The 143,651-nt window shown below is 39.9% G+C and overlaps 9 protein-coding genes across 14 annotated transcripts; 6 read left to right on the forward strand and 3 right to left on the reverse strand.

Moving 5' to 3' along the window:
* Positions 1-45,324: 45,324 nt before the first annotated feature.
* Positions 45,325-58,876, forward strand: sncb (synuclein, beta). Its single transcript, XM_072396021.1, has 6 exons — positions 45,325-45,499; positions 46,411-46,544; positions 49,891-49,920; positions 50,183-50,268; positions 56,592-56,678; positions 58,079-58,876. The coding sequence occupies exons 2-6, from the start codon at positions 46,424-46,426 to the stop codon at positions 58,106-58,108; spliced, it is 354 nt and encodes a 117-aa protein (XP_072252122.1). The 5' UTR covers positions 45,325-45,499; positions 46,411-46,423; the 3' UTR covers positions 58,109-58,876.
* A 303-nt stretch (positions 58,877-59,179) lies between these two features.
* Positions 59,180-60,205, forward strand: adirf (adipogenesis regulatory factor). The gene is made up of 3 exons (XM_072396463.1): positions 59,180-59,287; positions 59,416-59,478; positions 59,961-60,205. The coding sequence occupies exons 1-3, from the start codon at positions 59,209-59,211 to the stop codon at positions 60,062-60,064; spliced, it is 246 nt and encodes an 81-aa protein (XP_072252564.1). The 5' UTR covers positions 59,180-59,208; the 3' UTR covers positions 60,065-60,205.
* A 1,183-nt stretch (positions 60,206-61,388) lies between these two features.
* Positions 61,389-65,344, forward strand: LOC140318655 (uncharacterized). Of its 2 annotated transcripts, none has more exons than XM_072396464.1 (2): positions 61,389-61,701; positions 62,125-65,344. In XM_072396464.1, the coding sequence occupies exon 2, from the start codon at positions 62,155-62,157 to the stop codon at positions 64,150-64,152; it is 1,998 nt and encodes a 665-aa protein (XP_072252565.1). In that variant the 5' UTR covers positions 61,389-61,701; positions 62,125-62,154; the 3' UTR covers positions 64,153-65,344. The 2 variants fall into 2 exon arrangements, with proteins under 2 accessions (XP_072252565.1, XP_072252566.1); XM_072396465.1 differs by having other exon boundaries at positions 62,148-65,344.
* Positions 65,345-65,823: 479 nt separating this feature from the next.
* cdhr2 (cadherin related family member 2) lies at positions 65,824-80,569 on the reverse strand. Its single transcript, XM_072395299.1, has 30 exons — positions 80,563-80,569; positions 76,453-76,512; positions 76,179-76,318; positions 76,034-76,088; positions 75,876-75,961; positions 75,642-75,731; positions 75,432-75,554; positions 74,326-74,472; positions 74,011-74,086; positions 73,811-73,920; positions 73,197-73,403; positions 72,954-73,103; positions 72,689-72,847; positions 72,523-72,584; positions 72,155-72,398; positions 70,174-70,413; positions 70,006-70,075; positions 69,315-69,899; positions 69,127-69,198; positions 68,444-68,493; positions 68,207-68,358; positions 67,953-68,049; positions 67,740-67,828; positions 67,560-67,631; positions 67,190-67,325; positions 66,960-67,081; positions 66,696-66,809; positions 66,509-66,592; positions 66,175-66,232; positions 65,824-66,084 (listed from the first exon to the last, which is right to left on the reverse strand). The coding sequence occupies exons 1-30, from the start codon at positions 80,567-80,569 to the stop codon at positions 65,935-65,937; spliced, it is 3,807 nt and encodes a 1,268-aa protein (XP_072251400.1). The 3' UTR covers positions 65,824-65,934.
* Positions 80,570-87,405: 6,836 nt separating this feature from the next.
* On the forward strand, positions 87,406-100,320 carry rnf44 (ring finger protein 44). 5 transcript variants are annotated; one of them, XR_011917820.1, is made up of 12 exons: positions 87,406-87,725; positions 90,559-90,751; positions 92,065-92,287; positions 92,485-92,652; positions 93,052-93,225; positions 93,334-93,495; positions 94,583-94,698; positions 95,479-95,566; positions 96,629-96,750; positions 96,849-96,948; positions 97,067-97,993; positions 98,220-100,320. XR_011917820.1 is itself a non-coding variant. In XM_072396023.1 (11 exons), exons 2-11 carry the CDS (start codon positions 90,645-90,647, stop codon positions 97,127-97,129), a joined length of 1,323 nt encoding a protein of 440 aa, XP_072252124.1. In that variant the 5' UTR covers positions 87,406-87,725; positions 90,559-90,644; the 3' UTR covers positions 97,130-100,320. The 5 variants fall into 5 exon arrangements, 4 of the variants coding, with proteins under 4 accessions (XP_072252124.1, XP_072252127.1, XP_072252126.1 ...); XM_072396023.1 differs by having other exon boundaries at positions 97,067-100,320; XM_072396026.1 differs by having other exon boundaries at positions 87,407-87,725; positions 92,485-92,604; positions 97,067-100,320.
* Positions 100,321-101,668: 1,348 nt separating this feature from the next.
* Positions 101,669-107,360, reverse strand: faf2 (Fas associated factor family member 2). Its single transcript, XM_072396022.1, has 11 exons — positions 107,253-107,360; positions 106,132-106,200; positions 105,845-105,979; positions 105,601-105,677; positions 105,379-105,517; positions 105,168-105,253; positions 104,833-104,924; positions 104,179-104,356; positions 103,193-103,364; positions 102,938-103,081; positions 101,669-102,682 (listed from the first exon to the last, which is right to left on the reverse strand). The coding sequence occupies exons 1-11, from the start codon at positions 107,313-107,315 to the stop codon at positions 102,500-102,502; spliced, it is 1,338 nt and encodes a 445-aa protein (XP_072252123.1). The 5' UTR covers positions 107,316-107,360; the 3' UTR covers positions 101,669-102,499.
* Positions 107,361-108,241: 881 nt separating this feature from the next.
* On the reverse strand, positions 108,242-110,580 carry pin4 (protein (peptidylprolyl cis/trans isomerase) NIMA-interacting, 4 (parvulin)). The gene is made up of 4 exons (XM_072396466.1): positions 110,423-110,580; positions 110,121-110,188; positions 109,040-109,159; positions 108,242-108,633 (listed from the first exon to the last, which is right to left on the reverse strand). Exons 1-4 carry the CDS (start codon positions 110,457-110,459, stop codon positions 108,475-108,477), a joined length of 384 nt encoding a protein of 127 aa, XP_072252567.1. The 5' UTR covers positions 110,460-110,580; the 3' UTR covers positions 108,242-108,474.
* A 3,569-nt stretch (positions 110,581-114,149) lies between these two features.
* nek12 (NIMA-related kinase 12) lies at positions 114,150-117,371 on the forward strand. Its single transcript, XM_072396467.1, has 2 exons — positions 114,150-115,401; positions 116,029-117,371. The coding sequence occupies exons 1-2, from the start codon at positions 114,330-114,332 to the stop codon at positions 116,208-116,210; spliced, it is 1,254 nt and encodes a 417-aa protein (XP_072252568.1). The 5' UTR covers positions 114,150-114,329; the 3' UTR covers positions 116,211-117,371.
* Positions 117,372-129,594: 12,223 nt separating this feature from the next.
* On the forward strand, positions 129,595-131,514 carry drd1a (dopamine receptor D1a). Its single transcript, XM_072396468.1, has one exon. The coding sequence runs from the start codon at positions 129,659-129,661 to the stop codon at positions 130,802-130,804; it is 1,146 nt and encodes a 381-aa protein (XP_072252569.1). The 5' UTR covers positions 129,595-129,658; the 3' UTR covers positions 130,805-131,514.
* Positions 131,515-143,651: the final 12,137 nt, after the last annotated feature.

Below are 143,651 nucleotides of genomic sequence, written 5' to 3' on the forward strand. Positions count from 1 at the left end.
GTGTGTGCGTAACTTTCCCGAAGTTACGGACAAAACGATAATTACGAATTCAAAACGCTCGACTCAGAAGGAAATTCAGATGATCCAACTTTCCACCAGTACTTAAACGCACCATGTATGAAATCTGTGAGGCTTCCGGAGGCATGAAAAGACTCAAAACCCATTGTGCTGATTTATAGGTAAATGTAGCTTTGTGTGTGTGTATCAGGCAACTCGTGCATGCGTATTTAATTATTTGCATGTGTAGGAGGCTTTTTGAATTCGTAATTATCGTTTTGTGCATAACACACAAATCAAGTACTATGCATGCACAGATGTATTGAATCGATTTTCTCTCCATATCTAACAGCATTTGTGGGCCAGCATCGCTGCAATTTTAGCAGTAATGCAATAACAAAAGTGCCTTATTTACTTCAGATTTTACAACTAAAATCTAACTGAACAACTTCTGAAAGTTTACAAGAGCTTCTCAGCTAATAAAGTTGAAAATAATGGTTGATACAAGGCCATAAAGAGTTGATTTGTGATGGGACATCAGGCCAATCTTTATGTACTTTTGGCTCATTGATTCAGTGTGCTGCAGAGGTCTGTAGAGAATGTTGACTGTTTGCAGCCGTTCAGCACTCCACAATAATAAGAACAGACTGTAAGATTTTGTGAGAACAGTTCTGTTGGTGTCAGGGAGTCTGTTCGAGCTGGGCACAGTCAAACAACGTTACCCAGAAGGCTTTTTTGTCTCTGTGCCGGCAACAAATGACAGCGTAGAATAGAGATGAAGAAGAGGCTGGTCAACCCTTCATGTGGGAGCAGAGAAAAAACTCAAAAATGGTCTTTGTACAATGATAGCAGCATTACAAAACATAAGCTTGATGAGCCTGAAATTTTCAACTTTTTTCACATTATTTTAAGACCGCACCACCAAAATATGTGACCATTCATGCAGCTGAAACATCCATGCGTATGTGTATAAGTTGTTTTTCATGTTCTATTGGTATTCCATCAGATTCTTCAATATATAAAGATGGCATGCTGCCATCTCATCTCAAACACAACTGACAAATAATTCAACATTGCACCCTGCATTAGTGACTGCTGGGTGCTTGATTGTTTTAATCATAGTTAATTAATTTTATCCTAACAATGCATAAGAAGAGAAATCCTGAAACTAAAATATGAAATAGAGTGTTGAACAAGAAGGCAGTCGGTTTGATTTTAAGTTACAGCTTTTGAAGGTTAAAATTCATAATTAATTTTAAGCTACGAGCCCTTAATGGTACATCTGTAGCTTGTTCTTTCCTTTTGCTTTTATGATCCGGAGGAAGGATTAAAAATAGCTGGTGAAGATATGCTTAAGATAAGCTTTGAAGAACTAGAAGATTAAATTTAATGTCAAGAAGTCAGTTCAGTTACCCTGTATGTGGTTCAGTTCAGAAGAAAAACACACTAAGGGTTATTAAACAAGATGTCTCCCAGGAGAAAGGGTCCCCTTCTTGTATATGTATATTTCCTGAACTGTCATTCAGGGTGGGTGGGGGTTCTGCTAACCTCCGCCGCATCAGTAATTTCTACTCATATCTAAATTGCACATAATTGCAACAAGTGCTTAAAATACAGGGGAAAAAATGCATTTTGGTATATGTAAGGTTTGTTGTCTGGCATTTTGTTGGACAATACCCTCCTACTTTTGAGGGTGGGCTGTGGATAAGCAGCTAATGCAGCTAATGTATGTAGAATTATTTGTTGTACGCTAACAAAACGAGAACTGGTATAAATGTTTTGGGCAGGTTTTTTAAACATCATCACACAGTGCATTTAATGTTTGAATTGCAGTTTAAATGAAAAGCTTGAGAAATGACCTCTCATGGAAAAAACATTGTAGAAATTAAGAAAAGTAGCCACTCTGCAGCCCCTAACAGAAAGAGATCTCTCCCATCCAACATCTAAATGTGGAGGCTGTTTAAAATGCACTTTGTGATCCACTAATTTGTGCAGCCGTTCCCTCCTCTCAGTCCAGACCAATGCACAGTAATAACCTGTCTCAATAATGTCGTGCTGCTTTTGTCTAAGCCCCACACCATGTGGGTATAGGCCTGCGTATTGGCAGGCAGTCCATGCTTTGACAAAATAATCCCTCACTGCATAGCGGACATTATCCACCTTTGATGCTTTAACCACTTGATCCTTATTGTGTGACTGGTCCGTGTTAACCACCATGCAAATGTGAGCCTCTGTCAATTTTCAGGGTGTGCTTTCTTTTGCTAATTGAACATTGCATGTGGGTAATGTTTACTTATTTATTAGCCCATAAATGATGAAGATTACTTTTCTTTTCTCTTTTTTCTTGAGGAAACAGATTGATGATAAATCTCTGTTTATCAAACCACCAGATAGAGATTTGTGAGAACTCATTAATTACATGACATGCCCATAGTGAGTTACTCTAAATCAAGAGGAGTAACGTTTCCAGATGACTTATCTTGTCTTGTTCTTAATTGCATCAGCTATTGTATACATTATGAATTATCCTCATAACTAGAGCCCAAAGTGCTGGTATAACAGAACTGTTTCTGATGAAACTGTGAGTTGAATTAAATCTAATCATAATCAAATGGAGTGATAATCCACTCTCATCATTAAAGAATATCAATTTGGGATGCAAATTTCAGTTAATCATATATTATTGAACAAATTAACGAGCAGTTGTAAAGTTTTTCCCAAAAGTGCTCTTTCGAAATTACTTCTGTTGTCTGCAGTTTCCACAAACCCAAAATGAATTTTGCATTTTGAGTAATATAATGAATAAACCCTTACATTATTGGCTGCAAATAACTACGACATTATAATACTAAATATCATGCTAAACTGTAAATACTTATAGTTAAATATTCATCTCTCACATGTGAATTGATAGTCAATGTTGGTTAACCTGGTACCTGATACTACAAAAAAGTGGCTTTACAGTTAGATCACTTGACTCCCAAAACTGGTCTTTCATTTGTGTGTATTCAAGGCTAAATGTGGTGAATTTTATGCTACTAAAACAGGTCTAACCCCTTAAATAGAGCCTCTGGAGGTATCTTGTGGTGTTTCACACCTGGACATTGGCATCAGATCCCTTGTTCCTTCTGGGTTGTGAAGCAGGGTACTTGTGGGCTTTTCCTGACTCTGTTCCTGCAGCGTGGTGGGTTGCCAAGCTCTGCTGGGGGAGGCCGCTGCCATCAGGGAACACTTACTGTAAGAAAGAGTAAGCCTGGTATGCATTTATGTTGAGGTGGTTGGTACGTGTCAAAGTAACATCAACAGGAAGGCAATAACAAGAGGTATCTGTTAAAACACACATTTTAAAAGATTTTTTATCTTATCTTATTTATTTTTTTAATTTTATTGTTGTTGTCAAGAGGAGAGTAATACTCTAGTTTCGAATTGCCATATAATTATTTTTTTTACTTTTAAAATGTCACAATTTTCCCTTTTTTCTTTTGTTGCCATCAATGAAAAAAAAAGAGGGAAAAAGACCCTTGAGGCATGTGCACTGTTTCTGTTTCTCTCCTACTCCTTGGCTGGTGGAACAAGTGGAAGCTACCTGAGTGATATCGAAATGGCAGAGAGGACAGCAATTTTGTCATTCACTTACAACAACACAGCAAAATGGGTGAAAAGTGTCTGTTGACTGCAAAGAACTCAACCTTAAATGTGAAGGAATACCTGCAGGCTAAGCACAGATCCACAACATATGTGGCAAGGCCCTTTGAGGTGTGGATTGATAACAGCACTAAAGCTCTGAAACACCAGCAGCTAACTTATAGTTCAATTATAGATTTCACTCTAACAGAAATTATTGCCAGTAATTTGCTTGACGGAGGCTATGCATCCTCTGGATAATATACTGTAACCAACAAGTGCAAGAAATTTAAAAAAAGGAACTTTTCTCACCAGATAACATAGTGTAACAAGTTACTTTCAAAAGTACCTTTAAAAGAAAATGATTTTAATGTAGTCGATGATGCCCGCAAAATGAAAAAAAACTTTCACACACAAGCTATAGCGCTACATTTTACTCATAAAGAGGGCCATTTTTGCTTTGACAGACTTTTGTCATACTGTTGGTGGAAAGTGCTGCTGATCCAAAACAGTAGCAAGCACTTGAGTATAATGTAGGTGCGGCTCTCTGCTGTCTAGAAGCTGTTAACAGCTGTTAACTTATTCCACTGATGCTTGAGATTTGAAATTATATCACATTCGTGTCATCTCAACTTACTGGGTTCCTTGACAAGTAGCAATCATTCTGCGAGGCTCCAAAACAAATACTCCACTTCACCTGAGGACCCTCTTTCTTTCATGCAATTAAAACCATCACATGAGACCTTAACAAATTAACATGTTCCTCCAGCTAGATAAACATCTGCCAAAAAAACAACTTAATATTTTCATTTTGTCCCTTTATGCTGAAGGATTCACTGGCACATAGCAACTGGTTTCTTCATCTACATGGCTAGCCAAATCTAAGGGGAGCCAGTGAACGCAGCAAAGTGATAATTTTTCACAATAAAAGAGGAGCGCTCAGTTATTTAATGGGTGCATCCCCTACAAGTGGTGAGGATACATCTATGTTCAACTCTATCTCTGTGAACCGATGGAAACCATTTACTGGTAGAACGCTGTGCTACACCCAAACCACAGGTCAATTTGTACTATACAGCGTTCATCAACTATGCTTCCACTTAACATATTTCAGTCAACTGAGTATCTCTCTATATAAAATTAAATTTAGAGAATGATCTGTGTCTTCTTGGGGCATAAAACCATAAGCTATACAAGAGACATTATATAACTCTGTCATTAAGAAATGGCTGCTTTATGCAACCAATCTCCTTGGTTTGATCCCTTAATGGTAATTTCACCCCTCAAGGTCATGGCCATCAGCCATCAAGCAGCTATCAGTCATTTCCTGACAAAGTAATCATATTGGGGCTAATCATTAAATATAATCTGTTGGCGAGGCTTACTTTTTTTTTTTTTTTCTTTATCACAAGAGTACGGAGAAATCAATATTTTTGCAATAAAATAAACTCGGGAAAGGTATAGCTGACAGTGATTTTGTACATAGGAGTCCCTTAAAACTCTAAAAATGGCTCTATTTATCAACAGGGAGTATGACCAAATATGATCTGTGCAATCCATCAACAGCATTTTGTTGTATACATGATTACAACTCATGGCATGAATGAAAACACTTTGCACAGTGACATATTTTCCATTTCTTATCCATTTTTGAAATATCTGTCCACTTGACACCGTCAAGCCTGGAGCTCCAACAAGATTAAATTGCTGAGAAAACGTTTGTGTATCCACAAATGATTTGAGGCTAAAGCAGGAGAAAAGTGGGTTTACTCTAGCAAGCGACTGGATTACTAGGTTCTTCTCTGAATGTGTCAAAACATCAAACACATTTTGTATTTATGACACTTTTACATTTATGTATTCACATAATTTGATGGCCAGTTATCTATTCAGTCCTTCACAAGAATGAAAAAAATATTGAATGAACAGGATCTGTGGAGTGACTGATGAGCTGACGTCAAACTGACTATTGCTTGGAGAAAAAATAAACCAGTGTCCAGTGTTATCAGACTCCCTCTTATTCTTTTTTTTTTATCCCTCCCATTTAATAGCACCCTGATAATTCTCTTGTATGGATAGCAATACTAATTATAACCTGCTGCAATATGAAAGTGCAGTGAATGAGTAATGTGTGCAAAAGAAAGAAGGTCGGGCTACTTGTGTCTCTTGCTAACATGTGTAGATCTAATGTTATGTGGATTGTAGGGGAGAGGAGGGAGTGCGGGCTTCAAAATCGATTAAAAATCCAGAACAAAACAGCAGACAGACAACAGGAATATGCAGGAGGGACCGAGAAGACAGAAGGAGTGAAGGGAGGAAAATAGGTGTCCACCAAACAGGAAAGAGTGGAGCGGGAGGAGAGAAGATCTGCGTGTGTGAGAAAGAGAGCAAAGTAGCATTGAGGAGAGATCACATTGGTATAAGAAAGACAGAAAGACTGAGGAGTGATAGAGCCACAGAACAAAAGAACGACAAAAAAAATGGGGAGCTAGGTAAAAAGTATAGATGGAGGGAAGAGAGAAACAGAGGACAGGGAAAGGTGCTGGAGTGCCCCCCACAGGCCTGCTGACATAACAAGCATTGGGTGATGCATGTGTCATTGTAATGCATGGACTGTGTAAATTGAAACATTACAAATTGATCACCTGAAAGGGTGTGTTCATCTCCTAATGAAATAAGTACACTGAATGAAATTAATGATATTTACTTTCTGACAGACTATTTTTTCTCATTTCATGAAATATTTTTCAGTTATTCAGACTCGTCAGAGAAAATGAGTCAACACAAACCGCATGTGATGGTTTGCCATAAAAAAAAAAACAGCAAAACCACTTCCTTGTGAACACCTGGAGTCTCACCTTGCAGCTAAATTTGTGTAGAATAGGAAACTTCACACCCCCAAGGTCAATCAGCACATCACATTCTGCTTGTGTTACCATGAGAACAAGGCCCAGCAGTCTCATTTATATTCACAGACACACAGATGTACATTTGCAACAGCAATTAAATGCCATTTTGCCATTGTAGGCAGAAAAACAGACGCAGTGTGATTAGAAAATCACTGCAACAATTGTGGTTTCATTTTAAGTAGCTGCCCTTCCCATACATTTTTCATGCACCCCTCAGAAAAACACATTAGAGTTGTTGTGATAACATGTGTGTTTCATCATTGTCACTTGTTTTCCATAAAAAGTGTAGCTGGATTCAAATGGAACGTGGGAGTAACAAATTCGAGGAGTGAAATTGAAATCATTCTATCAGTGCACAGGAGTTGAATCAAGCTAAAAGTAAAGCACTTTTTTTTCTTTTTTGGAGTGTGGAAGCAGTAAGTGCCCTCCATCTCTGTCCCTCGTCTGTGAAGTTTGCGCAGCACAGCGGGGTCACTGGGGAAACTGAATACATGTATAGTAAGCTGTGAGCACACAGCTTCAGTCGGCGGCAATAATACAAGCACACGCCTCTGTGGGTGTTGTCACCTCGAGTGAAGGAGCAGCGCCAGTAGCTGAATGACCATCAGGAAGAAAAATGCGTAATAGAAAGAGAGACAAATGAAGAATTTCATGAGAGGTTAATAAGAATATCAGGTTAAGGGTCACCTCAGTTTTTTTTTTTTTTTTATCTAGCAATTTTATTTTACTTCCAACATTCCTTTGTTTCCACAGTGAAGATTTGAAAAAAAAAAAAAGATTAAAAAGAAAAAAGATACAAACAAGTTTTCAATCCTCATCTCAGTTGGATATGATTTGAAGGGCCAGGTGTTTCATGACTAAACATGCTGAGGCTCTCTATAAATAGTGCAGAGAAAATGCTCATATTGGCCTAGTAGAGCTATGGGAGTATGACTGACATCTAGCATGTTCATATATAACAGATAACTCCCCGACCTGTCCGTAGGCAGTGTGTCAGAGTAGTTATCGATCAGCAATTGCCTTAGAAAAGCATTTCTCAGCAAATAATGAGCACAGAGTAAATGGTTGTTTATTTAAGTACTTTCCTGATGACCCTGCTCAATGAATGAAATTAGCACTCTAGACCACACAAACAGAAGTGTAGTTATAGTGAAAACCAAATACATTTTCAAACGTTATTCTATAGTGCTGAAGCATTTTCTATCACCTAGAAAGCCTCATGTTTAAGCAGCACATTTCTAAGCAATCAGGTCTCAGGGTAATTTGTACAAAAAAAAACAACATCAGAAACATGTCATGCTTGGGAAGAAGACACCATTTGTAATCCAACATAAACCAGAACTGGTGCCCGTCTTCTTCTTCTTACAGGGCAAGGCGCGTTTCCAACTATGAAGGTGGGTTTCATGCAGCCAGATCTCCTGTCACCCAGTGATGGGCGCCAGCATTTCCTGTTTGGCTGGAGGTTTGTTTGGGTTCTGTAGCACATTTGTGTCCTTTGGATATGAGATGGGCCTCTTCACCCAAATGGGTACAACAAAGTATATCTCATATGCTGTTGACAATGTGAGATGTTCTGTTTTAAGAGATGTGATGTTTTCCAAACTAAGTAGGTTTTAATGTCTAAACTGAACCAGGTGATGAGGTGTCTCCCAGCCAGTATTTGTATGTGAAGCCAAGTGGCAGCTTGTGGTTGAAGCAGAGAATGAATAAAGAATAAAAAGCTAGAAAGCCTGTTGTGTTAATGGACACAAATTGATATCAACAATAAAATGCAGCTCATTACATTCAGTTAACAACACTGAAGTGGATTCAGAGACTGTGTCTTTGCTTTGCTATGTTTCTACTTCACTATTGGTCACATGCAAAAAATTGCATTACTTATCTGACAGCTTAAACTTTGAATTACTCTTCAAAATAAGATTTTCACATTTCGAATAGATGAAGAGTTTAAAAGAAACAGTGTCTTCAAACATAAAATGACGCCATTTATCCAAATGCAGAGTGACTGGATATGATTTGTGCAACAAATGGACACAAACTAACCATTACCTTGGTGATGTGTCAGCAGTTGAATTGACAATATGGGCCTCATCATATAAAATGGAATGATAAAGTCCTTGCTTACATAATTGGGGTTTTTAGTTTAAAAGATTTTGTCAAAAGTTTTCCAAAGGTTTCAAAAACTGTTGTGCTGCTTCAACCTTCTTCACGTTTTATCTTGCTCTGCACAGTCCAAGGAGAACTATGAACGAGGTAGCCAAAAACATTTACAATTTATGTCATTTTCATGGTAAAACTTGTCACAGAGGAGCAGGTGTAACGCACCAAGTCATGTTTTTTTTTTTAACACTGCCTGTGGTCTGGCAGCTAAACATGATTGATAAGTATGTGTGAACATCATTTAATGTAAAGCATCAGTGTATTAAAAGGTGCAATCAATCATCAGCAATAATGAGTGGAAAACCAAATAGGGTTTCACGGTAGGTGTTGCATCTAACCAGATGATTAACTCTGCAAAAACAGCACATCCGTGCCTGTGCATCCGTTGCCCTGACAAGGACTTAACAAAAATGGCCACCTGGACACTGCAGCTCCAGCTCAATGTAATCAAACGCCGTGTGCTCAGAAAATGCAGACATGTTAAAATCTGAAAGGATGACATTAAGGATGAGAGATGAACAGGATGACAGAGGGCTGTGTGAGACAATAAAATCAAGGCCATCCAAGAACCAAGATGGATTGATGAGTCCATTGAGTGGAGATGGCAGGCAGCCAGCTAGCTCAGAGGTCAGCACAGAAGGATATCTCTTGGAAGAAATGATGCATTTAAGGGGGCCAAGGCTTCCAGGGGGGGCTCACTGGCAGGGAGAGAAAGACGAAGATATGTAGTGAGCGATGGATGGGGAGGCGGGGAGAGGAGGGAGGTATGTAGATGAAGTGGCGATGTGAAAAATATCTAAAATGAGAAATGACAGTGGGTGAGAGACAGATCGATTAAAGAGGATACAGGTAAGTGGACAATGGGCGGGAAAATATAGAAGCAGGAGTGAAAGAGAGTAATGAGGGGTTAGCAGCTGAAGACAAAAGGCAACAGGTGGTGAAAACATGAACTGAGGAGCCAAGTTAATTTGAATTAAAGCTCTGAGCAACAGTGATGAATTTGTCACATTATATGCAACAGTGGCAGAATGAAAAAGTCCAACAATTTACATAAGATGTAAACACACTGTACTAAAGAAGCTTCCCCTTTTGACAGAGACACAAGGTTTTATATTATAGTGTGAGCAAAAAATGTATGCCTGCAGAGACTGGCTTTATTAATCAAACTGATTTTCTAACGAGGCGGACGCTCATACAAAAACAAGGAAAATTAAAGGGTTTAAACCCAAGCCACAAAAAATGACAATAATTACCAATCTGCCTTTTGTGATTTGCTGCAACACATCCCGCTAAGTGTCTGCTAAAATCCCGGCTGGTTAATTGAGTTAGCTTTATGACGGCGACGTTCACAACGAAATTTATGCAATATGAGCATCTGCCACATAAACAAAACACTGGAGACAGAATCAGTGAATCAGTCAGAAGTTAACAGTATGACTTTTCAAAAGGTCTCAGCTCTGATCACTATTATGTCAAGACGCTGCTTTCATTCCTTATATTTTCTCCTCGCGTTAGATTTCATCCCATGACATTCCCCCCAGAATCTCAGAGAAAACCATGGTGTTATGTGAGCAGCACTAGAGACTTTCTGCCTTCATTATTTCTCCCTCCTCATTTTTCTGACATCGGCATATCTGTGCTACACTGGTTATTAGTCGACTATGGCTGATTGATAACCTCTGTGGAGGCCTTAAAAAGCAACTCTTTGTGCTTCTTGCCACAATTCAGGGCTGCCAGAAAAATAAACAGAGGGGCCCTGGGAAAGAAGGTAGGAAGCTTTCACAGATGTGAAATAATGGCAGTTTAACATACCTGTTAAAGTGAAAGGTGAGCTGTAAAGAAGCCAGAAGGACATTGCTCACTTGATGGAGAACAAGATCAAAATGTTCCACGGATTAATTTAAAGAAAGGGTTTCAGCAAAACTTCAAATCAGAGAGGTAGACATAAAGAGCTTAACTCTGCTTTTAACTTGCCATGATAATGTTTGATGTGTCAGCTCATTGCTTTTCTCTCTATTTAGAAATGCAGTCAAAGAATAAAATGAATCCCCTTAAGAGGGCCCCAAGGGAAGTGCTGTAGATTTTTTTCCATCCTCCATCTGTCAAAATCATATTCTCACTTCAATACACAGCCTGCAGAGTATATAAAATGAGAAGGTTGTCGTAAATGTATATTAAGCTTTTTAGTAACACGGTTGACAACTACCAAGGGCTAAACCGCTCAGTTGAAGCAGAACCTGTTCTGAGGCAGGGCAGAGCATCCTGAGAATCCAGGTCATATCTTACATCTTACAAACATACATGTGTACTCTGAAGGCACATATTAGGGAGGGGTGAAAATGAGTCTGCTCTGGCAAATATCAGTGTAAGAGATATAAATACTGTTTTTATATAAAAGGGATGTTTTGGGGGACGGTACAATCGTGTAGTGGTTAAAGCTGTCACACTGCAGCCAAAAATTCCTGTTTCCCATCTCATCCAGGGCCTCTCTGAGTGGAGTTTGCATGTTGTTTGATGCAATGCGAGTGTTGCATCATCATTCTCAAGATACACAAGATATGACTTCTCTTTTCTTTCTTTTTTCTTGAAACACTGATAAACTTGTGGGCAAAGTCAGTAACCGACAATAGCTATGTTTCCAAGAACAAATATTTCTTTAATTGGCTTGAAATCATTCTGATCAGAGGTTCAAAGTTAAGTGTTTGCATGAAATCAAAGTACAGAGATCTGGAAAGTTGAATGTTTACATGCTGCAAAGCATTTAATTAGAATGAAACTCTTTTGGCAAGTAAAAAGTGGGCCTGGCTGCATATCTGCAGAGAATACAACAAAAAAAAGAAAAGTGTTGTTTTCTCAACTTTATTCCCAACTATAAAGCATCTAAGCCGACTTCTGCTGCTGTATAAGCGAGAAGAGTGAAAGTGGACCTTTGCTACTCATTTCATCAGATTAAGTGTATACATGGTAACACTTTCTTGTTCATCAGACTATCGAAATGTTTACACCACCAATTTTCATATGGCTGACAATTCATCTTCACTGAACCGGTTCGGGTCAGTCTTATCTAATGGAGGTGTTTGCGTGTGGCATTTCTATTATTCTGATAGGACTGTTAATCCCGAAAGTAGCCCAGTAAACACAGCTAATGAAACCTCTCAATTGGTTTTATGTTAAACTTATAGTTTCTTAAGCAGTTTCTTTCAGTGTCATTGTAAAGGGTCTGAAGAAAATACAAATGTGATGCAGAAACAAAAAAAAGGTGATCATCTGCACAAATGTTTCAGGTTCTAATACCACAAAGTTGGAAATTCAATAGAATTCAATGGAGTAAAAAGAGAAAATATATTTAAAGGGAGGTATTTAGAGGGATTTAAAGTGTTAGTGATCAGTCAGGAAATATACCAGTTGACACCAAATCCGGTAAGTAAAAAAGGAAAACAGTGGTTGCAGACTCTCCAATATAGGAATGTTCCTTCTCATAAAAGTAATATCACAGCGTGACATTTTTTGGACACATTTAGATGCACCACTTTTGGCCCTGGGAATCTTGACAAAAGTTCAATAAACTTAATACATGAGCAAGCAATTATTTTCTGTGTGAGGATATGAGATAATGACATTCTTAAGAAAGCATGCAGTCTGTGTTCACGTGTTCTTTTTGGTGACAGCCGATCCAGCTGTGTGTGCACATTAGTGCATGCGAGTATCTGCTGTGCAATTCTGATTAAGAAAACTTTCAGCTTTTCCTCCACTGAATAAACCAGCTGAACATCTCTGTTTTGCATTGAGATTCTGGTCCCTGTAGTCATAGAGTGGACCATTGAGGCTAAAATTAATAACTGATCAATTAAGTGATTAGAAGTTTAATTGATAAGAAGATTAGTTGCAATCTGAACTGAAAGTTCCCAAAGTCATACACTTTAGAAAGTTTATCAGCAATGTAAACTTGCCCTGCTGCAGGATTTGTGCTAAAGGGAGCCAATTTAGTTTCTCTTTTTGACCTTTTGCTGCTCTGCTGTGCTTGGACATTTGCTGCAAGCAAGCTATGCCACTTTATATGACTCGCTAGGAAGGCATTACTAGTAAGTTTTGGCAGCTTGTGCTCAGGTTGTTACTTCAACCACTACTCAATGGATGCACCCTACGTCTGCCTGGTCTGTGTCAGCTTGGCAGATGTCCAACAAGCTGTGGGTAACCCCTCCTTTCTCTGCTACTGCATCCACGTGGAATAGAAATACCTACAGCAGTTCTTTGATATTTTTTCTAAACTGCAGCAGGCTGTCTTTGGGATTGACAGTATGAGAGTGATGATGCACAAAGAGTTAGCTCCCTTTGTAGTGAGACGGTGGACAAGTTAGACTCACCTCGTTTGACCACACTAGCCTCTGTTCAATCCCAAGCCTGCTTTCACTGTGACAGCCAAGTCCCATCCCGTTTCAGCTGACAGGCCTGTTTGCATCAGGTTGTGATCCATTTAAAGAGAGAGCTTTAACCTGCCTCGCTCAAAGACACGTCAAACTCAAGCTCAGGCCCCATCTTTTACATTGTGCAAGCAGGGAAGTCAATTCCCTCACTGCAGCTTGGTCAGCCAACCCATCCAGTGGCTAGTTCTCACCTCTTACTCTTATAGTTTCTCTCTTTGTTTAATGCTCTTTGTGAAATGTCATTTTTTATCTATAAACTGAAGCTGCTGTCGCTCCGACAACCTTCAAAATACATAAGATTAGAAATGTATTATATGTAAACAGTACAAAAATGTGGTAATTTCACTAAATCCGTCTGGCCTTGCAGCATCTGCCCATTCTTTGCATGAAAACTTAAGATCTACAATGTCATGTGTCAATTCCCTCAGTCTGGCATCAGCCCAACCACCTTTATCTCAGTACAGGAATGCAGCGCTGGACTACTTCTGACATAGAAACAGTCAGGAAGTTTCCCTTCCTCCGAAGCTTAACCCACATACATTATTCATAACTGTGGTGGAGGTCTTTCAGAAATTCATGTCACATCTAGTTCTTTAGTAAAACTGCCATTCCAACAATGTAATACTATTTCAATATCATGTTTTAAGGTGAGTATCATTTTAATTACTTCATGTAGAGATTGGTATTCAAGTTCTTAAAATAAATCTGGCAAAAATCAAATTAAACCAGCATAGTATAAAAAAATGTCTTACAAGGGTCGATGGAACTCTACTACTGGAATAGAACACCATTAAAATATTTTCTCTTTGAGGATTTAAAGTATTGAGGTTGTTGGAGAACTCTGTAACTTGGCTGTCCAAAAACTGCGACAGTTTGTAGCAATTCAGTGGTAGCATTTTTATTGCACTCACTTTCACTTATGCACAATGATCGTGGAAATGAATCCCCTGGAAACTTTGTGTTTATTTGTAGGGACCCTTCCTTCAAACAGCATAACAGGACCCAGACCCTTCCAGCAAAATGTCCTCGACGGCATATGAGACACAGGAACCCCGCATTTCAAGGGTCAAGAGACATTTAGTTATTCATTTATTTATTCTGTGCTCATCTGTACCTCCTACTTCATGGTCATTTTGGTGCCATGATTGACAATTCGCCAACTTTTTATTATCTAATAATTGGTCCAAAATTGCAGCTTTGGAGCATATTTATACTTATCCATTTGTACGTACTGTATAAGTGCTTCTTTTGGAGTCTATTGTTGCTCAGAGCACATGTTTGGTGGAAGGCACACAGTTCAGTGTTATCACGGTCTAGCTATCTGTCGGTATTGGTAGATGCACATTATTAGTCCCTTCATGAACTACTGGCTGCAGCCGGTCTGCCTCTGCTATCTCGAACCTGCTTGGTTTCAGGGTTCCTGGTTTTCCGAGATAATATTTGACTTTCATGAGCCATCAGCTCATAGCCTCTGTACCAGCTCACAGCTGGGGTATATATTGTGCTATACTAGATCTGTGTGCTTATAATCTCTTAGCCAGGTTTAAAAAGCCACTGCTTTTGATGTACATGCCCCCCACCCCCCACCATATGTTTTCGAAAAGCAAAGCATACATCCTTTCTTGTGCGTACATATCACATAAGGCATAGAACAGGGCTGTCAACTCATGCAATCAGCCGTTTACTTGCTTTGTAAATCCAGCTCAGGGCAAGCACTGCTGAAACAGTCTTTGTCTCTTTGGCTCATGCATACTATTACCACAGGCTTCAGTGCTAGACTAGCTGATTGCCTGGCAACAATCACAGTGGCTCTTGTGGGAGGAATACTGCATCTTGGCATTATTTAAATCATTCTAATCCATCTAATAGATACTAGTACATAAAATGAGGGGTCACATCACTTTTATTCCCTTTAAGTTGAAGTCTCAAGGTATTACTTTAAATCCTCCACATTGTTGTTACACTGAATGAACTGATCAATGAAGAACGTGAGATTTTCCACATAATCCCACTTCGCAGACATAAAGAAGTGAGAAGCAACAACAGTTTGCCTCTCAAGACTTGGTGAAGTGCTGATATAAACTCTGGGACTAAGTATAATAAGTGAAATAATCAGGCACTGCAAAAAAAGAAGGAAAAATGGAATTTGTCCAGACATTTTTTCATCCAAGGGATATTCACTCCCTAAAAACCTGTGGGCTGAAAACCAGTTGTACTTGCACAGAACCTACCAACATGTTACTTTTTATTTGCAAGTCAAGATCAAATCTGCCCCTTTTTGTTCTGATAAATTATTAGCTGTTATGAAAATGACCAGTAGAGGCAGAGCAATGTCAAATTTGAGCAGATATAGGGTCAAAGGGTTGGCAGTGGTAAAAATGCCAAGAAGTTTTGATGACAAGCTTGTTGAAAAAGTCTACTGTTCCCTTGATCTTGTTTATGAATTTTTCTGGCAAATATAATTTTGGGATGTGCCAATGGTATGTTTTTTTTTCCATTGCGTGTGACTCCTGTAACTATATAGAGTGTTGTACCTGTGTAACCATGTATTTTTTTGCATGTTGAACATTATATTCAAACTCTAATCATTTGCCGTTGAAAGCACAGTAGAAAAGAAAGGAGTAGGAAGAAAGTAGAAAAGGGCAATGACTGTTTGACTGTGCAGAGCTAGTCTTGAATCAGCGATCTCTTGCATAAAGGTGTTTAGAGTGTTCCTTAGTATTTGCAGCCAAGTAAACAAGCGCAACTTGGAAAGTAGACATCATCACATAGAAACACATTCTTAGACATAGAACACTGATGCGCCTCAGAAGAATGTCAACATCAGACCAATGAAAGACGTCATGGAAAATGTTGCAATAATTCAATTTCGTGGTTTCACATTCTGTCACAAGATCGAGTTAACAATGATTTGTTGTAATGAGCAATCAAATAAAAATGTCCAGTTCAAAACCATCACTTATATCACAGAACTTTGTGCAGGAACATTACTCATCACTCTATGGTTTTAAGCTAGTGTGCCGGTAAGTCTCCCAATAATCAAGGCTGCTCAGCAGGTTATCACTGCCTTTCAATTTCAGTCTTCCTTGAGAACAGACCAGCAATTTAAATTTCTCATCTATGTGACAACAGGGATTCTTCAGTCTAGAAACTCACCATCCTGGTGGTGTTAGTGAGCGAGTCTAGTTTGGATCCGTTAGTTGGAAAACATTGTTTCATACAGGTGAATTACCGCTATCTACTGTTATTTGTTAATCAATTAAAAAAAAAAATTAAAAACATGTACATGTAAGAGTACCTTGGATTATAAAATACAGTGAGATACTGTTGAGAATCCCCATATGTTTACAGCAATTCCTTATTAAGAGCTGTATTTATGTGGTACTTTAAGTGCAGTTGTGAAGCTATGAGGATTCAAATTTTATTAGATAAGTTTGCATTTGTCTGGGACATGCTAAGCTCAGACTATTACCTCTATTCCTCTCATGGACCAAGTATCCTTATCATTTCAACACTTCAGAGTATCATCAGTGCTCTAGTGTTGAGGGGCTCATCAGTTACAATGAACTGATTGTCTTCTCTGCCATTAGATTCTAGTTATGCTGTTTTTTTCTACACATGTATTGTGGTATTTTCTCATATTCTGCCATCACAGAAGTCACACACTTTCATGCCATGCGTGCCATCCATTACAAATGGCTCGATATGTAATTTCCAAGCTGCTGCTCAGACAGGCTAAATACTTCATTGTTTGGTCTCAAAACAAACATTTCTTTTGATATGCAAATAATTGTATGCAAAAAATATTTTCCAATGGGTATATAGTCATGTTTTTTGCTACTCTTGTGTAGCTACGGAGCATGTAATATGTATACTAGGCTTCGACATGGACTTTGATCATTTGCAACATCAGGCTGTCTGCTCCTGGGAAATAGAATCTTTCGGAGCTCTACATGATTTTTTTTTTGCTTTGGTATTTTCTTAGCATTTCTATTGGACGACAATGTCAAAAGACAGCCTTTATGTCAGTTTATAATGAATAAACCATACTTTGGATGTGGTAAAAAATAATGCAAAAGTATGTTCATAGTTATAAAATCCCAAGCACAGTGATAGAGAACTTATTCATCTTTATTACCATCTGTTTCTGCTGTTTTTTAGTTTAAAAGAATATCCACTTGCTGTTAATCAGATAGGCTCCTGATCGGTTGTGGAAGAAATGTAATCAAAACTTGGGTGTCTTCAGAGAGGGGGTCAGCACATTGGGTACCACTCTTTGTATGTCCCTGCAGACTGATCTCTGTGCAGTGAAGAGGCAGAGCCAACTAAATATGTAACAGGCTGGCTATCTGCACAAGCACAGGAAATTATGAATGGATATTTAATGAACTAGTTGGACTTCAATATATCACTGCTGCGCATGTGGAATGAAGAATTGGATATAAGGGCAAATCCTGTTGGTCATGAGATGAATTAAGCCTAAAATTAGACCAGTGAGTCTACCATATATTGTCAACTCTGACAAAAAAAAAAAAAGAAATTACACAAAAGCAAAAGACTCAACATATTAGATTTGATCAAAATTACCATGAAGCTTAAATAAGTGTGTTTAGCTGGAGTTGAAAAGATTAGATTATGTACATAGAGCCATGGAAATTGTCCATATGGATTTAGTTTCAAAGTAAAAAAGAGAAAGCAATTTAAACCAATGTTTTTATTATTTCTATTTTAGTTTGAAATTTAGTAAATTGGAATTGATTGGATTATGACTGTATTACCATAAATTGGATTGTAATTGGCTTGAATTTGGCTGTATATTTGAAGTACCTTGTGATGACATTTGTTGTGATTTGGTGCTATATAAATATAACAGATGATTTAAACTGAACTAAATGGGTCCTTTTCATAAACAACAATTACTTGTCAGAGATCACTTATCTAAAACACTTTTGCACAGGTATTGGTTGAGAAGCATATACAGTAATTAGATGACAAGCAGCTGGTGAATGAAGAGCAATCATGTTTTAAGTAAAGCAAGTATTTAATAATGTACATTTTACTGTGTGCAGAACGTGGAACAATGTATTCCTGCTTTAAATAGCATTATTCTTGATGGATAATTGATCATGCAACTTTATTAAATTCAATGGTTACACTACATCTAAAAAGACATGCAGCTGACTGAAGACTAAAATGTCAGAGACAGGCCAAGGCGTTTTATGAATTCCTCCTCCACTCTCAAGTGCTTTCCCTTGTTGCTGAATCAAGATGCTTTTGATCTAAAACTTGAGGCCAATGTTTACTCAGATGACAATGAATATTGCATGGAAACAGCCTTGATATCAAATTCAACCTTGTGTCGTCTGCAGTGATCTAGCGTTCGTCAACAGGAGTATAGATAGACCACAAGAAAGAGTGAAAAAAGACAAGTCCAAAAAAGACGAGCCCAAACTCTCTCGCTAGACTTTCATAACATTGAAGCTGCAAATAGCTTAACTAGCCTTGGTGATTGCCGCTGTCACCTAATTGAATTCTGTAATTCATCATTTATCCTTGTTTACTGCCAGCACGACAGGTGACAGGCTGATGAGACATCTCCGAAGAATTAAATGATGAATGAAACCCACTGATAGAATCAGTGTGTGCGTGGGCTCCCAGCCCACTTAAAGACAGGACGCCTGAGCTTTGGTTACATCAAAGTCAAACTGGCAGTACCGTAAAAAGGTAAAAAAATCACACTAGTCTTTTGAGTCTGGCAAACACATTATCATCAGTCCCTTTTTACTCTGTTCTCCATTATCTCACATATTCAAGAAAAAGAAAGAAGAAATAAGCACTATGAAAAGCAATTACATGATGCTCAGGTGTCCCCACACCCACGCTGAGCATAGCATCAGGACAGATTTTATTTTGCCACGGTGAGTGGCTGCTCATACATATTGCACTAAGGAGAGATTATGTCAATTCATTTCCAAGAGGCTTTGACATCGTTTTGCAGTCAGTGTAACACTCAAAAATTCATGCGTCTGGACTCCAGCCAAAGCCAAAGCTTCCTCCTATACAAAAGCAGTTGAAAAGATCATTTCAGTATGCAGCTGTTGTTTAGTTAAGATTTCTTTTGACTTCAAGTTAAGTCCTAAAAGATAATACATGAGAGGGTGAGCCATACACAGTGTTTTTACACAGACCCTCTAAGCAGAGGAGCTGCTGTTTGTGTTTCCTTGCTGCCAGCTGGTTAATTGGTTGCTAAGTTACACATATGAATTGTTAAAGTGGAGTGACACTTGTGTGCTGCTGTACTGAAGTATACCGGCACTTATTCAAATGCCTGGGACAGATAAGTTCACTGTGCTGTACTTAGTCCTTTAAGGTACAATGACATAAGCAGCTTGTAAAACGTGTGTTCAGTGTTAAATCTCCACCTTAAATTCTAAACTTTGTGTATTTATTAACATTTTCCCTGTGTAAGCCTTCTGTTTATCTTTTCTAAAGCTATGAGAGAGTAGTTTTAGCATCTTGAAAGCATCTGCAGATGCAGTGGCACCTGATTACTTTCATCAACTCTTCATTAGTTATGCCTTAATCACAGATCATAGCAGCTGAGGCACCTGGGAATGAAATGGTCTTAATATGGCTGCTGGCAGAGATGAGCTCTCCAGCTGTTTGCTGCCCTCCAAAGCTGTCAGCCCTCATTTGAGCCAATTGCCCTGTGGAACTCAATAATCAAACCTGTAATAACCTCACACAACCTGAAATCCACTTGTGTGCAGAGCTGCACATTTAATTTCTCCCTATTCCTCTCCCCGTGTCTTCCTGTGACCAAATCTAAATGTTGTGCATGTCTGCATGGAGCGGCAAACTGGTGGCCGTATGATTAGTTTCAGACTTGGTTATTTGACTTCACTTAAACTGTGTACACCTGGAATCTCATTTTTTCAAAGTACTTCTCATGACTAAGTATTGCACAGTGCTTCTTGACAATCCGTATGAGTTAAACTATCACAGACATTTGAGATCAGGAACCTCAGTGGCTTACAATCAAATGTATTGCTTCAACAGAAAACCATATCCAAGTAGTTCTTTAAAATCTTAAATCGACATGATTTATTTTTTTTCTTTATGCACTGTGTAGACTTGATCTGCAGGTAGGAGCAATAAGGGACATGGAGGCATTGGCTTCATAAGCAATATGGTGGAAATATTAATGAAGTGAGTCAGGGATTTATTGCCACACACAAGAAGGCAATTGGGTCCTGATTTTTTCTCTGTTGTAGTATCAGCTGAGACCTTTTGTTTTCAATATCATCTCACTTTGGCTTTCAAGCTACATCTCATTCACTGCAGAGGCGACTGAGTGTGGTTTGTTACGCACTATTTAGCCCACAGAATAATGTGATGCCCGTCTCCAATCTCCACTACCATCAGCCGCTTTCTCTTCAGGCCTATTCATTAAAACATGTGAAATGGTCACAAAGTAAGAACCTTTGTATTTGTGCTGATGAACATGAAACCCTTTCATTTTTTTTTTCAGTGTCACCAAGAATGACTTTCAGTAATGTATTTGAGTAGGATGTCTGGTTAGTGTGTCCAGCTAACCCAGTCTGTCGTGGTGGAATAGAAATGGAAATAGATGAAACCACTTAAATTAACTCACTCAAACTGAATATATTGACTCCTTACACACACTATTTTCACATTGTCACAGAATTTCATGAAACAGTCATGTCTGGATTGCTCCATCACATTTAAATGGTGAAAGACTCCACATTTGGAGGATGGCACTCCACACCTGACTGCCAAGTGAGAGAGTAGCCCACCTTGAGTTCCATCCAGACTATTAGTGTGTTCAAGTAACTTTATTATTAAATGCTGCTTTTGAATTCAGTTACTGCTTCCTTGTCCTGTCACTCACTGTTTATTGCCATTTTAAATACATCAAACTACATAATTGGTTATAGTATTAGTACTACAAACTGTTAAGGTATTTAAAAAAAAAAAAAACATTTTTAAATCTGTAAAGGTTAGGTAAAAATCATGGCTTCAAAATGATCCTGTCATAACATACTGTATCAGGATATAGTTATCCTGGATTACTGGCAGACAAAACCCCTATACACACAAAATGGATTGGACAAACAAACCAGACATTCAGTTTAAATTACATTCAGATTTTTGCTGATGGGCATGAAAACAAACAAATAGTCATGTGGTGTCTTTGGCAACACATGACTATTTGAAGTTCTTCTGTAAGATGGGGTGGTCTGGTGCATTTTATGTGTTGGACCAAGGACACAAGACTCAACTGCCAGAAATCCAGGAAAAAAAGATAACTTAATGCAATTCCTTATAACGGTGTCTCATTTAACGCAGGTCATTATGTTTTCCCAACCTTAAACAGGTCATTTTGAAATCCTGAATTTAACCAGGTAGTTTGTAATATGTAGAAAAGCAACAAACAATAAACGAAGGAAAGGAAACAGTAATAGTCTGTGTGTGTAATGTCAACATTCAACTCCTCTGACCTACAAAATGACACTACAAAATACCCTTTTTGACCCGTTCACTGTGACGCAACCATTGTTGTGCAGCTATTTCACGAACACTTTGTTCCACTATATAGCGATGCTTGAAAAGAACAGCTTGCTTGCATTACTTCTCATTTATTTACTTCTATTCAAAATTTACCATGAGCTTGGATCTGTAAGACTGGCATTGTTTACCGTTGCTTTGAGAGATTGGAATAAAATTTATTATGGAAACCATGCAGTACAAAACAGATGATTATCTTCAGAGTGGTTTCAAGTTAAATTTTACCTTGAGCGTCACGATTGTTGCAATGATGTGTTTGGGTCTCAAGCATTAAATTTGACTGATTTCTCTGTCAGAAAAAGAGATAAAACATCATGCTTAAGGTAAAACACTTTAATTATGTGCAACAGCACTGCAGAGAACAGGACTTGAAATTCCACTTAGTTATATTTAGTCTCATTATTGTGCTTTATGCAACTCTTTTTTAATTTAATTCTACAAAGTAATTATTGTACGTGTTGATTATAGTCAACAGCATTGTGCCAATAAGAAAGCTTCTCTCTCTCTTTTTCAAGACTCTAAGCTATGGAGGCACCATCTGTCTTGTCTTATAGCATTCTTAATGAAAATAGTTTAAAGCTTAAACTTTTCTGGACAGCTTCCCTTTTCTTCTTTGCCTAACAAGGTGGTTATTCCATTTCACTCGGTAGCTTTCAGATACGTTTTAGTCTCCCTGGTGTGATGGGGTGCCAAAACTACCAGGGGAAGGTAACACTGTGGAGAGTCTGTCAGTTTCCTGAGGATCAAAGCCATTTGCAAAGAGCACACACACACACATCAAACACTGCCGTACAACGTGTTACCTAGCAACCCAGACCAGGTGTTGCAGAATGGGAAATATTAAAGCCTACATTCTTCATGTTTTCTGAAAATTTAAAGGAAATCAATAAAGCTGTGAAAGTGTTGTGCATGTCAGAAGAGCAGAGAGGCTTTTCTCTGCATTATGGTGGACAACAAGAGCACAAAGAGGATAAGAGTGTAACGTCAAAAGTTGAGGTGTATGGACAGAGAATATGAAGTAGTGGCACATACGCCCCAATTGGTCACACTAATAATTCCCACATCCTTTCAATAAACAAATGCCCACCAAAGTGGGAACCATAAAATGCTAAGACATCTCACCAAAAGCTGACATGGCCCAAATCCACTGAGTGGCCATTTGAGATAGCAGTTACACAATTATGTGTGGTTCCGCAATGCTGTGAAAGAGAGTTACGCTTTGATCTCTAAGGTGTAGCCACTGGTTGTCATGCATCACAGGCAGCTGTTATATTATTAAGAAATTAAACTTTGCTACAATTCTACATTCCCCTACAAGGTAGAGTTACATACAGTAACTTTTACTGATAATAACTGTATCACATCACTGGCCATGTGTGAGGTCGTAACCCTTCTCTCGAAGAATAAACTATCATAAAGGATGATGATGCTGTCATGCTGTTTGAAGTGAACCCTCTATGCAGGTGCACATATTTTGGTGATTGAGGTGTGCAAACAACAACCGTGCACTCTTTCATTGGTTTCCTGTCACGTTAAGGTCAGTTAGCTTAATTTATTTATGAACAGTGATGGTTGGTGCAGGGAGTTAATGTGAAAAACATCAGAAACAATATATGTGTGTAGCCACCGCAGAAACATTTGGGAGAGTGCAGAGAGTGATGAGGCTCCACAGACGTTCCAGCTTGTCCGCCTTAGCCAGCAGAAACAGGTGTAAGCTGTGAAAGTGCTTGATGAATGATCTCCTTAGTGCCAGTGACTGACTGTCCTTATTCAAACAGCAGACAGCTCCTCTGGCTAAGCACTCAGGAAGCAGATACTGTACATGGCTTACACATGCATGTAGTGCAACCAAGTAGTCACACACATACATGAACATGCATGCAAACAGACAGAGAGACGTTTTGAGCACACTTTCCTTACAAAGCCAAGCTCCCTCTGCTTTGATAAAAGAACACTGAGGGGGAACATATATTGATTGATTTTGTTTGTTGATGATAACACATAAGATCAACCCCCCTGTGGCCTCCCCCTGGGTGATATGTGTGTCTGTGTGAAGGTATGTAAGATGATTCCATTCTGATAATTATGACATAGTGAGGATGAATAGGCTGCAAAGAGATCCAGGCCTGCATATGACAACTTAATCAAGCCACACAAGGACAAGAATTGGATTAAGAGGGAAGGAGAAAAGTGAAAGACGTGTCTTGCTTTTCATGCTCTATGAATAGAGTCTGAAACAAAAGGACACCAGCGGATAGAAGGCCTGGGTGATGAAGACAGACTTTTCGCCTCTGGGTTGAAGAAATGACTGACAGAAGCAGTGGGTCGCAATCTGAATTCCCCTTGACAAAGGAAATGAAGAGTTCCGTTTAGACAAAGGGCTCGCCATCCAAACACGGATTTCATCTCTTTCAGTCTGACTATGAGATGCATGAAAGGAAAGTATGCATACACACACTTGTATACACAAAGAACAGGCAAACAAATCTGGATGTACCCATTTTTAGAGCTGTGCTTCCTCTATCATTTTTATGTTATTGTTTTTATTTCCTTTCTTGGCTGGCCTATGACTCAGTCTGCGCTATACTTTTATCTGGTTTTCTTTTGATCTTTTTTTATGCTGCTTGCAATTATTTGAGATGTTACTGTAGGAAAGGGATGTTTCCGTATGGAAAATATTCATTTCTCCCAAGCTATATGTGCTAACATTGATCAAATGATAAACTTGATGTGAACGGATGATGATGAGGGGTTCTTAAAAACTGTCATTGGTGTTGCGGTCTGGGGAGTTGCATGTCTGATGGCCTCTCATAACCTTTCAGTTGACACTTTACCACATGTCCCAAAGAAACCAATTACTCCCTTGTCTGAGGCTTTCCTGCAGCTCAATATGCCAACTTTTATCCAATTGAGCTTTGGTTCCAGGCAGTAGTTATTCACTATTTAACTATTTATTTCTGATATTTTCCTTTAATCTTTTGAATTGTGTGGCTCATACTGAACAAAATGTTACTTGCATGTCTGAGGTCTGTCAGATGCATTAATGTGAAAATAATGTGCTTTTGTACTTGGGACACTGAAGCAAAGTTCTGTCTGTCATTAAAGACATACCTATGATATGATGCTACATATGATAAATGCATTCTTCACTCTCACTCTATGTGCATCCATGCGGCATATTGAATAATGCTATTGTGAGAATGCAGCTGTACAACTGCGCTTTATTTATCATAAATATACCAATATCCTTCTTAATGCACAGAGCTCCAATGTGTCCTTAAAAGCACAACACTTGTAATATTTAGAAGCAAATCACATAGACAGTACTTTACACACACACAAACATTAACTTTTGTTGCTTTTAAAATCTTGTCATGAGCTTCAGCACGAAACCCTTTGAGAAAAAGAATCCACTTGATCTGCCTCCATGCGGCTGAACTTTCCACTGGGGAGAAACTGTGTGCAGATTTGGCTTGGCCTGTCACAAACTTTAGAATTAGAAGCCAACTAGCAGCGTGGCGTCTGGCAAATGATCTCAGTGGGTGTGTGAGGGTATTTTCTAATTATTATTCCATCTTTTTCATGACTATGAAATAATACAAACATAAAATCTACCCGAGGTGCAGCATTCTTCACTAATATGCGTTTGAAGAACAGCCACATCAATGACAGCCACAAGTGTTAATTGTATTCATCTAGTAGCTTTTGTACCCATTTTCTGGCAGTTTTTACTACTCCTCCGCTGCTATGCACTCAACACTCTTTATACTTTGAAAGTATCATTTTTTGCAATGGCAGACTTCTGTTTTGTCAAATAGTTTTTGGGTTTAGGTGATGACTCATTGCCAGCCAGTTTAAGTCAGTCCATCTTGATTTCTGAGAATGTATAACACATTTTACTCTACAATTTCATCTTTTAAAATTTCACTACTCTTTTGATATTGTAATTGCTTCCAGTATCTAAGGCTTCAAAACCTTCAACGCCCCCAAAGGATAATAGAACTTCTAACATGTTATCCTGTGGATAGGGTTTTTTCTTCTTTATGGTCTGAATTTTGATTGCTAGAAAGAAATCTGATCCACTGCATTCCCAAAAAGCTTTACTTCAGTTTACTTTGTCCATATAATATGATTCCAATAAATACTCTGAAAGCATTTGCAATATTAATCCCATCTTTTTGTCTGTTTCCTTCAATATGGGTGTCCTCTTTTGCCTTCACCCAAGGGGACCTATTTGGTTAAGTGTTCAGTGTAATGTGGGCAAACCAGAAACCACCACTCCAGATTGCTCCAGGTCAGCCTAGGGCTTTTTAGACGTCTTGCGTTCTGCTTTTTCAACCAATCCAATCTAGCCTTCACAGACTTCTCTCATGGAGTCTCCTCTGAATGTCATGTCCCTATGTCATCTTTACGGTTTTCAAGCTGTATCTCCTGATATTATCTTAAAAAGATCAGTGGCAAATACCTTGTAGCCTTTGGAATATTTTTTAAAAGAGATTTTGTTATGTTCTCTGACATCTCTTGTCTTCAATATCACAAAATAATGGAAACAATCAGCCTCTTTATATGCACTAAAACTATTACAGGTCAATTCAGGGACAGTCAACACAAAATCAAATACAGCTAAGCTCTTCCCTCCCAGCTCCTCCCTGCTTAATGCAAACATGCCAGATCAAGAGGCAGCGGGTGGAATGTGTAATGAATAGTTTTTAAGGTTTATTGTAGAACATTTCAAAGCTCTTCTTTGGATGTTGGAGAATTCATCCCTCATTACCTGTTACCAATGATTATCAATCCAGTTCTTCTTTTCGAAGATTGTCATTTTAAATACTCCTTTTGACTTGACTGCCCCTCTTCTTCCTCATTGAATGGGGATCTATGAGTATACTCATCTGGCCCAGCCCAAATCTTTACCCGCCAACGATACATTAATATATATCCAACTGTTGTATGACTATATTTTCAATAAAGCTAAGTTTGTAAAAGAAAATACAGCCATACATCATTGAACCAGAGAGAAATTAGCAAGAAAGCCAAAGGAATTATACAAGGTTGTATTCATGTGGCAGTAACATATTGATAATGTATCCAATGTCTATGCTTCCAACAATTCAGGTGCTGCTTTTTCCAAGAGCCAGTCTAACTCGAAGCTGCTATATATCCCAGCAGTTCCAGAAGTAGCCCAGTTACCACTTATTTATTTATTCATTTATTTATCAGCATACCACAGAAGCACGCCTAAACGAAAAGCTACCAGCTCAGGGAGCACAAGTCTTGATGGACTCAAAAGCAGGACTACCTCCTGAAGTTAGCAGCTTCCACTTGCATAGCTGCGGCCTCCCACTTGGCCTTGCTTTCACTCTGTGTCAAGACTTTGCTCTGTTACTATAGCTCACAGGCTTGCTCCGTTCGCCACCCTATCTAGTCCTGCACTCCCTGAGCGAGAGGCTTTTACACTTAGTACTCCAGTGCTTCTCGCCGCCTCCCATGGCCCGCAGAGTATTATGATTCCCTGCTCAGCCTTGCTTCAGCTGTGTCCTCCACCTAAGCTGTACTAACTTCTCCTGATAGCTTGCTGGCTTCTCTTTTAATCAACTCCTCAAAGTGCATACAGATTAGCTGTACAGCCCCATTCCACAAGTAGTCAGGACTAGTTAGTGCCGGTACCGCCAAACAGTCTATGTGTACGATTTATGGGTCGGAAAGCCTGGAGAACTACTGCTCAAGACCACTTAAAAAAACTTCTTGGGAGAAACAAAGAAATGTGGGGTGGCTCAAGATGTTTCCAAAGTACTCCAAGAGTGGAGATGTTCTTAATAATAATAAGTATGGGGAAGTTTACATATATAGACTAGCCTCAATATTATTCAAAATGTTCAATCCTCTAATTTCTCAATCATGCACTCTCTGCCATGTATTTCTTTTCTAAAGCGCTCTTCAGAATCATCAAGTAAATTGAAGGCTGCAAGGCTCTGGTCTTGGATTGACAGTGGCAATCCTGTTTCCTATTTAAATCCGCTCTGTCTCTTTTCCCTGGAGGTCACTGCATACCATTCCGGCATCATGAATCTAAATTGTACTTCTGTAATACAATTTACTGTGTTACCATTTGCATTATGATATTACATGGAATTGTACTAACGGGAAGTTATTTTCAACGCATTTTCAAAACACCAAAATATGTTTAGTGTCACTTGGGGAGAGTAAGGAGTGCAACGACGCAACATTTCTGTCTGTAAGCAGATGCATGCTTCGTCAAATTTTAATCACTCCCAAGTGGTGTCCTCGGCAAATCGAACACACGCAAGCCTCTGCCCAGTTTGTGACTGAGGAGGTGGATAAAATAGAGAATTGATGTTTGAAACTACTGAAATGAAATATTGTTATATTTTGCAAGCAATTCAAATTAAATGACATTGCCAGCATTGTTTCTTGTCACTCATTTACTGTGGATTAAATTACAACATCTTTTTCATGATCAGCTGACATCATCATGATATCTTCTAAAATATTTAAATGTCACTAATTACTGGATAAAAGCACAGTAAGACAATGTAGTAAAATGATTACCATGAACATTACGTGAATAAAAGGCAGAGTTATTATATATTGTTATATTTGAGCAGTTCGATTTTTTTGATAATCTAATTTTGTTAATTTTGGACCAAACAAAGAACATTCAGCGTTTGTTCTCGAACAAAGCAGTGTAAAAACTGTGAGAAAAGCGCTTAATACAACTTCTTTTGACTTACTGTGATCTGAGAAGTGTTTACGTCACCTCCAAGTCGCAGTCTCCAGAAAATCCGAGCAAAGTAAGAGGATTTAGAAAATGGAAGGATGTTAGATGTCCATGTGCATTGATTTGATATGTATTGATTAAATCCTGGAGGAGCTGGAGCTGTCATGCCTGCAAAATACACAACTCAGACAAATCTGATAAAAGTTGTTGTAACATAATACAGCAGAAAGCAAAAGCACCAGGTGAACAAACCAATACACAACGCTGACTTCTACATTTCAAAGTCTTTGAGACTCAAAGTGTAAATATTGTTTTTACGAGAACACAGTTTGTCCTTAATCCATAAGCCTCGAATATAGTCTACACAGTGATAAAATTGAAAGAATTATTTAAGTTTTCCCTGAAAGAAAGTATCAAATGGATCCAAAATTCTGAAGACTCCGCCCAAAATTTGTAACAAAAATAAAAGTACAGAATCATATGACTATTTATGGTAGAACTGTAGATAAGAGAAATCACTTGCAAAAGGATTTTATTGCTGTATGTATCACGGAAAACTATTTAAGTAATGCTTCAAATGCAGGGCAATAGGAGTAAATTCATTTAAAATTTTGAACCAGCTTTACCTTTGGTGGAATGGTATATAGCTATCTCGCTGCCACTTGTAATTTAATCTATTTTAAACTAATTTGAGAGAAGTGCAGTTTTCATGAACGTGCTAGCAAAATAAAGTGTCATCACTTCCCCAAACTCCTCCCTGCTGTTTTTTGCCCACCTTTACTAATCCTAAATGTAAAACTGAATTTTCAGGTCCAAAATACATCGTAATAAGGGGTATGCTTTGTATTGTGTAACTTTGTTGTCATGGTTTGATAATGATGGTGATTCTTTGCTTTGATTAGTTTGGTGAAAGACTAAACTTGCACCTGTACAGAGAGAAATCTGAATACAGTCGAAAAGAATATATCATTGTTAGATGACACTGATTTTGGTTTTATGCAGCAGCCCTCTCTGGATTGAGAATCTCAGTGCAGGAAAATGACCGGTGGCAGCTAGAAACCTAAGTAACTGCTGTGCAGTCAGCGGGCATCATGTGGCTACTTGATCTAGAATGGCAATAAAATCGCTTTGGATAATTGTAAATTGTGTACAGCACCTAATTGACTATGAGATGAGAGCTCATGACACAAAGACCAACATATGACACAAGTGCCTCCACAACCCAAGTAAGCCCTGTGTCCTGCCATACAGACGACATCCAAGGAAAATCAGCCAAATGGCCACTTGTGACCGTGTAGCCACATCATACAATGTCAACAATCACGTCTGCATTATGCGAAAAGTGGGTAAATAACAGACTGAGGGACACAAATTGGCTCAACACCAGCTGTCTAATTAGCTTTGTGCTGCTCTTGAAAAGCAAACAAACAGAGAAAGCAGGACAGTCTGAATGCCTGCCAGGCATCGGTTCTGAGAGTTCTATTGCCTCCAAATCAAACGGGACGCTCCAATTCTGCTTGTGCAGTAAGAGAAGGCCGTTTCAGATAAGACCAACAGATTAGATCTTAAGTTAAGTCCCCATAAGGCCTTTGCTTGGTTATTTTGGAAACACTGTAAAGACTCACAAGAGGCAAGAGCAGAATTTACATTTTAATGAAGCCTCAGCTCATTGCTATTATGTAGAGTTCTTCACAGCCTCCTAGTTAAGCTTACAGGAAACATGTACAGACACAGTGAAACAGCTTAAAACAAGCTCGAACACAGGCCTGCAGATGCAACCACGCCCTGCTAATTTAACACACTCCTGCTGAGAGGCTGTTGCAGAAACAAATTGCCCGGTAAACACAAGGAGAGAGCAGAGAGGACACCGGAGCGCATTATATGACAAAAACACATTCTCACCCAGCACAATGTGTCATGATAGAAAACATTTGCCGCAATTTTCCTGCAAATATAGAGAATGTTTAGAGAACATGAGGGCAGACAGGAAATATTAGGCAGGCAGGGGGTGGGCTGCTCTTTATTTGTAGTAACATCACAGTGACAGGTACAGCTTTGAGTAGCAGGAGCTTCATGACAAGTGGCACTGTGGCGAGTGTTACTGACGAATTTTGCGCGGCAAAAGACAACATGTATCATGTCAGAATCGTCACTCCACTGTCATTTAGCAACAGTCTGTGTAGGAGTGAGGACAAATCCAGATTCCTGCGCCGTTATCAGGCACACTGCAGTTGGAGGCGTGAGTAATGATAAGTCACGTACAGTGGTGGCTGCCATTCACCACTTTTTGGTCAGTAACATCTAACACATTACCAAGGCTGCCTCATGCTGTGGGAAACAAATCCAGCTTGTGCTGCAGAACTCGGAGTAAAACAGAGCCTTGGCAGTCCAAGCATTAAAAATGATCAGTCCCTTATAAATGGCATAGGGCTCCTGGCACATCCAGTATAGGAGACATCTTATCAGCAGCACCCCTCTTATCGCTCAGCCCCAGTGGAAACTATTGCGAAGTAGCAGGTTGTCATATGACACACAGTTCGGTGAAAAGCCACAGCCCACCATAGTTTCCCACACCACTCACAGCTCCTATATAACATAACAGTACTGTGGGTTCTCCAATATTGAGGGGAATATGAGCCCTGTCCTGATTTATATCTGCCTTATTAAAGAGCTGACCTTGACCATGGGGAAAACTGGATTGGTTTGATTTTTTTTTTAAACAAAGACACTGGATGATGTTATGCTTTTGAAATAAAGAACCTCTTTCTTTTCATGCCCTTGATTTTCCCCTCACTTTTTAGGACTTGGACTCACAAGCACCCAGTGCTCATTGTCCTATTTGACAAAAGAAATGGCTGATGAAACGGTCCATGTTTAGGCATCTCTGCCTGGCACAACATAAACACAGCAGACAATGACTCAGAACTTGCCACAATGTATCACTGCACGAGGAAACAATACACATAATACTTACACTATTTCAGTTGTACACAGAGCTGGATGACAGGATCCCAAGGATGATTGAATGGATAACTACTGCCTCCAGATTGCAGCTTGTGGCAGGTATACATTCAGTTTTCCTCTCATGTAGAAATAAAGGAGCTTGTAATTTTTGACATTTAGAGGACTTGCATGAGAAGACTTTTTTCCAAGACCGCAATCATGTTGCTACCCTTTCAGGCTTTTCATAATCATAAATAAACCTGGCTAAAGGATTCCCTTGGCCCTTTTTTCCTTTTTACATCTTTGATTTGCAAAAAGCTTCTACCAGCTGTAACCTTGGTGATGGTGATCCGAGTTCTGTTCAAAATCCATCCTGAACACTAGCAATTGTAAAGCAAGAAGTTCTTGAATGAATGAGCGGCATGATATTTACATTGCTGAATTGACTACGGGACATTGAGTTGGCCTTTCATTATGAGGTTACTTCTCTGCTGTCTGTTTTCCCACACCGAACATTATTGCTCTTTTTCCTTCACTCTCTCAGTCTCTTCCTCTGCTTTCCTCTCTCTGCTGTCTACATGGCTCGCTCCTTTTCCCTTACCGTTAGACGTTATCTCAAAGACCAGATCACCATGGCAACAATTAGTCACATCGTCATCGCCCACACTTGTATTTGATGGCTGTTTTTATTTTTTAAGGGGTTTCTCGATGCACCCCTACCTCACTGGAAGATTGCCAAGTAACCTGTCCCACTAAAGGAGGAACAATGTTGCCATCTGTTGGATCCATATGTGCGCGCACAAGCGAGCGGCATTGAAATACATGCCAGCATCCCTGTGATGACTCATGACAGGCAATCACATGCCAATTAAGACCTTCGACTAGAACCAGAATCTGTTGGGCTCAATCGGAAATCACAAGTTGGAGACTGATATAGTCTCTTATTTGAAAGGTCGACACACACCATGGTATTTCTTTCCATCAATAACAATAGAGATGAAAATAAAGGGTTTCTGATAGAAAAAGAAGTCACAGACACGTAATGATGGCATGCTACAAGCCTGACTTGGATCAAAGAAGAATATGAATAGCTCGGTGACAGCTTGGTTAATTAAACATGGAGAATGCTTGGGCTTATGACCAGGACTCATATTTATTCATCATGCCTGCCATATTGTATATCTCTAAATGAAAAGAGTGCGCTCTTGCAGCAGGATACCAACTAATGTGAGAGATAATATACTGGCTGAGATTTTGGCTGAGCATTGCCCTTAAAATCTTGGACCTCTTTCTGCTTTCTAGAGAGACTAATTAGGTTTTGGTTTGGTTGGGGGGGGGGTTCTTATTGTTAAGTGATGTAATAATTCAGAGTCATTTGGGACAGACCATCGCTCTGATTTATTTTGCTCTGTCCAATACTTGCCAAAAAAAAAATTCTGTTTTTTTTTTTATAGAGATAACAAAGAAGTCCTTCAGCATTGAATTACATGAGTAAAGCTGATTGTTCAGTGAGATGATGCAATTTTGGAGGAAAATGAGGGGAAATCTGCTGCTGGTATTTTTTGCACTTGCACTCTAGGTGAGGATCCCTGTTGAGAAACAAGCCTCAGGCCACATATTAATTCCACAGAGCTGTTTAGCAAGACATAATTCTCTGGCTGCATGGTCAGATTTACAATAGGGCTTGTCCAGTAAAGATTAATGCCCATGTTTCACTGACCAGTCACTGCCATACAGCTGTATTTGCTTTCAGGTCTGCATCAAGAAACGACGGCAGCTTTCCAACTCTTGAATCGTGAAGCTCTGCTATGGCTTGCCAGAAACTGGCAAAGACAAGAGACAACTGGTCTGAAGAAGCTCTCTTATCCTATTTAAAATGACTGTCTTGAAACTCGTGAAAATAGTGAATTTCAATGTAGTTGTCATGAATAAAACTAAAGCTTTGCAGCTCCAAATATGCAAAACAGATTAAAAATACATCCAACATGTGCAAACGAAGAATAAAATGTACATATTCTTACAAAATGGATGAATTTCTATTTAAGTTTCTGCATCCTGCAGTTTTAATCATAACCAGAAATTCCTCTTAGTTTACATCTGGAACAGCATTCCTTTAAAAAATAAAAAGGTTAGGAAATGTTTTCCATCTAATATACTGTGAAGTACACTGCATTTTTAAAAGTTTCCTCACCAAAGTGCTGCTATTTTCGGTTGCATATTGTAACACCCTGTCGTGAGAAAATGATCCCTGAAAACCCCTGGCTTTAAATTTCTGCATTTTGTGCTTTGTAAATGAATGCAAGCACCTCGTTTTCTCTCATTATTTATTCATTTTGAGCAAATGTTTTTCTCTGTATTCACACAAAAGCTCTTTTTACTCTCCTCAAAAGGGACAACAGTACAGTTACCAAGGTGTTATTTTCCAAAGTAAAAAGAAAGATAAATGAATAAATAAAACACTTTCTTATACTTGCACATCATATACAGTGTTATCAAATACCTGATTTAAACATCACCCTTACCCATGGATTACCCAAGATTTTTTTTGTGTGTGTGCATGACGCAAAAATAGCATGACTCTTTTTTTTCCCAAGCAGATTTGCATAAAGGTTTATGGAGATTACCACTGCAAACATGCTTTGACTGTTGATCCTTTGTCAGTCAGTGCTATTAGGAGACCCGTCTTAGACATCTTCAAACATCTGGAATATTATTGCAACAATATATGTAACTGTGATGGAAGCCACATCTAACAGATACAGATCTCAAGAAAAACATTACCCTGGAGAGCTCTTGATGAGCTTTGTTAAATTTGCATTTTTAAGCACCGTTGCTTTCACCAATTATCCAACACATCTCACCAGTCACCAGACCTGATGCAGCTCCATTTAATTAAGCCCGATCAAGTTCCTGACAGACTGCACTGATTCTTAAGGCATTTTACCAAACCTTTAAATGTCTGTCGTGCTAGACGTCCTCAAGCCTGCATTGATCCTCGCGGGTACATTAACCTATCAGTTCAGTGGGCACTGCGCATTCTGATTAGGCGCATGGAAAACATCCACGTTCCTCACTCAGAGGTCAGAGAGAGGCAGCTACAGTAAACCACAAAGCACAACACGGAGCCGAGCCCTGGCATTAATATTAATGAGATGGAGTCCATGCTGCGTTGCATTTATCATGAAGAAAATGCATCCTGATTAAGTGTGGCCAGCAGTATCATGGGGGCTGTAAAGCTGATGGCACCTCTGGACAATATGAGTGCATCTGAAGTATTGATAAGGACACTGTTGGGTAAGCGAGGCGAGTGGACGAGGAAACGGCCAGCTGCCGAGATGCGGCGTAATTAAAGTGCAGGGGGCGCTTCATAGGGCTGACGGGCTTCTTGCCACATTTCCCATTGACTTTCAAGTGGACGAGGAAGGTCAGCAACAAGGTGTTTAGAGCAATCTCCACAAATTGTTGGACTGAGCCTTGATAATCTCCAAGGCTTTAATGGATCTCAGATCTGTTTACCAAGTGAGCGCACCTTACAAAGTCATTTGGCAATTGTTTTACCCTCTAACACAATAATAGAACTGGAATTGGCTTTTTGATCAATGACATCAGTGGTTAAGTTGATATATTCAATAAGCACGACAACCTTGAGCCTCATGGAATTATAGTGTATGTGTATGCAAGTGAGTTAGAGGCGGAGGTTGCACTGTACTCCTTAACTGTGCAGAGGGATGCATGATTTATTTTAACAGGAAGCATGTGTTTAAACTTTTTTCCATCAGTATCTCATTAAATTGATTTGAGGTTGCTTCTCATCAGTAGATTGACCCATAGATACTTTGTGGGTGATGTACATGCACTGTAAAAGCACAGAACTGTCTATTAAGTGCTGAATGTTTATCTCAAACTAACCAGACATCCAGGAATTATTTCATCAAAAACCATAATTAAAAATTGCTGAGAGTATAGCGTTTGAATAGTGAGGAGGAGGACGTGGCTTGTTATGTGCCGTCTTGCCATGTGTGAGAATAACTGAGTATTCTACCAAAGCTGGGCAAAAGAAGCAGGGAGTTTGCGTCGAAAGACCCAGCATGGTCTATCTGGCTCAGAGTTGATCTGAGGGCTGTAATGTTTCCTCTGGTCTCCTTCCAGGCATTAATGGTTGAATGGATCGGATTGGACATGCCCGGAGACTTAACCAGCCTCTAGTTTCGCTCCCAGCAAATCTCAACAGCCTGAATCTTAAGCTCAAATAAGTACAGTGGTCACTGCCCTGCCGATAATTTGAACAACTCCCAAGTGGAAACCCCTTCTCTCATTTGCAGCTCGATCATCAGATAGTTAAATTTGCAAAGACGGAGCCTGGGACAGAAGGAGACGGCGACTATACAATCAGCCTTATATAATTCCACTTCTACAGCGACAAATGAGATTCTAATATACATATTATACAAGGAACCTTGTAACTAATACAGATGGTTATTGCCTGTAAGATTGCAAGAGTTCAGTCTCTCAGGCTGACACATGGAGAGGATCAAAGAGTAATGAGCAATATGGTTTTAGAAGTCTTTAAAAAGAGCTACTTATGACTTGTTACGCCGCACTGCAGCCCAGATGCAGCTGTGAAATATCCAGACTTTTTAGACAGGATCCTCTTTTTTTTCTTCCCCTGCCATTTCTTTATCATTTTAATTTCACTGCAGCAATATCCATAATTCACTGTGATTTTCCCAGTCTCCTTGTCTTTCCCATGTGAAGAAAAAAAGTTCCGAGATGGATTCTCCAAAAAAAAAAAAAAAAAAGTTTAAAAAAAATGGTCACATTCTCAGGCGAACAATGAGAACACTATTACAGGACTTGGCACAGAAAAACCTCAAAGGCCTTGGCACAAAAGCCTGTACAAATTGAGGAGATAGAAGTGCAAACTCATTAGCTTACCAGGTTTCCAATCACAGCATTTTTTTTAATACGCTGGATGTCTCAGTCTGCAGAGTTTTCATCTGATGAGAGCTGTTTTGCATGACTTCAAAGGATACAGCTCTGCTTCAGAACTTCAGACTGATGTCTTCAGCCTTCGTATGTGTTGTCTGAACATGTGTGGCAGTGCATGTTTAACCTGAGAAACTCCTCTGTGACTGCTAATGAATTTGGTCCAAAACTTGCAGGAGCAGACCCCAAATGCAGCCTTCTCACTTCCATTTTGGGGGAGCTGCATTGCTCCTTGCTATTCTAAGACCATTTTGTTTATTTGCTACAATGTGAAAAACTACCTCTAAGCTCTCTTGAGAAAGTGACTCAATCTGATGCCCTTCACTACAGCAGATTTACAATACTTGACTTCCATGTTTAAGAGCAGAGTCAATTATCATCTCCCCAGCGTGATCTCACTTCGTCATGTACTTGTGGCATGAAAGATTTAAAAAGGCCAAATCTGAACTATAAAGTTGCCTTACATCATATCTGACCTCAGAATACCTGTGATATCACATCCCAGCACTATGTACAAGTGAAGCAATGTTTGATGAAACAGAAGTTGCTCTTGTAAAATAAATTAGTGATGTAGATGTAGCCCTTGTAGACTCCTCTGACTTATCACATCTAAGCAAATTTGATATTTACTCTGCTCCTTGTTTGCTCTCTGCTCCAGCTATATCAAGTATTTAATCTGCAGTTTGAATATTATGACTACACTCAACCCCAGATTCATTTACATAAGTGACTGGATTCAAAACTGCAGCAACACGTGCACACATGCATTGCATGCCGGCCATCAGTGTGCTCCACTTTCAGCTGCCCTCCCCCCCTTGGTACACCATATGGAGAATGTTGAAAGATATAAGCCTGTCATTTATGATTTTCCTTTTTTTCTTTTGTTTTCCTCTGAAATGTGCTGCCTTGTACAATGATGGTGTAAGATTTGACCCTGTTATTCCATAAAGAACCATACCTCAGAGTCTGCAGTGTTCATCTTCAGACAGCTTGTCTCCTGCACCATTTTTATCCTTCTCTAGGAGAAGCTCCTCCATGATGCTACACTACCATCTGCTGGGGAACCTGTAGGCAGATTCCATTGCAGCAAACGCTCAGCTGTCCTTCCTCTCTGTCGCTCTGTAACACAGATTGATTTCCCCGTCTGTCACTGATGACATTGTACGACTGCTGTGTTTAAATTAGCAGCGGCCTGATAAGAGAATACAAATTAATCAAATCTCTCTGGATGTAAAAGCTTACCACTGATTGAGAAAATATATTTCAGTGCAGCAGAGAAGTCTCCCACTGAATTGACAGGGACCTGTAACAGCTCCCATTTATGGATAAACTGTTGTCCGGCAGTGTGTGAAAGGAGGAGAGCTCCAACCACAGCAGAAACAACCAATAGCCACAGCTGTTTGACTCTTCTAAGAGGTAGCATAACACATTATGTAATGCAATTATGCATCAAAACTAATGGCGGGCAATTGTGCAGGCAACCAGCCAGCTGTGATGGGTTTATATAACTGCCCAAATCTGACAAATAAAAAGAAATGTACCGCCTTTTTCTGCAAGCAACTAATTTCCAGCACACACAACCTACAAGTCATCCCTCTGTCTTTAGACAGTTTAACAAATTGCTATGACATAATACAATATAATACTGCTTCCAGTATGTCATATTTTTAATCTGCACTGCTTGGCTCACATTCAGGTGCTGGATATTGAGTTCAATCACTGGTGAAAGTGCTCTCATAAAGATTCATTGAATTAAGCCTGCAAGCATACAGAAGATGGAGAATAGCTTTGAGCACTTTGTATGTTTGATTTACATAATGCCTTTAATTTTAATACATCCGCTATTAGACCCAGAGGATAGTTCAATCAGCAGGCTGTATACAGTGTGTTTAAAGCACACAGTGGAAAGAGGATCATTAAAACAAATATATTAACAAACGTTACATAAATTAGCACACATTATCTGAAGCACGGAGGTGGTCTTAAGAGACATGGAGAAGTCACTGCAGCATTCTTCATGACAAACACAGACGTGTGTGATAAACAAAAACTAACACAGTACAAATTGTCTCCAGGGGCTGTAGTCAGAGCAGGTTATGACAGGGTTTCATTATGTGTGATGAAAACAGCCTATTCCAGCTGAAGAACCTCTTTTCACTCTCCTTCCATCTTGATTATGAGATGAGAGCTCATCTCGAGCCATTCTGGTTGTCGAACATAAACTTGCCGGTCTGCACACATACAGAGAAACGCTGAGGGCTAAGACTGTTCCAGGTGATGACCGCGGTATTCTGCCACATCTGATAATAGCTACTCCCTCAAGCTCCCGAATAGTGTCATTTACAGGTAAAACATTTCATTCTGTGCAACTACTGGTATGCATTCAACTGAATCGATCCACGTATGTCTTGAGTTGCTCCCTGGTTACAGCTGCTAATAATTACAACCTTTGAGGAGATAAACAGTCTCTGCTGCCACCTAGAGGTGTTAAACGCTACTTTCTTACTGGTGTATTCATCATTCTTAAAAACATCCAAGGATGTTTTATACTCAAAGACCTGCAGCAGACACTCCCCTTTTCCCTGCTTCCATTTATGACCGGCTAAATGGAATCTAATGCTGTGCATGTACCCAATCACTAAAACTCAGATCTAAAGTCTTTCCCAGGCAGGGTTTTATTTTCACTCAGCTCCAAAAGGCAGATGCAGTGTGTACACACACGCCACAGGGAAACGACTTGCACCGTAAACAGCTGTAAATTTTTTTTGCTGTGGCCTCGCCTTACATCAAGATTTTATAACACCGATTGATTAGAATTTTATAATGTTTGCTGTGACTGACTGACTCCAGTCAATGGATCTGTAAAAGGAAAGGCATCGTGCATGAGCTTTGGGTCATAAAGAGGCAATGATAGATAAAAGCGGGTTCACTGGGGGCTGAAAGGACCGCTGCCAACTGAGGCTGAGAATCTGGCTGTGCTTGCGTTTTAGGAACTGCACACGGAGAACGTTTTATTGCACTATTTATTTCCAAGAATATAACGCATGGTGAATCACCTTTACTTTTGGCCCGCTGGGTCTGGAGAGCTTGCCCACAGTCTACTTCAGATATGCACTGCCACTCATTCACATAAACCAGCGGGCACCAACATGTGCAAAAACAATGTTCTGCTGTGCACCAATGAGCATATTCTCAGCGCAACGGCTGGGGTTAAGAGGCAGATGTTATTCCATCCTGATGACTTTCAATTCAGAGAAAATGCAGTCAAGGATGAGAGTTATTTTCAGCACAAAGACGTGCAATTTACTGTAGTAAAATGGTATTTGTTAAATGGATTGGAAAACCAAGGACCTCAAAGGCAAAACACTGGAACCTTATTAGCAACAATCAGCAAGCTCCTCACATTCAAATAAGGTAAACCTACTGAGAGGTGACTTCATGTACTGCTGTTCATTAAAATGCTATTAGCTGGAAAGTTTGCAGAACCTTTCACCGAGGAGAGCCAATCAGGACTAAATCCAACTGTGATGTATTAACTGGAATATCTCTGAGTCAGGCTGGATTACCAACCAGGCAAAGCCGGCAGCCTTCCAGGACCAGACATTCAAGGGCTCTGAAGCCAACAGTTCGTCTCAAAGTTGTTTTTGTCTTGTTTATTTGTTTACGTGTAAACTTTTATTTTTTTTAAGAATCTTTCTCCGCTGAAGATCCTCCATCATGTGGCACCAGTCCTTCAGACTTTCACCGTTTCAAAAATCTGAGACATGAATTGGTCATTTTTTATGTTTTAGTTGTTTGTTGTTAGGTTTTAAATGACAAAATCCAGACAGAGAAAATCTAAAGTAAGGTTGTGTTATTACACAAAAACAACATTTTAAGAGCCAAAGTACAACATTTGTATATATTTTGATAATAATTTTCTGTGAATTTATCAAATGTCAGAAAGTAGAAAAAACATGGGCCTTGCAATAGACTCAAACTACTTGTGACAAATAAATGAATTGATTCATTTTAAATATTCTCAGCAATCATTTGCAAATCACATTTCACTGAAAATAGTACACAGAAAACAAATATTGTAACTAATAAGAGAAAAGAAAAAGAAAAAGAATAAGAGAAAAGAAAAAGAAAAAAGGAATAAAAGCTAAACAAGGCTTTTTGGAACATTTCACAATAAATTTAACTTTTGTTTAACTTTCAACAGGTCGGTAACATGGCAGTAACATGCAACTGGGTATGAAAAGAAAAATGGAAAAAAGCATCCTGGAGCAGAGCTTCAAGAAGTTTAACCCTCTGAAGGTTGCATGGGTATATAGTTAACTATTCAAACTTAAATTTTCTCACAACTTGGAGATGTCACTTGCTATTGCACTTTATATCGTTGAAATAATTCAGAAACTTGAAAGATCTGCATGGGCTAATTTGGATTTGAATTAATTTTATTTTCTTGGATAACAATGAATTTGATTACAATAAGCTTGAATTTGTCTGTATCTTTGAAGGGCTCTGAGATGACATTAGGTGCGACTGAATTGAACTGATTGCAGGGGAGAGTGCTGAAAACAAAAACTAAAAGACTATGACTATAAGACCCTCAAGCAGTACTCTTTTGAAACCATACATTGTTTCCACCGCATTATTGTGTCTGTTTTCAAACACTGTCAAGTAAAGAAAATAACATATATGTAAACAAGATCCAGAAATTCTTCCAGCTTCTCAGAGCTAAACTCACTTATGGCAGGGGAAAATAACTCCAACATGTGGTCTGACAAGCAAAAAATCTGAAGTTCTTTTGGAAATCATGAGGCCTGTATTTTCCGGGCTATCAAGTGGACTCAACTTGTCATCGGTGGCTTGAAATTAAGTTACTCAAACTTTACATTTCCTAGCTTGCTGACATGACTTAGGTCTGTAGATGATGATAGATAAAAATAAATTAGAGCAACTCACCAGGAATTGACCACAAAACAACTACTGTCATCAGGAGTCTACAGCAGTGTTGTCTACAGCAGAATAGCCAGCATGTGAGAGTCGCATGTTTTAGCGGACTTTTCAACTTAAAAAAAACCACAATGCTTTACAAAAACAAAGACACAGCGAATCTGACAGAGAGATGGGCATGTGTACCATACTGCATTTACCTAGACAGCAGACTGGACTGGAAATGCAACACCAAGGCCGTCTTCAAGAAAGGACATACAGACTGTACTTCTTAAGTAGGCTTAGGTCTTTCAATGTCTGCACCAATTTGCTGCATTTCAAACTCCATGGAGGAGAGTGCAGTCTGCTTTTCAACCATCTGTTGGGGCAGTAGCAGTAGAAAATGCTTGCGTTTTCTACTTTTTAGTTTTTTAAATAGCCTAATGCGAAGGATTTTAGCAAATAAGTCTTACCTTCACAAAAAGCAACCACAGAATTTGAGCTGATTCTCCCGGGATTTCGTCACTGTGAAGTATCTAAGCCGTACTATGAGGCAAACTTTATAAACTACCCACGTTCCGTAGAAAATTAACTAAACTGACTAGGTACCTTACAGGTGTCTCCATTAGCTCGCGCAACATGAGCGTCGAACCAAATGGTATCGTCCGTTGTCGGGGTGTTAAAGAATATATTACAACAGTTTTTTCCAGATATTCTCATGGAAACTATGTTGTAATATTTACTATAGCAGATATAATTGAATATAAGAATGATTTAATCACCTCCAACCAGTCGTTTTTCTGGTTTATGAGGGATAGTGGAGTTTTAGATCTAGTTCTTACCTCCTTAACTCATAAGGTGACTCCACCAGCCTAATTTTTAACGCAAAGATACACCTGTACCTTTAGAAGCAGTATTTTGTTAAATTTTTATGCTATAACTTGGACAAAATCTGTCTACTGACACGCTGACATACAAATATAAACCTGAAAAAGTATTCAAAGCACAGCTGAGATGGGTTTATTTTGCAGTAGATCGAGCATGAATATGGCATAATGCCACTATGAAGACAAAAAAAATAAAAATAGAATAACAGCTATGCTGTTGCTGTTGCTTAAAGAGTCCACAGTTACTCTCTGAAGCACAAGGGTATATAAACTATCAGAAATGCTTTATTACTGTGACAAATAGAAAAGCAAAAGAAAAATTAGATATGGATTTTACTTTCATAAAAAGCTGAGGAAAGTAGTGGATATTCAGTTTAAGTTTTCTTGAGTTTTGAGGTTTAAGAAAAGCAAAAACAACAGAAACAATAAATGAATAACAAAAGCTTGTGGCCCTTTACAATTGGAATTGTACTCACTTTCCAGGGTCTTAAAATCTGCCTGGGAGCTATGATGGAACCAATCATGAGATCAGGAAAATTAAACCTTCAAAATAGTTGGTATTTGGGTTCTGTTGCCTGACAGATATATTGAGATAACGGAATTTCTAAACCAAACTTCCATAATAACCTGAAATCTGTTCACGTTAACAATCTGAATGTAAGTATGTATGTATGAGATACGATACAGAGCCCCCTAAAATCCTTCTTAAGTAAATCATTTTACCTTTGAGCGAAATCTGATACCAACCATACCTGGCTAATCCCAACTAAGTGATATTACGTCAGAAAACCAAGAAGGAGGTAGCGAATCTCCATCGTAACATGTACATGTAACTAAGGCAACCATTAAAATAAAATCCATGACAACAAGAATGTATTTTAGTCCTGACGATGAAAATGTTCCAGCCAACCAGGAAGTGACAAAAAAGTTTTGATAAAGTGTTGTTGAGTTATTAGTGGAGTCAATGTCAGTTTTAATTTCAAGTCAAACAAAGGTTGAAAGTGCTGCTCTTAGCTATTGTCCAGTGCAGCTGCGGTCTGAGCTTCTCACTTCAGTAACAATATCACAATGATGGAGTGAACAGATCTACAAAATAATAGTGCAATGGTAAGGCAAGGCAAGGCAAGTTTATTTTTAGAGCACAATTTGTACACAATGGTAAGGTGACATCTGTACAAAGTTAAAATTAAGTGTGTTGTGAAAAGTTAGTATAGTACTCCTTGGTGAGTCGAATATGATGGTATCTTACCACCTTATCTAATTAGATTTTCTATGACTGGACCATAGGATGACACTCTTTATTGCTCCAATCTTTTTTTGTATTTCACATTAAATTATGAGAAACCCAATGTGATGTTTCAAATGTCAGCCCACTCGTTTTGATCAGAAACTCTATATGAACTGGATTTATTTTAAAATAAACTAGTTTTCATGTTTCTTGTTTTTGCTGTTTACATTGATGAAGTGTAACAATGTTCTAAATGTGAATAATTTTTTGACAAAAGTTGCTCAGATAGAAAAGAAATACGGATATTTGTAAGTAGCCTATATAGACTACCTCAAGTGTCAATGTTAATGTTAGGTCGAGCTCTTGCATTTCGTACAAAATATCAGTGTGCAGTTTCAATAAAGGATGTTGCAAGTCTCAAATAAGCAGCATGCTATTGTCACAAAAGACCACAAGAGGGCAGGTGTGGCTTACAAGTGCAAGCAAACCACAGAGGAAACAAGATATGAATACATTTGCTGCATCTCTAGACTCAAAACAAAAGTAAAAGACAAGTGTATAATATATATAATATTATATACGTTTAATCCAGTTGTCTTGAAACGTGCTGACGGAAGATTAAAGTGATTTGCAACGTGTTTTAAATACCGCTTCATTCTGCTCGATTATCAGCACCATAGACAGAGGCTAACTTCAGCACCATGGACAGCACCTGAGTGAGCACAGTGCAAGATGCCCTTAAATATAATAAATACAAACAAAGGGAAATTAAAACTAAAATGCTGTCGTGACATGGCAGAACATGGTACACTGTGTTCAGATCCACGCGGGGCTGAAGCCACAGTCTTCCCACGCATATCTGGGATTTCCTCAGATTTAAGAGGGAGTTGGGGGAAGAAGGAGGATTTCGTAATCGCTCAACCCTTACATCGAGCATGACGTTACGGCGCGTTACGTCAGACGAGGGGTAAAAGGGATGGGTGAAATTTAACCCTTCCTCCTCGGTGCCATAATATGGGTCAATAAACAGTGAAAATGCCATTATAGCGCAGTTTGTATTATCGGGTTTAGAACAGTCCCATGATTCGTGAGCTGATGAAATGTTGTATACCGGGACGGTAAATCGTGATTGCATCTGATGTCATCCTCTGCTCTGGCTGGCTGAGGCGAGTTTCCTGTGGTCGTAAAACAAGCTGCTATGATTTCAGCTGGTAATTACCTAAACATAGTTAAAGGTTTTCAAATGTTGTGGGTTTGGAATTACTTTTCATAAATGCGTGAGTGCTTTTGAGCACATCAATTCTACTGACTTTGTTAGATTAATGTGCTTGTCAGTAAAAAAAAAAAAATAAGTCAAATTACAGCAAAGCCCCATGAAGCTAAATCAATCCACTCAACATCTCTTCCACAAAACTGTTTCACCCACATGCGCTTGTGTTTGATCAGTGCAGATGTTAGCCAGTCATCACTGCCACATACAGTTAGAACTTATCGACCTCCACCCTTCTAATATCTGTTGATGGGACTAGCTGCACGAATTCGTGCACGAGTTGCACGAATGGTTGATTTATTAACGAAGGACTGTAAAATGACACCAGATTTTAGGGCAGAGGAAAGCTAAATGGTTTTCCGTACTATTTCGATTTTGCTAAAGGTAGTATAGGGAAATTTCTCGAATGATGGTTCACAAAAGTGAAGTAATAATTGCACTGAGACAACCCTGCATATGTAGTTTTCCTTCAGTCGTTCCCTGCTGCTTTTGGTTATATACTCGAATTTCACTTACGGACACCTGCATTGGAAAACGAGGGAGATGGAGTGGCGAGCCTCTGTTAAACAGATTTTTATTTCTCAAACAGCTGGGTCGATCAAGAGTGGAGGAAGCCGGTGAGGGTGGAGGGAGGGGAGGGGAGGGGAGCGGTACGAGATATTCTCAGCCGCACCGTAAAAGGGGCCGTCCCTGTTTGTGGAGATCTGCCCGAGAAAGGCCCACCTATAGTGATCATCTGAAGATATCTCCCATTTAGACGATAGTTTGACTCGAGTGTGTTACCGGATCATAAGGGGACAATTTGAAGGTTATTCGCAAATAGGTAAGGATGTGTTTTTTTTTTTTTTTATGAATTTCTTTTCTATTAATGTTCATTTTAAACATATAGAGGTCACCATGCCGGAATGTCGTCATGCGTTGGACGGTACCAGTTTGCACCGTGCATGGAATTATTAAAAGTTCATAGACGTCAGTTTATATTTTGTGCCTGGAAGATAACGCTTAGGCGAAAATTTGTACATATGGATGATGGATGTTTGTAGAATTGACCCGCACCATCCGGGATGGCTTGGCGCCTAACGCAGGGGTATCACTCAAGCTGTTAGTCTGCAGCTCAGTCGGTTATCTCTGTAATATCGTGCGTGATCGATTGGAAAGTCTGTTTCCAAATAATTCGATGGTTAATTAGTCATGCTAACTGATATCCTACTGTAGCCTACATTGTACTTCCCTTCCCCCAGCAGCGTAACGTGGCTTTTGAAATTAAATCCACCTTCCAATATGATATACAGTCTAGTCCTTTAAGAAATGAGGAGCAGTCCTGTCATCCCACTGCCACCGAGAGTAGTATTACAGAGGAGCAATAATTAATGAGCGTCTCTACGATTAACCATTTAATTTTTGCCTTTGAATATTTCATGTATTGACGAGGATGTGAAAAAGGGGTTGAATGCATGAGTGAGCAATCGGTTTTTACTACAGCCTGATGGCTGCTCTGCAGCGGTCACGATCTACCACAGGAGGCGGTGCTGCCTTTTCTCACCACAATTTAAATGCTCTAGTGTTAAACACATAAAACACGATTGTTCCTAAGCATGGATTGACATAAAACAATTTCACCCCCCATGTGAATTTTCAAGATTAAATCTGAATGTGCATCATGATCTGAAAGCCACATGTGTGAGGAACAGGAGTGGTAGTCACTGACAGCTCATGTGGTCCATCTCTCCACAGTAGCTCGGCCAAGATGGATGTGTTTATGAAGGGTCTGTCTAAAGCAAAAGAAGGGATGGCTGTGGCCGCAGAGAAGACCAAGGAGGGAGTTGCAGTTGCAGCCGAAAAGACCAAGGAAGGAGTGATGTTTGTAGGTAAGGTAATCACACACCTATTTCTGTTTGCAGGTTATTTATATGCAGATCATACATGGATCCTTTGTGACTGGTCATTTCCACTGCTACATGTAGGAGCAGCAACAAAAAAGCCATTTTTTTACACTTCAGCTCATGCAGCATATATCTTGAATATGCACTAACTTCCATCACTGGTTTGGTAGATATTGGATCATGGTTCTGATACACGAAACAAACCTGAAGAAGACTGTAAGATTTGTATTTACCACTTTGCCCAACACTGAAGCATAATTTTGGGAAAATATTGCAGTTATTTATAAGATTTGTTGAGTAGTTCAAGCTAAAATGCCTGATATCTAGTAATACAGTTATCTCCTTTGTGCTCTCCTTTGATAAATTCAGTGTTGGTCGTTAGAACAGCAGCGATATGATTAATCCCACCACCTATCAGATTATCAACATATTCTCATTCCTAATGCTTGCTGATGCAGTATACATGAATCTTATAGTTTTGTCTATCAAATGAAAAGCAGCGACACGGCATTGACTGCATTCTTCAGTAGTTGTAAATAATGCACCAAGTTGAGGAGTAATTTTGATGTGTGTGACACATATAATCCATCCTCTTGCATGACTTGAGTGGGCTACAAGCAGGAGATGGAAGTGGGGGTGGGGGTGGAACAGTGAGATAGAAGCAGCTCCTGTCACATGTCTGCACATTCGACAGCAGCAGATTGTAAAGCAGTCAAAGCCCATGATCACCTCATTGAGTCAAACAGACCAAAGGCCTCTGATTTTGTTCTGTCCAGTGCAGGCTAATTTCCGGACAACCGCATTGGTATCTGGATGCCTCCGTCTCCTCGATTACAGTGAAGCAACTAATTATAAAGCTGAGATCTAATCCAATCCAAATTAAATCACTAGTTTTAGGTCATCATTTACATCAATAAGCACATGTTGAATGGAGGTGGTTGGCCTTGTGATGAATTGGGACGTTCAGGGTGAACCCTCCACATAATCACCACATGATGAACACCTGAAAAAGGATTAGCAATCTAGCAGAAGGAAGAGCAACAACTAACATTTAAGAAAGACCAACTTTCCCTATTCTACTTTCTACTTTCTATACTTTCTGTTATGCTTCACATATAAATGAGGAGCTATGCAGTATTTAATCTGGGCAGTTAAAAGTTGCTGGGCAATAATTTAGTGTTTGGGTTATTCAAGTCAGTAAGATTTACTCTGTGTTGTTAGATAAGAAAAGCAGCAAATCCTCTAATCGACTGTGCAGAACAGTATGCAAGGTTTCTTTCTCTTTCCTTGAAAAATGACTAAAAATATTGATGAATCATCAAAAGAGTTGGTGACAACACTGTTAAGTAGCAGCGTGATTAATCAACCATTTCAATCCTGAATGGAAAAAGATCTAGAATTCATTAACAACAATGAGTAGATACAACACACAGCAGCTACTCATAACTAAAACATCTCTGATGAATGTGATGAATGATTCCTTATGAATTTATCAGTCTGTGTGGCTCAGGGGAACCAGAGCTCACCTGCCAGGATTTTTTTATTTGCCACTGGCTGAGTTGTTGCCAGAGGACCCAGATTTCCAGTGATGAACCTTTAGACCTTTGGTTCTGCAACAGTGTTTAGGGAATGTTCAAGAGACGGTGAGCATTAAAGCACAAGTTATTATGTGTCAGCAGTACTGTCGTTGAAATCTCATTCATCACACCTAAACATGTCAGGCTGTAGTCCAGACATGCGCAGGCTAATTTCCCATGGTGTCCACACTTCACAAGGAGGGAAAAGAACATTACAGCGACTTTGTTGTTGCTTGTTGAGCCTGTTGGTGCCCTGGAAAGCTGCATATGGTATGCTTGAAGGCTACTCATGGAGGAGGGGTAGCAGAGATTTGATAGGTCTATGGGCCATCTTTTGGCAGCTGCTGCTGCAGGAGACCTCCCACCCAGCTGAGCAGTCAGACTGAGCAAGGCAAGGAGACACAAGATCTCATTTGATGTCACAGCAAACAGGTTGATTCACAGAGCATCTGTTTTTCGCTGTTACGACTCAGTGGATAACTTATAGTGTACGTTTCGAATGTTTTCACTTTGTGAATCCTTACAGTCACATCACATCATTCTAACCGTGGCAGCTCTTTCCTGCTGTTCAGTTTACATAATTACTGATGTCACTTTCAAGCAAAACAAAAGTCAAAGCTTGAAGCGATATCACATAGATATACCTATGTTAATAATCTCTCAAAATTTATCATTATTATGTTGCTTGGTATTGTTGGCGGAATCAACTCATTTATTTGTTTGATTGGTTTATTTATTTCTGATGTCATTTAATGGTTGATGATGCAATAGTAAAAAGGAGGAGGGACCAGAGAGGACTTTTCTGCACTTTGGGAACTTTGATAAGCATTTTTAACAAAATTCTCAAAAATGCTTGTCAGATATCTTATTTTTGTGCAAAATGTTCCATATTACATTTTTATTAATGTTGTCTGGGAGGATTCTACGCTTGGAAAGATTGCATGTATCATTATCAGTACTTCTAATATCATCTAGCTATCAGAGCTTCGGCTATTGTACATTTGTGTTATTGTGAACATTGTGCAGTAGCTGCGCTTCACCAAAGCCAGTGCTTAAATGCAGGCATGTTATGCTTTGAGCCTTGCCTTTAGTTGAGAGAGATACTTCACTTTTACTTTGGCTCACCTAATGTTTTAAAGGCCCTCAGGGACCAATAAGACATGTATGTGCTGCACACCAGAGAGGATGATATGGCCTGAGAGATCAGAAGCAGTAGGCACACAGTGGATCACCTAAATAGCTTGGAGTATATTTCAGATGTATCTGCCAAAGGTCAGAAACCGAAGCAGTGTCTTAGTTGTAGTTCAAACCAGCTACAGAGTTTATTAACCCCTTAAAATAAAAGCACAGAGAAACCCAGAGGGTCAAAGACAGGATTATTCTCCAATACCTGAGGCACTAAGGGAGTGATAGATATAAAATTATATTGCTTTTCTGATATTAAAACTAATTCGTTGATAGTGACACTTCAAATGTAATCACAGTAATTCAATTTCACTGCTATCTTGTGAGAAGTTCTGAAGAAGGCTGGGAGTTTGAATTAACATTGGACATTTACCATGTCAACGTCCTGTACTATGGCAGCCTGGTGTAAAGAACTGTAAAAAAACGAATGATAGTAGTGCTTTAATTGTTAGTTTAAAAAGTGTAATGTTCAAATATTTACACAAACAAAAAAAAAGCAAAACGGTTCATGATTGGCGAGAAAAAAAATGACATTTTTTGACTAATTTCCTTTTTGTTTCCTATCTCAGGTAACAAGGCCAAAGACAGCGTGGGCACGGGTGAGTTTTTCGTCAGCTTCTCAAATCCTAAGATGGTTTTTAATGAAGTTAGAAGCTCAGTAGAATTCCACTGGAAGAGACAAAACTCTTAACTAGAAAATGGCAAATTAGTGATGGCAAAGGGGGAGGTTACTGGAGGGGTGAGGTGTCAGTCAATCTGGTCAATAATCAGTGGAGAAACATAAGAAGAAGACAATGGTGCTTTTAATCTCAGTAGAGCGTGTTAAGATAATGTTACATTGTGTGTGTCTATCCATCTCAGTGGCTGAGAAGACTACAGGAGCCGTTGGAAATATCGTCGCTGCCACTGGCCTTGGGAAGAAGGACGAGTTCCCAACTGACATGAATGTAAGTACTGTGTATCACTGCAGCTGAAACTGGGCAAAAGATCGTGGGAGGATCTCACATCACCAGATGTGTCAGAATTTATGAAATCTCCTCAAAGATTTAGTTAGAATTGCTTGTGTTATGGTAACAATAAACCCTTCCCTGCAGCCTGTCAATTCCAGTCAGGGCTAAAGACCCAGTTCACAAATATCTGCATTTTGTTTTGGCTGTGATTTTATTCTTTAAGTGATGATAAACGCTGTATCTCTGTCGCTTTAATGGTTTTTTTCGTGGTGCTTTTGGTTTTACTCTGCACCCCTGAGATGAGAACAACTAATCATGCTTTTGGTTTATTTGAGCCTGAAAACTGGACAGCATGTTGAGAATATGCTTGCTCTGAACGGGCAGATCATATGCCACATTAGGATTATCCTTTGTATCACCTCTATAATTATACCCAAGGCAGCTCTATTTAAGCGGGATGAAGCAGTACTAATCATACTACTTCAGTACTTTCAGCAAATGTTAGTATGAACAAGGATATCTTTGAATCACAACATTCTCAGAGCAAAGAGAAACACGTTTTTTTCAGAGGCAGAGTTCTACGTGGAGTCACTGGTTGCAACAGTCAGCAGACAGCAAATAGTCTCTGCAGCATCAGTCTGTCTGATCAGTGTCATTATTTCAAGTTTTAATTGGTCAGTGGTGGATGAAGTATTCAGAGGCCCTACTGAGAGAAAAGTACCAAAACAACACTGCAAATATTCTCAAAAACCACCCACTTTGATCCTTACACTACTACATTTACATTATGACGTCATTATGAATAAAGTAAAAAAATAGAAAAATAATTTGTCTGTTGTAATTGAAGGAGGTGGAACTCAATATGTAAGGCTGTAACTAATGATTGCTGTCCTTCATTTCCTGATTTGCTAATCTCCTTCTCAAGGAGAATGACCCTGAGAACTTCAAGCTTATTCAGGTTCACAATTTTATACTTCATACTCGACTTCAACCACCAGCTTTCACTGGATTATAGTCATTGTCACCAAGTGCTATACACCCCTTTATTTTCTGCAGAGGGCTCCTGTCGGTAGACAGAACAGTACTGCTGCATGTTCACACTCATGCCTGCGGAGAGCAGAAACAGAAGTCTTGGTTCAATTACAGTTGGCAGCCTGCTCTGAGTTATGATCATTACTTAGTTAAGATTGGTGTAGCGGAGCCAGGTGTAAATCTGAAGAATCTCCATATTATTTGTAGACAGACTTACTTGTCTGCTTTTCATCTATTTAGTCACTTTGCCATTGGCTTTATTTTAATCAAACAAACCTCACACCTGGGGAAAAATTATAACATATCATTGGGGGAAAAGCAGGAGAATTTTGCTTGTGGCTTTAACTTAGAAGCATTTTTGTTGATCTGGCAATATTGAAGAGCGAAATAACAGTTTTTATGTAGATATAAGAAAGACTGACTTGTTGTTTTGCATGGATAAGATACGATACACTCAGCCCTTGCTTTGCATTTATATTAGATGAGGCTTGTTGCTTCCTGAAGATGAAGATAGTGCTGTTCACTGAACTGCATTCAGTCTATATTAAGGCTTCAGTTCACAGTCTGTCCCTCTTTTCAGGTGCCTTGTGACCTAAACAATCTCTCTGTGGGACTATCAGGTCTCTCCAACACACAACTTTTCCATTATTCCACCCACCCCCCTCCTTATGACCTCAATGACACCGCTTTCTGTCTCTCATTATTGTTTTTTTTCTATATGTGGTCATTTTTCAGATGCAAGAGTCATGAGACACATTTGAGATGGAACAGAGAAAATTCTACTTGAATCCAAATTTCGAATTTGAATGACACGTGTTTCATTAGCAGACTGTGTTCTCCTTTCTGAGTTCTTTACCTTTAATGAATAGTTGACCCACTGTCAGGAAGCTGACATTTTGTCTGTCTCTGTCAGGCTGTCAGAGAGATTGTGACAGACAGTGAGAGCTCCTCATCTTGTCCTAAGCACTCGTCCCTTAGAGTTGGACCCTCTCTACAGACTTGCTAATCCTCTAAATCTGACAGCATGCTTTAATAGGCTTCTCAAAGAAAAGGTCAAAGTGATAAACTGCTCATTCCAACACCCAGACAACAGAGTGATACACTGTTAAGATTGTAATAAAGTTTTTTTGGTTCAGTTTAATGGATGATTGTACTGGAGATTCACTCTGTCTGACTCTATCCCGCAGAGACACTTATCAACCAAAACATTAAAGCCACTGACTGGTGAAGCTGTGGGATGTACCAGGGAGCAAATTAAAAATCAGTTTTTGAATTTGATCTGTTGGAAACATGGCAACATTATGACCACTGGGTCAGAGCATCTCCAGCACAACTTGTTTTGTGAAGTATTTCCAAAACAAAGTTGTTAGGAACTATCAAAGCGGTCCAAGAAAAGATAGCATATAAGGTATCCAGTGCTCACTGATGTGAGTGAGGAACCAATAGTCACTTCTGTGTCTTCTGCTGGATACTGATACATTTTCAGAAAACATTATAGACTATAATAGAAACATAAAGTGCATCACAGCTTGCTGTGGATTGAGTTGTGTTGCTGCTGTCCAGCCAGAGTACCCATTCTGACCCCTGTTCACCCATAATAGGACAGATCTGGATCATGAAGCAATGGAAGAGAGTGGCCTGGTCTAAAGAATCACATTTTATTTTACATCATATGGATGGCTGGGTGCATGTACACTATTTCCACGAGGAAGCCATGGGAGCAGAACTGTAAGAAGAAGACAATGTTGTGATGATTTGGGTGACGTTCTGCTGGAGAACCTTGGCACCTGGGATTCATGTGGCTTTTTCTTAGCATCCAGTTGTTGCTAAGAACAACTGGATGCCATCACACTGCCCCAGTTGGATTGTGGTTTTATGAACATGACAAGGACTTAGGCACAATCCCAATTCCTGCCCTTGTCTCTACTATTTGTCACTATGCCTCCATTTTGCAGGGGTATGGTCCCCCTTTGTATTTGGGGATCAATAATTAGTCGTCATCTATCCATCCAAATGGCTCCCAATGGCCAGGTTATAGGGCTAGATGACTTCTGATCCCTATTAAACAGAGGTTTGGGGCTAAGTGGAAAGGGTAAGGGGTCAGTTGGGACTGGGCTGAAGGAGGCGCCGATCTTGCTTCCACATCTCTCTGAGCTAAATCTGATCTAAACCATTTGTGGGATGTACTGACACACCATGTCCAACCTGTATATGTTCCATCTCAAAACTAGAAGGACTTAAAGGATCTGTTGCTAAGATCTTGGTGTCTGATGACACAGGTACCTTCAGGCACCTTGTTCAACCCATGCCTCGATGGACCTGGGTTAATTTGACAGAAATAGGGGCCCTGTACTATATTGGACATCTGTTTTTAATACATTATGGCTGTTTGATATGTTATAAAGGAAACATAAGTAGAAGTTTGGACCACAGATTTTCACTTCATATCCAGTCATACAGAAAATTGAATGACTTTGAAAACCTTTAAAACCAAATTTAGTATATTGCTTTAGACATTTGTGCTACAGTGTGAACATGATGTTCCTCTTGTTTTTTAGTCAAATCTGAATTCAAATGTGCGACCAATCCGTCATATAACTTATCTTTACACTTTTGCTGTTATTTCATAGACAGTCTTTTTCATGTCCCCTTTTTCTCAGGCAATGATCCATCTGATTAGTTGTTGTCTTTGGGGTGGTATCCCATTGTTGTATAAGAACATGCTTATCTTGTTGTTGGGCTACAGCAATAACACTGGTTTGATACAGCACACAATATTACTATCTATTCTCCTGTGACCTAATTGACTTGATTAGCGCTGGGTTAAAAATAAATGATTGGCGACCCACTAGCTTTGTTCTCAGGGCTCACAGTAGCAGGTGCAGCAAAGATGGAGAGCTGTCCTCTTCAGAGGACTCTCAGGGGGTAGTGACTGTGTAAAACCACTTTCGTTCAATGTCAAGATACAAAGTTATTGGATTCTCAGTGTTACCTGAGATATGAAAGGATCATTTTGAGCATGTTTGATATTTCTCTTGTTAGTTAAAGCCATTCATAGGCACATACGCAACAATGAATACTGCCTGTGCATCAACAACATGAAACGACAAGGGCTTGTCTCTCTAAATTGCTCTATACCATCCGAGAAATTAAAAACATGAATAAATCAATGATCTGCAATTTGCAACCCGTGCAACAGTGTATCTTCATTACCATGAAAACACACATTGTAATATGTTTTGAGTCAATGCCAGAGACAGCCTCACATTACTTTAAATATTCACTGGCTTATAAGATATGAATTAGTCTACTATTGAAACTAGACATCAACAATAAATTAAATGAATGGTCCCTTTTGTGGGCTGCTGCACACATCACTTGCTGTTTTAGGAAATTATTTATCCTTTTTACAAGTGAAAGTGAAATTAAAGTCATTTTCAAAGTTCCAGTCCAGCATTTAATTTAATCTCTAAGAACTAGTCAGACATAATTAGATTTTTTTAGGTTTGAAAGTTTTTGCCACAAAAAGATTTATGGCCTTGAAGTACCTCGGGTGTGACTACACTATTTTCCTCATTCAGTGAGTGGGTATCTATGAATATGCTAATCTGAACCCGCCCACACTGATATCAGCAGATAACGCTGCCGGCCCTTTCTTGTCTGACTCTGCTACTCTGTGCAATGGCCATGGTTCAACGGTACATGTTAGAGCCACAGAGGAAGGACTAAGCTGAATTATACAAGGTTCCATGCAGATGGAAGTTTCAGAATGCATTTCCCATCTGTCCTTCTCAATTTTAGAAATGTGTCAATATTAGAGTGCTTGCTGGTGCCTGCAGCCATAGTCTCCAAGTGGCTCCTGTACCAAGAGAGTCACTGCTTAAGTGCAGAATTTGCTGCTGAGAAAAGACAGATTCTAGTAGCCGATTCTCCGAGGTTAACCCAAAGCCTATTGTTACAATGAGTGATTTTGTGGATGTTAATGAACACATTAACATCCAATGAACATTAACATCTGTCACGTATGGTGAAGTACGTGTACGTGCCGTGGTGAAGTAGGTCCCAGATGCAGATATTTTAAAGTAAAAAACTTGATTTATTTAAGGGAAACAACAAAAAGCATGGCTGAGCCGGAATACTTAACTGTGAAAAAACTTGACAAAAACAAAAACCTAGAAATGGGAAAAACTTGACCTGGGAAACCATGGACAAACCTGATAACTTTGACTCATGAGGGACAGTGAGGAATTTGCAACGTGTATAGGGGAACCTGGAAACTAAATACTGAAGGGAGTTGATTAGTGATGGAGTGCAGCTGAAGGGGAAACACAAGTGAAGTGAGTGAACTTAATGACAGGGCAAAGGAAACCAAAAGAAAACATGACAAAACCAAGAACTAAAAACATAACAAAACCAACCGATGTGAAAACATCCACATTAATGTCCAATGAACATCACAGAAAAGGGCTAAGATTTTCTACCCTGGGATTTGAAGGAAAAGAAAGTTATTCAGGGGACCAAAGGGGCACGTTCCCTGATTGCCCGACATACTTATTACTGAAAAAATCTCACTTAAATTACATAATAACCCGTTGACGACATCAACAAAGTCCTGCTAACAACATGCTGAAAAGGCTGCAATTGGAACCAATTGTGGAAGATGAAAAGTTAGAATCATAAACAAAACATGCCAGGTCTGACAAGTAGCTTTTTCTCCCTGTCTTTTTCACCTAACATGTGCTAGCTTCTACTCATAGTTTGGCTAGCTTCACAAAGCAGAAAAAATACAGAATATGAATACATAATATCTAAGGCAATTATAACACTCACTATCTTTGTAACCATGCTCCTCTTGGTTTAACCAAATAATAGCCAGCTAACAATGGTGTTAGAATTAAGGATTTTATTACCTTTTATTTCATTAGTATTCTCAGCCTAAACCACAATGTTTTCTCAGGCTGTGCAGATCTGATGTCCTTCGAGGAGGAGATTTGATCACGAGAAACCAGGACACAGTTTAAAGTGAGCTAAAGACTTCCCTTTAGCTCACTTTACCAGTCAACCAAAGAGTAGTTGTTTCATGTCACAGTGCCAGATGAATCAGTTAACGCAGTTCACTGGACAAATTGAAAGGCTTAAATTCAGACAAATTTCTGGGGTCTCTTGGATACAAGAGTTCATTTGAGAACAGGTCAAAAGCCTAGCTTCATATACAGTATGTATACTTGCTTCTGTTGCTGTGACTTTTTCCTTCTCTCATCTCTGTTTCCCTCTCACCTTCTCTGTAGCCTGAGGAGTATGGGCAGGAGGCCATGGAGGGCCAGGGAGAGGCAATGCTGGAGCCAGAAGGGGAGACATATGACGAGACTCAGCAGGTAATCGGCCTACACGACACAAGGAGTATCACATGTCACAGTGCTTAAATGAAACAATGATTGTGCTACAGATAGCTTTTTGTGTGTTGTGTGATAAGCTCCAAAGTGGTGCGCTGCAAGCTGGGATCGGTCCATTCACTTACAGTAGACAGAGGCTCATCAGTATTCACAGGCTCTGCATGGTTACGCATTTCAGCCGTATCGCATTTCAATAGCACTCCACTCTTGCCCTCTACTTATGTCCCACCCAAACACTACAGCTCAAGTTGAGGTTATTCTTTTTTTCTCTGGAAATAAAAACAGAGGGCTGTTGCCACACATGCCAATTACCACTCAGCGTACAGTGAATACAGCACCACCTACCATCACTGAGTGTAGGCTGTGTGTCGTTTGGAGCGTGCTGGAGGCAGGATGTGAGTCTGACACAGATGGTTATTTTTGGAATTTGACTGTCAGGGGCGAAACAAACTGTGCAGAACCAATAGCTTTGAAATCATATTTTTAAATAGCTGTCATAATGCATAAAAATGTCACACAATGTGCTCATTGTGGGTAGTTTTACCATTATACTGTATAGGCTATGGTTTGGCCAGAAACCTACAATATTCTTAGTGAAGATTGAAATGAAATCAAAGTTAGAATCAGCAGTAGCTTAAAGATCTGATTTGAGATTTTGCACATTGTCTTTCATATTTAATTTTCAATGCATTTGCTTGGATCTTCCAGCCTCTTTCTGTGGATTATTGTATTAATAAGTGAAAGGAATGAAAATTAGATATTCCCTGAGACCCAAATTAAAAGGGATTTTTCTCAGCGACAGTAACCTGTATCATCCTTGTCCTCCACCATCTCTCTTTCCTACTCCTCTGCATCTCTTTCCCCTCCCCCACCCTTTGGTTCAACAGCTATGTACAAGCTATGTCTGAATGGGTGTGGTGATGACGTTGTGTGCCTCTGTGCATTATGGGTAATGTCAGGGTCTCCCTGCATTGCTGTAAATATGGAGTATGAGTGCTGCGTAGTGAACCAAGCTCTATCTATTCCACAATCATATTTGGTTTGTGAATACATGAAATAACTTAGGACCATTGAAGGGTGTGTGTTACAAAGATACAGGAGATGTGCTCACGACTCATCCTTAAGGCCCATGTAGGTCTGTGCTGCCCTCTGCTGGCTGATGATATGAGCTGAACCAGCAGAGGAGCTCAGCTGTGATTGAGTAGCATAAGCAGCAAGCTATCACGTACCACCATGAGCTCAGTGTCATGAATTCTTCTTTAACAGATTAAAATTCAATTTGATGCGATTAAGTTTTAATTAAAAGCTCTATGTTGAATTCAACCTGGAGCCTCTGTCTGCTGCAAATTTGACCTGCTTAAAATCTGTTCTTCTTTTCCCAGGAGAGCCAGGACTACGGGCCGGAGGCATAAATGCATTAGTCTGAGGCCACCATCCAACCAGCAGCACAATAATATTTCTAATAATAAAAAGGACAACAATGCTGAAACTATTACAATTATATCCCTGTTGCAAAAAACAACAAGACAAGCATTCCCACTGAAAAATGTTCTTCCTTCAAGACAAATCTTTTATTATTATATATTGTAAATGTCATGTTATTAATGTAGTGTGTTGGGTGTAGGTATTTATTGAAATGTAGGAGTGGTCCTCTGTCTCATTTCCTTGACTCCCTCCCAATGAAATGAGACCAGAGATAGGGCTTGTGACTTTGTACTTGTGTGTATCTGTATTTAGAAACGTGCAATAGATGTTAATCATCTTCCAATGAGACATTGGGAGAGGAAAAAATAAATATGACCGGTTGCAAGCAGATATGAATACAATAATATCCTCTTAAGTGTCAACAATGCCTGTTTGTGGGTTTCTTTTTTTCTTTTTTCATTTCTTTGAAGATTAATTCCTTTCTGAAGTAAGAGTTTTTTACATTGTATCTTTATAGTTGCTCGTGAATCATTCCAGTAAACTATCTGTTAGAAACCGACAGAGGATACATGTTTGTGTGTGTGCGCGTGTTTGTGTGTACTGAAGATTTTAACAAGTTAAAGTCAATATATTATGTCTTGGAATCATAATGGTTGTCATATCAATATGTGCTTTAAATTGCAGAACTTGTCAATATAAAGGTTTATGTGTGAAGCCAGACATGCAAATCCTCTGTAAATAAAAAGTCAAAAAACTTATGTTAAGTTTCTTTTCTGAGTTGGTCCAATTGAGTAACCACAGTAGTATGCATCATCCTGGTGTGTTTATTTTTTTGCTCACTCGTGTCTGGGGGTTTGAATGCAGGATGTGTAAAATCTGCTGACCAGGCTCTGGCCCTTGGCAGGATGCTGACATTCTTGGGATGCCAGTCTGATCAGGGCTCTTTGGGCAGGTTTTGTTTGGGTTAATCCGGCTGGAGCGTGCAGGCGAGGTGGTGTCAGGCTCGAACAGAGGGTATTAAACAGCCACTCCTGTTGCTGTCCAGTGAGACGGATGTTTGGCACCTGCAGGGACAAAGACTGGAGCCATGGCCTCGTTTAAGAAGTCCTTTGAGGGCCTGAAAGGGACGAGTCACTCAGCAGCAAAAGGAGTCACAGACACTGCAGGTACAAATTTGCTGTATTACACAGGGCCAGAGAAAGACCTAGTAGTCAGAATATTTGAATGATGTCTAAAAAGGTTTTTCAGCATGCAGATCACTTAAAAGCAAGCTTAGACCCTGTAATGTTTCCAGTGCAGGCAGCTCAAGATGCTGTGCAGCAGGTGGCAGACTCCTCCAAAGAAACAGTCAGCACAGGTAAACAGCACATTTCTCTGTCGATAAGGCATCTAAATATCATAATGCTTAGACTGTTTGGAGTAGGCATGTCTAATAGTGCAGTCAAAGGCTATCAATCTGCACAATAAAAACTAAGCACTTGGATGAAAAGTGTCACTAATACCAAATCTTAACTGTCAAGTTGGGGACTTAAAGAGATACTGGAAACACTGTGAAGCTATCGCTAGACATAACAGTGTGAGCTTATAAATTATAGAAATAAAAGCTAGAAATTTTTGCTTCCTTTAAAAGAAATAAAATCCTCATAAATTATATCAGGAGGAGAATGACTGATCAGATTATAACGTTTGGATATATTGTAACAAACCTATATCTTTACTTCTCGCTTGTGAGAAAGTATGAAAAGTTTGACAGCCTGAACCAAACTGCCTCAGCCAAGTACAGATGATTTATGTAACCTACTAAATATTTCTCCTCTGCTTTATTTGGAATTTATGAAGCTGCTCAAGAAGCCAGCAGGCAGACTCACGCTGTCATAGGAAAAGCTGCGGACAAGGCCACGGACACCATCAAGGAGTTTGGACAGACAATGGAGACCAAATGATCCCCAGAGAATTAATTGTTCTAGCTGAAATACTTGAGCCAAGTCTGACTATCCAAGGCTTTTAGATGACAAATAATGTATGAGGATGGAAGTATGCCGCCATCAAACAAACTATAATGTATACATATACATATATACACAAGTATGCTGCATGTATCTCTAAACAGTTAACATTCCAAAAAATTCTTTGTAAATTGTCCTTTTTTTCCTGATTTTGCTTTTTTTTCTCTCACTCTTTAAAACAAATTTCATTTTATGTGATCATTTTGGGAAATAAACAAATATCAAGTTCTCTCTGAGGCTCATAAAATGTGATACCCTGAGTGTTATCTCCACTGTACAGTAGAGATAACACTGTTATAATAACTGGAGAAGTATACGTGACGCACCTTGTTTTTGCACTATGGAGAGTCTTATCAATGAATCACCGCAGTCATTATTACCAACACATTGCAGAGGAGATGGCCTTTGGCAGGCTGATGGCCCCTGATGAGAGTGTGATCAGAGCTGTCTACCCTGGTCCTTAGCTGCTCACCTCCCTTCATCACACTATGTAGTTGCCAGGCAACAGAACTAAGTGCCGCCTCGGGATTGGTTAAGGCCTCTGAATTGATGGTGAGACTACTTCTGTCGGTACACTGTGTTCTGGCTAGGTTCACCGTGACAGTGAAGCAAAGAAAAGGGAGGATTCTCGAAATTAAAATAAAAATGAACATCCTTGATCTCAAACAGTAACCTAAGAATCAGAGGAAAGAACATGTGTCTCAAAGATGAGAGGCTGGATGGAGAAATGAGCATAAAATATGCTGTTTTACAAGTGTTTGTTTGTGTGGGAGGCACTGTTCTACCTCCTCCAGGCTCCTTGAGGTTGAAATTCACTGCTGTCTTTTATTTAGAGTTGCAGCAGAACAGTTACTGTCTCTAACATTTCTTATATGTCCCTTCCAAAACCTGAATGCGCACGATTTTTTTGGGTCCTATAACGAGCCTGCGATGACATGCTCTAACAAAAAACATGCATGCTTGTTCTCGTAACTGCTCATTGATTTCATGAGTTTTCAGTCAGACGTGGCCTTCACAGGCACACTCTCAAACTTCAAAACACTGTAACAATTTTAAGTAGAAGAGCCCTTCTTCTGCATACTTCACCCTCCCTCCAGAGGCCCCTCAAACTGATCACTTGTAATGACGTGGGAGCTTGTATCATCAGTTTGAGCGTCTTCTAAAAATTTCTCCAGCTAAAGCCACTTCACCAGATCACAGGTTTATCTGTCTGTTCACAGTTGCCATTGTGTTGCTATGAGAACCTGGAGTTAATTACTATGATTTACTTATGATTAGAGAGCTGGAGAGAGAATTTGTCATTACATTACCACTCGCTGCCAGAGCTCAACCGTGGTTTCCAGGGAAACTGGAAATGTGAAGCTTTTCAACAGACACAGCCACAGCCTGAAGAGCGAGGATTGCCTAAGATAGATTCTTCTAGAGACAAACCTGTAGCCAGTGCAATCAGAATCAATCAAACAGGGGAGCTGTATGGACAGATGTCGGTCTCAATCAGGGGTGAGATCTGTGGTGTTTGACCCAAATCCGAAGAAGAGTTGTGGATAGGCTTCAGGCTGACTTTGGCTGCTGAGGTATGTCTTTGATTTTGAATTTTCACCTGTTTGTTTTATCATGTAAAATCCTGGTTCTTGTGCATATTATTTGATCACTGTGATGATGGACTGAAACAGAATTAAAAAACAAGCTAAGCTGATATATGCATAGGGTAAGAAGGGTCAGTTTACAATCAAATAGTAAAAAGATATGCAAGTGCAAAAGTATTTATTTAACTTTACTGTGTCCCATTATGCTGCAACGAGCATGTAAATGGTTTTCATCAAGTAGTGGCAGAGATTTCACTTAGTTGTTTGTGGATGTTAAGAGGCTTGACATCAACATAACACAATGTTTTAGTCACAAAAACAAGCTGTTGTTTTATCCTCTGCTCATGCGTGGGTTGGTCTCTGATTACAGTTTGTACAAACGGCATGTCTGTGCTGTGTTATTCACTACAGGTTAATCTACCATTTAAATGCAGAGACAGAATGGGAAGTCTTAAGGATGAGATGAGAGGTTTCAAAGAAGAGCACCAACCTTGTGAGAAGACAGAGGATGGAGGACATCCAGTGAGCTCAGGCTGCAGCTCCTCAGCTGAGGGACATCCACTACACACAAGTCGAGAATCAACAACTCGAGAGGACTATCAGCCAAAACGAGACATGAATGTCAGCTCTGTCGAGGAGAGAAACGAATGCCCAATAACAAAAGATCAAGTGCTTTCAGGAGTGGACTGTGATAACACTGAAAAATCAGGCTCTGAGCATGTCAAAGATAGTGCACAGACCAATGTTGTGCCTCTGACACCGCAAACAACAGCTGCACAAAACGATGCGACAATCAACCTCCAAAATGATGGAGATCCTGCGGATAAAAACATGGCTCTTGGCAGAAGACAAGAGGCAGACATTGAGAGTATTTTGGTTCCTGTGCCGTCGACTCCAGATCCCTCCGACCCACGGTCCCCAGCCCCTTTCGGGCAGCACCACATGCGCACACAGGTGAGCCTGGAGGTGGTCCAATGTCGCTCAGCAGCCACCAGCCCCATGACTCCTCCTGAGGGTGGCCATTCCTTCTTCTTTCCGAGCACTTTTGGGAATTCTGGAGGTGGTGATGCCAAAGATACGGAGCTGCAGGTGGGTCGTCAAGTGGAGTTCTGCTCTGTCGCTACATCCCCCATGACCCCAAAGACACCGTCAACCACAGCTTTCCCAGAGCTCACTGGGAGAGATGTGGTGCAGAAGGAAGAGAAAGTGAAACAGAGTTGGGAGCAGAGGGAGTATGGCCAACAAGAGAGTCTTACAGCAACAAAAAGTGCAGCTTCTGGTGTAAAAGATTCACAAGTGACTCTGGAGGACATTACCCAGCAGTGTAAGCAGCAGAGGATGGGGAGTATGGATCAAGACATTACAATCTTGGTGACCCACTATGGCAATAATGGGGAAGAAGAAGAAGGAAAGTCTGAGACATATTTTTGTTCCACTGAACCAGACATGATGAAAATAGATGAAAATGTAGTAGTTGGAGGAAACAACAGAGATATAAAGAGGGGGGATGGAAAGGAAAATGTCTCAGCAGAAGCTCCTGCCCATGTACAGGCGGAATCAAGCACACACTGTTCAAAAATGCAACCTGAGGAAACAAGAGAGTCAATTAAAGCAAAAGATTCAGAAGTCATAGAAAGCAAAGATGCAAGTGAGGAGTTGACAGAGGCTTCTGTGATGAAATCTGTCCCTGAATCACCAGCTCCCTTTGGTTGCCACAACATCCGCACACAGGTCAGCCTGGAGGTTGTGCAGTGTCAGTCTGTGGCTACCAGTCCTATGACTCCTCCTGAAGGGGACCAAGCCTTCTACTTCCCCAGCTCTTTTGGGAAATGTGGGTCTGTAGGTAGAGATACTAAAGATGCTGAGCTGCAGGGGGGTACCCAGGTGGAGTTTCGCTCTGTCGCTACAGCACCCATGACCCCAAGAACTCCAGTTGTCACGACTTTTCCTGAGATCAAGAAAGAGGCCAGCTTAGAGGATAAGATAGTGGAGAAGGAAGATAAAAAGAAGCAAGAGATGGAAGACAAAGAGGAAGCCCATAAAGAGTTGAAGGAGGACAAAAAAGAGGTTATAAACTGTACAGAAAAGAGCGAGGAGAAGTGCGAGGAGCCAGTGCAGGAGGTGAGCTGGGATGAGAAAGGGATGACCTGGGAGGTGTATGGGGCTGTGGTGGAAGTGGCCGTGCTGGGCTCAGCCATCCAGAAACACCTCGAGAAACAGGTGTTGAAGCAAAAGAGGCAGTCCTCCATGCCTCCCCCACCTCCGCTCAACCCATCAGCCACACCCCTCATTTTACAGGGGGGATCAGGTAAGGGTCGTTCGGGGAAGAGAGGGGAACAGGATGGGAAAGTGAGCAGGCGCAGAAGAAATCCCTTCCGCCTGCTTATGGAGAACATACAGCAGCCGCACTGTTGCTCCAGAGCTCAAACCAGTGAGTGACAGCAGAGCCTCTTCTTGAAATTTGCCAAAGCTGGCTGGAGGATCACATCTGGAATCCAGTGGCTGTGATTTACTATAGCCTGACACCGTGTTGACAGGGTGAGAAACAAATCGCCTGCTGACACAAGACAAACCAGCACAAAAGCATATGAAGCATTAATCACAGAGAAACAGCCATACTATCTGATTTTTCTTGTTTTTTCTTGCCTGAAATTTCCTTTGACATCACTTTGCACAGACTGGCAGAGTTATGGACTCTCTTTTGCAAAATGAAAGTGATGCAAAAGTGTCACTTTATTAGATTCGCTTCTCTACTTTAACGTTTTAATGTCCATTCAGTTGTGTTAGATCTTAAAGCTTTTTTTGCACCTCAGACAATATGAAGCCATGGCAACCAGCACTCCTTCCCCTGACTGCTAACTGAGGGAGATTATGATGGTTTTAGACCTTGTGGTCTGTCAGAGCAATGTGGAGATAATTTCTATGGGATGTATGAAAATTTAAATGTGTGCGAGAGGAATCTGCCAATAATACAGGTTTTTGTACATCCTATATTCTGCTCTTTGCTTTGATTTGGTTGTATAGTTAAGAGTATAACAATGTAATGATGGTGCCCACAATCGTTTCAGAAAAGTCATGAAGCCTGGCATCAAGATGTTTTTCAGTTATTGCTACCTACTGTATTTTTATGCCATGAGAAGTAGTCCAGTTGTAAACTGTGATGGAAATTGTTTTTAAGTGTGTTTTAATCAAGAGATCATTGCAGTGTCAGTGATGTTGGTGTTTGTACATTAACCTCACAAAAGTCGACATTTGAAGAGACAGATTTTATTTACAGATTGCACTTGTGATACATTCATTTAGTTGTCAGTAAACAGCAACATAATCTTTTCAAGCAGCTGCTTGTAAGAAGCTGCAAAGTCCCTCTGCATGGGTTATTATTTCAGCAGCAAGTGCATTGAACTCAAAGCAAACACTGGCAAATTAAATAAGATTTTGGCTGACATGCACTTGTAAAGGATCAATCACACACTGACATCACACAATGTTCTTGTAAATTCTTCTACTCTGATTTACTTTCTAGTAGCATCTGCTGCAACGGAAATCAGCATTTGATGTTGACATTACCTATATACAGTTTATTTAAAAGAGAACAGTTTTAAACCATTGTTGAATAGGTTAACAAAAATAAAGTGATACTCATGTGAAACAGTTGTTTCGTTTGCCGTCTTACTTTTTATCCAAAAGATTTTTTAGTTTAATTTTGAGCAACATATTCAGTTTAACTGTATAACTACTGCAACTCTCATACCCTTTTGATAAAAAGGAAGCCTACAGCCACCATCAATTGAACTTACTTGAGCTTAAATATTGAAAAAGGGTAAGAACAGCTATCCTGACAATGTTCTGCTTTAGTATGAATTGAATAACCAGGATTAAAAATTAATCTTTTCCACAGCAAATAATTCTATACCACAACAAAACTGAAATTCAAAAGCTCAGTACACTGTATATCTTACAATATATTCATGGAATACTGCCCCTTATTTTGGTTACTGGTTCATTTTTTATTGATATAAATGTTTCACTGATTTATTTATCACTCAAGAGTCATGCATTTTGTGCCAAATCCACAGCATACACCTGTTATTACATTGCAAATGGTCAAAACAGAGGTCTATTTAAAGGCAGGGTCTTTATCTAACACAACAGCTTTGTTTGGTTTTCCTGATGATGTCTATCTGAGGCTTCTGGCCCGAGTCTATCCCTTTATTCTGAAAATCAAAGATCTGTTGTGTCAAAAATGGGGTTGATAAAGCCAACATTAGGCTTGTCAACACTTTTCTTGTCATCCAGCTGGGCCAGTGCTGCACCCAGAGGCTCTCTGTACTTTGGTGGACCATTATCTTCTTCCTCTTCCTGGATGCTCTTCTGTGAATCCAGAGCAAGTTTTGAATTTAGAAAATGTTCTGATACTCCTAATACTCGTAAATCCAAACAATTTCTAAAATGCAAACTCACCATGCTACGTTTTGTGCCCTTATCAGGGATTGTTTCGTAGAGATCCAGAGAGTTGAGGCTTGTGTGGGAAACAGGGAAAGAAAAGGGACAAGTTATCTCTACATGTCAAATTAATTCAGAGGTTTTTCTTTCTCATATTTTTGCTAAAATAATCTTTTTTAATTCTATAAAAGGTCCTCATGGCAAAGCTGGGGGCAGAAGGCCAGCATTCAGTGAGCACACTGTGACAAAATGTTCTCCTGGAAGACATCCTGGTTTATGAATCAGCAGTGCCACAGAGCCGAGTACAAACTGTAGTGAATAACTGGTAGATTGAAACTTTTTTCTTTTTTACCTGACTTTGTCCACATCTGAGCTATTCGCATCCATGTCCATGTTTATAGATGTGACGATGTTGAGGTTGAGTACTGGGTTAGCACTGTCAGTGATTAAGACAGGAACATAACAGTTAAATGTTAAAAAGATGTATGATGTGTAATCTACATATTGATTTATCCTGGTAACACTTTTTGTCTCCTCACCCTTCCATGGTGTACTTGTTAGTTCCAGGCACCACTGTACCACCTTTCTGGTTGTCAGAATTCCCCATGGATGCAGAGTTCCTGGCATTGGCTGCCTTCAGCTTCGTTCTGTATCTGTTGTGTTAGAGAAACCAATGGATGAGTAAACTCAGGGACGCTTTTAGAAGCATTGTTTTTTTCTTTTTTTTACTTGGATCAATAGTTTTACAGTTAAATATCTTGTCAGCTGGTGCCATTTCTATGTTCTCAATTCCTTTTTCTTACTTTTTGCGAGTGCACAACAATGAGGTGAGGAGGACAGCCAAAACGATAACGAGGCCTCCCACCATCCCCAGCAAGATGTACTTCACAGGGTCTGTTGGTGCGTTATCATCAGTAGCAGTTCCCTGAAATAAATGTAAGGAATCATTAAAATTTCATTGACATTTGTTTCTTTCAGCTTCAGCCAAGAACCCCTAACTAAAAATAAATGATAAATAAAACTCCAGACTTACAATGTTAATGAGGCCAAGTTGTATCAGTGAAAGTTGATGGTCAGGATGAGAAAGCATCTTTTCCACTTCATTAGAGGTGAGAGCTGTCCCATTGGCGAAGACAAAATATGCCACCATGATAGTTTTTGACTCAGCCCTGAGAAAAAATTATAAAGCATACATTGACAATAACCATCATCTACCATCATGATCAAATACTTTATTCTCAGCAGCCTCATTGTTTTTGACAGGGTCTCTGGCACCATCTAGTGAACAAAAACAGATTTTGTATAAAAGTGATGATGATCATTTGGGACTCTTGGCGTTACAGTAAATTATCTACATTAGACTTTTAAACATATTCATGTGGAATATATTTGAGGAAACTTACCTGGCTTCCTCGCTCCCATCAGATCTAATAGCAACAATTTCAACTGCAGCATTGGTTGCAGCTGTCAGTGCCCTGAAAGTGTCAGAGAGAGAAAAATAAAAGATCAGATTTCTGTACTTTGGCTGACTGCAATCGTATTTTGCTGCAAGATTTAGCAAGATATTGCAAGAAGAGCCACACCTCAGGATATCACTCAGCTGATTTTCAACAGCGGTTTCAGAAATGCCAAATTGAAGTTCAACTCTATACAGCTCATCAATGTTGAAAATCTGCAACATAAACACACAAGTGTGAAGACGGACCACACATTTTACCAATTTGTCTTCTCCACACAGGCAGAGCAATGCTTCACATCAGGTCATGACTGCGAATCCATAGATTTTAGTCACTCACCTCCAGTAAAGTGCTGCTAGAGAGACCACCTGCATCAGTTGCTGTTACTGTTACTAAATATTTCCCCTGAAGGGTCAAATCAAGTTGTTGAGTAGTTCTGTGGAAAGTTGGAGAAATCATGAGTGGAGCAATGCACAGATTATTACAATGAGACCCAAGATACAGGCATGTATTAACTCACATCCCCTACATTTAAAACAGGAAGTCTATGAGTAATAAGAATAATACTGTATGGCTGCGGTGGATGTACTCACTGAATAATCCCAACATAGGAGTCCATTTGTTGACTTGTAAAAGCTTCAAACACTAGCCTTATAATATTTGTTTCACCGTTTGTGTTCTCAAACTGGACTGCTGTTACTTTAAAATCAATCACACCGTTTTCTCCAGTGTCGCGATCTGTAGCCTAAGAGCAACAAGACCCACATCATGTTATGTAATTTATCTTCAACAGAAGTCACATGACTTATTCATTTTTCAGTCATACTCACAATGACTCTGGCAACTGATGTCCCTCCACTTGCAGTTTCCGACACAACAACTACAACAACAAAGAAGAGAAATGAGTGTTAAACCCACAGAGGGATGACTTGGATTTTTCAAATAACAAAAATCTAAATAATTCTTCCCCAAATTTGTATACTTGCCATTTAAACATTTTACACAACGTATATTTAATGATTTTCACTCTAATTCTATTTTTTTAATCATAATTATACACATAGCTTAAATGATTTGTTATAGTATTGTTTGTACAACTACCACTCCAACTATTGCAAGTAATACTATTCATATTAATTTATCATTTGATGCAGCAAGAGAACATGGCCTTAATCCCACGAAAAACGTTGATGAAGGACCTAAATCAAGCAAACTGAGCTCTGTTCTGTACAGAGAGAAGGATAAACATTCCTAAAAGCTGATGTTCAGGACTGATCAACAGTTGTGTAAATGTTTAGTTGCACTTGTGGCTGCACAGGGAAATCACATAGATATTAAGAGGAAAGGGAGACTTTGGTCACACAGGTGTGTAATATTACATCAATTCCTTCTCTTGGACAACAAACCAAACTGTGTTCATTGATTACTGATGCGCTTTGATCTCGATACAAATAGGGATAACATGTCCTGAGCACACATACTTCCTAGCATTAATTCTCAGATAAACACTCACCAAATACAGAATCTGTGGGAATGAACTCTGGACTGTTGTCGTTGATGTCTGCTATATTGATCACCATTTGGCCTTAATGGAAAACACAGTGAGCAAGCTTGTAAGTATGTAAATTGTCCTTGTTAACATTACAACTGTACTGCTTTCACTAACTGCTCTTGTGCTTTCATTAACAACACAGTTCTGACCTGGTGTGGCACTATTGTTCTCTCCTTTCTCTGTGTATTCATCCACCACCTGAGCTTCTACCACCGCCTGTTTACATTGCTCATAGTCCACCGTTTCCTCTGGATTGACTCGAATATCCCCATTTGGGTCGACAGTGAACCAGTTGCAGGGTGTTGACACATCTTGACACATGCATGTGACAGATTCCAGCTTGTAGACCAAGGAATGGTTGCTATCTTTATCAATCGCTGTGAATGTCCCGATGGCGTCACTCATGGTGGTGTTCTCCTCCACACTTATGGGCCCTTTTGCCACAAACTCAGGCCTCTCATCATTCACATCCAACACGATAACTTCCACCATCATGAAAACTTTCAACTGCTCCAAATCCGCTGCCTCCAACCGCATTTGGTACTCTTTGCGGTTGCTCTCGAAGTCTAGCTCAATGTCAGGATCCACGGTGATGTTTCCCCTGTAACCCCTCACATCAGAAAAGGTTCGAATGATGAAGCTGCCAAAGCTTCCATCGATGATGCTGAAAGAAATGCGGTTAAAGTCTGTTGTCTGATCCAGATCCTCAGCATGAACAGAGCCCACAAATGCACCTGAATGAATAATTTAAATTTAAAAAAAGGTAAGTCATAAGCCTAACACATAATCATGAACAGTTGACAGCGAAAAGTGAAACAAAGTGACTGCAAAGTGACTTGCCTCTCTCTCCTTCTCTAACAGAGAATTTGTAAGATGGGGCTAGAAATGCTGGTGAGTTGTCATTGATATCCTGAGGAGAATCAGTGGGATACATTAGCAGTTATAATCCTTACCAGGTGTGGTGCCATCTGCTGCAACATAACATCTAGAATTTCCTACAGGGCCTACCTCCACATTGATTATAACTGGGACTGTGGTGGACAGTGGGGGAGTTCCCTTGTCTGTGGCTGTTACAGTGAGTTCGACCCTCCCATTCAGCTCTGGGTCCAGGGCCTCCCGATCCAGATCACCAGTGTTTGTTAACACACCAGTTTCAGGGTCGATAGAGAAATTGCTGCTGTGGTTGCCTTCTACAATACTGAACACAATTTGGCTGTTTGGTGTATTGGGTTCATCTGTATCTGTTGCCTGTCAAAAGCAGAAACATAATATCAAAATGTAAGAAGCAGTATTTCATTATTAATTTCCAAGCATGTTACACTGGCAGCTGGGTGGGTTTCTCAGAGGACATTAAGATCAACAAAACTTGGCCCTCTGCGGTCACACCATCGATGCTGGATGATGAGTTCTGGTATACACTCAGCAAGCACCTGACAGTTAATGGGTGTGAAATTAGAACCAACTGAACTGAAGTGTAAGAATGACATGGTGTCTCCAGGTACTCCAAATTCCTCCCGCCACCCATAAACATGTACAGCAGGTTAATTAGTGACTCTACACTGACCCTGGGAGTGAGTGAGAGCGTGGAGGGTTTTTTGTCTCTATGTGGCCCTGTGATGGACTGGCGACCTGTACTGAGTGTACCCCACTTCTCGCCCAATGATAGCTGGGATAGGCTCCAGCCCCCCTGAGACCTTGAGTTGGATTAAGTGGATATAGAAAATGGATGGATGGACTTTGTTTGCTGTCCACTAAGTAGAGAGAGAGGTACTTATTGACTTAAAGCAGTGATGGCCCATGATTGATCTGTTAATTAAAGCAGTATTGAATGGGGAGTTCCTTAGTATGTTCAGTGTCAAGCCAGAGTTTAGGTCATTGGTCCAGAGTCGGACACACTGAAGATGGTCGGAGAGAAAATGGTTGTAGAAATTTGTAGCATCTGGATCATATTTTTTAGGTTTTTGAAGAGTGGTTTGTTTGGTCCTGTCTTTTACCTTTCTAATGGAATTTGTTGACTACAGAGTTAAGTGAGGAAAACCATCCTGGGGTTGGAGTTACAGGCATCACTGCAAATATATAGCTTACTTGGAGGAGAACTGTCATTTTGATGACGGTGATGCGGCCAATTAAAGAGAGTTGGAGTTTGTTCCATCAGAGTGTAGACTGACAGAAGTGAGGTTGTTGGGTTTGTTAAATGATGTCACCAGTATTTGAACTGATTTTGTGATTGTGTAAATATGTTGCTATAACATGAGTTTGCTTTATGGCTAAGGCATCCTTAACTCTTCAAACTCCATCAAAAGTGTCCATCTCAGACAAATTAAGTTTGTACCTCATCGTCTTGCTTTATTTTCACGTAGTTTGAATATGTGCAGATAGAACACATTTATTCAATTCAGAAACAATCTAATTAGATGTACACATGTAAATATTTCACTGTATAGGGAACACATTTTTCTTGAATACTAAGGAGGATGGATAAAATTTGTGCAGTCTCTCGTCAACACCAGAGCAAGCAAGAAACAGCAAAATGTACACAACAAGCCACCAAATGTTATTATTCATGTTGTATTATTATTCATTATATCATTACAGCTGACTTTTTAGATAAGGTAAGGCAAAGGAACAGTGGTATTTCTTTCTATTTACTTGAAATCTGTTAAATTGTGTTTAAACTGTGTTTAACTTTGTTGAATCACAATAACACATAATGAATCAGCAGCTTTTAGCTGTAGAGTTCCTCCCCTTGGTGACTGAATGCTGATATTAGCTCAGCTGTGATTCACAGTATGTTGTTCCTGCATCATGTGGCAACTGGTTCAGTTGTGTGGTTGCTGAGCTATTAACCTTATGATAAAACATTGACACACACTGACTGACATGTATTTTTGAATTTCCCCCATTGGGGGTGATTAAAGTATTTTTCTATTCTATTACTATTTTTTATCTAGCCTAGGTTATTGTTTTATTATAGTTCTCCCACACTTACGTCTATCTTGACTTCAAGCTTTCTGCCCTCTTGAACAAACGCCAGGTAGGAGTCTCTGCCTATGACTGGAGGCTGGTCGTTGATGTCAGTCAGCGTGATCTCCAGCACTGTGGTGCCAGGCTTGTTGTCTGTGTCTGTGGCTTGCAGAGTGGCCGAATACAGAGATCTGACCTCACGATCCAACAGAGCTTGGCTCTTCACATATACTCTGCCCGTATGCTGCTCGACATCAAAGTAGGGAAGTCTGAAACATGGATAAAAACTGTTCAAGGGTGTTGTGTGCATCAGTTTGCTCAGCAGTAGAAAGCATAAACTGGTCGTATTCAGATGAACAGAATTACTGCAGTATGATTCTGGTGTAGACATACATGCTGTCTGGAAGAAGTCTGTAGTTGAGGTTTCCTTGATCCATTGTGTCAGGATCTTCTGCCTGGAAAACAAACAAATAAAAGTGTGCTCCCATGATTCTCCTCAATAACTTTTATAAATGTGAGCTCAAACGATTGAGTACAAATCCAGATTAAACAGGCTTACAGTAATGGTCTCCAGAGTTGTCCCCTCAGCGGAGTGCTCTTCTATGCTCAACTTATATGTGACATTAGGGAAGATGGGACTGTTGTCATTGTCATCCATTATGATTATAGTGACTGTGGCAGTAGAGCCTATATTAGTTTCTTTATCCACAGCAATCACCTGCACCATCACACATGAATAGGAGACATGAGATAAGTACAGAGCTTCAAAAATAAATGATGACCTGAAGCTATTACCATAAGCTCTGTTTTAACTTTCTGTCTACCTGAAGGATCATCTGCTGCTTTTTCTCAAAATCCAGATTTTGGGGCTCCCTGACAACGAGCTGAACAATGCTGTCTGAGATGGTGGATGAAGGTTCCACAGAAAACACGTCCTTGTCCTCTCCCACCAGGCTCAGCTCGGTGTGGGAAAACTGTAAAATCACAGAGCAGTAAATAATGCTCAAACAATAATGTTAATGGCTTGCCATCTATTATAAAGCCATCACAGGGAAAGACTTTCTCACCTTATCCAGATCTCTCACTGTCATGTTGATGGGAATAGACCCCAAGGAGTGTTCCAAGACCTCTCCTGTGAACTCAGTTGCACTTGCACAGGAGCTTCCACACTTGTAAAACTCAGGGTTGTTGTCATTGACGTCCAGGATGTTGATCTGTACACTTGTTGTGGTGCTGGCATGGGTCCCGTGAATATTTATGTTAGACTCAGTGGCCTACAACAGAACAGAAATGAGCGATTTTACTGTCTCAACATTTTTCAAAAGTAAAAAATCTCAAGTAATCAGGCACCCCTGTACTAAAGAGGGATTTTTTTTTTTGGCAGCACAATATGTCAGATGAAAAACACAGAAGCTGACACATTGGCTTTGTTCTCATGGCATATCTTCTTTGATTCTAATGTGAAGTAACTTTTGTCAATGGCCCTGCAATGGGCTGTTTGTTGTGAGGTTGTTCAGCAACCTCAAGCCTTTTCAGGATACCAATGACCGGTACCCAGTTTTACATGACCATGCTAGTCCCCCCCCACTTTTTCCCCAAGCTAATCATCTGCTGCCTCAGACTTCTTATCTAGTAAGAATTCAAGACAATAGAGAGTGGTATCTGTATTTCCGCGTGTTACCTTCACAGTCAGGGTTACAGTATCACCAACGACTTCTCTGTCAATGTTCGATAGGACAGATATCACGCCGTTGTCACGAGAGATTTCGAACAGACCCTCTACAGTGGAATCTGAAAAACAGTGGAAGGAAATAAAATGACTTATTTAATTCACTTAGAAATTATTCCTTTTTTTAATTAAAATTTTTATTTTCAGCTCACCTTCAATGCTGTAGATCATAGGATCATTAATTCCTGTGTCCTGGTCAATAGCAGTCACTTGGAACACTGAAGTACCCTGGCAAAGAAAGAAGGAATAAAAAAGGTTTCTGACAGCAGAAATATTTGAACATCTCGAAATTTACACACAAACTATATCATATGGCAAAGCAAACCTGGTTCACAGCCTATGAATATGAGTTATATTGCACCACACCCAAAGACAGACTCACATACACTGCTCATTTACACTCCTACAACACTGAATCTTTGAAAAAAAATTTATCTGCATGGTGAATGAAAGTCATTGCCACTCACCACAGCTGAGTTCTCCTCAATTCTCCCTACATACGGAATGCCGATGAACTGTGGGTCGAGGTCTGGGACATCCTGAACCGTAATGAAGGAGAAAACGCTGCTTGAGAGAGTAACTACTTCATCAGAAGCGCAGGAGCCTCCGCCGTCCTGGAGCCAGACACACAAAGTCATTTAGGATTCTATTGCCACAACATGAATTACTGACTAGTAAAGTGATTGATTAATATTTTGCTAATACTTTTAATACAAAGTAATAAATGTCATTATTACAAAAATTCTATTCTGAATTCAGTAAAATTTTAAGAGACAGTTTGTGAAATGCAATGAAGTCAGTAATAAAGTTTTTGTTTATCAAGTCAAAACCAAACACACTGAAAGGTTAACAAAAAAAAGGAATTTACATCTTCTATTAATCCCACACAGGATTCATTGTACAGAAGTATGCTTTCAATTGTGGTACTCTATCTCTGTCCTGTTTGTACTGATAAACAGTATGAATATTTAGTGTAAATAGGACATGACTTTGGCCCTGGCAGAGGGCATGTGCTCTCTGAATGATATTCTCGTATCATCATTTATACACTTTTTATCTTTTTCCTACTAAGTTGAAGTAAATGTGCATCATGAGCTCTGAAAAACAAAAAACTGAAACATAGCTGTGAATGTTGCAGTGTACATCTCAGCTGACTAATGTGTTCAACTCATATCATTTCATCACAACAGGGATGTGAAGATATATCAGTTCTGACAACTAGGATGATCATATTGCACGTATTATTATGTTTTTCAGTTAAATGTATAATGACAGATCAATATTGTTCGGATAGCACACATATGCCCATTAAATCATATGTCTGACAGATGTTAGGGCTTCTATAAGCTACATAAAGACGTCAAAATCTGAGAAATAAAATACCCTTAAAAGCTCACAAAAAATGTTCTTCGTTTTTTAAAATCACTTTGGGATACTTATTTATTTTTTGTGCTTATTTCCAATTTCAAAAGAATATGTTTCTTTAATTGGTCCATCATTATGCTGCTGCAATACTGAAAGTTCACATTCAGTGATTATCATCTGTATCATGGCAACTTCAACTTATACTCACAGTTGCAGTAAACCTGATTCGATAGAAGGAGCTCAGTGAGGTGAAATTCAGGCTTTTTTTCAGTGTAACATAACCAGTTGTTGCAACGATGTCAAACACTTCACTTCCATGTGGTGGAGTTATCTGGGGAAAAAAAGACAACAGTGACACTTTTTAACTTATGAAACATCAGAATTGTATTTATGGTTTGGTGTACTGTTTGGATCTTACCTCACTAATGCTGTATCTAATAACAGAAGCAATTCCAGTGTCAGCATCAGTGGCTTGCACTCGGTACAGAGATGTACCTACAGCTGTATTCTAAAAGTCAAGAAGAAAGATATCACACTGAAATGTTTCAGTGTAGACCTTATTGAGCCAACTGTTACATTATGATTGGCAAATCCATCTCACAATGACTTGGAGAGCAGGCTTAACTGAGTTAAAATGATGTGTTTGACTTACTTCAGGGATCACATAGTCATAAGAGGAATTTTGAAATAGGGGCATGTTGTCGTTGGTGTCATTTAATATCACGGTTAATCGGTCAGCTATCTGAAAGACATGATGCCCTTTATGAATATAATCAACATACATCATTAAATAAATAACTTATGTGTCACTTACAGAATTGACGCCATCACTGACAGTAACGTCAACGGTCAAAAGATCCGAAGTCTAGAACAGATGAATTTATTCAACACATAAATACTCACTGAATATGAACCGTTTCACACATAAAGGCTCTCCACTTCTACCTTACCATACCTCTCTGTCTAGTGGAGCTCTCACTGTTACACGCCCAGTGTTGCTCTCAACTTTGAAGAATGAAGCAGAACTCCCAGTGAGTGCAAAAGTCAGTTCCTCACCGCCCGGATCTGATGCTAGGATATCAAATGCATGGCCATCTGTGTAAAAGACACCAACACAACATTTAAAAACATTCTCTGAATTTGGTAAAGCATGATAAAGCAAAGCTACAATAAAGAATAAAAATTGAATAAAAAAATGTAAAAAGTGAGTATTTCACACACACACGTACCTATAGGGGTGTCTTCACACACAAAGTACACTTTTTTGTTGACTGAAGGAGTCGCGTTGGCTGCAGAAACACAAAGCATATCAATATTAAAAGTTGATTTAAAGAAAAACCTTTTTTCAAAAACAGGTGTAAAATAAACTGAATACACACCTTTCGCTAAGAGGAGAAGGCACAATAAAATGCCTCCTGTTTTTCCCCCCATGTCTGTAATTGAAAGAACAGATGAGTTTAACAAGCTCTAGAGAACTGACCTGTTGACTAATTGACTTTACTTACAAGCAGATATTTCACTAAATGATTAATCATTCAAGTCATTAAGCACAAAGAAGGCAGATGGAAATGTAATTCCACCACCAAAGAAAGTGCCTAAAGTCCAGAGAAGGTATATTTTCCAATGCCATTTGTCTGTTTGTCTGTCTGTCTTGACAAAAATCCCATTTTTTATGAAACTTGTGCAGAAAAAAAGGTGGAAAAAAGAACTGCCATTACCTTCAACGGAGGATGCACTTTATAAGTTCTCTTCTAATTACTTTTTAAGGACAGCAAACATCATTTGATATAATCAACAGTCATGTCGAACAAAAAAAAATCACAATATCATGAAATAGAAATGTGGAAGTTACTGAATGATCCAGGGCTGGAAAAACATAGACTCTATCAAAGTAAGCCTGAAAAGTGTTTTAAACTTTAAATGAACAGAAATCCGATTGCCTGCATGTCTATGAAAAAGAGATCTCACCTCTCACATGAGAAGGCAAAAATTTACCCTTTGAGTTTTTGTTCTCACACATTAGTTTCAGGCCTGTTTAATACAAAATTACGTTAATTTAACAAATTATGGTCCCATTTAAAATACAATAGAAGAACAGTTAGTGGCTTCCTTGTGTCTGTCGAATTGCTGGAACAGTGACCTGTTAGCCCTGATAGAGGTGTATTCCTGGCAAGGTGAATGTTTAAGTAGCAGTGAACTTCTGTTTGGGTTTTTGACAGTTTCATCTGGTTGTATACAGCTAATAACTTAGCATTCGCTAATGACATCTTGGGTTCTCTATAGCTGCATTTCCACCAGAAACATTTTACAGGAGCCAGGACCATTCATGGGGTCCTTTCCTCAACCGCCTCACTATCAACCACTGGAACCAGAAGTTGAGAGGAGTTCTGGGGGAATCTTGTTGGAAAGTTGGAAATCTTTTAGGTGGGGCTTGAAGAGAAATATTCAGCATTTCTGATTGGTCTAGCGCTCCCTGCATTTTATTTCCACCTTTATGCCTTAGTCATCTCAGGTTTGATAGCCACAATAACAGAACATAAAATGTCCACGTCCTTATTGGCAGGCTGCTCTAATCCACAGAGCACAGCTGACTCAGCCGACAACAGACACAAGCAGTTGTGATAACAAGGATTTTACGCAACAAAACGTTAATCTCAGATTGTTTAACAATGATTATGCGCTAAGGCACAAATAAAAACTAACAAACCTCCATAACAAATGTGTAACATAGGCAGATTTATTTTAATACACCTGAAGCGGACCTCCTAGTTTAACTGTAGACCCAGCATAGTGGTGCGAAGACTCCAAAGAGCTTTGTCAAGGTGGATGAACACACTTCAGCCAGCTTAATTTGCCCTGAACCGTAGATCTCAGTGGAAATGCAACAGACCCAGGGCTGAGATAGGCCATGGAAAAAAGTTGGTCAAAATGCATCTCCTCAGACTCACTGTCAGCTCTCGTCCTCACCTTCACCCTTTTGTCCTAATAAGAAATCTTCAGGTTTCAAAGGAAAAAAGAAAATGGCAATAGCCAAAATGCCAACTTCAAGGCTTCACAACGACTGGCCACAAATCAGCGATATGCAGAAAGTTGTTTTTGCCCTGATTTATACTGGTTGAAATTTAACAGCAAATTGCACATCTGGCCACACCCAAACCTATGACAGCAGACGGTGAAAACAACTGGAGTCTCGTTCACAGTAAAACCAGGAAACCAGGTCCTAACTTAGAGGTACTGAAGAAGAAGCAGTATTAACTAATCTAAAAGGTGAAGTCATAAAGACTAGAATGAATTTATTAACATAGCATTTTCCAATTAAAACAGCAGAAAACAAGCATAGGGACAATTCTGCAATTGTCTAACATTCACCACAGAAACTCTTACTTAAAGGCCTCTCTTATACCATCTGCTCAAAATGACATTTCATGTAATACATTTTAACACAAAATCAAAAATCTGGTTATTAATTCAACCTGCTTTGATTTAAAGAGATTTGACTGATTTAAAAATGTTATGAGTTCATGTAAATGGACTCTGTTGTGCATTTGAATTATTTTTCCGCTGTCAAAACCTGGTTTACAGACCAAGAGTTATATTCATGGGTGTTATGAAACAGAATCACTGATTAAATGATAATGATTATATGAAGGTTGTCTTTAATGCAGTATCTGCAAAGGACTAGTGATGAAGTTTTTAGAAATGATCCATTTTCTTCAGTACTTTTCCAAAGATAAGAGCTATAGTTGTCTTTGGAATTCATAAAACAGAAGATATTGTAATATGTCAGTTTGAAGATGATGGCATATTTTGTTCCTCAGATTTAAATCTCTTCAATAACAATATCTTTTTAACGATATTCGACAGGTCATTGAGTCATTACATCAATACATTAACATTTTAAAAAGGTTCATGAGATTTAGAATTGCGGCTGTCTGACTTACCTGACAGGGATACTTCTTTGTTCTGATATCTGGATGAGACCTTTGGCTCGTTTTTCCTACTGATTGCCGTGTCAGGGTTGTAAACATAAATGATTAACACGCAAATAAAGGCACAACCAGTAATGCCAGACTAAACCTTCTTACTGCATCAAGTAATGTTACATGAAAAATAAAAAAAGCTCTCGCAGATCAGAAAAACGTAGAAATGGGTTTACTTAGCAAAACTCAAGTATCATGCGGCTGCATTGTGTCTGTTTAAGCAGGTGATGATGAAATACATTTTCCACACAGCAAACTCCTCCCTTCATCATTGACTGGCACTGTAACTAGGAATAGGAGGCATTGTGGCATACTGGGTCACCAGTGCCCATACCAGAACCACAAAAGGCATTTAAACTGCCCTCTTGTTTGAATGGGTGCTTATGTTGCCATGGCAACATTAGACTATTTGCTCTCATTGAGTCAAACCCAACGTGACCGGAGGTCTTTCTGAAACGAGTCTCATCAGAACCAATCAGTAGGTCGATCAGTAGATCCAAGCTTTGATGATCCCCTCCCCCCCTTTGAGCCTTTCCCTTCTAATTAAGGGGCATCACAAAAAGAATTGTGCTTGCTTGTACCCGCCAGCTTGATTCATAATCAGATGTTTGCCTCCAAACAAAAGCACAGCGCTACAGCTCTTTAAAGAGAGAGAACAAATTGCCAGGAATTAGAGGGTCCAAATTGGGATGGATGTGTAAATAGAATAAAAAAAAACATATATATAATACAAATATATATATATATATATATATATATACTGGGAAAAAAATGTGTAAAAAAAAGAAAAAAGAAATGTGAAATAGTTTTTAGATTGTGGCAGCACAAAAATAAAATTTAAACAAAGATGTCACCTAAAACAATACACACTCATGCTCAAGTCATCACTGCAGACAATGCAATGCAGACAGGCTGATGATATCAGGCTTACCATGGTCAACAATTCACTCAAAAGCACACAACTCATTGTAGACTACAGTTGAGGCTATGTGAATTGCCTCTTGCTTTGCAAGTGTGTGGTTCATAAACTAAACTAAGGTAAATGTAAGGCCTGGACATAGTAGCAGAGAAAAATGTCATTCGCCCACAGTTAGTTAGAAATGTGAGCCTCTGAACTACACTGGCAGCTGACATAATGGCTGTTGAGACATTTTGCACAGAGTGACAAAAACCATCGCATAGTGGTTCCAAGCAATGTTTAATGACAGTCTAACTCGATTTTAATAGATATTCCAATTGATCTTTTAATTACTACCAGGCAAACAGTAAAGCCGAGTCTGATGGAATCATCACGAATCATCTCCCCACAGTATATAGTTTCATGATTTCCCTCACTCATTGCAAAAATCCTCACTTTACCTTCCATGCTCACGCCACGAATGTTAAGGCTGATTTTGCCTCATAGTCTTGTTAATTCACAGCCATCGTTAATCATAGTCTTGTTTTCTCGCACCATAGTCATAGTCTTGTTATGTTTTGTTATTTCCTGCCACAGTTTGAGCTTTGATATCCAGCTTAGCCCTGTTTTCTGTTTTTGCGTTTTATGCCTTTTATTTTTGAAGTCTGCATCTGGGTTCTCCCTTCCTGCACCATCAAATCTGACAATAATCAAGTCTTATCCAGTTAGACTTTGGTTTATGGCTTACTCCTTAGCCAGCAGTACAAATATGTCTATGGGTGGAAACATAATATAACCCTTCCTACGCAATGCCAGTAAACAGAAACTTAATGATGAAAATTTTATTTTAGTGGCAATTTGATGTCAGGGTCAATCATGACGCTTCTGTTCCACATAGACAAGATTATAAGCCTTGATAAGATGAATAGAGCACACACCAGCTCATAACATATTTAAATTAATATGTGATGAGAACATAAGTATTTATTGAAATGCTGAAATAACAGATAACCACAAAGTGGTGATAGTTACTATGATACTTTCAATGATAAAAATCCAGGAAGCTATCTGTTCCTCTGCATTTATATTTAACAACCTTCCATTCTGGATTTATAAGAACTTAACTTAAATAGCCTTGCCCTGTCGTCTTTTTTTTAATACTTTTGCCTTTTGTCCAACCCCTATTTCTTTACACTTGTTATGTTTCCATTTATATAGTACCTAGAGGATGAATCACATAACAAACAACACAATTAACACACTCCAGTGTGTTTTGCTCACTTCCTTTATCCCTCAGCCTTTTTTTGGGAAGTAATTGTGCCATTTTGTTCTAATCATAATGTTTCTTAAGCGTTCTTCCTTCGTTTAATGTAATTTTACTTTTTATTTTCATTTAATCCATTTGTATGTACATTTCTTTATTTTGATTTATGTTATATTTCTACTTTGTCTTTTATTAATTTAAAATCTTAAGATTTCGATGTGGAGACAAACAAACATTAACAGATGTTACAATTATGTAGGTAGTTAGATATCGATAATCCCACCAGGGAAATTATTGTTGTTGTGGTCATCGTCATCGCCCAGTTTAAGCAAAGCTTTAGCTGTCAGACAGATGGTCTCACGTTTAACTTTATAAAACTTTGGTATACAGAGGAGTTCATGGTCGACTCAATCACCACAAAGTGTCTGTCCAAGGGATAAGGCTCCAGAGGGTTAACTTTAATGGGTTTAACTTAACTTAGTGTTAATTGAGACTTGTAGAGTTAAGAGAGAGTTGCAGTTTTGTTTTCCTCCCCTCACAGCATTACACAATCTGTGCACTCCAGAGAAGATTAGCAATCGTTTTACAAAATTCATCTATAAACAGTATTATATTTTCCTGACTGTAGAATGATGGATGACCAAGGTTCCTGCTTCCTGCTTCTAAAGAGTGCAGACGCGTCTCCGCTTCCTCCTGCTGCTTACTGCTTAATTTGCTTTTAAATCATTCTATTTCTTTCCACAAGTCTTGGATATAATTCAATTCTTTTTCTTTTAAGTGAACCAAGACTTTTTAAATAATTTTTAATAATTTTTTATTCTTTTTACAACTTATCGCAACTCCGTGTGCGTGACCTACACACAGCTGAAGCCTGATTTACAGTGTCCGGGCACCTAGCACTCAGCTAAAGCTAAATAGCCTGGAAAGGTGCTAACCGTTAGGCTAACTAGCAACAAGATGCCTCCCTTCTCCACAGATGACTACTACAGCCTCCTGCAGAAGATTGCAGTACTGGAGATGAAAATTCATCACTTAGAAGTAAATGTGGAGGTAAATGGACTATGTGGAAATGAAACAACCTTGCCATTGATTCAAAACAGCGGAGATGAGCAAGCTAACACACAGCTAAGGAGCACAGATAACACAACCAAGAAAGTAGACTCTGTGCATTATAATAAATCAGCTAATAATAATCCTCCCTGGAACTGTCTCGGTGCAAAACCAAAGAGTAAATCATGTCTCCTGAAAGTGGGAGGACGAGAAACCGACTGGCCTTCACTCCCTACGAGACAGAGGAGCTCTTCTACCCCTGTACATGGGAGGAAACAGGACTGGACATCTGTGAATGGGAAGGTTAACAACAAACCTCCAAAACAACCGAGCGTGAAACTGCAGAACAGATTTGCTCCACTATCGAAGGACTCTGGATCTCTCTTGGATGACCATCCATCCCAAAGCAGCAAGGCAAGGACTGAAAACTAGTTGGAAAGTAAAAGGCCACAGGGAAAGCTAAAGGCTGGGCCTCAAACTCTGATTGTGGGTGACTCTGCCGCAAATGATGTTCAAAGGATCTGCGGTAAGAACACTAAAGTCCTCTGCTTTCCTTGGGATATGGTTAACGATCTAAAGGAGAGAATTCTTGGAATTGCACATGAATATCCAACTGTGACAAACATCGTTCTACATACAGGGTCAAACGATGTGTCCAAGCAACAATCCGAGGTTCTGAAACGGGATTTCATTGGATTATTAAACACAGTGAGCTCGCTGAATTCAGCTGTATTCATCAGTGGACCTGTACCACCAGTCCGAGGAGGAGAGGAAAGATTCAGCAGGTTGCTGGCACTGAATAAATGGCTTTTATTGGCATGTGCTGACCACTCAGTGCATTTTATTAATAATTTTAACATTTTTTGGGAACGCAGGCATCTTTTTAAGGCAAATGGATTTAATTTTAACAAGTCAGGGGTGAAACTGTTCACCTCCAACATATTTTATTTCCTACGTCATCCATCTGTGCTCGGGGCCAAGGCTGAGATAAACAAGGAGTTATCTCATAGAGAGGAACAAACAAATCCCAGCAGAAACCTTGAGGAGGAACTCCATCTGCCCCCACCCAAGAGGAACTTTGGAAAGGAGAGACATCAGAGGCAAGAAGAGAGGTCTTTATTTGCCCCAAACCCTCTCAACAGCACTAATGACCAGGACCAGGGACCAGGACCAGGACCTTCCCCAGCCCCCCAAACCCCTGACAGGTCATTGTGCTCCTCACCCTCCCTTACTCCCTCCTCCTCCCCTCACCTGAAATTCACTGAGGAGATGATGGAACGGGTCAATGCTGGGCTTAGATCTACCCCCCAGCCCAATCCCTTTTTATCCCCCATAAACCCCCCACCAAAGCGGCCAAAGGTTCCCCGCCAAGCCCCGCCCCTACTAGAGCAGCCGAAGCGACGGAGCCCAGCCCCACCCCCTTCTGTCCCTTCACGCTGCCACCATGTACTGTCTCCGCAGTCTGATGTGTGATGTGTGAGGGGTCCAGGCTGTGTGGATTCTGACAGTCGTGACTTTTCCCAGGACAAGCTGGGACCCTGTTTATTAGAAGATTTTAAAATTTCTGTACTTTTAGGTGACAGAAGGAGAAATGTGACCCAGTCAAAACACAGAGAGTTGCACTCAAAAAGATCTTTGAATAAAGTAAACATACCTTGTGTGCCACAGACTGCTCCCAAACACGAGGGGGCAAATGATACCCCTAAAACACTTAAGTTAGCTTTATTAAATTTTAGGTCTTTGGCTGGGAAAACATTCTTAATTAATGATTTTATCACTGAGCACACCCTGGATTTTATGTTTTTAACTGAAACTTGGTTGGAACAAAATAACAGTGCTGCTGTTCTTATTGAGTCAACCCCTCCTGGTTACAGTTTTATCAGCGAGGCCAGAGTGAGCAGGAGAGGAGGAGGGGCCGCAGTCTTATTCAATGAATCATTTCAATGTAAGCAGTTATCTCCTGGAAGTTTTCAGTCCTTTGAATATATGGCTATACAGCTGAAGGCCTCACCCAGAGTCCTGTTTCTGAATATTTACAGGCCCCCTAAATACTGTGCAGATTTTTCTGAAGACCTCAGTGAACTGCTGTCTATGATCTGTGTTGATTTTGACTGTATAATTATTGTTGGTGATTTTAACATCCATATGGACAACCCTCAGGACAGAGGGACTAAAGACCTGAGTAACACTCTGGACAACTTTGGGCTGACTCAGCATATAACAGAGCCCACGCACAATAGGGGGCACACTCTAGACTTAGTGATCTCTAAGGGTCTAAGCATTTCAAAGATTACTGTGTCTGATGTGGGCCTGTCTGACTGTTCCTGTGTTTTCTTTGAGAGTACGATTTCAGTGCACACAAATGTCTCAACAGCAATGATCTCAAAACGGTGTATAACTGAAAAAAGTAGTAAGATCTTTAACACCTTCCCTGTCCGGGGGTTCAGCTCGTCGGTAGCTTTAATACTAAAATGTTAAATGTTATGGATACTATTGCTCCCATTAAGGTGAAGGTTATCTCTGGAAGGAAGAAGTGTCCATGGCGAAATTCCACACTGGTGAAAAATGGGAAAAGAGAGTGTCGGAAAGCTGAGCGCAGATGGAGAAAAACAAATCTCCAGGTTCATTATGACATCTATAAAGAGAAACTTCACTCTTATAATTTACAACTGAGGAATGCAAGGAAATCCTACTTCTCTGACATCATCACCAAAAACAGTCATAGTGCTCGGGCCTTATTTGCTACAGTTGACAGGCTAACAAACCCTCCTGTGTCAGTGGCAAATGAACTCCATTCCACCATGGCCTGCAATGACTTTGCCAAATTCTTCATAGACAAAGTCCAAAATATTAGACAAGCAGTTGGTACATCAGCAGCAGGTTCAGCATATGTACTGTGTCCACCGAAAACCGGTTTAAAGACCATGACACTATTTCAACCCATTAACAGTAAAGACCTGGAGGACATCTTACGTCACCTGAAGTCCTCCTCTTGCTGTTTAGACATCCTACCAACAGGTTTTTTCAAAGGGGTCTCAAAGACTTTGGAGTCAGACCTGTTACTGATTGTGAACTTGTCCTTAACGTCAGGTGTGTTTCCAGAGCCACTAAAAACAGCTGTAATTAAACCTCTGCTGAAAAAGGACAATCTTGACAAGACGCAAATGAACAACTACAGGCCAATCTCAAATCTCCCATTTTTAAGTAAGATCATTGAAAAAGCGGTTTTTCAACAGCTTAATTACTTTTTAACACAAAATAACTGCTATGATACCTTCCAGTCAGGCTTTAGACAGCACCACAGCACTGAGACTGCTCTGACCAAAGTGTTTAATGACATATGTCTGAATACAGACAGTGGAAAAATGTCAGTCTTAGTTTTACTGGATCTCAGTGCTGCCTTTGATACAGTTGACCACAATATATTACTCAAACGACTGGAGAACTGGGCTGGTCTTTCCGGAACTGTACTAAACTGGTTTAAAACATACTTAGAGAACAGGAAGTACTTTGTGTCAATAGGTAACTTTACATCTGAGCAGACAAGAATCACATGTGGAGTTCCCCAAGGTTCCATCCTGGGACCTCTTCTGTTTAACATCTACATGCTCCCACTGGCACAGATTATAAAAAACAACCAAATAAACTACCATAGCTATGCAGATGACACACAGATGTATATAACAATGTCACCAGGAGACAGAGGGCCTGTACAGGCCCTTGGAAAATGCATTGAGGAGATTAATGACTGGATGTGCCACAACTTCCTCCTGCTAAACAAAAACAAAACTGAGGTAATTGTCTTTGAAGCCAAAGATAAACAATTGAAAGTCACCACAGAGCTTCAATCTATAAATCTAAAAACTACCAACCAGGCCAGAAATCTGGGTGTAGTGATGGACTCAGACCCAAATTTGGACAAACACATTAAGGCAATAACAAAGTCAGCCTACTATCACCATAGGAATATATCAAGGCTAAAAGATCTGATGTCTCAGCAGGACCTGGAAAAACTAGTCCATGCATTCATCTTTAGTAGGCTTGATTATTGTAACAGCATCTTTACAGGTCTGCCTAAAAAGTCAGTTAGACAACTGCAGCCCATCCAGAACTAAGTTGCTCGAGTCCTCACTAAGACCAAAAAAGTGGAGCACATCAGTCCAGCTCTGAAGTCTTTACATTGGCTGCCTGTCCATCAGAGGATAGACTTTAAAGTTCTGATGCTGGTCTATAAAGCTCTGAATGGTCAAGGACCAAAATACATCAGTGACCTCCTGACCCACTATCATCTGGATCCGTTTTTTTATCAGTTCCCAGAGTCAAAACCAGACATGGAGAAGCTGCATTCAGCTTCTATGCTCCACATGTCTGGAACAAACTCTCAGAAAGCCTCAGATCAGCTGAAACACTCAGTGTATTTAAGTCCAGGTTGAAGACACATCTATTTTCAGCTGCATTTGAATAAGCTTGAGTTTCAAAACGGAATCATGTTTTAACTATTGATTTTATCTTTCATATATATAATTGTTTCTGATTTTATCTATTGTTCTTATTTCCTTCTTTTGTTTAAATTTTAAATCATGCTTTTTATTTCTTCTGTTTTAATGTCTCTGTGAAGCACTTTGAATCACCTTGTTGTTGAATTGTGCTATACAAATAAACTTGCCTTGCCTTGCCTTGCCTAATGTCCTGCAATACTTTGCACAGCTGTATACAGATGCTTATTTTTAACCCCACTTAATTATTTTAACAGTATTTGAAGAAGCTGCATTTCATAACTTGCAGAAACGTGCCATTAATATTCTAAAAAATGCTGCTACAGAAGGCTATCTATACAAGTAAGTTCTCTTCCGATGATAATGTCTTCTCCGTCTTTACGCAAAGTCTCGGTTTCAATGGGCGAATCTTGAACTTTTTACTCAGACTTTTTTTCCCCTGTCCATTACGGTAAAAATGGCTGCGCGGCGTGTGCGCCCTGCTCTTGCAATACGCAGAAATGGGGGTGTAACAGGGAACTGCAGAGCACCAAAACATCCGCAGGGCTCGATAATCACTTCCGAAAAGAAAATGGGGCTTTAACGTAAATATTCTCCGGGGTTGCGAAGCCGGGATTCAGCACGATACTAACAACGTGTGCTGATAATGCGAGACTCTCATGAATGAGCACCTTTTATTCCCCCCAGCAGTGGTGAAATCCACGGAATGTTCCACACGGGAACAGCTGACCACAGGATGCCGCACTTAGCCTAACGAGATGTGAAGATTACAAGGAAAATAGCGGTGATCAGATGGTTGCATATTAACAATCAGGTAAAGACACTCCTCCTCTTGTTGTGGCGTTTCTCTCGGCTGAATTCTGAAAAGTTGCAGAGCGTTTTCAAGGGAGGTGGTTCGACTGCTTATTAGGGCTGTCATCTTGCTTAGCTTCCAGCCCCTCCTTGTTTTGCTGCTACCGAGAGCGATGTTGTAATGTTTACATTTAGTCTATGTTGTATACGGATGCCCCCTCTCCTTCGTCCGTTTAATTTCAGGCGCACAGGTCGCTCGCCTCCAGAACACCAGATATGCTCTGATACGATATCTGTAGACATCCAAATCATACGATACTATTTATTAGCAGTTATTAGGGAAATTGGGCCTGATACACAAGGCCCAATTAAGCTGGATGGTGGTTAAAGTGAAGCTTCGTGGAAAGTCTGTTGTAGCTGCTCTCGATGCCCGACAGAAAGCATAGAGGTAAGTTATCTCATGACGGATGAGAGCTTTTTCCTGACTTGATCATGGAAAGGCAATATTACATAACCAGCTGGGTATAGTGAATAGTTGCTAGAACACTGTGGCCTCTGTTGAGTTAATACAGACCGGGAGCAACAGTGTAGAGTTGGACCTCAGAGTTGGTCCAGCAAATAGAATCACGTCCATGTGCATGTTTCAGTGAGCTGAATGTAAAGAATTCAAAGGCTGTTTTTTTCTACTTAGTGAGGCGAACTGTCAAAAGCAAGATGCGTTTGTAGAAAAATTACAGGTTGCAGGTGAATTTGATGCCAAGATGATTGGATATCAGCCCAGCATCCTCTGGAAGTAAGAGTCTGACTTGTGGAAGTGATCATTTTCAAACATTTGACTGTCAGCTGTCAGTGGTGGAATAAGTAGGAGTAAAGTAGTCTTTACGAACAATACAAGTATCACAACAGAGTCAGCAGGTATACAGTAGGTGTAATGGATTTTAATGACTGATGCGCGGATGTCTACGTTGTATGTAAAGATTTCAGCTTTGGTGGACTACAGCAAAAATTACTATTCTGTCGGGACTTTTAAACTATTCTCGAAAAAAAAATGCATCATAGGCCTCTTTCCTCTATTTGGGAAAAAAAAGACTCGGTCAAAATGATGCTTAACTGCGGTAATTAATTTAATGTAGCTATATAGTAACTAAACAGGGAGCTTCTTGCTTATGAGATCCTAACAGCAGGAACTGCTTGTTTTGATACATTGTAGCCATGACTGTCTGGATGTCTGCTGTCTGTGTTTGCTGCGCGCTGATTGGCCACTCACGCAAAGAGGCGTGGTTTTGTCATAACAATGCTTTTTCAAGGAACAGACACGCGCCAAGGAATGTTTCCTGTCGTTAGTTAACCAACGTTACCTTTGCTTAGTGTTTAACGGTATTTTTTTTTTTTGCTCAGGTAGCTGCTGTTGGTAACGGACGGGCCTTTTGACGGTTTATGGAGAAAACGTATCCCTTATGCAGCAGTTGAGAGCGTGCGTTAGCTGGCTAAAGTTAGCAAGCTAATACCGCCTATGTAAGGAACATTGTCAAAAAAATTGGAGGAAACGGCAATCTATTGCTTGCCCATCAACTGCATTTTTTTTAAAGATAATTGTCGGTTAGTGACAGTTAACATACGAGGATAACTTGATGGGACACGACATATCGGAATCTAAAACACCTGCTATCCTTTTCTGTCACTGAGTAAGCAAACTAGCTAATAAAGTAAGATGTTGGATGTGCTGTTCCCCAAACTTATGGCTAAACATTTTCATAGATGGGCTCTGCCTGTCGAATAATGTGTTACATGATTAGATGCGCAGTGATAACTGTGCATATGTCCTAGCCATGTATTAGCATGTTGGTCATCTGCTGCTGGAGAGTCCTGCTATGTCGGACAAAGCGTTAGCCTAGCTTGGCTAAAGTTAGCTGTTCTCCTTCAACAGGGGACATTACATTTTCACCTGTTATAAAGGCCGTAAGCGTGACCCGACCTTATTGTTTCCCCATGTTATCGACGATGCATTGAAGGCTTTTCTAATTGCTTGCAGTTTAATAGTGAAGTGGCCCTGTAATATGTAGGAGAGCGAGCGGTCCTGCTTGCCTGCCACATCTTTTGTTGTTGCTTTGTCTCATGAGCACATGGCTTCCTATGTTTTTGCTCAGGCAGGATATAGCGACCTCTATTATGTTACGTTCCATACGTTTACTGTTTAACATCTGTAAATTAACTGTCTTCACATGATTAAAGTCAGCGCTTGTTGTAGTCAAATCTTTGTAATACCATTGGTAAAAAATGCATTGTTTGATTGCATGTTTAACCGGAGATAAGTATGTTATTTTTTTAACTTGTACAAAAGGAGTTGATTTGAAGTGGTCCATTTAGGAACAAGTAGTAGAAAACGTTCGCGTTGTTTAGGTTTTACAGACATGATTTTATTTTCAAGGGGAAAATGGCAAAGTCTCAAGCAGCAGGAAGTTGTCTTTTGCATGAACGTGTAAACTAGACCATTTTGAATAACTTTGGAAATTTAAAGAAAAACGATTTGTAAGGTTTAAATTAAACATGAAATATTATTTAAGCAAAATTAAGTGTACAGTTGCTCCAGAAATCCTCCCTATAACAGTCTGTAGATCTTTGTGTCCCCAATTGAAGTGGTAAATGTTGACTGCGTTCAGCTTTTAATTTGACATGAAATTAACTTGCCTGCCTTTTCCCTGAAGTGCTCAGGATTTTAGTTTCCCCTTGCAAATTGCTGCCATGTAAATAAAACTATACTGAATTGAAAAATATGGTTAAGAGAACTGAAAATACAACAAGCACAATAATACAGAGCACGATTTGTTATTCTGTTGGTCGGTTTGTTTTCACAGGGTTAAGACAATCAGAGGCGACATACAAGTGCCTCCACTGTACGGTTTCCTTTCCCGGAGTGTGACTCGTCTGCACGACGTCACCAATGCGACCATGGGAAATAGCAGTAAATAGGCTGCCACCAACAGCCCCCTTAAACCCGAGGAGGTTCCTTGGAGAGCCTTGCAACGCTCCAGTGCATCTCAGGAGAAGGTAAAGTCTCTGCACGTGCAACTCTTCTTTGTAGAAAATGTGAATTGAGAAAAACAAACAAGCTAAATGAGGTACAAGTTGACTAACGCCACCAACGTGTGCTTTAGCCAATATGCAGCAGTCTCTGTTCTCTCAAATTGGTTGAAGTCGTCACACAGTTGTGCATTTGGCTGCCTGTAAACAGAAGAAATTCATTGAGTCTGCACCATCTTCAGACAGGCGGTGCGTCTGTAGTAGATGGTGGCTGTACATAATTTAACCGGCCTATCATCTAGTTCTTATAATGGATTCCCTACTGTTGTTATGGCCATAACTCAGAATGCATAGAACTACTTAAATGCCGTACACAAGATTTATTTCTTGAGCACAAACATTGTGCACACACACAGACACGGTTTGCAGATCTGGGAAAAAAAGTAAACAAATTATTAAAATTCACTTCTAATTGTGCCCACATGTCTTACTCAGAGGATTAAATAGCACTAAACTAAAGCACATAGAATAAGAACTAAGGATGCACTTTACCTAAACTGCCCCATGCGAGGTGAAAAGATCAGAGTGAGTGGAACTGAGTGCAGTCCTCAAATAGTGCCATCAGGTGAGCTAGCAGCATGTACACACATCATGATCATGTGTTACAAAGACAACACGGTTCTGTTGATGCCGAGCAACAAAGTAAATAGATGAATAAATTTACCAAATCTGATAACATGTCGCATTACAGGCTGTGAATTAACCAGAGGATCATTTCTGTTATCAATATTCTATTCTTTCTGGTACATTTATCTTGTAAATGATTAATGGATTAATGACACTATAAATGTCAATCATTCTGAGAGATCCGTGCCATTTTAAAGTGGTGCCTTTTCGTGCAAGCAATTCAACAGTGATGGTAAAACAGCATAACAACAATAGATTGACAGATGTTAATGAATTACAGCTTTGCAATGCTAAACTTGTCACAACCACTAACACTTATGCTTATTGAAATATGCAGCACCATTATTTATTTGATCGCACAATCTTTGCAAATTCCTCCAAAGCTCATATTGTTGTGTTGCTATTATAGAGAAATCTTGAATGATAAACAGTTTTAGAAATACTGACTAATTCATATTGGCTTATTTCTGAAAGCCCCCAACAGCTAGCAGCTTCAACAACTACACTAATGTAATTAAGAAGTTTAAGTTTAAGGTTAGCAACTCACTATCTGTTTCTGTTGTTTTTATGGATGCTGTATTGATCAGTCTGTGGTGTTTAACAGTGTTTTTGTTGTTGTTGTTTTTTTTTTTCTTCCCTGTACGACCTCAAAGCCCACCTGTGAGACGCCAGTGGGGGAGACGAGACAGACCTGTACTGCAGACTTCTCCAGTCCAGGATGAGAACTTCCATCATCTCCTCTTCTCCCAACATCACCAACAGGTTCCTTTAGATGAGTCCAGACAGTACAGCCACACCAGCACAGCACCACGGATGCTTCACCCTGCTGCTCACCTGCCCCAGCAGAACCCCATCATGGTGGATCTACATGATCAGGTAACAGAACACCCATAAAGGGTTCTATTAAATGTGATTGGCGGTCTCGTCCGACCTAATTAATTTGGTAACAATATACAAGTTTAATTCCATTTTGTGTAGTAGTGTGCTGATTTGTTTTTAGGAGACAAGCTTCTGCTTTAGGTAGAATGTGGAATCACCTCATGTCCCGTCCCCCCCCCCCCTTTCCTTGAAAGATGCACCAGGGATCAGTTCCGATATCATACACTGTTACGACGGTGACGACCCATGGATTTCCCATCCACACCGGGCAGCCCCTTCCAGGGTGCAACACTCAGCAGCTCCCAGCATGCTCGGTAATGTTCAGCGGACAGCTCTCTCTGCTCTGCTGCCTTCCTCCTCCTGTGAGTTTGAAAAGGAAGAGCTTAAATGTCAGTGGCATCCATGTAGCACACCATACCAGCCATGCAATCTGTCACTGTTCATGACAAACAAGCTGCTTGGTTCAGTAATTTAGACTCCATTTTTGCAAAGTAATTAGCACCAGCTAAGCAACATGCAGTGGATTCTTTTTCTTCCATTAAAATTTGGTGTTTTGATAGTTATTTTCTGATTGTTGTGGCAGTTCTGTCGATGGTGTTTTATGCAATGCATCGCTTCGGTTCACAACTTGCTTTCATTGTAGTCGCCTCATTGTGAATGTTAGGTGAAAAATGGCTTTTGTTTGGTAGAGGCTTCTTCAACGTTTCTTGTTGTATTTACTTTAATATGTCTGTTCTTGTGTTGCTCTCTTTTCTCCTCAGCTTATACAGGCATGTACCATGCAGCATATACCTGTGTCTTATCAAGCCTTTCCACCCCTGATCTCCAGCGAACATTTTGTATTGCACCCAACCCCATCTGTACCCCCCCACCAGCCGCCGCACCTTACTCCTTTGAGCCAGTTTGTCCCTTTACAGCCTCAGCACCCACGCATGGTGAGTTGTCGACTTCAGATATTTGTTATTTAAAAAACAGAGCAGACTTGTTGGCCACCTTGCAAACATTTGTGGAATCTAGCAGCAAACTTTTCTTCTTCCTGCCAGCCTCTACAGAGGGTAGAGAATGAAGTTGACCTTAGAGGGGACCAGCACCCATTAGGCACCTTCTCCTACCCTCCGTCTCATCACCCACCAGCGCTGCCTCCGTCACTTCCCCTACAGTATCTTCCTCAAGAGCCTTTGCATCAGGATCTTCCCTTCGGAGTGGTGAGAAGGCCTTTCAAACATTTTCAGACTTGTGTTGCCAAGTGGAAATTAATTTAAAAAAAAAGTTCTTAGCTTGACCTATTTCAAACCCATCGAGTGACAAACATTCATAGCTGGAGGATGTCCATTCATATTCTCATAGTGCTGGCCTATCAGCAGCTCCACTGGAGCAGTCCAGGCCTAAATAACTTGCTCAAAGGCACCACAGCAGCTGTTCTGGGGCTGTATGTTACCAGAGTGTAAAATTGAATAGATTTTATTCTCAGTAAATATCTTTACCTGTTACTGTATCTGATTCCCAGTTTACAATTTAGCGACCGCTTTAATGAATCAGCCATTTGACTATGTTTCTAATGATTTACACCTGCATACACTTCAGTCTGTTTTGGAAGGAGAAAAAACAGCGATTTATTCATAAACCTACGCAAATATTTAAAGTACAAGATGGAGGGTGACAGAAAGGAGAAAAAAAAAAAGAGCTGCTTGTGCTCCCAAACCAAACGTATAAGAGCACTTCATCAAAGAGTGTCCAAGCAACTTATTGACAAAAAAACATTAATAGCACAGGAGTGTTATTGTTATTGTAGCGATAAACCAATCAGAGAACATTAGGTAATGCCTACGCCTTATAATCAGGTGAGCCTTATGTATGGGTTAGGTACAGAAATGGACCCCATAATTGAGGGTGCGCTTTATAATGAGGTGAGCCTTATAGTGCGCAAAATATGGTAATCCTTACTCGCTGAAAGACTATTGACATTAATATGTTAACAGTAACGTTTCTTATTACTCATTACATGTTATGCATGGGCTGTTACCGCTACCCTGCAAACAGTGGGTCTAATGGACTTCACTTTCATCGATGCCACAAGTTGCATCATCCAGTTGGTCTGAAAATTGTGTTACTTTGCTGTAAAAATGCTTTAATTTGTTCTGTGTGTACCAGGACTTATGAGTATGCTGTTATTTCCTAACCTGCTGTAGTGTTACAAAGTAAGTTAGAAGGCAGCTGGTAATCAGAGGTTTAGGTTTTACATAAGTCAATTGATCCAATTGTTTTTTTTTTCTCTTTTAATTTTCTCTCCAGCCATATCCCAACGTGCTGCCTCGGCGAGTGAACGGACAGAGATATCGGTTGCAGCAGCCTCTGCCCCCTCCTCCTCCCCCTCCATCTTACTACCCAGGCTTCCTCCCTTACTTCCTGTGAGCATTTGCTTGAAAAACAACCTATTTGTAAAGTATAGAGAAATGGCAGCTACGTCATGGCTCATTGTATTCTGGGTATCGGTTGCCTCGCAGCACACAGGGATAGTAAGCAAATCAGTTTACTTTGAAAAAAAAAAAATGGAATTAACAGGCTTGTTCAAGGCAAGTAGAAACAGCAGTCATGAGATCCTCCCTGCCTGCTGAGCACAAATGTTGGTTATTCTTTCATACCCAATTGGTTACTTGAGTTATCGTCCAGTGCTGTGCTGTTGTTGGTCAAAACTGTGCTGAATATTTTCACCCTGTGTACATGCTGCAGTTTTGCGTGACTCCAGGTGGCCTTGGCTGTCAAGAAAGCGACAACTCGAAACAAAACATTTATTTGCATCTTTGGTTAATTTTTGTTGATTGGATGTTTCTTTTCTTCAAAAGAAAGGCATGGCAATTGACAGAGCAGACTGCAGGTTTTATTTTGTTTAGTCAGTTAGTTACCCAGCTAAATGGACCCTTAAGTGTTAACCACTCCACTTACTTTAGCAGTCTCAACCCTGTGGCTATTTACTTGACTGTAAAATGTCTGATAAGTCAATGGCTGTTATACTCCGAGTGCCACCCTGGTGTTTGTAATGTGTTGTTAGACAGGCCTTTCCCTCTCGTCACTATTGAATGTAGTCTCCACTTATTTCTGATATTTGCAAGGCATGTCTCATTTACTGACATAGCGGAGCTGATTGGCTCAGTATGTGCTTGTCTGATGATGCCCCTCTTTCTGCTCAGGTCAATGCTTCCTGTGCCTCCAACAGCAGTGGGCCCAGCCATCAGCCTAGACCTGGATGTGGACGATGTGGAAATGGAGAACTACGAAGTAAGTGTCATGGTGTAAATGGTGGAAAAACTGTACTGTACTATGTACTTTTTTTCCTCTATTTTTCTAAACTATCTTGGGGTTGAGATGTTTTTTGGCCTGTTTACACCTTGTATTTACATGCATCACTGCACACTTGGCATTAATTATGCGTCTCTGGAAGTGTTTCAACTGACCACTTGAGACATCTTAGTTCATTATTCAAATCAACACATAGGCTACATCACACACTGGGCACATCACTGTGGGCAACAAACAGGATGGGTGAGTCTGTTAACAGCTCTGCACAACTTTTTTCAGAGACCTTATTAGATTGTCAAGCGGCACCTGAGATGCATAAATGCACCCCCTGTCAAAAATAATGCAATCACCACACCACACAGCTGTTTTTTTTTTTTTTAACAGTGGATAATTCTGGCTTTGTAAAACATACAAAGTCAATAAAACTGATTTTTTTTTTTTACATACCTGCACAAGTCTGTAGTTAATAAAGAGTGCTTGCAGAGCTCTGTGAGCTTTTGCACCTGGATGATTGGCCAGGAAACATGGCCCCAACAAGAGAGCTGTCACTCAAGTTTGATCGTGGCAGAAGGTGTTGGTTGTTCACAGTCGATTGTGTCTAAAATGTGGAGCAAGTACAAACGAAACAGAACAGAAAACTCCAGACAGAATTGCTTGAAAATGGAAAATGCACAACAACACATTTGCTTTCACACTGCTCGAAGAATGTTGCCACATGCGGCCTGGACCACCTCCAGATACAACCTAAGTGATCGGATTGCGATGCATTCAGGGTGCGTTCACAGCTGTGCTCAGACCTGTTCCCGTTGGTGATCTAATCGCCAAATATTCACATTATTGCCGGATGCAAATGAAGCCCTTGTTGAGTGTTCAGTTCAGCCATCTTGTAAGATTGTGAGAGGAACACGCACACTCTCAGTTCTTTAAATGAGGCGAGGAATTCTGAAACCAAGAAATGGCTCTCAATGTCTCACCTTATTCATTCATGTGTCTTGGATGAAATGTTCCAGCACTCAGCATCCTTCTCTCTTCTCTCTCAAGGCATTACTGAATTTGGCAGAGAGGTTGGGTGAAGCGAAACCACGTGGACTCACGAAGGCAGATATAGAGCAACTTCCGTCCTACAGATTCAACTCAGAGAATCATCTATCTGAACAAACGCTGTAAGCCTCCCCTCACTCTGAACAGAATTTGAAGCATATTCCCTGCTACCACTATATAGATGATGGTCTACATTATGGTAACTCTTTCCTCCCCGCAGGTGTGTTGTGTGCTTTAGTGACTTTGAGTGTAGGCAGCTACTTCGGGTATTACCTTGTAACCACGAATTCCACGCCAAGTGTGTGGATAAATGGTTAAAGGTAAGTTGATACCAGTTTTGTTAAATGAACCTTTCAGGTAGTCTTGTTGTCTGATACGAGCGCGAATAGTGGTTTGTGGGGTTTTTTGCACTTAATGTTGTTTCAACTTGACTTCCAGACCAATCGCACTTGTCCCATCTGTCGAGCTGATGCCTCGGACGTACACCGGGAGGTGGAGTGAGAACATTCTCTGAGTGCTGAACTGGAAAGCTGCACACGCCAGAGTTTGTCTTGAAGCTGGAGACTCCTGCCACCTAACCCACGTCCTCCAGTAAATATAGCTTAACAGCCCACCACTCCTGCCCCACCCTAAACAATAAGCAGTCCAGGATCGCTTCTGGAGCGTGTTGTACCTCTGCTGTGCTTCATTGTCCGAGTCTCATGAAACCCACTGCCTACTGCAGCCTACAGCCAGAGTTCTGGGATCGCCAGCCAGTTCTATCTCTGCCCCCTTGTTGCAGATTCCAAAGATTTTCCCTACAATGCATTGTTTGCTGCTTTTGTTTACAGGGTTTCGTTTATATTTAGTGGATTTGGTTGTGGTGTTCACAAAAGTGTGGGAGTCCTGCTTTGGAGATGAGTCGGAAGCCTGGAGGATGTTAGGCTGAACACTTTGTGCAATTAGCAGAAAAATAAATAGGAGTACTTCAACGTGGGTATCTGTGTTTGGAGGCGACGCCTAACCATCATAGATGCATGTTTGTGTTGGTGTTTGGCAAAGTGACTTGTTAATAATGTATGTTCTGCAATAATGTATCAGTCCTTTTTAACAATTTTACCCCTTATTTGTTTTCAACTTTGCCAATGCTATTGTGAGAGCATGACTTGCTACGGTTACATGCAGATTCTGTTAAGCCTGAGGTTATGGACTGCAAGTGATGGGACATGCAGCTGCAGGGTGTCTTCTAGCCCTGATAATCCACTCTGGAACACAGATCTGTACAACAGCAGTCATGGATTAATGGACTGCGTCTTTTTGAGGTCATCTGGCATAACTGCACAAGTGCTACATCCACCCTCCACGTCAGCATTGTTCCTCTGGCAAGTGTGTGCGCGCGTGCGTGTGTGCATATTGTGTATGTTTGTCCTGTTCACAGAGCCGATGCATTGTGTAACTACTGGATACAGGGCAGCATGCTAGGATTTGCATGAACTGTTGATTCAGACTAGCAATATTTTAATCAAGCATTGCCACCAAAATTATCCAATTTTTCTGAAAAAAAGAAGAGACAAAGAGGCATACTAAAAGAACTGCTTGCTCACTCAGAAAGCGCCACGAGGGAAGACTAGCATGTGGTTACACCCTGACTGTGTTTAAGAGTGGGAGACCTCGTCTGAAGGCCTGTGCAGAAAGCAATATGTGCAGCGAGTGGTGAGTTTCAAATGAACATTTTCTTCCCCTTTTAGGAAGACTTGGGCTTTTTATTTCTTTGTTTGCGAGCCAAATCCAATATACACATATAGCCTACTGTTAACGATTTCAGATCTGCCTTTTTATGACCTTGACAAGCACAAACCTATTACTAATCCTGAGAATACTTTGTCATTTCCATTTGTTTTAAAAGTTTCTTCTTCTTTTTTTTTCTTCTTTAAAAAAAAAAAAAGGTTTATTTGGTTTTATCCTTGAGAAAAAAATCCTTTGACAGAAACGGTAGGAGCACTAACAGTGTTTGTGTAAGGTATGTGTTACAATCTGGTAACTTGGTCAGGTCATTGGTAATGGTGTTGTAAAAGAGCAACTGTATGTATAGCTTCAGTGTGAATGCTTTTCGATAAATGTTTGAAGACAGAAGAATGTTGAAACCCCTCGTAGAAGTCACTGGTGACGCTCCACGTTACACCGGCTGTCTGTATTCCACTGAGATCAGATCAGGCTTCAAATGACACAGAGCTGGGGTGTTCTGTAGTGTAGAAACACTGTAAGACTTCGAGTCCCCTGCCTGTGTTAACATTAGAAAAACAGGATGGTTTTGGGGGTGGTAGAGGAAAGAGCAACACACAAACCTTTGCTTTGGATTCACTCTTGTCTCTTGACTGCCTCAAGTAAGCACTAATAGGCAGTTGTAACCTTTGCTTTGATGTGTAAAGGGATCTTGCCTTTTTCTTGATTTTTCGTTTCTTAAGTGAATGTGAGTCGTTGACGTGTGCCACCTTCAAGCGAGAAAAAAAAAAGCCATTTAATGAGTTAAACCCACAGCTTTGAGAATTAACCTATGTGTACATATCTAATCGCTGGCATATATTGTAAGTTTTAAAAAATAAATAATAAAAAAAAAAAATCACTCAGGGCCTCTCGGTATATAAAAATAAAGGAGAACAGTCCATTTTCAGATGAAAAGGATGCCATGAAAAGAATATAACTGAATTTAGTTTGGTCCTTTTCCTTAGACCATAAATAATTTAATGTAATCGATTATAATATTCAGTTTTGTCTTCAATAGTAGGTATTACACCATTTAAAGACAGGCATGCGAGAAAAAAAGATCAGTAAATACGTTAACAATATTCACTGAAAAGAAGCAAATGTACACTGCAACTTATTCCAAGTGTAGAATTCAGACCTGTTTGACTTTTGTTCTTGTACTCAAACCACATGTTCAGACAAAGCGGTTGTGATCCCATCTCTAAATGTGCCGCGACGCGCACTATTCTACCTAATTCACTCCTAAATCAACTACCGACGTGTTTGCATGATTTAGAAAAAGAGAAGAAAAAAAACTACTTTAAAAAAAAAAAATTAAAAAATTAAAAAAAACAAGGAAGAAAAAAATAAAAAAGAGGAAAACAAGCGTGTCATAGTGGAGGATATCTCAACATCCGGTGGGGACCTATTTAATGGTGCACAATATGCATGCTCGTCAACCAGATCCCAACTGATTTTTAGCTCTAGTTGGCTTTGGGTTCTGGGAGTTTGGATCTTAACGCTCAGCTGATAACTGCCATGCATTGTACTGCACACATTTGTAATAGAACTGAATGACTACAAGATTTTATTGCGCTAACTTAATTTTATAGAAGGGAAGGAGTTTTAAAAAAAAAAAAAGAAAAAGAGGGGGAGGAAGGAAAAAAACTGGCTTCGAGTCCAGAAATTCTTACATACATTGTGTTACTGTTATTGCCCAAACGACTGAAAAACGACATGCTCTGAACTACTGTAGTCTATCAAAAGCCATAGTGAAAAGGTGCTAGATGTTCTGCTTTTAGGTATGAAAAGTCACTCGCGTGAATGCAATAGTTTGTCATGGATCCCACGTATTCTTAAAGCATGTTATACCAATACCCCTGAACAACGTCAGTGAAAACCAATATAGTTTAAGGGATTTTAAGGAATAAAAAAAAAAGAAAGAAAAAAAAAAGAAGACTAAAAGTGTTGTCATACTTATTTCAGTGTAGTACTGTACCTGCCTATCAGGCTCTTGCTCTCAGTGTATCAATATCTTAAAATGTATTGTTCACATATTGAAACCTTAATTCATGTTACTGTTAGCACTATTCTTTTTTTTTTTTTTTTTTTTTAATAAATATTTAATTGACAATATCTAGCTACCCTACGACGTAAAAAGAACCTCCCATTAAGGCCTAGGTAATGAGCTCATTTTTAACACCCTGAGAATAGAGTCTTGTAGTCTTTCTGTTAAAGAGTTATTGAATAATCTCACAGCTTGTGTGGTGCAAAAATGTTTTCCAATAAGCAGCTAAAGTTTATTTAGGAATTTGTGATCGATTGCTCCGTAGATGCCATTTATTGTTTACCAATGATTTTATTGCTGTGGTGGGATAGTGGTTTACTGTTCTTACTCTCCTCGGCCTCCAGGGCTCCTTGCCTGAAAACCAGACTACCCACCCACCAACAGAGCCAGGGGCATGTGTTCTGTGTTAGGCAGATATTTTTGCTTTGGTACTTGCACATTTACAGTTACCTCATTTTTTTTCCCATGTTTGTATTGGGGGAGGGCGGGCGGGGGAGGGGAGAAAACAACTAATATATATTATATATAGGAAATGGTTCTTATTAATGTTATAATTTTTCATTCCATTGGAATCATATTGTTTGTAGCATTTAACACAACTAGTTAGTGTATTATATATACATCTGTATACTGTTTGAAATTTTTAAGATTTGTACTTTTTTTAAATGAAAGTTGCTAGTTATGCTTTACCAAGTAGTGCAATCATATTTTTCTTTTTTTTTTTTTTTTAATTGTTGTGGCTGATTTGAGAGGGTTGTTCACTAATAAATGTATGATGTATACCAGTATCGCAGTCGTCTCATTTGATTTGCGTCCAAGAGGTTCAAATCTGGCACAGTGACTAAAAATAAAATTAAAAAAATAAATAAAAATCAGCTTTAAAACTGCCCTCCCCATCCCATCTCTTTATTCACCAAGCCCCTGCACACCCTACAGCCTTCTCGTCTGGTGCGTCTTGTCCCCACATGCAAGTGCTGTACAGTCCCATTAAATCCAGATTTTTAAAACGTTTTTAATTTATAGTTGGAAAATTACATCTTTACATGAGCCCATTCAGATGTTACAGGCAAAACAGGCATCTATGAGTAACCACAGGCACACTATGGGCAGACTTGTACTATACTAGATAAAAGCCACATGTAAAAGCTGTGGCCTGTTGTTAAATATTGTGTTTGAACTTCATGAGCTTGAGGCAGTCTGCTTTACATAGTAACAAATCTGCATTTGGTCTTTTTTTTCTTTTTTTTAAAATGACACACGAGTCAAAAATAAAACAATAGGCAAAGGTAAATTTGGAGGTTTTAAATATTAAACTTATGTACAAGTAATGGCTCATTGAAAACAGGGTTCCCATCGTTTCATTCATGTCCAAATCCACCAACGTGCTTCCTGAAGTTCAACATTTTCTCTCCACACCACGTGCATTAACAACAAATGTCGCCGAACTCACCCCGGACTGCTTTAGTTGTTCTTGTCAATCACTGTGGAGGATGTGTAAACTTAAGGCAGAATGAAGGTTGAATTAGGACAAATGGATTAAATGAAACTAAGTCAAAATGATAGCCAAGGCATTCACACCATCACAGAAACCAATACTTCTCCATGGGGTGTCTGGTGTACAACTATTAATACAACCCGTCTTCCTCAGTTTCCCAGACAACTAATTTGGGATATGGTCTTGGACAAAGTTATGCTACTGCATCAGTACATTTAAGCATCTGATTTATCCATTGCCACAACAGCTGCTGATGAGGAAAAACAAGAATTAACTGGTAGCTCATACAAACAATGGAAAAAAATAAAAATAAAAACCTTTCCACATACATATAAAGATGAGTTCAAGGAAGGACTTCAAGAAATATTTATTTGATAAAATTCAAGACTTTCCAGGCTATTGGGAACCCTGTAAACACAACCGAACAAGGACTGGATGCAGGGAGGTTTAATTTTCCAGGTTAGGATATTATCTCAATGATCCCTTATGCATAATGGCCATTTAACAAAATATGAAAATAGGGGAAAAAAAAGGGTGGTGGGTGTCAGAGGAAACGCTTTTCCATGTAAAAGAGGTATGTCATCTATTAATCGTCCGTAAGGTCCTGAACAAAAAGGACCTCGGAGCGGCTGAGTCCCGCCTCCTTCAGTGTGGGTGGGTTGGGCTGCTCTTCAGTCGGAAGGCAGGGCAAGACTCTGCGAGGGAAGTTTGTAACTATCTCAAACTTCTCTGGAGTTTCTTTCAATGAGAAAAGGAAGTCGTAAATTACCTGTAAAGGAAAAAGAGTTGAGAAAACGTGCGAATCACTAAAAGCAGCAGTTGTGTGTAGATTTGTATGCGTTTCAGTTGACATGGCTGCTCCAAATAGAAATGCAACAATAAAACATTTAGGTTTTTTTCAAACAGGTACTGTTGCTTGGTATAAAGAATTTACAAAAATCTGATTATATTGCTGAATCTACAGAACGACTACCAAAAAGGGTCAAGCAGCTGTGCAAAGGGTCCCGCTAACGGTGGTGCTTACCGTCAGAGACTGACCAAACAGGAATCGTCTTTCTACTCGTGTGTCATTGGGCAGCTTAAACACTATTTTGACACTTTCTGGATCATCTGCCGGTGGCTCTGGAGGAAGACATTCTGACTTCCTCTCCTTCTCCTCCTCGAGTGTCTGAAGGAACGACATGAATCACAAATTGAAACACTGCATCTTTGTGAAGAAACAACAGACCTTCAAGGTCGTCGATTAGCCAGTGCAACATAATAAAAAAAACAGACTCACTCTTCGTCTCCGCTCCTCAGCGAGAGCAGTTTGTCTGACCATCTCCTCTTCTTGCCTCCGCTGCTCCTGCTCCTCTCTTTTCTTTCTCTCTTTCTCCTGGTCGGCACGGAGGGAGGCAAGATAGGCCTCATCTTGCTGCTGCCTCAGCACTTGGGTTTGGTTTCTCTCCTCGCTGAAACAAATCCTTCAGTCTTTACCTGCTCACTAAATATTTATGTTTGTGCAACAACAGCAAGCCGTCTTAAACGTTTTCCTTCTTTCCCTCAACTGTGTTCATACTGTATGCTGACCAGATCATATTTGTTCCATGCAATCACTACTTGCCTTGGTTAGCGTGATAATACTGTACCAATCCTATGAATACAGGCAGCATGCCGCTAAAGGAAAATCTTTGGTAATATTTGGCGCTTGCCTGCTGCCTGACTGAAACCGAACACAGGTTTCTCCTGTAAACTGTCATTTATTATTTTACACACACAGTCGACTGCCAAAACAGGAATGCAACGTGATATGTTGCATTATTATGCAATATTATGCAACAAAAACACATTTTTTCCTCGTGGATCAGGCAGAAGAAGAGGTCCAGTATCCAGTTCTTCTGCGTACATTACAGACACTACCTCATAGACGCTAAAAGCTAAAAGACTCTCAGAGCAACTGCTGACTCTGCAATAACAGTCATCTACATCACATCTACGTTTCTTGGCTCTGATGTAACAACCCTGTCCAAGTCTGTGCCACACTGAGATGTGCGCATTGCACACTGTGTAGCCATGGAGTCTCACCATCTACAGTCACTGCTTCCACACTACTCTGTTTCATTAGATAAGTATGCAAGGAGAGAGGTCTCGAATGACCTTTGAGGGTTGTTTTTTTTTGGACACCTGAACATTCTGGAGCCGTCACAAAACCACCATTAAATGTAACTTCTGATAACGAGAGATTTCACAGCCAGGCAAACACAAGCGAATTCGGATTTCAAGTACCGTTCGAGGCGCTCCGACATCAGATATGTTTGGTTGGCATCCATGATGAAGGTGAGCTGATTGATGAGATCCTCGGGCTGAATGACACCTTCGAGCCTGCCCACCACTGTCATCTTGCGGTCCTTCAGCATTATCATGGCCAGGAATGGGTAGGTGTTCTCTCGCAATGCTTGGGACACTAAAATACACCAAAAACATGACAAATTCAAATGATACCGTCACATCTCATCGTCCCACTTCTACTACACGTAGTTAGTTTCCAATGAAAATGACGGCCCCACACAGAAATGTTAATACTCTCAAGTTCTAAAATTTCCATCAGCAGCTCCAAGCAATAAAGCAAATTTGTTATGCTCAAAGCACTGGAAATCCCACGAAGAATGCCCAGCCTGTGTGTGCTTTTAGACACAACGTACCAGTTTAAGAACTCTCTCCGATTCTTATCATTGTATCAACACACCCAAAACTGCACTTAATCTGCATGACGACAGCAAAGGTCTCACTGTAAAAGTCACACTTGGTAATAGAAAAGCAACTCTATCCTAGATCATATTTCATAATCAAGAAATCGCAAAACAGTAAAGGACAATAATACGCTCAAGTTCTCACTAAACATATGATGCATTTGTTAAACAAAGTCCTAGACATGCATACCTCTGTAGCCCTCAGGCTTGCTGGTTGAACATGCCCAAAAGAGCATTCGCGTGTTGAGGAAGGTTACGACCTCTTCTGTACATAATGTGGAGCTAAAAAGTGATAAGACAGAGGTGTATAACAAACATTTCACTGAAACAGACTTGTCACATGCAAATGGTTAAAAATGACAATGCGATATAGAAATATCACTGTACTATACGGTCCTTGAACTAGACACTGTATGCCACAAAGAAATCTAGCAAAAACCAAGCAAACTGAACTTGTATCACAACTAGGAGTGTGCGACATATTCAGACACACTGTTGATACGGGCACAAAAACAAATACCGCACCGGCAAAACTCGTCTGTGTCTTGATGATCCTCTCCGTGAAGGTACACTAATAGGTATCGGAGCTCCCGTTTGGCGTCATTCAGAGCCTACGTGGATCACAGCACAAAATAAGGCAGTGAACAATATTGGAATTGCACTTGGCTGAATTGTTTAATTGATTATTATTTTTTTTTTCAAACGTACGTCTCCATCTCCACACACATGTACTCACCTGGCTGTATGTTCCCTGGTAAAACACAGGGTGTGACTGACCATACTTCTCCTCAAAATTATGAATGAAAGACACAACATCTCCGACAGGGTCCGTCACACGACCGCGAGGATCTGGCCTAATGAACCGCAGGGCAAACCTTTCAACAAAAACACAACGTCACAGTCAATTACCTCCAGTCACTGAGCGATGGCGAGCTGAAACTCAGCGTGCTCAAATTACCTGAATATGTCCAGAAGTGTGTAATATGTAAATCTGAATGGCAGCATTATCAAGTAGTAACTCCATCCTAATAATCCCTGAAAAGAAACACCAAGAAATGGCATTAAACTTACACACGGTAGTATTTATGTTCTCATAACAGAACAGGGTACAAGCAAAATGGTTATAAACCAATAGTTTAACTGGATATATGAGAGGAATCCAGTGTCCCATTTTGGGTGCAGATAACATCAAACAGACCTACCCTGGGTTGTGGCCTTGATACGATGTAACTATATACTCTATGGTCTGCTGTGTTGACCTGAAGTGGTCTGGGTGGTGGAGGGTTAAACACACTGGGAACTCCTTCCTGCTCATTAAGTCTGTCTTGCACCGCAGCCTAAGACAAATACATCCAAGTTTGTCATATTTATACACAAAAAAAAAAGAGCGACTGATGAATCAAAGGAAGCCTGCGGCTCACATAATTGCACATGGAAATAAATGTGATAAAGCCAAGACAAACATGTCTTCTTTATCATGTGACTTTACCTCTATGTTCCAGTTGTGCTGCTCTAATGTTCGACGGCATTGGTCCATTGATTCCAAGCCTGTTAAATCCTGTAAGACACGAATGGAAAAGTCAGACGGAGGATCTCAAATTGCTCACAGAGGCTGAAAAGCTCATTTAAAATCAGTCCACTAAAGCTGAAAGGCTACCACTCTGCTCTGAGTGGATTTCAGATCAGCTCAGGGTTGCATAATAAATTGATATGATCACAAATCTTGATATATAGATGCACAATGTAAATGATTACATTCAGAGTGGAGATCCGTTTGTGTAAAAAAAAAGACAAAACAACTGCACTATTTAAAAATCCAAATCTGTGATAGCTCATCAACTCTGGGGTTCCCTCAGGTTGTCATAAAGCATCACCGAACCCAAACGAATTTGAACTGGTTGAGAAAGACTTGCAAGTTAATAATTTGACAATCTGGCCTGAGTTTTATGTGGTGTCAGGAAGCTGGGCAACCTCGGTATTATTTTGAAAAACCTAGCTTCACCCAATGTTAACTGAAAATATTTCAACTGTATGCTTAATAACAGCTCATTAAGCAAGTTACAAGGCTACAGATTAGGCTACAGATTACAGAGAGAGAAACAACGGCTAAATAAGTCTTCCTACCATATACTAACGCACTGATTATTAAAATATAAACGCTAAAGTGTCCTCGAAACTTCAGAGTCAGCTTGAGAATGACAGCAGTGCTAATGTGGACTTAGCTAATATTTAGTAGGAAACGCCAGTGAAAAGCTAAACCAATGCAAAACTACTTAAAAACACGGCCCAGATAGTGCTGATGGACAGCCCCAGATGGTAAGGTGTCTAAGAGAAACATATGACAAACGTGACGCTTATTGTGTCCACCCATGTCCCTTAAAGTAAGCTAACTTGTTGGTTAGCTTAGCTAATTGTCGCTAGCTTAGCTAACGCCAGCTCTGACTCAAGTTGACGTTGGGGGACTGGAGAATCGTTATCGAAGTTGACTGGACAGAAAGGGTTTACACACAAACGACTCGGCCCGTTCACAGCGATCCACTCTCAGCAACAACGTATTCACACAAGAAGTTTCAACCAGATGTACGGCAACGATGGACTTAGGCTGCCTACCTGAAATTGAAGGAGTTTTTCAGTCTGCGCCTGGGATAATTCTGGCTCCTCTGGCGCCGCCATCTTACCTCGCCAATCATCTAGCAAAGCGTAGCAACGTCAACTGTCTTTTCCTGGTGCAAACTGTGCTGACACACGGTGCGCGGGCTGCTGCCCCCTAGCGCTCTGGATGTTGGATCGCCACACCTTTTAAAGAGACTCCGTCACAGCGCAGAACATTTAGACCAAACGATGATACCGCTTGTATGTTTCGTGCCCGTTAATTCCAACGGAAAATACCCATGATGTTTGCTACCCTGCTGCCCGCAGGGTGAGCTAGAGTCCTTCAAATAATGTGCTCCCAACTGAGAAAAGACCATTACAAGTTCTGCATGCAGATAGCTGTGTAACTAATTATATCATCGTAAAGATTTAGTTACAAACGTATCGAATGAATATAGAAATTTCTGACTGATACCTTAAAATTTATGACATAATCAGATTACGATACTGTAGTATTTGTATACCTGGTCACTGTGTAAGCCACATCTGGAGTTGTGGAGGTGGAGCTTGTTTTAAACTTCTTTGTACTTTTTGATGAAATACACGGATAAGGTGAGCAGTAGTTTAATGATTTGTTTTCTTTTGGTCATGACTGAAATAATAATCATGAAAAAATCTCATACACATGTTAAAAGAGACCCTGACTCTGGTTTTTGTAAAAATGTTAGGTGGCCACAGTACTTTTTATATTGAAAAGAAATCCATTAAGCAGAAAACCCAGTGTTTACAGCCTCACATTAGTGAGACTTTGCTGCTTTTCTTTTGTCTTTAGAAACAGATAATTTGTTTTTGGTGCTATTCGGACTCCAAATGTGTATTTAACTTTTGAAATCAGAAATGTGGGTTATACTTCTAGAATCTAAGGATAATAAGGTATTTATTTCATGACAAAAAGCTACCTTTTTTTTCTTTTATTCCCTCATTCACACACAAAACAGTCTTGCACGTTACACAATGTGAATGAAAATGCATTTATTTTCTTATTTCATGGTTGAAGCTCCACGAATGTGGCCAAACTGCAATGGGAAATCCAGTCAACGTGAAAGTTCATCTTGAGAGAATATTCCCTCAGCCCAACCATCAGAGCAGTTGTGTATTTTAAACAAACACAAACATGTAATCAAAAAGAAAAAAATCAAGTCACATTAGAGCATACACGTGAGTTGTTGAGTTGACCACGTTACTTTTTCCCCTCAACCATAATGATGTGATACCCAAACTTTGTCTTGACGGGAGGATCTGTGTAGACAGGTTTATCCATGGAACTGACAGCTAGCGCGAATGCTGCCTCCTGGAAGGGTCCGACCATTGAACCACGTGTCATCCACCCCAGATCACCCTGTCATGGAAATACGGGCAAGTAATGTCAGGCAAATGCTTATTTGCATCTCAAAGATTACAGCCAGCCACCTACATGTTTATGTGGTGTCACCAAGTAATACAACACATTTATGTGGGTGAAATAAAGTTTTGAATTGAGAGAGACGATCATTTTGGATACAGAAAATGTTTTTTTTTTACTCATCAGTTTCAACTTTGTCACCTGTGAGAACTCATTTGGCCTTTTAATCATATCAGTCACCCTAAAGAAAAGATAGAAACAGTGTTGTGCTATATCTTTATTAATTAATTAAGGTTAATTTAGGGCACATGGTTCGTAATAATTGGAATAATTTGAGCAACAAAAGAGTGGAGACAACCAGTAAAAAAAAGGAACCAAGTTGAATATGAGTGCATGAGCTTACTCCTTGTCTGGCTTTGTCTTCGCTGTACTGTGACGCTACTTCACTGAAACGGACTCCAGCCTTCAGTTTTTCCATTGCCTCCATACATTTTCCATGTTTTTCACAGAGGATGTGCCGAACCTTAAGAGAAACACGAGAACGTAAGAAAGGATTGCTGAACCTCCACAAATTACCAAGGGTTGGGATGCAACCTATGAAACATTTGTATCATTGCAAATACATTTTGGCAAATCAAGTCCCCCGATGGTGGATAATTTATGGCCCCAAAAAAAAGCCACTAAGAGTCTCAGATTGAAAAAGTAGTGCAGTGATTGATATATTTCAGTTGGCAACAAGTTATTTTATCTAAACTGATGCAAAACAACTAGGTTAAATTGTGATTCTGAACTGGCCCGAGGAGTAAATGTGAGTGTGCCTGTGATAGACTGGCCTCCCACTGAATACATTAATATGGACATAAGACTGGAGGTAAGACCAGCTGCGGAAGAATTGCTGCACCCATCATACCGGGTACCTTCTGCACAACCCCATGGGTGCAGGGTCATAATCAGGGGTTGCTTCAGTTGGTTAAATAAAGGTTCAGTCGAATGAATTCCAGAATAGAGTGAATGACCAGCTTTTCCATCAGTGGAAGTTAAAGGCATATCCAAAGATGATGGTCCGACTCCAGATGGGAAAAAGTGGTTAAGGGACCAGAGGACAGCATTTTCATACACGGATAGGCCACAGCAGAGTCCACATCTTGAAACCACTGAGTGAATACTTTACGCCGCAGTTTGACTCTCCCTCATTAATACAAGATATTGGTGTGAAATGAATGAAACTCTGGATGGAGATGAATGCTGTGATATTGCATATGTATATATATACTTCTTTTTGACTAGGCAGTGTAAATCTAAAAGTCTCTAAACATCGTTAGATGATTTAGTGCTGGCTTTTCTGTATGACCAAATGCTGTTCATGCAGATACAGTGAAAGGCCCGCTTCGTCTGCAAAAAAAACTGGTCCCATCTACACCTCAGGGAACTTCTGTCAACATTTCTTTGTATTTTTTTTTTTGTCAGGACAGCTTAAATATTACCTTCACAGAAGTGCCTCCTTTTGGGGCTTTCTCTTTCTTGTCAGCCTCTGCACTTCCTGAAGCAGCTCCTACACAGTAACGGAGTTCAAAACCATACCGTCACAGCACAGAAAACGTTACACCAATTAAAGGCTGTAGTACATAATGACTTCGAAGTAAATAAAATGAGAACAGTGTCAATGTAGAGTGTTTCAAACCATGGAGGAATGCACGGCAGTTGTATGCTAACTGCCAGGCTGTTGACTGGCTGACTTTAAGGTGATAACATCTCATTCATGGTAGGAAATAAATGGGCCACTAACCTTTACCACCCTTGCCACCTTTTCCTTTTGGTGGCATTTTAAGTTAACGTATAGTTAAATGTAGGTATTGGTGAAAAAGGAAAACGTAGAATATCATGTGCTCATGCTATGTTGTGATAAACATGCGCAGTAAGTCCCGCAAGAGAAGCAGTAGTGCTTCTTCTTCTTTGGCTCGTTGTTGGTAAATCGTAACTACAAAAAATCCACACCGCCACCTAGTGTACTACATTACAAACGTCATATGACTTGACCTTTGAACTTCTAAAACTCACCAGTCTGCAGTGACTTTGGTGCAGCGTTATTTCTAATATGATTAGTGTTGTATTTGCAAACAAAAGAAGCTAAATGTCACAAGCTAAATGTGAACAGCAAAACCCCCCACCTGAAAGGCCTCTTACATTCTAGTGGGTGTCAGTATTAGCTTATAAGTAATAGAAAGGTCATTCACACTTAATCATTAAAGTGTCACCTGGCAAATGTGTGGGCTGGTCAAGTCATTCACATCAAATAGTTTAGATGAAATATCTTTAAGAACAGAGAAAAAGAAGTCCAGTTGCCCTTATTCAACCTCTTATGATCAAAAGCAAAAGTTAGTGAACCTTTCTCTATTGAAATTCAAACTTGTTTTTTTCAACATCTGTGTGTTTCTGATGAAAAACTCAGTCAACATTCTTTCTGCCACTCTTGAGACTCCTTTATTGTTTTTATTCAGCTATATACTTCTTTGCTAAAAGGAAGTATATAGCCCTATATGACATCAATCAGCTGACAACCTTGGCCAAGTAATAGCTTTTTTATTTTTCCTTCTACAACTCCTTACAGTGCTTAGAGTTTTTTACAGATTTACATACTGAAATATCCCTCTTCTGTTGCACACACGCAATCTCGTATCACCATGATCCCATCTTTAGCTTCTGTGGGGACTATTCACTGTCTCACCATGTTCATACCAATCATTCTGGACGCCATCAGGGCCAAACGAGTTTGAGCCTCATCTGAAAAAAAGACAATTCTCCAAATAGTCTATTCAACATTTTTCTCATGTTCTTTAACCAAGTTCTGTCTGAGCTTTCTACTAAAAAAACCCTGCTAAAAGCCTGGTTTTCAGAGCAAGTGGCACACTGGCTCATTTCAGAAGGACAGCCACTGCATCTCTGATTAGTTGGCTCCAAAGGTTCTATAACACTACATTACTGCTTTGACAAATTTTTAGCCAATCACTTATCTTTCTGAATCCCTGTCATCTTTGTAAAGACTCACAAACAGATTTTTTCACTGACAGTGTGGAGCCATGATGCAGACAATGCAGCCCAGAGGCCAAAAACTGAGAGAAATGGTGCTCACAAGTAATTTTATAACTATATTCATGTAATTTAGAGCTAGAAATCCCATTCGTTCTCAAATTTGCTCCAGTTTCACCACAGGTGTGTTGTCTTTTGTTGCAGTGAGTTTCTGCACCAGGTTCTGTACCTTCAATAAAGTATTTGTTTTTGATTGTATATATGAGAAATACTTGGCAATTTAGCAATAAGGCAGTTTTGAATGATTTGACAGTTACATGAAATTTGTCACGGGTGTATGCAAAAGTGCTAATTTAAATGCCATGTTTAAAATTGACATGGAAATGTTAACTTTATTCCACTTACTGGCAGTTTGGTCAGCCCAGTGTCTATACTATGTTCTGTTCCTCCTGATTTACCGACCACAAAAACCAAACTCATCCTTCATCCCTGAGAAATCAAACCTCAAAACTCTCTGCACATCGTCTGCAGATGTTATCATACTAGGTTCACTCTTCATACTCATCATACTCATTCGCTCTTCTCTTTCTGGTCCCCTTACCCAAATGTTCCCCCAACATCTGCATTCCCCCAACCTCCTTTCTCCTGGCCTCTTCAGAAGAGGTAGAAAAGATCATCAAGAAAATGAAACCCACCACCTGCGCCCTAGATTCCCTGCCAACCTTCCTGGTAAAAACCCGTATCACTGTCCTAAGTCCCTTGATCACCTCTGTTATAAACCATTCTCTCCAAACTGGCCACGTCCCCTCCATTTTGAAGACAGCCATTATCAGACCACTTTTCAAAAAACACACCTTTGACCCAGAGATCCTCTGAAACGACAGGCCCATCTCCAATCTCCCCTTCATATCTAAAGTACTTGAGAAAGCAGTGGCTAGCCATCTTCAGAGCCATCTAAAACTCTAACATCTATGAAAAATGGTTCTGGTCTGGTTTCCGCCCCGCCCACAGTACAGAGACTGCTCTTGTAAGAGTCACAAATGACCTCCTGATGTCATCAGACTCCGGCTCCCCCTCCCTCCTCATTCTCCTGGACCTATCTGCTGCTTTTGACATTGTCGACCATGCCATCTTATTAAACCGGCTCCACTCCAACACTGGACTCACTGACACTGCCCTCAGCTGGTTCCATTCATATCTCACAAACTGGACAGAATACATCTCCATGGGTCACTCCACTTCAAACCCTCAAACAGTTACCTGTGGTGTTCCCCAGGGGTCAGTTCTTGGTCCCATCCTCTTCATCCTCGACCTCACTCCCCTTGGTCAGGTCATCAGCCATCATGGTCTTTCATTTCACTGCTACGCCAATGACACAAAGCTCTATGTCAATGCCATTGCTGCAGCCCCACCCTCATCATCGCCATCCTCCCTGTCTCAACTCACCACCTGTGTGGAGGAGATAAAGGCATGGATGGGGTAAAACTTTCTCCAACTCAATAGCTCTAAAACTAAAGCCATTCTGGTTGGCACTCCTCACCAAACCAAATCATCACCAATAACCAGCATCACCTTTTCTGGCTCCAATATCTCTCTCCCATCATCAGTCACAAATCTTGGCATAAAAATGGACCCCCAACTCACCTTTAAATCCCATATCAACCATCTCTGCAAGACCTCCTTTTATCACCTCCGAAACATCTCCAAACTCCATCCCAATCTCTCCTGCTCAGATGCTGAAAAGCTTGTTCATGCCTTTATCTCCTCCAGACTGGACTATGCACTTCTCATCGGGATCCCAAGTAAGAGCCTGCAGAAGCTCCAAAACTCTGCAGCTAGGATCCTGATGAGAGCGCACAAACATGAGCACATCATCCCCATCCTCCACTTACTCCACTGGCTTCCTCTCTCCACCAGGATTGAGTACAAGGTTTCCCTCTTCACACATCGATGCCTCTATGGACATTGGTGAATATATTTCTATAACTTCTATAATTACAAGTTATAGCACCCCACATTTGCATCGTGACGTCAATATCCCTAGCTTTTGATTGGCTAGCTGAGTCACATGGGCTAAAGAACAAGAAAGTGTAGGGAGGTTGTTGTTAAAGTGTGCAGAAAAAGACTAAAGTGCTGCATAACGAATAATAATTTTCCTTCTGGGTTTTTTTTAGCATCAGGAGTGACATTCACGTCACATACCCCTTTAGGTTGTCAGTCATCGTACAATGTATTTCTATTACGGGCACATTTGTGTCAGTGACATGTGCACTAGTAAACATTGCTGGAAATGTGTCACTCAGTGCTTTCAAACTGCTTTTTGAAATAAAAGTTTGAAACGCCATTAACGGTAAAATACGGAGAGACATAATGCCGTATGAAGAGGCACAGAAGTCCAAACACAATCTGAAATGATGCTTAACAAACAAAACAATACTTTAGTGTTAAAATAAAAAAAATAAACATTGATATGACTTTATAAACAGCTTGCTTACTGCTAAGGACAATAACACCATCTTGTCGTCGCGAACTATCCTCTCGTTTCAAGCCGTCGCTATGGCAACAACAGGAACACAAACTGCCCGCGAGAAACTGACAGCTGTCAGGCGCCGAGGCTCCTCTCACGACGACACCGGTTCGACTTATTCAAAAGCTCGACACCAAGCATGGAGAAGTACGAGAAGGTTTTGTGTCTGGGCAGAGGAGGAGTAGCGGACGTGTTTCTTATGAGGCACGTGGAGCGGAGGAGCATGCACGCGGTGAAGAGGATAAAGGTGGAAAAGACACGGGCCGCAAAAACACAGAGAGACATTCTCCAAGAGGCTGAAATCATCACGAGACTGGAGCACCCCCACGTTGTGAAATGCATCGAGGCCTTCGTGAACTCGAATGACGGATTCATTTACATTGTCATGAACTACTGTGACGGTGGAACGTTAGATGATCAAGTGAAAGAGAGGAATGCAAAGCAGTTTTTCACGGAGGAGACTGTGATGGAGTGGTTTGCACAGGTCACCCTGGCTGTAGATTATATCCACACGGCCAGAATACTACACAGGGACATCAAAACCTCCAATGTACTGCTGACAAAGAAAGGTCAGGTAAAGCTAGGGGACTTTGGCATATCCAAAATAATGAATCACACAATGGATCTGGCATCAACGTGTGTCGGTACACCCAGCTACCTCAGTCCAGAGCTTTGCTGGAACGTTCCATACAGCTATAAGTCTGATATCTGGGCTCTGGGTTGTCTCCTGTATGAGATCTGTGCACTTAGACCCCCATTTTCTTCTACAAACCTCTTGAGTCTGTCCCAAAAGATCATCAAAGGAGAATACAACCCTGTGCCCGACACCTTCTCAGACAGCATTTCCTCTTTGATCCAGAGGATGCTCAGCCTCCACCCAGAAGACAGGCCCAGTGCCACGTGCATACTGAGTACTGCTGAAGTGCAAAGTCACCTTCAGCCTATCAAAGAGAAATATGCAGATATTGCTCCTATGACTGAGGGGGGAAACACAGACATGAACCAAACACTGGGGCCAGATGTTCTTGGTCAATATCCCCCACAGGAAAAGAAAGAACAGATATTGGTGCCCAGTCCCACTGATGCAGAGGAGGAAGATGTTTTCAGTGCTAGTGGACAGAGCTATCCAGAGGACTTCGATGAAGATGGAAGTTTGTCTTCTCCAGAGGAACTCAGTGAACACTCAGCAGGGAGCTCTGATGAATCTGTTGGTATGTTGAGGTGGGAAAGGAAAGCTAAACACCTCATTATCAGTGGTGGAAAGAAGTGACCATCTAAAGGGTCAAAATATAAGTAGAGGTAGTAAGATTATGAATGGCGTTAGAAATGTTTTCTCAGTCTTTGCTTTCTTTGTGAAATATTGGAGAATTTAACCTGACGTTTTGAATAAGTTCTTCCCGCAGAATAGATTGAAACCCCGTTTTTAACGTTTTGATCAGAAACATACAACATCTTTTCAAAATGAACTCTTAATCTGATAAAATAAGTCAGAACTTAAGTGTTACAAAGTACAGACTAATGGCTTCCCACACCTGTTTTACTACACAAATCTACTAATCTAAGCTTTAATGGAGAGGTGTAAACCTTATATTTCAAACTATGAAATAATATTGTTCCCTGATGTTTTATTTCTGGCCTTCCAGGGCTCAAATTCCTTACCATTTCATAAGAATAACCTTATTTTGCCAATTTGATCATTTGAAAATGTAATCAATATCGATTAATGCAAAAACATATATTCAGCTTTTGAAATTACATTAACCTCTTCTTTTAATTTTTGAGGGAAGCATGTTTGGCCTTTTGCTCACCACATAGTTTCTCTTTTACAATCTTTTCAGATACTTTGGAGCAAGTTGACTATCCAGATGACTTTGAGGAAGATGATGAAAAAGATGATATTGATGCTGACTCAGACTGTGCTCCTCTGCAGCCACATGACGACACACAGGTGGAGGAATTTCAGCTCCGTGACGCCGGAGGACTGACTGTCACACTGAAAGCACTGAAGGAGAAGGGCTAAGAATCTTTGCATCCATTAAAACCGCTTTGTAGGGGGTCCCCAGTGTTCAGTAAAGCTGTAGCCGTGTTTGGAAAATCTTTCAAGTACTTTGTTTGTGAAATATTTTTATATTCAAAAACATTTGGTGCCACAGTGAGTTTAAAGAAAGAAATCGATTTAGAGGCTGTCTTACAGCGCATTTATAACACACCAGGATACCTTACTTAAATACGCTGTTGTACTTCTGGCTGCCCGGTGGTGTGGTGGTCAGCGCCGTCATCTTGCATCAAGAGGGTTCCTGGTTCAAATGGGGCCTTTCTGTGTGGTGTTTGCATGTTCTCCCCATGCATGCGTGGGTTCTCTCCAGGTACTCCGACCACCACCGCCCAAACACATGCAAGTTCAGTTCATTGGTGACTCTATATTGACCCTAGGAGTGAGTGTGAGTGTGAGCGTGTCCGCCAGTATTTTCAGCCTCTGAAGAAACTACAAACATGACGTCACAACCATTTGAAAAGTCAAACCTTTGGGTTTGATTGTATTTATACTTTTCCCTGATATTTATCAATATGATGTAATATGTGATTTGTGTGCCTTGAAAGTCGTATAAGGCTTGAGATGTAGTGGTATGCAAGGGGTGTGTTGCATCACGGGGTGAGTAAGGGTGAATTAATTAAGAATATTATGAAAGGAGACAACACATCAAATGTTTAAACTTAAGGAAAAACATATTTTACATGGGTCTCCTTGATAGTCTCCGTCTCTTTGGTGATCTTTTTGTCTCCTATTACCATTATGCACAAAATATTTGTGAGAAGGCGACAGATCTGGGATTCAGGCCAACCAGCTTAGCACCTGAACATTCTGTTACTTTGGGGGCTTGTTGTTATGTGTGGAATTTGATTAAGCATTGTTTGTTCCAAGTTCTGCCCTGCCTTCAAACGTGTTTTACCATTAGATACGTTATATTAGTGCTAATAAAAAAGTAACAGCCTTTTTGTGAAGCTTTTGTCTCACTGATCAGCCGTAATATTAAAACCACTCACAGGTATCGATTCTCACTGTTCATTTTGTGACGATACAATGTTCTGCTGGGAAAACCTGCATTCTTACAATCTCTCCTACAGTAGAAGCCTTACCTTGTCCAACAAATACCAATCTGATGACATGTGAAGGAAGTGAGCCCAGTCCTCAAAGACCTAACCTCACAACCCACAAGGCCCAAAGAACCTATTGGTAACATCCAAACACCCTCAGATGTTCTAGTCCATGTCTTGACTGGTCAGAGCTCCTTTGATGACATACTAAGGAGAATCTACTCAATATTAGGCAGGTGGTCATAATGTTATGGCTGATTGGTGTACAGTGAAAGGTTGTGTCTCAGTGCCCCTATGAAACCATTAAGCGACCCTTGGGTGTCAAAACACTTTGAGGCTTTTCTGTCTCTTTAAAAGGCAAATAAGAGCATTCTATGCTTGATCTCATCAAAAGCTTTCATTCTGTTCTCCTTATCACGGTTATGTCGAAAGAACAAAGCAACAAGTGTGTGAGAGGGCAACGATTCCAGCAAAATGATACGCTCAAAGACACTTCAACAGCATCTCAAAGAACACCCATGATTAAAGATAAAAGTGGAATTTTCTTCTGCTCCTTCCCTTCCCTATTTTGAAATCCCCCCACTGGGGGATGAGTAAAGCATTTTTCTATTCTATTCTTCATTCATAAACTTTTCTTCAGAAGCCTATATTCTTAAAACAACCTTTTTGTGGCACAGAAACTTTTGTCCACTGAGTTTATTGCACTGTCGTTGCTGGAAAGGTGCCTCTATGCACTTTGTAACAGTTCAGACAGGTAATGTGTGAATCACCCTAAAGGTGTTGTGTTTTGCATTAACGCATTAAAACCTCTCAGGATGATCATGAGAACAAATTAAGCTTTGAAAGTGCCATGCTTGAAGTTCATTGTCGTCTCAACGGAAATGAACTGTTCAAAGTTTATCAGCACACCATCTCTCATGAGCTGACCAGACTTTTCCCCGCTTCTAGTCAGCAGTCTCAAGTTCACCCACACTACACCTACAAGCAGAGCAATGCACAGGCCCAACTCTAAGAGATTAAACAGGAGTTTTCCATGAGCTTACAATGCAAGTATCAATGTCATCAAACGTGATACTTTCCCCTCTGAATCCCCACCACTGCGTGTGTGTGGTTATGACTTGTTGGAGAATGGAAGGGCTTGGTTTTTTGGATATGCTGGTGCTCAAATGCTTGCCATTTTGTAACCTGTACATGGCCACTGTATGGAGTCAAGTAGTAATACTTTTAAGCCAAACTAAATCTTCTAATCATCAGACTCTAATTCATACTCCTCATCCTTGGACACCATTAAAGCACCTTTGACACTGTCTGTGACGTACGACTGCAAACCAACAATTGCATTTTTTTTTCATTTTCTTGTCACAGCTTTCCCTCTGTACAAAGATTCCCCTGCTGTGCAATGAATAGCTCTCGTCTCACCCTCAGTCTTCCTCATACTGACACTTGTACAGTCATCCACTGATGGTGTAAAGACAAGAACAACTCTTCAGCCTCCATGCTGGCAACTGCAAATTGTTGTAACAAGCATGGCCACATCAAACACAAAGTGAATCATGTCAAGATTTTGAAAATAAATGACAGGTAACATTTAGAGGAAATGTGGCAGATTATTATATTTCTCGAAATTGAGCAATGGAAACATTGATTTATTCTTTTAACTAGACTACTCTTTCTAGTCTGATGATACTGTTGTTATTAGGTTTCTATCCATCCAGTGTCAGATTCTGTAACTCTGACGTTTGCTTTTCACAAGGAAAAGTTACACATTGTGGTAAAGTAAATGTAATTCGCTTTCTGCTTAACTAAGCATTCCGCACAAAACTACACAGGAACACTGCACTCATTTTCCTCTTTCACTGACAGTCAGAGAGACATTTGCTTGAATTTACTCTTTGACAATCCAATCATCCTCAGCTAAACAATTAGACATTCCTTTGGAATAAAACGCTTGTTTGTTTCTCAGGGACAGTGCACATGAATCAGCAGCACATTAAATGCAGCGGTGTTGGCCACAGGGCCAGTTTCTGATGATGATGTATGATAAAAAATCAACACAAAACAGAACAGGATTCATAAAAGGTCCAAAAGAATAAACCAGGTAGCATTCTGCAATACAATCTCATGACAGAATGTATAAGTTACTGTGGTCCACACCGCAATATGTTGCAGAATCACAAAAGGAAACTCCAACATTGTAATTTTCATGGGTCGTGGTTCCTGTTATGAGGAACATACGTTTAGTAATGACAGAAAGACAGGAACTAGATGTGATGACAGGTCTGATGGGTTTTTAACCAAGATTTAACAAAAAAATGGTAAATATAACCGTATGAGAAAAGCAGAACTGAATAACTGTATCTTTTCACACTGATATTACAAATGCCATTTGGTCAAATCATGTTCTCTTTTGAGGGACAACTACGTCTACTCTTAGCCATGATCATGTTCATTTGTCCTTCATTTTCCCCCTGAAATATCAATATGCAACATGGGTGAATCCTTTAGTTGATTAAGAATTTTATAGAAGAAGCAAACATTTTAGAATTTAACAATATTCTCTCAGAAGAGGCAGCCATTTGCAGGAATCAAATGTCAGTAGTGTTAGTTTCTTGATTTATCATCTTTACCTCTTATTACCTTGAGAACACGTTTGTATACAGATTACACAGGCCTTGGTATTGTATCAATGGTCAGAGACCAAGTTGTTAAGTTTTACGTGAAACAGTTATGTCATGACAATAGATTTTGGCCCCTTGATACGTCAGATAGTGCTGACTATTTTCCTATATGAAGGGGGAAAAAATTCACTGCCGTGAGAATTTTCTGGGTGTTCTGAAGTCACTGGAAGCTCAAAAACTGTGAAACAAATACAGCTCTGGCATTTAGTTTTGAGCCCTGCGTATGTAAAACTGTGTCATTTAGTGAGCTGTTCAAACTTGCAGGTGAAACATTTACCACTCTATCAGAATATCCAGCCTCCTCTCTGTGTATCTCTGCCCAACTTCAACTTGAGATGATGCTATATTTGCTCTACCTCAGATATGGGAAGTTAAAACAGTTTTGCTCTTATTCTCTGCTTTGCTATTAATCTCAAATCTCCTTATCATTATGAATGTGGTTCACTTAGCTGAAGACATAGCTGGGCTAATATTGCTCTGTCAGTACTCAATGTTTTGTAATCCAACAAGGAACATTGACTTCTCACTGGTGTGCCTTAATTTTTTCATAATTTAGAAACTCCAGTTTCCCATTTGTTTTGTCACCACCAATAAGCGCCTTTACAAAAACAGCCATTTGTAAAAATATTGTCATATAATCAGCAGCTCTTACTGTTAGCCACTAAAAACCTTTGACGTTAGTTCTCAGAGATCTTATCAAACAGTGGCCATTATGTTCTGTGGTGCATCTTTTCACAACTTGGGAGGCTCAGCATATGACTTGTGATGGGGCCGTGCCTTACTAAATAGGAATTAGTGGTAAATTCATGGTCGAACGGCCTACAAAGCAAATATGAGCGTTTGAGAGTTAGTTTGGAGTGTGGTCTAACCTCTTGGGAGGTCCCATTTGTTTTGTGTACTGTGTGCTCTCTCATGCTATAATGACGTAAGCCACGGGTTAATGAGTACTACAGCTCTAAAAAGAGGCAGACCCTGACAAAGAGGGGCAATGATGAGTCCAGTGGCTCACTCCATGCCCTAAAATGATCTGCTTCTATAGAGGTGTAACTCTCTTAACCTGAGTGAAGTGACTCAAGTTAAGTGTCTTAACCCTGATTGAAGTCTCAACCATGTCTCCTTCTCTCCTTCCACATGAAAAAGTCTTCCATAAGAAGCCATCTTTTCAGCAGCTGCTCAGTGAAGATAGGCCAGCTGGCGGCACTAAGTCAGACGTCCTGGCTTCTTGCTGATATGGCCGGGTTGGAGCAGCATGTCTAATACTCTTGAAAGTAATCGAAAGTACATTACACTTCTGAAGGATCCCAATATTAGAACTGGCCATAACGAAGCATAAGTTATCCATAAGTCCAGATGAACAAAGCAGACATTGTCAAGTGTTGGCAGGTGGAAATATGGGCAGGAAAAGTTCAGCTTTCTTATCCATCACCATTCACTGAATGAGCCAAAATTAGTAATATCCCAAGCCATTTAATGGCTATAAGGACAGTTTTTAAAAAAATTTTTGTTCTTTGGCAAAAACTTCAAAATATACATTTCTCAGGAATACCAGATGATTGTTTTTAGGGAACCAGTTACATCTAAAGCCAGACTTTAAAACTAAGATTAGCATCTAAAGTGATTGCAAAGTACTGGAGACTGGAAGCCAATTATACCTTCTCAACCGATAGATAAATTGAATAATAGTGAGACCAGTCACTTACTCCTTTGAGGCAAACATTTTTAAGCCATTTTGTGACGTCTCCCATTAACTATAATTCTGTCCATTTAGAATATAAAACAAATTTAGCAAAGTACCCAAAAAATGATGCATATATTGCCCCTGGTCATAATGGAATAAAAATACCACAGTTCTGGTAGTAGTATATGGTAAGGTTTTTCAATTCAGACCTTGGGAGACTTCAATCGGCAAAACAAACAAACAAACGGAGAAATTTTTTTAGTAATTTAAAAACTATGTGAAAACAACTTAATTGATATCCATTGTATTATTACAGCCTACAGAAACCACACAACTCACAGAGCATTAGAACAAAAACACATTTATGTCCCTGAGAAGATCCAAGGCAGACTTGCATTGAAGAGAAGCAATAATTCTCCCTGTTTAGCCCTGACCCATTTATTTTACCCTCATAGTACATGCTGCGGAAGTAGGACTGAAGTTTTATCACACCACATTGAAGCATGTTTTTTTTCTTCTGTTGCACACATTCCCCTTTGCAAAGCACTCCTCATTCTTAGAGAGAAAGAGGAAATCACCTCTATAAATTCAACTGCACTAATCAAGTGGTGTGCTTAAAAGTTAGCATAAAAGCAGGAAGTGTCCACCACTGAAAATTTTACAAACGCCTGCACAAAACACGCAAACCCCCCCTGACGTAAGTGCGACCGAGCTCTGTGAGACAGTCTTGTGAACGAAGCATGAATGTTTCTTGATACATTCCTCCAATCCAGGAGCAGTCTGAAAAGGTATAAACTAGTAGTAATTACTGATGGTAACAGCTATTATCAGTATTTTGTTCCTTAATTGGTGCAATAAAGGAATTTGCATGCTTTGACCAAAATGTTTTGGTTAACAGTGCCCTTTTTAAACTCTGTTAACAGTCAGTTTTTTAGTTGTTACCTTTTTGGTGAGGTCAGCAGCTACTCACTGTTGCAGCCTTGTTCACTGAACCTCTCCGGTAGCTCCTTGACTCTGGTTCAAACTAATAGAATTCTACGGTTTTGTCAGAGACAGACACTTTCTGTTCGCTACTCAGCTGACCAAACTGAACCAAGAGGCTCGAAGGACATCAGACGCCATGTTTCCAAATGTTACGTGATGAAAACCTGGGCATCCGTTGCGTAATTTAATGTAGTAAATGGAAACCAAAGCTATTCCTTCAGTCATAACAAAACCACTCCAGATCTCTATGTAGATATAGTTACTCTATTGATTCGAGAGGGAAATAATAATAGCAGTGTAATTGTAAGTTAGCAGCAGATTCACACAGTGTGACTCATAGTAATGCATGTATACTGTTAATTACTGACCTTTTTAATATTTGTTAATGTTATGTTAAGGTTTTTTTACATATTAACGGGAGTAAACAGCTGTACTTGGAGACCTACAACTTTATCAAAAACATCCTATATCCATTATCCTTTTCTGTTTAACATTATCAGTCTCTCCCATTGATTGGGAGGAATTTTGACCTGATCTTTTTTACAATGTTGCTTTAGTTTATTTGGCCTCCTACCACAGCATTTCAATATGGTGAAGGTCTGGACTGGACCTTTGCAACACCTTGATTCTTTTCCTTTCAAGTCAGATGGAGATGATGTTGCTGCTGTGCTTGGGATCACTGTACTGTTGATGACCCAGTTTCAGGTAAGATTTAGCTGTCAGACAGCCTCACATGTGACTCTAGAATTCTTTGGTATACGGAGGAGTTTGTGGTCACCTCAATGATTTTCCCTTAGACTTACCCTTAAAAAAGTCTAAGACTTTCCCTTAGAAACGTCTCAGACTTTCCCTTAAACAATGACTTTCGTGGATGTAAATTCAGCAATCGTCTGCCTGAAAACTTCCATTAGCAGTTGAGAAAAATGGTCCCTGACAAGGCTCCATGTTGTCAACTACTGTAAAGGAAGATGAAAACTGACTGAATAAGATTATTGTTTATCAAGCTGTCATAAAAGCCAGAGGAGGTGCAACAAAATGCTTTTTGTTATCTTGCTTATTTGTTTATCGACAACTGAACAAAAAAAATAAACTCGACAAAATGACAACATTTTTATCAACAGTTTTAAGGTATGTTTGACAAAGCCAGACTGTTCAGCTATCTAACAGCTCACTTTTGTGTAATATCAATGTTTTGACAGGTAACCTGTCCAGGCAGGATGCCTGTCGCCCAAAGTCAGATGGGCCAGGCTCCAGCAACAGTGACTGTTCATGTATTTATTTAATTTTTTTACAAAAAAACAAAAGATCGATGATTTCATGTTTCTTTATTTTTGCCAGGGGTTGTAGGTCATTTTCAAAATTCTGGCATAATTCATGAACACACGGGCACGTGGACTTGCAAATCTTTGGAGATACAAAAGTAAAAAGATTAAGACAGATAGAAAGACAACAACCACAAATTATGGACACATTGGTCAGGCCCAAAACAATAAATAAACAGAACCCATGGCTCACTGAAATATGTAATAAATACAATGCAGTTCAGTATTATCAAATTTTCACTGTAACATTTATCTTAATCTGTGGTGCACAAGATATTAAGGCATTCTCTTGAAGAAGTGACTAAAATAGATAAACTGTCTCAATATTTTCACAGGGGTTTCCTAATGACCCAGTGAACTTTGACATTATTGACCACTGCTGGCAATAGAGTGAGATCAGGGACTCCCTCCACTTCTTGCCACTTATTCAACAACTCTATGACGAAGTACCTCTGGCATTTTTCATGAATCATCAATGCTATTAGCGCGAAGGATATAATTAAACTAATATGAACTCTGACTAGAGAAAGAGTGAGAAACTTTCAGGAAGTGGTGATGTCTTACAGTGCATGAATTCACTAACTCTTTCTCGAGGAAATTTAGCTGTATTTGCCTACCCTGTGATGCATCACCTCACCCCAGTGTGTTCCTTGAGAAAGTTGTGATGAAGCTACAGTATCATTTGCATTAAGTTCAACTATAAACATGCTTTGAACATGGTTAAAACCAATTTTTGTGACTTGAATTAATCAAATTCATGTTATAGTACACTTTGGCACTAAACTCCAGATTGAACTTTATGAACCTCAAAATGATATCTTTCATGACAGCTGGGTTGAAGAAGCTCACAATTAATTTTATTTTATTTCTAGCCACATTATCACATAAAGACTGTCCAAAATAAATGCAGTGAAACAAGATGGTTCTCTTACACTTGCTTTACAGTGACTTTTCTGCTGACAAGAGACAGAAACTGGTGGTTTCTCAATCGATTCCTAATGGGTTTTTTTTTTTACATAGTATTTTGTAAATTCAAATAGCTTGGGATAAAAATAAACAGGGTGTCAATTTGGGTTTCCATTACCGCATGTGTCAAAAACGCACTTCCTTACTTCTGTTTAGTATATAAAGAGTAAAGGCAGATAGCGATCATAAGCATACTCACACAAAAAGACGCTGTCAAGGAAGCGAGAGACGACACTGCGGTACAATGAAGGGTGTGTTAGTGCTGGTCCTGTTGCATCTCTGCAACAGCTTTCAGTTGAACACGAACCTGAACAAGGAGATCATAGCAGACCTGGAAAAACTCAAAATCAAAGGCAACTTTAGATCTGTAAGTATGAGGAATTACTTTTATAGCACTTTAATTTGTGAAACGCTTCACCTGCACATCTGGGCTTTAAATGAATAAGTTCATCTGTTACTTAAGTTCATCTGTAAATAGCATATTGAACAGATTCATTTCTCTGTCCCTCCAGCTAAAAACAATACCTGTTCCAGGAAAGGACATGACCGGAAATGTTGTAAGTATTGCACCTTGTCACTTCAATTGTGAAAAGACGAGTCTTGTTGCTACTCTTCTTTTGATGCATAGGATGATACATCAATTTTGAATTCTTTAATAAACTAACTAAGCCTTGTTCATTTACTTCTGCAGTCCCTCTGTGTGGGTGTCTTCAGCGAGGAGCTGAGGAAACTTCTTAGCAATATAAGAGTGACTGAAGATGATGGGTATCTTCTCACAAGACTTGACCAAAACTTGGAAGTACTGGGACAAAATCAAACGGTAAGTAAACAGAAAAAAACTGTCACTAGAAGATTAAGTTTACAAAAAAACTTAAGTATGACCATTGCATCACTAGTGGATGTCCACACAAGACCCAATAACAAACCTTCTGTTTTCTTCTTACAGAAGGACTACGGAAATTGCCGTATGACTACAGATGGAAGAAAAAGAAATAAGATAACACCTTATATTACTAAATACATAAATTTCCTCAAGAAACTAAACAACCACAAATAGAATGCTGCATAATGTCTTCTGTTTTAAGCAGGGCAGCTCAATTTGTTACCAGTTCAGAGTTATTTTGAACATACGTTCCGCTTCCAACCAAGAGTTTATCAATGTTTATTAGAATCTATTTATTTCTGTTATTTATAATATATATTTATTTAAGAAATTATTTATTAATTTGCAATGGGTTGACTCAGTCACTTGATGTAAAAGGTTTATCATGTCAACTGCATGAGATGTAATGTTTACAATGTGAAAACCATTGTTTTAGTCCAGAAGTATTGTGGTGCTGTTTTCAAATAAATTAACCACTTTCATAATTTTCTCTCATTGTTTTTGTTTCTAAATCAAGTTGAAATTCCAACCTTAGTGAGCTGCCACTTTGTCTAAGCTCCAAGACTTGCGGCTTCATTGAAATATCACCTGAGTCTGTCTTTAACTATGTCCATGGCTTGGTTTTCTTCATTAATTTTGCCAGATAAATTATGATATGGGCCATGTTGTAAATAATACTCCAGGCTCACTGTGGCATTGCACTAGTTAAAGAAACGTATCTCGTTATTGTCACCACAGAGTGTGTATTAGGAGTGGACAGAGCAGTGATGGCATTGGTTTGGTTTGGGTTCTGCAGTTTTGAAGCGTTTGAAGCATTTGCCTGCTGCCATCTTTATGGTTTTAGAGCTGAACGAGACAAAGCAGTCCATTCTTATCTGAAAATGTGTATTTGTCCAGAGGCCAAAATCATACTAGCAGTGTTAGAGTCTTTGGTTGTAAATTGTTGTTTTCTTTGTGGCAGCATCAGTGTGGCATGACATATATTGCAGCCTAACATGGCAAAATGTTTGTCTTTCTAAACATGTTTATTTGCTACATGTAGACCTAACCATATGCATTAATCCTAACCCCAAACTTGTAATTTTAAGTCTTAATTTGAACCATTTGAGGGAGAAGACTGAGGAAGTGTGAGAGTGAAGTAGATACTTCGAGGACTGTGGATAACACTGTCTCAAACTAGTGATCTCTTGCGGGAAGGTCTGTGGATTAGTGTGTCCCGCCATCGCTTCCTTGACACTGGAGATGTTTCTGTGGGGGGAACAGAGGAAGGAAAAATGTTTCTTTTTTTGTGTAACTGCATGTCCTCACTATTATTTCACAGCTCAATTAAAGCTGTGGATCTACAAAATAACTGAACATTTACAGTCCATCATGAGAATGGATTGGACGAAAAAGGTGGAGCAGGAGAATTGGACTAATTTGACAAAAAATACATATCCTTGAGGCCTGGTATCTATTCTGTTATCCATTTATTTTCAAAAGGAGTAGTATCCATAAATCTCATTTCAGACATGACCATTACATGACTATTCTGAGTAGATATCACACCACATGGAGAGCAACCTTTTCTTAGTATATAATCTACCATTTGAGTATAGAAATCTTAAAAAAAAGATTTTTGAAGATTTTTTAAAGGATTTTTTTAAAAGATTTTTTTCAAATTGTTTTTTTTTTTTTTGTTCCTGTTTGGCTCGAAGCTTACTCACAGCATTTGTGCATTTTCTGGGTGGCTGGGCACCTGTCATCCCGCATCAGACCAACAAGACTCACATGTTTTGTCATGACATTAACTGCAACACAGAGGATTTGTCACATCACCATGTCTGCAGAGCAAATTACTAGCTAGGGAAGATTGAGAGGTTGGAATAATCACTGTATGTGAACGGGCCTGACAGGGCATACAGCCACGGCCTCTGTCTGGTACGAGAGTCTGTAAAGTCTGAAACTGTACTGGGATGTAGGTTGGTAGAGAGACAGCTGCACCTTTTAACAGAGAAAACCAGCAGCAGAGACAGATGTTGGTGGACGGAGAGACGAGAGAGCGATGCTCTGAAACATAGGTCAGCGATGCACTTCTGCTGTTTGACCTTTCAACTTTCAAACTCATCCAGCTGCTGTCTTTCATGTCCCTGCAGCAAATCAGCACTCCGAGCAGAGTGACAGAAAATGACCAGTAGGAACCGAAGGGATGACCTCATCATTCCCTTCTGAAAAATAACAGAAACATAAATTAAAGTTCTTCTGATAAACCGCAAACAATCAATGCGCAGAGATGAAAAATAAATCTTCTCTAGTGTAACGGTGTTGCTCATTTGCATTTGTGTCTATTTGGATCATAGATCATTGAATAAGACGCATAACTTCAAACCATATCCCACACATCTAACAGCGTGGGTGTTTGTGAAAGAGAAGGGTTAACGCTGTTTCGTGTCCTGCTGTCAGAAGCAATTACATCACTGCAAGGTGACGGCAGGCGTGTCATGACTCTTTTTGCATCTCTCTGCATCTTTCATGCAGAGCGCCATAGCCCATGACGTTCTGCATGAAAGACACCAGCTTGGACAGGATGACAGCTGAGGGCGCACTGAGCGAGTGTTTTTTGGGGCACTTTTTGCCAAAATACATTTTGGATCAAATTTTTCTCATCTCGGAATAAATCTAAAAATGTCTCTTTTTAGTTGTGAAAAGCTCTCTCCACTCTTAGTCCCCAGCAATTATTGTCTCTTTCCACTAGGTGGCCTCATTGACCCATTGCCCCTTCGTGTCAGATTGTTGTCCTAATTTTATCACCTGTTTTAATTCAGGTAAAACTCCAATAGGTCAGTTGAATAGAAACCACTATGACTAATAGCTGGGTTTGACCTCTCTGAATATCTGCAGTTATGACCACAGACAGGACTACCGAGACTGGTATCTAAAGAAGCAACAATGACACGCTTTCCTTCACAGTATGAGGCTTCTCGCACCACTTTGCATTGAATGGGACAGCGCAGCATCATGTGAAACTTGAGGCGGCTTGGCGTCAGGATCCGTCCGCTGACGCGCTGCAGGACGCAGCGAGAGCGACGGGGACATTTCATTCCCCTATTGTGAGCTTTTTAATCAGAGTGGCGAGCGATGTGGTGTGTGTGGAAGATATAACTGGAACGCTCTTTGGTTTGTTTTTGAGGAATAGGGAGACAGGACGCCTTTCGGATGGTCCCTGCGATGTGAAGTTCGCGTGGAAGCAAGGGGATATTGTTTATAAAAGTAACACCAAGATATTGCATCTCCTTGAAGTGAGTATGATGAGAAATACTACAGAAGACCGTATTTTATCTTGTTCGCAGGATGGCGTTATTGTTGATTGGAGTCACATTTTATTAATCCTAAACCTCTCCTGCAGGGAAAATCCTGCCGCTTTAGCCGATTCAGTCAAATATTTTGAATGAGTGGGCCTTTGCGTAATCAGAGCCATTAGAATAATCAACCAATACAAACATGCAGTGATTTTTTTATGACTAAACGTAAACATGGTTCCAGTGTTTTTTTAATTTATTTTTAGTCTGATTGATTTCTTTAATCCCCAGGACCCCTGATGAGTTCCCTTAGCTGACAGGATTCCTGAAATTACTGTGCTTTGGGCAGACAAAGGGAATCAGTCTGAGGAATTAACTACCTCTTCATCACTGCAGTTTAAATTATGTCATCTTATTTACAAAGTCAGGCAAATGCTTCTCCCAGAGCACATTTGCCACAACCATCTCACCTTTCATCATTTATCAGTGGAAAGAATGATGGAGATTTTTTATTTTTTATTTTTTGCCTCCAAGCCTCTACTCTTGTGGATGTAATGTAGCAGGACTCTTCAGTATGGCATGAATGTACCCAGCTCACAGTTGTACAGGGATGGATCTCATGAACTTTACAACCGTCGTTGATGATGGTTTTTTGGATGAGACATCATCGAGCCGTGTCCTGACTGGCTGCTTTCTCTCGCTGCTCATCCTTACCACCTTGCTGGGAAACACTCTGGTTTGTGCAGCTGTCACCAAATTTCGACACCTGCGCTCAAAAGTGACCAACTTTTTTGTGATCTCTTTAGCTGTGAGTGACCTCCTGGTTGCCATCTTAGTGATGCCGTGGAAGGCGGTGACAGAGATCGCAGGGTTCTGGCCGTTTGGTTCCTTCTGTGACACCTGGGTGGCTTTTGACATCATGTGCTCCACGGCATCCATTCTGAACCTCTGTGTCATAAGCTTGGACCGCTACTGGGCCATCTCCAGCCCCTTTCGATATGAAAGGAAGATGACACCCAGACTGGCCTGTCTGATGATCAGCATGGCCTGGACGTTATCTGTCCTCATTTCCTTTATCCCGGTGCAGCTCAACTGGCACAAGGCCCAGACTAAAACTTACAACCCCCTCACTGAGTCATTTGTGTCACAGGGATCAAACCTTACATCTAACTACCGCCCAGAGAATTGCGACTCAAGCCTAAACAGAACTTACGCCATCTCCACCTCTTTCATAAGCTTTTACATCCCTGTGGTCATCATGTTGGCCACATACACACAGATCTACCGTATCGCCCACAGACAAATCAGGAGGATCTCTGCCCTGGAGCGTGCAGCCGAAAGCGCCAAGAACAGACACAACAGTCTGAGCCGAGGCTCCAGCATTGCAGAGTCAGAGAGCTCTTTCAAAATGACATTCAAGAGGGAGACAAAGGTGCTGAAGACGCTCTCTGTGATAATGGGGGTGTTTGTGTGCTGTTGGCTTCCGTTTTTCATCCTAAACTGCATGGTGCCCTTCTGTGAGCAGTCGAGCGGAGGGGAGGCTCTTCCCTGCATCAGCCCTACCACCTTTGACGTGTTTGTGTGGTTCGGCTGGGCCAATTCCTCCCTCAACCCCATCATCTATGCCTTCAATGCTGATTTCCGCAAGGCCTTCTCCATCCTGCTGGGCTGCCACAGACTGTATCCAGGAGGCCACAACATCGAGACAGCCAGTCTAAACAAGAAATGACTCATGACTCTCACAGCACTGACTCATCCCTTAATTCGAAGAGTACAAGACTTCCTGTTGCAGCCGGTTTGATTGACTTTAAATGTGGACACTGCTGTCTGTGATTCTGTGCAAACTTTAAGTGTGACTTGACGTTACATTGACCCTGTGCATGTCCACGTTTGCATTAGGCCTGCCTTTTTGCAGACTGTCATAGTCAGATTGCTGTGCTCACTCACAGTTCTCAGAAGGGGGACGCTCCTGAGAGAGGAGAGAGGATTTGGTTATTAAGACTCTCTGCTGTTGTTCCAGGGGTCTGAGAGTGCAGCAGTGCTGACATGCTGCCAGGACAGATAATCCCAGGACTGGGCAGAGTGCATCATGTCAGACACTGCTGTCCTCCTTACCATCGCACTCACATACACAGCAACACACACTCTCAAAGGAGTCCGCCAAGTACAGCGTAACTTTGCTGCACAACTCACACTCTTCTAGAGATTACATGACAGCTCACATGACAGATGTACTGTGATGCAGGACATTGAAATCCTTTGCTCTGCAAGGACCCCTAAACCAAATCACGTTTGGCATAAGTGCAGGTAGAATACATCCACAAGTGACTTAATATTACGGACAGAATTAAAGCAGATTGGATTTCCGCACATGTTTAAACTGAATTTCTGAGAAGTGAAAACTAGCTTTCTTTTTTAAGGTGGACAGCAGCTTTTTAAACTCCAAATTGTCTCAATATGATCATGATAATGATCTGATATGGATTCAGAAATTTTAGTCATGCATGATCCAAATGTTAAATCATAAACTGTAAAACACATCTACACAACAGACCCCTAACAATATATTACCTCTTGAAATTGTTATAATGTCGTGTGAGTCCTGTATTTATCATTAGCAACAGTTGATGACTTTTTCTCAAGGAGAAGGCAAAGATCCAAATAAAGCCTTAGCTTGGTGTGTTTTGGAGCTCAAACTCAAAGTGAACTCAAAAAGACTGAAACATGTTTCCACCAATCAACTTTTGGTGTATATCAAGGTGGGTCATATTCTTATGGGTTTGGCTATCCTTGTTGGTTCTAACATTTGTCCAGGGATGTCCACATCCGGTCCTGGAGGGCCTCTGTCCTGCAGGTTTTAGATGTTTAACCGCTTCAGCGCACCTGATTCAGATCAAGGCATCATTAGCAGGCTTGTGCAGAACTTAACAATCTTTTGAAGAGATCCATTTCATCTGAATCAAGTGTGTTGAAGCAGGGAAACATCTAAAACTTGCAGGACAGCGGCCCTCGAGGACCGACTTCCCTGCTCTACACCATTTCAATGCCAAGTAAGTTGTCAGATTTTTTAAAAATCCAACAGGGAAAGAAACACCAGCTGTCAGAGGGGTTCAAAACCAGCCCTCAGATGACAGATTTCAAGATTATTGAAGATACTTTATTTCAAGGTAACCTGAAAAGGAAGCACATTCATCAACAGAAATCCTTGATTACATAAAAAAAGATACATCTGTCTTAAGAGACAGAATTAAAATGCCATTTGTTTGAATGAATAAAAAACAAATGAGCTAATCCTAAACTCTGTAAATGTTTAGTTGATTTGGTAGATCTGCTGCTTTAACAGAGCTGTGAAATGCATTTTACAAAAACAGAAACAACCTCACAGTTCTGTGTATTTTTTTTTTCACAGAGATTGAACTGCCTCTACACAGCTTTTTTTTAATTGTTTTGTTTTGTGTTTTTTTTTGTCTTTTTACATTTTGAGTTCAAAGGAAAATTATACTGTGACCAATGCAGGTTACGCATTGGCTTTATGACAGATTAGATTCATGAATGTCCCAACTCATTTCCTGTTGTGCTTACATGGTATGAAATTTTATTTCAAACAAATAGTTACAGATGAGTTTTTCAATTATTTCCAGAGTTTGGCTTTAGTTTGAATACTAAATCAAATGAGAAAGCCCTCAAGGACACAACTGAGACCAATCCAGTATGTTGAAGTTGAATTAGAAAGTCACAGTGATGGGTGGATGAGTGAAGAAGTAGTCCCCCATACACACCAAAACTTGAATCAAACAGTGCAGGAAAAATCCGTAAAAGTGTGAGCTCCACTGTCGTATTTCAGCTCCCTGCACTGAATGTGGCTATTTGGTTATTAATTACCTTGCTGAAGGCTTTGAAGGATAAGAACTTTTTTCTTCTTTTTCCAGAAGAAGCTTCTAAAAATTCTTCTAGGTTTCTCTCTTGTCAATAGTGACCAAACGGAGGTTAATGAGCATAGATTTGTGTATTTTTATTAAAAGCCACTGTGTGGTGTTTGTTTGATTGCTCGTACAGCTTTGATCTTAACACATCAGACTTCCTGAGGCAAATTTCACACCAGAGCTTAAAGAGTGAAACGTAATGGGACCAGCTGTGTTTCACATCCAAGAACTCACTCTTACTTATTGCTGGTGTTTATGTGTTTGTTCAGTCAGGTGATGTATTGCTATCATTAGCAAAGTGAAGTGCCCCATCTGGACTCATGAACAGCCAGGAATAATAAAGTTGTCCAACCACATGTGGCACCTCTGTATCCTCACTGTTGGCTGTGTTTCTTTTATTAAGTACATTTCACTCTTTAAACAATACATCACTGCTAAGTCTGAATTTTGGCTTTTGTTCACCTCCTCCTCGTTTCATGACATTTGTGAAACCCAGACACAGTGCTGATAATATTTTCTTACTTGTGGTTTGGTAAATTTGTGTGTATATATATATAATGCCAATTCAAAAATAAATAAATAGAAAGTGTGTAAAATAGAAATAAACACAATGCTTTTCAGATCTCATAAACCAATACTTTTACTTGCAATAGAAAACATATCAGATGCAGAAAGTGAGACATTCCATGAAAAATGTTTGCTCGTCTTACATCTGAAGCATCTGGCAAAAAGAGCACCTAAGAGAGGCAAAGTTTCTCAGAAGTAAAGATGGGCAGAGACTCAGCAATCTGCAAAAACTGTTCCCAAATGTTAGCACAACTTGTTCAGATGTTATTTGATGTCATTTTGTAAAGACTTTGAATATTCCACCATCTACAGTACATCAAAAGAGTTAGAGGTATTTGTAAGGAACAAAGCCAAAAAAAACCTGTAATGGATGCTTGTGATCTTATCGCCCTGAACCAGCACTACATTATAAACGGGCGCGATTCCGTGACGGAAATCACTGCATGGATTCTCAAACTACTGTGTATGAACACAGATCACTATGCACTGGGCTGTAGCTACTGTTGGGTGAGAGGCAGGATACACCCTGGACAAATCACCAGTCCATCACAGGTGCCATCTATCACAACAAATTGGCTGAGTAGTAGAAGGGTCCAGGTGCTGGATTAACCTGCCTGTAATCCAGATCTTTCACCAGTTGAAAACATTAGGTACATCATGACTTGCCAAATATGACAAAGACGACCCACTGTTAAACAGCTGGAGTATTATATCGAAGAAAAATGGGACAACATTCATGTATTAAAGGGCCAGCAACTGGTCTCCTCAGTCCCCAGACGTTTACAGACTGTTGTTAAAAGAAGACGATCTTCTACACACTGGTAATCATGGACCTTTCCCAGCTTTTTTTTTTTAGATGCGTTGCTACCATCAAATTGATGATGAGCTAATATTTTCTGAAAATAGTAAAATGGCTCACTCTCAACATTCGATATGCTCTATTGTGAATAAAATAATGGTTTATGAGATTTTTGCAAACTATTTCATTCCCTTCTTGTTTATATTTTACACAATTTCCCAACTTTTTCTAAAACTGGGGTTGTAAAGCAGCCTTGAGAACTCATATGATCTCATCTATTCAAAAGCTTGAATGGGAAGTGAGAGGAGAACCGAAGTAGCTGAAGTGTGAAAAGAGAGCCAAGCAGTGACAAGGACATGTGATTGCTTTTATCTTACAAGACCCACTTAGGCACGCCCACTGTTATTAGCCTGCAGGAGCCTGGAACCAAGCTTTGAGAACAAATCTAAATCTAGGTTCGTTTGACATTCAGTTTTTAGCTCATTTTTGTCATTCTATGAATATCTCTGTAATTGAGCTTTGCATTTCATTGCCCTTACAATCTAAATCTGATTGATTTTAAGAGTGAAACTATTGCAATGTGTTGTCAGATGAGCACTATTGCCAATGACTCTCTCTGAAATGCAAGTCTCAAAAAAAAGGCATCTTTCAATCAAATTAAGTTGATGCTCTTTAGAAATAGGGAAAAAACTGTAAACACTCTCGCACAAGCACACACACACACACACACACACAGAGCTGTCCTTTTAAAGTCTACTTTCTCTGGGCGCTGGACTGTCCTTGCTTCTGTTAAACCTCCTCAAGCATGCCACGGGAAAGGAACAGCAATTAATTTGACTGACACCACTCAGAGTGATGGCAGCAGTGGCGACGCGAAGGGGTGTGGGCACATGTGTGGCTGAAGGTGTGTGTGTACATTTGTTTGTGGCACAGCGCTGCTATCACCTGCTCCTGTGCCCCACCTGAGTCCTTTCAATGTCACCCGTCTTTTGTAAACAGAAATAATTCCTTTTCTTGTTTTTTTTTTTTGATCCCACTGGATGTTGTGAGATTCTCAGAGGGATTTTTAGATTGGCACATCAGACATGGGCCCAGAGGAAAAGATTTACTGAGGCAGAGAGGGAGAAAAAGGAAGCGAGGAGACACGCATAGTCTTATGTAAGAAGCAAGCGGTGCCAACTTAAAAAAAGAACCGCAAATGATGTTCTGTAAATATCACATAACCCAGCAGAAAGCATCAGCCCAGTCAGACTGCTGCCACATCTATGATGAATGAATGGTCACATGTTACTTGCTTCTTGGCAGGCACACGTGGCCATGTGGATACTTACAGTTAATATAGTTAAAGAGTGCCTTGTCACCTCATCTAGGGGAAATGGACAGTAATTAAACAGTAAACAGTCTTCCACAATATGTTTAGCTCTCCATTAATAACTTAACACAACACCAAGATGAGCATAACTGAATGAGCGTGTTGGTGACTTCTACCAAAATTAGTCACAGCTACATGCCGACAGAAATGAATACACTTTGCATGCTGAAAAATGCTGCTGTTTTTTTTTTAAATTTTCTTATTTTGGCAGTGTCTGGTCTCATTGATGAAATAAACAAATGCTACTGGCATTTTCAGCTGATTCTTAAAATCAGCACCACATCGGGCCTGCAAAAAACACACATCTTTAAGAGGGGATGTCTTTGGGAACCGCAGAGCAAATTAGAAAACAATATGAATATAAATCTAAAATCACTAATAGGCTACTCTATCCTTTGCTGTAAAAATAGCTACAGAAACCTTGGCAGGAAATCACCCTGCACATCCTTTGACTTTCGGTGTCTGTCGTTTCTGGCAAGACCCTTGATTCGTCTTCCTTGTTTTCTCTTGCTCTCCATTTTTTTTTCTTATCACAGCCCTTTTGCACTCCTCCTCCACCCTCACTCTGTTTACTGTTAGTGCTGTGGGCCGCCGGCATTACTGTGTTACCATCCATCACTTGAAGTGGCTCCAGCGGAGAGGACAGGCCCTCTGACCTCACCACTGGGAAAGAAGCAAGGGAACAGGGGGGAAGGAGTAATCACAAAGGACTCTTCAGCAGGGGAGAAGAGTGGATGAAAGTGATTATCAACTGGAGGGGCAAAGCAAATAGAGGCTTCTTGAGTCTTACTAAATACACTTATTTATTTTTCTAGCCAAGATTTAGGTGACTCCTTTTCAAATCAAACAAATGAAATGTTTTGAGGCCAGCTTTATAAAAATCAATGTTGCTAATTGAGTGATTAGGTTACACCTGAGTTTTCCACGTGATTGTTCAGAAAGTTTTTGCCACGATCTCTTTCTCAAAGCCTTTGTACAAGGGGCACACACACACACACACACACACATACACACGCACACTCACAAATCCCATTTGTGAAAATGGAGAAATCTTCAAAAAATAGGTTCCACTACATTTCACACTGACAATGTTTGGGGCCCACACAAGCAGAAACACAAGCAATCTGTGGATACCGCCAGCAAAAATGCATCACATATATAAATGGTCATACGCCTTGAAAGTAGGTAAAAATGTGTTAGAAACCTTACCTCTTTCCTTACCTACATTACCGTTTGGTCGAGCACATTCTTCGGTGACTATACTTGATCTTATCTCAAATTTGTGGGCTGTTTAGATAAGTAATGCGGTCATATGCCATAACTTTTTCAAATTTTGATACTTACTTTTTTAGAAAGGGCAGTAACTCTGCAATCATATTCATTATAGTGTCTTGGTTAGGTTCTACAAGCTTTTCAATTGGTTTCTCATTCATGCAGTGCCTCCTATGATCCTGGCATGGTTCTGCCTCTGCTCTGCATTGGTGCTTCTCATACCTTTGCACATACATGTATATCTATTATAGCATGTTGCAGCACCTTGGGAGCAGTCTCACAAAGTAGCGTTTAAACTGCTTGTGTTGGTCACAGTGGACAAAGATGTGCTTTTTGGCCGAGGAAAGGTTTTAACAGTGATTAAGACTGTCTGGTGGAGCTATTGTCCGTGCAACCAGTCAGCATATGACCTATGCTTAGTGTTACCTTTAAGGCAGGAACCACAACTTTGTAACACCATTGTATTATTATATTGATAGGCCAATAGCAGGGGATACCAGCTTCAACTGTGATGTTCACTTGTATCATATTTCATGATTCAATGTGTACTAGATTTTCAACGAATGCTCAATAAAAGCAATAATAAAAAGTCTTGACATTGTACATGGAGTGGCAGAGCGCTCTTGATGGACCCAACAGGATATCATCCAGAGAATCATTCCATTGCTGATGGAGTGGGGTAGACAGTTAGTGCCCTGGTTCTGGCTGCCTACCCTCTGTCACTCTCAGGTCTTAGGTCTAGGGTCTCCATGGCATGGGATGTCCACTGCCTGGGCATCTCCTCATAGTCCCATCTACTAAAGCAGGCTTTTGCTCACAACGATGTGGAATGCACCAGGAGCCATTGCGTTCCACCCTCTCTGAGGGCTAAGTACTATTAGTCTTTTGGATGACTGCACTCAAGCCTGTCTGCGTGGGTTCCAGATGCCTAGTAATTCTTCACTCTGTGTGAGGTGAGAGCAACACAGATAGATGCATACAGTACATGCTACCTTGAATTAGCAATTACACAAAGCACATTCACACCCCTAGAACACTAAGGGACAATTTGTTTTGCCTCAGGTCACTTAAACAAATGAGAAAACTGGGGATCAAATCACTGACCCTCCAATTGGTGGACCACCTCTCTATCATCCAGGCAGTCAAAGCTGTGTATTTCCGCTGCCTTGGTTATAGTTAATCTCTTGTTGTCCTCCTTATTTTTTGTGTCATGGCCAAGCCACCCACACAGTAAACAAAATTCACGATATTACGCAGTCAGTAATTTGTACTTTGGCTGCTTTTTCAGCCTTTTCACTCATTTTAAGTCCAGTCCTTGTGTCTGTCTTTTTTTTTTTTTTATGTGTTTGTAAAGCCACTTAACACTGACCTATGATTCATTCGAGAATTAAAAAAAGGAACCTTATTTAAAAGTTTAAATGGTGTTGTGACTACACATAATTCCGGTCTTATCAGAGACAATTTTAAATTGTATCTTTACAAGGCACTCTGTTACTAGCAGCCTCGGGAACAGGGGAAAAAAACAGACCTGAAACCTTACCAGGGAGAGGCATCTGGACCTTCAGTTGAACCTTTTAGCGTTCACAGAAGCTTCATCAGAAATGGTCTCCATGGAAGGGTGGCTGTCTAGATGCCAAACTTTACAAGAACTGGACTGAAAATTAAAACCCTGCGGGATCATCTTGGCAGAAAACGGAAGAAAATACAGTCAAAGTCCACAGAAGGCGCCTGAAGAGCTATACCTAAAGACTGCTTAGTTTTTTTTTACTGAAGTTTGTCTAAGAGGATTCAGACTGTTTAAAACAATAAAGGTGCTCATTCAAAATAGTGACTCATAAACTCATTAGAATTGTCCTAGAATTTGCCTTTTGTACAGTATTTCCACTTATTTTTCTTATGTTTATGTTTTCACTTACTGACCATGTTTCAGTAAATTACAACCATTTCCTGTTTTCCTGCCAATACAATGTAAAGAAATGAGGGATAACTCAAGACTTTTTTCACAGAACTGCACATTTACAGCATATATTCCATCTGAAAGCAAGAAGATTTAAACATTTGGCAGCTACATCAGAATGCTGTCTTGCATGATTTTTTTAGCCCCTCCCTTTTTGGTAATGGCAGATAAGCCTCTGAAGATGCAATAGACTAGACTAGAATAGAATAGAATAGAAGAATACTTATAAATAAATACTGTCCAACCACATACTTCTAAATGAATAAATTTGGGAAAAACTTCAAAGTCAGCAATCACTGTTAAAAAGCCTTATGGCTGTGGGGACAGAGGACCTCCTGAACTTCTCAGTACTGCAGTGCAGTGTACTACTACTTATTATTGTTACTACAGTGTACTACTACACGGTAAAAAAGTCCTACATTCAGTTTTCAACTTGGAGCATCAGAGGATCATTATGTGCTTATATGTACTTTACATCTGTTCAAGGTGCAGGTGCAGACTTTGGATTTGATGTCCATGTCTTGGTTTTTCTGTATTTTGTTGAATTCTGTTTGTTTGTGTGTGTGTTTTATATATATATATATGATATATATTAGTATATATTGGTATATTGGTTGGAATTAGGATTGGAATTAGGATTCATTCTCCGTTTGTATTGTTCTGTTCTTTGTCTGGTTTGCCTTTGTTGTTATGGTTGCTTTTGCTTTTTATCTTGCCTCAGTTCTGTACTTGTGCCCTGGTCTCAGTTTAGTTTCTAGTTCACTCTGTTTCACATCCTCACCAGTTGTCCTCAGCTCCCACGTTTGGTCCTCAGCTTGTCTCAGTCAGTGTCAGACCCTTGCCGTTACTCACTACATTGTTTTTCTCTGTGCTTCTGTTCACCACTTGTCTGGGTTTCCGCATCTGGTTTGTTCTTTGTTATTTGTTTTCACAGTTTAGTTTTTGGTTTCAGTTTTTAATTAACTTATTGTTAAGTTTCTTTGAGCCTGCGGTTTGCTGTCTGCATTTGGGTCATCTTCTCTTCACCTCCAACAAATGGTAACAACAACATATACCATTACTGATATTTTTTGAGTAAACGTTGTGATGCTCTGTCCATTGAGCTGTACACATTAACTTTTAGTAAAGCTGCAATTAAATGTGAACTACTTTCCAAATTATAGAAAATAAACTTGTGTTTATTCGCCCCTAAAATAAAATAAAAAGAACCAATGTGTACATTGTGTGTGTATACTGTACGATTGACATCTACTGTTGGAGCCGCTGCCTTCAAAGACCCAAGCATCCAATAAATAAAATGAAATAATGAATATTCAATTGACACAGATGAGAATTATTTCAATTGGCTTACTTAACTTTTAACAAGAAAATTAATACACCTTTCTCACAATATGCCTGTAATATACCAGATTGTTCCTGTAACTTGGGGACTATCCAAAATGTTGCCATGACAAAATTCAAATTCCACAATGTTCAGTACAAAAAGGACATCCATTGCATCAAAGGGACAGCGCTACGATTAGATAACTTAGCTACTATGAGCTAATTTATATACACATTCAATTAGTAAAGCTTGAGCTCTCTCAAAGGTATTTGCTGTTTTCATTATTCTGATAGAGAGTATGCAGTGCCATACATGAGAATAGCTTGGAAAAATGTGAAGGCCTTCAGTACCTCAGTGATTGGGCACTAACTAGGCACAGTAGAGGGAGCCAGTATCTGCCTTACTAAGGACTCTTGCTTCACAAATTGTGACCCACATCTGTTTATTCTAGTATTTCTGGTATTTCCTGGAGAGGAGCAAGAAAAAGAACACACTTGCAGAACCCAATCTGAAGGGCAGAGGGCTGCCGTACAAAAAAAAAAAGCTAAACAGCCACGACTGAGATAAATTTAAAACAAGCCAACCACCTTCTTTTTTTAGAAGAACACATACACTGGATGTTAACCTACCAAGTTACCTAGTATCATATCTAACTACCATCTACTCAACTCTACTGGGAAAAAGCTTACAAATTGAGATGTGTTGAACTGGGTCTTGATCAAATCTGTTACAAACATATTTCAGTTATTGCCTGTATCACTCACATCCATGGCCCATCACAAAGATTCAGCAGTACAAGGTAGAAAATATCACTGAACCTCTTCAAATGAGTAATAAGGTTTTGAATAATAATAAATAAACTGTAATAAACTGGATGCAAATGAGGTTGGCAGATGAATAGTGTTCTCAACAGGGGTGATGTCCATTCCAGCCGCGCTCTGCAGCTTAGCTGGAGAGAGTGCAGTCTGGCTGAGACGGCTCTTAGTGGAGAAGATGCTAATAATGATGCCAGTGTTCATGTTCATGCTGGTAGGATGGCCCATAGGTGAGTTGTGATGATGCTAATGTTTATCAGTTAGCTTGAGGGGGAGAAGAGGCATGTCATTTAAGAGTGCAACATCAGCAGCAGGAACTGGCAGAGACAGAAACAGAGTGATTACTGACAACTATTAATGGAAACTTGGAGGTCATGCTTTCTTTCACATGGACTTTAAAAGGGGATGGCAGCTGCCTGTTTGGCCTGAGCATGCTTATTAACAATGCTGACTGTGACAGGAATTGGGATGATGACTGTGCATGCTGAAGCATGTAAGTGCAGCATTCAAGCTCAACTGTGAAAGATTTTAGGGGGCACTTTTCACCAAGTTTAATCATCACAATAAGTATTACTCTTTGATTTAACTGTATATATATATACATATAGAGCTGAACCAAATCAAGGCAAAACATACTTTTTTGGTCTTTGATCCACATGAGCAGTTTTAGAATACCAAACACATACTGTATGATCGTGGTCTAAAAGAAAACTGAAATAAATATGATGCTGCTTTTACTGTGATGTCATAAAATGTTGAAATTAAGCGCCGCGATTGCTGAAAACTGTGCTAATGGACATATCAGGTCATATCAGTTCCACCACCTCTCATAACCCCATTAACACCATCAATGCAGTGAAGCATAGTGGTGGCAGCATCAGGCTGTTGGGGTGTTTTTCACCAGCAGGAACTAGGAAATCAATCTGAATTTAGGGAATGAAAGATGGTTCTAAATACAGGGAAATTCATGTTTAAGTCTTCCAGAGATTTGAGACTTGGATGGAGATTCACCCTCAGGCAGAACAATGACCTTAAGCATACTGCTAAAGCAAGACTTGAGTGGTTTAAGGCGAAAGATTTAGGTGTGTTGTAATGGTTTAGTCAAAGCCCAGACCTCAATTCTCAGTTGAGAATCTGTGGCATGACTTAAAGACTGGTACAAAAAAGACATCTTTATTAACCCATCACCTTGTAATTTACACATGCTAATCAGAGAAAGATCAGCTCCAACACATCCGGCCGACGTCATGGAATCAGCTAAGTTACAACAGCACTATTGCTTAGTGTAGTATAATAAATGAAGAAAACAGACAAAAAAGATATATACGGCAGTTCAGTTCAGTGTCACCCGGGGGTAAGAATAACACACTGAAGAGTCAGCTTTTAGGGCTTGCAGCTGCAGACGTTTTATATATGAAAAAAGTTATGCATACACTAAAGGAAAGGGAAAACTCATTGAGTTTGATTGAGATGCTTATTTAGTTCTCAACTTTTGGAGAATTTATGACTCAAGTTAAATATGAATAAGAACATTATTTTTAGTCTTTAACCCAAATTTTCAATTATTCATATTTTTATGAAAAAAAAGATCAGAATACTACAGAGAGGTGTGGGAAAATAATTCCAACTTACAACCATTGATGGAAACTCCAAGAAAAGAGCAATTTGCTGCTATATTTCTATAGTTCTGATGTGCACAACTTACAAGGAGGTTAACAGAGTGGGAGCAAAGTACAGAAGACCACTCAACAATGCACATCCCACTCAAGCAATGGTGCATTGACAAGCTGAACAAACAACCCCAACAGAGAGACAGAAAAAAAGAGGGGGGGGGGGGGGGGGGGGCAGGATGAAAATAAAGTCTTCTTAAGAGTTTAAGAGCAAAATGAGTGTAGATTGTGACAAGAAGAAAAAAAGCGTTCAACTTGTTGGAAGGAACATTTAATCAGACACAAACATGTTTGTTTTTGGTTATCCATGTTCATTTAGTCATTACAGTTAATTGTTTTCACCTTCAGGTATTCAGAGGCTGTGTTTTTGAAGAATGTACCACTGCTAAATGATCTTTATTAATAGTGTGTTGAATAAGGTAAATCAAGTGAAGAGATTAGGTTCTGCAATAGTTTTCCAGATTTTACTGGGGCATCAGTCAAGCTTAAAATTTTTAACGTTAGTGGAAACAATAATGATAAGTGGGACTGATAATGCAAGGTTAATGACAATGTTGTTTAATGCATGAAAGGCTTCTAATTCTATTGAGGCATAGTTTATTTACCCAGTTCATGTGAGTTTGAAAATACAGAGTTACATAATTTTCATTTGGCAAAATCTTGCAACAGTGAAATTAACACTGTTTGTGAATACAGACACTGGGGGTTGAATAAATTCAACATTTATCTTTAATTTAAGTAGTTATTCATTATTCTAGTAACATTAAGGAAAACACAGCGTTATGCAGATGATCCAAGACGACAGTAATACATCAAACATTCATTGCTGCAGTGTCAAGGCACTGGTGGAGCATTTATGCTTCAATTCCATAAGAGG

This window comes from Leuresthes tenuis, unplaced genomic scaffold (assembly GCF_036924035.1).
Source record: "Leuresthes tenuis unplaced genomic scaffold, fLeuTen1.0.hap1 SCAF_11, whole genome shotgun sequence".
Taxonomy (NCBI): Eukaryota; Metazoa; Chordata; class Actinopteri; order Atheriniformes; family Atherinopsidae; genus Leuresthes; species Leuresthes tenuis.

What these genes read in the sequence shown, in the direction of transcription:
- adirf (XM_072396463.1), top strand. Translation starts at nt 59,209, where the DNA reads ATGGCCTCGTTTAAGAAGTCCTTTGAGGGCCTGAAAGGGACGAGTCAC. An exon ending in AGGAGTCACAGACACTGCAG is followed by an intron (nt 59,288 to 59,415) that starts GTACAAATTTGC and finishes TAATGTTTCCAG; the next exon opens with TGCAGGCAGCTCAAGATGCT. An exon ending in CAAAGAAACAGTCAGCACAG is followed by an intron (nt 59,479 to 59,960) that starts GTAAACAGCACA and finishes GAATTTATGAAG; the next exon opens with CTGCTCAAGAAGCCAGCAGG.
- LOC140318655 (XM_072396464.1), top strand. Translation starts at nt 62,155, where the DNA reads ATGGGAAGTCTTAAGGATGAGATGAGAGGTTTCAAAGAAGAGCACCAA.
- cdhr2 (XM_072395299.1), bottom strand. An exon ending in ATGACTATGTGATCCCTGAA is followed by an intron (nt 75,732 to 75,875) that starts GTAAGTCAAACA and finishes CTTGACTTTTAG; the next exon opens with AATACAGCTGTAGGTACATC. An exon ending in TATGATCTACAGCATTGAAG is followed by an intron (nt 73,921 to 74,010) that starts GTGAGCTGAAAA and finishes ACTGTTTTTCAG; the next exon opens with ATTCCACTGTAGAGGGTCTG.
- drd1a (XM_072396468.1), top strand. Translation starts at nt 129,659, where the DNA reads ATGTACCCAGCTCACAGTTGTACAGGGATGGATCTCATGAACTTTACA.
- nek12 (XM_072396467.1), top strand. Translation starts at nt 114,330, where the DNA reads ATGGAGAAGTACGAGAAGGTTTTGTGTCTGGGCAGAGGAGGAGTAGCG. An exon ending in GAGCTCTGATGAATCTGTTG is followed by an intron (nt 115,402 to 116,028) that starts GTATGTTGAGGT and finishes CAATCTTTTCAG; the next exon opens with ATACTTTGGAGCAAGTTGAC.
- faf2 (XM_072396022.1), bottom strand. Translation starts at nt 107,315, where the DNA reads ATGGCGGCGCCAGAGGAGCCAGAATTATCCCAGGCGCAGACTGAAAAA. An exon ending in AGCACAACTGGAACATAGAG is followed by an intron (nt 105,980 to 106,131) that starts GTAAAGTCACAT and finishes TATTTGTCTTAG; the next exon opens with GCTGCGGTGCAAGACAGACT. An exon ending in CAAGCCTGAGGGCTACAGAG is followed by an intron (nt 104,357 to 104,832) that starts GTATGCATGTCT and finishes GGTGTATTTTAG; the next exon opens with TGTCCCAAGCATTGCGAGAG.
- pin4 (XM_072396466.1), bottom strand. Translation starts at nt 110,459, where the DNA reads ATGCCACCAAAAGGAAAAGGTGGCAAGGGTGGTAAAG. An exon ending in AGGTGGCAAGGGTGGTAAAG is followed by an intron (nt 110,189 to 110,422) that starts GTTAGTGGCCCA and finishes GTTACTGTGTAG; the next exon opens with GAGCTGCTTCAGGAAGTGCA. An exon ending in AAGACAAAGCCAGACAAGGA is followed by an intron (nt 108,634 to 109,039) that starts GTAAGCTCATGC and finishes TTTCCATGACAG; the next exon opens with GGTGATCTGGGGTGGATGAC.
- sncb (XM_072396021.1), top strand. Translation starts at nt 46,424, where the DNA reads ATGGATGTGTTTATGAAGGGTCTGTCTAAAGCAAAAGAAGGGATGGCT. An exon ending in GGAAGGAGTGATGTTTGTAG is followed by an intron (nt 46,545 to 49,890) that starts GTAAGGTAATCA and finishes TTCCTATCTCAG; the next exon opens with GTAACAAGGCCAAAGACAGC. An exon ending in CATATGACGAGACTCAGCAG is followed by an intron (nt 56,679 to 58,078) that starts GTAATCGGCCTA and finishes TTCTTTTCCCAG; the next exon opens with GAGAGCCAGGACTACGGGCC.
- rnf44 (XM_072396023.1), top strand. Translation starts at nt 90,645, where the DNA reads ATGCGACCATGGGAAATAGCAGTAAATAGGCTGCCACCAACAGCCCCC. An exon ending in TGGTGGATCTACATGATCAG is followed by an intron (nt 92,288 to 92,484) that starts GTAACAGAACAC and finishes TTTCCTTGAAAG; the next exon opens with ATGCACCAGGGATCAGTTCC. An exon ending in TGGAAATGGAGAACTACGAA is followed by an intron (nt 95,567 to 96,628) that starts GTAAGTGTCATG and finishes TTCTCTCTCAAG; the next exon opens with GCATTACTGAATTTGGCAGA.